Genomic DNA, 101,080 nt, shown 5'->3' on the forward strand with positions numbered 1-101,080 from the left:
GAAATCAAAGCAGTGCATATCTTGGACAAGCATCAAAAACGTGAGGAAAGCGGCAAAAAGGCTGGGAGAAGTGGGGAGCAGAAGGGATGGGAAAAGCAGGAAAGGAAAAGAAGAGGTGAAAGAAGTCAAGGAGCAGTGAAAAGAAGTCAAAGCCATGAAAAGCAGGGGACAGCAGAAGAAGCATGGAAAGGAAAATCAGGGGGGGGAAAGACAAGGTGTGAGAATTGGCAACATGAGGTCAAAGCAGGGAAAAGCAGTGAAAAGCAGGGAGGGAGAGGGGAAGTGGAAGGAGGAGGAAGAGGGAGATGGAGAAAGACTAAAAAGAATGGGGAAGGGGAACAGGGGAAGAGGGAAAGAAGAAAAACAGGGAAGAGAAAAGAAGGGAAGCGGGGGGGGGGGGGGTGTGTGGAATAAAAGACCTGAAAAGCAGTGATAAGAAGCCGAAGCGGGGGAAAAGAGAGCAAGGGAAGGGAAGAGAAAGGTAGGAAAAGGAAGGGAGAGGGGAAGACCTGAAAAGCAGCATAGCAGTGAAAAGCAGCAAAACGCATTCAAAGTAGTGTAAAGCATGTAAGAAGAAAAAGCAGTCAAAGCAGGGAAAAACAGAGAAAAGAAGTTAGGTGGGGGAAAAAAAACCTCACAAGACATGAAAAGCAAGGACAAGCAGCCAAAGCAGTGACGAGCAGGGGAAACCAGAGACCAGGAAAGCAGCCTAAGTTAAAGCAGTGAAAAACAGGAAAGGGAAAAGCAGAGAAGGGAGCGGGGAAACAAAACAAAACAAAAACCACCTGAAAAGTAGCAAAAAGGAGTGCATAAAGTGAAAGCAGGAAAAAGCAGCCAAAGGCAGCCAAAAGCAGGGCGCAATGACAAGCAGGGAAAGGAAGCAAATGGGGGGGGGGGGGGGGGGGGGCGGAGAAGGGATCTAAAAAGCAGCAAAAAGGTCAAAGAAGTGAAGCAAATGGAGAAGCAGGGGGTGGAGGAGGGGGAGAAGGGAATGGCCTGAAAAGCAGTGGAAAGAACTCAAAGCAGTAACAAGTAATGAAAAGAAAGGAAAAGACCAGACAAGCAGTTGAAAAAAGTCAAAGCAGTGAAGAGGCTGAAAAGCAGGGGAAAGAAGAGGAGGGAAAACAGGGGGCAGGGAACAAACCCCAAACTAAAAAGCAGTGGGAAGCAGGGAAAAGAAGGAAAAAAGCAGCGGGAAGACCAGAAAAGCAGTGACAGGAAGTCAAAGCAGTGATAAACGGGGAAAAGAAGGGGAGGGGGGGAGACTTGAAAAGCAAGGAAAAGAAATCAAAGCAGTTACTAACAGGGAAAAAAGTCAAAGCAGTGAACAGCGGGGAACGGGAAGGCAAAAGCCAGGCGGGCAGTGGGGTGGGAAGCAGGAAAAGACCTGAAAAGCAGCCACAAGTTGTGAAAGCACTGAAAAGCAGTGAAAAAGTGTCAAAGCACTGACAAGCAGCAAAAACAAGTCAAAGCAGTGACAAGCAGGGAAAGAAGGGAAAAGAAGGAAAAAGACCTGAAAAGCAGAGAAGCCAAAGCAGTGTAAAGCTGGGAGAAGGGGAAAAAGTAAAACAGGTAAAAGACATCAAAACATGAAGAAGCAGGAAAAAGAAGTCAAGCCAGTGAAAAGCAGGGAAGAGAAGGAAAAAGCTGGGAAAAGAGTCAAAGCAATGAAAAGCAGGGAAAAGAAGGAGCAGGGAGGGGATAAAAGATCAGAATAGCAGGGAATAGAAGTCAAAGCAGCGACTAGCAGGGAAAGGAAATGAAAAGAACTTAAAAGATCTGAAAGGCAGTGAAAAATAGTCAAAGCAGTGAAAAGCAGTGAAAAATAGTCAGACAACAGAAGAGAAGGGAAAAACAGGGAAAAGAAGAGAGGGGGAAGGGGGGAGCAGGGGGAAGAGAGAAAAAGAAGAGACCTAAAAAGCAGGAAAAAAGTCAAAGCAGTGAAAAGGAGGAAAAGGAAGATGGGGGGGGGGAGACCTCTAAAGTAGTGAAAGTAAGTCGGAACAGTGACAAGCACTGAAAAGAAGAGAGGGGGGGAAAGGAGTAAAAGCAAGAAAAGCAGGGAAAGATCAAGAAGCAATAACCAGGGAGGAGGGGAAAAAGAAAGAAAAGACCTGAAAATCAGTGAAAAGGAAGTCAAAGCAGTGGCAAGCAGGGGCGGTGAGGAAGGAAGGGAAAAGTCTGTAAAAGAGAAGGGAAAAACAAGGAAGAGACCTGAAAAGCAGAGGAAAGTCTCTAAGTACTGAGAAGCAGGGAGGGAGTGGGAATAAAAGCATGAAAAGGAAGGAAAAGATGAGGATAGAAAAGCAAGGAGAAGGCAAGAAGGGAAAAGCAGAGGAAAAAAGTCAAGTTAATGAAAAGCAGGGAAAGTGAGGGAAAGTATCTGAAAAGCAGGGGAAAGGAAAGCAAAGTAGTGAAAAAAGTATCAAAAGAGTGAAGAGAAAGGAAAAGGGCGGCAGGGGGGAGATTAAAATCCTTGAAAAGCAGGGAAAAGACAAGGAGGGAAAGGCAGGGGAAAGGTGAGAAGTGGGGAAAAGATGAGAAGAGAGAAGCAGGTAGAAGACAAAGCAGTGCCAAGCAAGGAAAAGAAGAGACCTGAAAAGCAGGGAAAAGGCCAGAGAAGACCACAAAAGCAGTGAAAACAAGTCAAGATAGAAAAGATGGGAGAGGATGTCAAAGCAGGAAAAAACAAGAGAAGGTGGAAAAATAGGAGAGACATGAAAAGCAGTGAAAAGAAGTCAGAGCAGTGAAAAGCAATGAAAACAACATAAGGGGGATGGGGGACGTGTGCAGAAACAAATAGGGAAAAGAACTCTAAGCAGTCAAAAACGGGGAACAGAGAAGTGGAGGGGAAATTAAATGACCCAAAAAGCGTGGAAGAGATGGGAAAAGAATGGGAAAGAGAAGTCAAAGCAGGGAGGGGATGGGAAAATGAGCAAGGGGAAGAAGAATACACCTGAAATACATTTGAAGAAGTGGAGAATAAAGGGGGAAGAAACCTGAAAAGCACTGAAGTGCGGAAAGGAAGTAAGGAAAACACCTGAAAAGCATTGAAAAGAAGGGGGGAAAGACCTGAAAAGCATTAGAAAGAAGGCAAAAGCAGTGATAGTCGGTGAAGGGAAAGCAAAGGGGGGAAAGCAATGCAAAGCAACGCAAAGCAATGGTGGAAAAGGAAGTGGGAAAGACAGGTAGGAAGAAACAAGCAGGAAAGATAGGGAGTGAAAAGAAGTCAACAGTGAAGAGCAGTAACAGGCAGGGGGGAGAAACAACCTGAACCTGAAAAACGAGGAAAAAAGAATGGAAAAGAACAGAAGTCAAAGCAAGGGGGAAAAGTCAAAGCAGGGAAAAAAAGAAGAGAAGGGGGGAACCTGAAAGACTCAAAAGGAAGCCAAGAGCAACAAGCAGGGAGAAGAAGGGAAAAGCAGGGGAAGGGGGTGAAAGACCTGAAAATTATTGAAAAGAAGGGGGCAGGGGGAGCAAGGCAAATGGGGAAAGCACAGCAGGAAGAACAGGCAGGAAACAAAAGCAGGGAAGACAAGCATGGACAAGACAGGAAAAGCTGTGAAAAGACAGGAAGAGGACAAGCAGGAAAAGGAAAGAAATACAGTGAAAAGAAAAAGCAGAAAGACTGGAAAAGCAAGAGAGGAAAGCAGGGGAAAACAGTGGGAACAGCGGGGAAAAGAGACGGAAAAAGCAGGGAAAAAATAAAAGGCTGAAAGATGGGAAAAGGAGAGAAAAGCAAAAGGTGGAAAGAGTAGGGAAGCAGGGAGAATGGTTGGAAAGGAAAGTAGGGAAGGGGAGTGAGAAGCAGTGACAAAGGACAGGAACTTGGAGGAGGGAGAAAAGGCCATGTGATCTTATTGTTTCTGAAGAGGGAAATGAACTGCAGTTTCTAGCAAAACGAAAATGAAAAAGGTATTATATTAGCCTAAGTTACTATGTTTGACTTTTTCTTCAGACAAAAAGTTCTCATTGTCCCCATTAAAGAACTCTGAATATGACATTTCTGATTTTCAAAGCTCTGGCTCCTGAGATTCCTGGATTCGTCTTCCCAGGTCACTGAGGTTATGTCATGACACAAACCTTCATACCATCACTGTATCAAAGTGACCTTTACAGACACACCTGATTTCAAGGCACTGCCACTGTAATGTTTCGACTTGTAGCATGTTTTGTTTACAGAGCAAATGCCCCTTTACACAGAATAGTATTAGCTCTGTGTACTGAAGTTACCAGACTGATGTGAGATTGCATACATAGAGTACAACAATAAAGAGGGTTATTCCAGTACAGAATAAACTTATGTACAGCATTTTTCTTGGAAGAAATACTAAATTAGCTAGTGTACAAAAAAGTGATAAAATTTCCTCATACACAAGGCAAACATTTTGTAGGGGCAGGAGACCAATTCAGATGAAAATAAAAATGCACGAGTGCTCTGGCACATTACAGCAAAGAGGAGGAATCCCACTGGTACTAAACTGCACTAGCACTGCATTGAGAAAGAAGCCAAGTGAGACTGAAGCTTTGAAAACTAAATTGCCTCAGCTTATTCTTGACTCCAAGGTCTCCAAATGGGGCTTCCTTAGAGTGCAATTTCTGAAAGGGTTTGTTGCACTAAAAATGCAGTAGAGCTCAGAATGTGCTCCATTCAGGGCTAGCCTTTCTTCCTGAAAGAGAACTCCTCTTCATCATCATCCTGCAGTCTCAAAATGATTAGCTCAATCTACAAACTGTTGACATTTGATGCTGAGAAGGAGTCATGAAGGAAGTCCTGAATGAGCTACAGGTTGGCAGGAAAATCTGAGAAGAGACACTTCGGAACACCACAGCAAGTGGTACAGAAAAGACCTCTTCTACTGGTGAGGGGGAAGAGAGACCCTGAAGAAGGCAGTCTGAATAGAGAGGTTTTCTGCTTGGCATCATCAATCGGTTTATTTAGAACAAAATCAGTTTTCATTTCTTCATATATCACTTTCCAATCACTAACCAACTAACTGTCTTCTGACAGTCAACATCTGTCAAATTAATCTCCTTTCCTCCCACTTCTCATGGGGAGACCTACAGGAGGTGGATTTGGTTATTAATTTCTGTTGTCTTATCTATGCTACTGTTCTTTTTATTACTCAAGACCATATGGAATACCCGTAAGATCTGAAGTTTCAAGAAATTCTTAAAATCCATGGGATTTTGCAAGCAATTCGTATGCTAGTGCTCAGCAGGACTCACCTCTGTGATGATCACTCAAAACTGGATTTGAGAAGAAATATGTCTAACCCTTTCCTCATCTTTTAGTTATTTTTTTAGGGACCAATTTGTGGATTGTCTTGAAAATCAAGTCCGATTTCTTTATATACGCACTGCAGAAAGTCAGCACAGCAGTAGGAAAGCCAGAGTTTTTTTCAAAAACCCAGAAGAAAGCTACCAAGCCAGATCTTCAAAATTATAAACTACTGCCATACCATTGCCTTAAGCAGTGAGGACTGGCTGACACTATGCACAAAAGTTAATGGGAAAATGCAGTGCAAACATGTTAAGACAAGCATGTCCTTCCATCAAACATACCAACTTTCAACACTCTAACAAATAAATGCTTTGAATTAAAATGTTGGTATGTGTACAAATCATAAACAGCAATGCATACATGATTAAAAAAAATTAAGCAATCCTTTAAACTCAAACTGTTTTTTCTAGAAGGAATAAAACTGCTCATCTGTTGCTCCACTGGCAAAACAATGTCTTCCCAGAAAGTTTTCATGACAGACTCTACCAGGAGGCTGCAACAATGAAGAATCCAAATGGCTAATGTATTCAAGAGAACACTGCATATATTGTAAAAGCATCCATATTGGAGACCAACATGTTTCTCAGAGACGCTGCAACACTGCCTTACGGTACACAATTGCATGAGATTTGTCTGTCTGCATGCAAAACAATGATGGAAGCAAAACATCAAAACATTTTTGTACTTCCTTTGTTAACTGAACAGCTTTAAACTAAATTTGACAAGTAAGATGCAGCGTTCTAGAAAATATAATGCCCTTATAACCAAAACATATGCCAAGACATCACAACAACTGTATTCCAGGACGCTGGGAGTTTGCAGCAGTGGAAAGTAGAAATTCCTGTTGAAGCTGTTCCTATGGAGTACTTGGAGACCAAGAGCTGGACTGCACAACCTACCAGAGATGAAAAATGCCTCTTGTGAAGATGTACAAGGAAGAGAAATAGAAGAAAATTCCAGTGTACTACACAAGTTTAATTGCATTGCCTTGCTCACCTAAAGCCACATTACATTGTTGTCTGAAATGCATGATCAATGTGCGGGCTTCTCAGTACTGGCTCTACCGAAATTCAGACCAACTTGCCCCAGCCCAGGATGCATCTGCTCTTAAAGATTATTAGAATTTGATTTAGAAAGCCAAATCTGGCCCATACACTTGTCCTGAAAGGATTTATGACATTATTACAATAATGGTAGTTCTGTCTTACCAGTAATATCACTAGCCCTAATTTTCAAGAAACAGCTGATGCTTTTTGTTATTTAGACTGAAAATACTGGGGCTGTTTTCCTTACATGCTAGTTTCCTATGTGAGGTTTAGCAGCTTTTCACTGTGACACCGTTACCGTTATTTAGCTGGGATACTTTTCACTGTTGCTCACTGAGGAAAAATTGCTTGTTCTGAAACAGAGGAGGTCCTGCCTTAGGAATGAGGACCTAAGGTGGATCCGCAATAAAACATCTTTCAGGATATATAGATCCTGTGCCCTTTCTACTCCATGTCAACAGTTTTTTTTAAGGATGTCTTTTGTCAGTCTCACTTCCATTCTCATCCTACTAAACACACAAGTTTTATTAGATAATCACTCAATAACATACACTGCTTGGGTTTTGGGGTTTTTTATTCCTACAGTTCTAAAACTCCATTTATAAGATCTCCTGTGGTTTGCCTCTTTTAAGGTCTCACTAGGCTCTGCTTTCAGCCCATTTTAATTTATACATCTCAGCCCTAGTTAGTAAATACATGAAAATCCTTCCAGTTGCCTACATGCTGACAATCCACTCTGTTCGTTACTGCTGCTTCTGCCAGTCTGATCTCTCCAGCATATGCTCATTTGGTCTGCTGTCAGAAATCAAATCCTCCTTCTTCAACTTAGTCTTTCTAAATTGCAATAAAATCCCAACTTTCATTTCTGCTCTCTTGCAAACTTTCAGATTTGACCCAAGTCTTGCCACTTGATAAACAGTCTGGATTCAGATCTACCTTGAAACAAAACACACAGCTGCATTCTAGACATCTCTCACGTTAATTACAGGAATCCAACCTTCTGTGAAAAACGTATTTTCCACTCAAAGTAGAACTGTTAAGCCTCATTCAACATGGCCATGAAGTTTTTCATTTAGCTTCCCTCACATGCTTTCCTAGGGCCAGCACCACATAAAAAAATTTCTCAGTCTCACTTTCAATTACGGTCTGCACAATTCCACTCCAGCTAAGGGTATTTCTCTCCCCTTCCTATGCTATTATTCACATTGGTTAGACTCCCTCCCACACAGAATATCCTTTCAATTCCAACCCTCGTCCTCTTCTAAATCTTCTATCTTCACTCTCCCTCTAGAATTTATCAGCATTGCTTAAAGTGAATTAAATTTTCTCTCTGCCATTCAGCAGAGGAGCCTGAGGTTAAAATTTTAACTACCACCTTTGTCTGGCTTATGAAGTGTATCACATTCTCCTATCATTCAGGTCCTCAGGGATAGTCAGTGACCATCTTGTGACTGAACTCTGTGATGCTCTGTAACATCTAGCATAAAACATAATAAACAACAGAAACTACAGATCTTCTCAGGTCTAGGCAGATCGTATATATTTGATAAGGCTAGTATGGAGAACTGTTGAAATAAAAACAAGGCATCTTAATCAATAAGGAAAAAATAGTTCAACTATCATTATGAGATGGAGAAATAAATACCAACTGCAAACTTTTCAACATGAGGTTGCTTCTGTAGAACCCCATAAAACCAGGGATATATAACAGAAAACTGCAATTTGGCAAGGTGTCTTTCTTTGCTTGACAGATGTAAGGTATTGTGCAACTCTAACATCCATCCTAAGTAAAATAAATCACTTGCCAAAGTCATGCTGGATCACGTACAAACTATCCTCATGAGATCAACGCTCGGCAATAACTCTACTTTGTAGTCAGTTACTTGTGTAATTTTCACTAGAAAGATAACTTCCATACTATTCAGAAGTTCCATTTAATGATCTTATCGAAATATATTTGTTCTATAAATCAACACAACATATTCACCACTGTGTCAGAAGGTCAGAGTTTTAGATTACTTCCTCATCAAAAAAGGATGTTTCTGATGGGTTTCAACAGGAATTATCTTCACAGGTATTTAAGATTTCTCAGTTATCAAGAATAAAATATAAGCGCATTGATGGTTTAATGAAAATAATGATGGTAGAGTGATAAACAATGAAGACAAGTCACATCTATAGGTGAATCCAACCCTTCTGTAAACCAGTCCCATTCAGACATCATTATACTTACAGGATGGAAGACTACATCCTGGAAGAGCAGCAGTTCTGAAAAGGACTTAGGAATCATGATGATAATCATCTAAATTTACAATCTTTTAATGCAAATAACTGAGACTGAAAGATTTAAAAATGCAATCCTTGGAGGTATAAACAAACAAGCGAAGATATAAACTGAAAGGTTCAAGAATGTACCTGCACATACTACACGCACACAGCAATACTGAGATCACTACCAGATGCTGTATGCAGTTCTTACGTCCACACTTCAGAATGGATTTTAAAACATCTGAAGTTTCAGAAGAGCCATAAAAGCTTTACAGTTAGAGATTTAAGGAACTCCATCTATATAGGTTATTAAAGTTAACATATTTTTATGTGAATAAAGTGAAATAGTTTAAAACTAGAGTAGTTATTCGTTATTCTAATAGGCAGCTAGCTATCTGATGGCCAGCAGCTGTAACTAAACAGCCCTAAAGCTGAAGGAGGACTAAGAGTATGGAAAATAAACTAGCTGAATCACTCAAGAGACACGGAAAAATCCTCACACTTGAAGAATCTATATGAAAATCAGCTATCTTTTTCAAAAGTTTGTTCTACTGCACCCAAAAGATATGGACTTCATGATGCAGAAATAACTAGATTGAATTCTAGGGATAATGGCATGCCAGTCAGATTATTTCATTACCATGGTCACTTCTGGCCTTAAAATCAGCTAGCCTGTAATAGGTAGAAAGCTGCAGTGCATATAAGAACATTCAAACTAACAGATGATAATATAAAGAACTCAAACTACAAGTACAGTCCATCAGAATCAAGCAGAGCTGTGTTCATACATCAACGATAAGTATACCTTGCTGTTTCAATTAAAAACTCAAAATTATCTGTTATGCCTCCAACTTTTACTTTCATATTTTTAAGTCTGTTTCAATGTATCTGATATTTACATATTATAGTATAATTATACCTACCATACCATGGCTTGGAGTAGGTTAATTGCATAGGAAGATTTACTATGTTTACATTTTTTCTTAAATTACTCTTTTTTTTTAAAAAGCACAGTAAAGAGTCTGAGGACAAATTATTCAACTGTTTATCATACATAAGACTGCATGACTATAATACAAAGGGCTTGTCTTTTCATTTAACGTTACAATATACACAGCAAGTCCGGACTAGATCTTACAATCTGAACACAGGTATTTAACCTTTTCCATGCTGTTTATGTTTACAATGCACAGAAGTCCTGTAACCAAACTGTGTAGTAAAGCACACAAAACTGGACTGTAACATAACACAGTATGCAGAAGCACTGGATTTTATGATTTCTTCTTTATGTAGATTTTTTTTTTAAACTGCTTTATTTTTTGGCGCTTGCTAAGGTGTGGCAACCTGCGCACACAAAAATTACCCAGATTTCATATTACCCTTATATTCCTAGACAGCAGTAAGTACTGGATTCCTTTTCATATTGCTAAACTCAGCATCCTGTTTCTAAGGTGACAGCCTTCCAAATCCTGTAAACTTCTCTGAATTACTGAGTTTAAAAATAAAAACAAAAAGAAAACAGAAAAAAACCCCCACTTTCATCCACAGGGTTGACGTGTCAATACAAAAGAAATATGGATCGCTTGATTAAAAAAATCATGATTTACAAAAAAATGGTAATCCCAAGCATTCATTCCCATTTACCTGGTAGTCAGCTGCTGCGTTGCCACTGTAAGTATAAAAAATTCCACCTTTTAGTCTGAAAAAATGACTTAGCCGCATGGAATTGACCAGTATGAACTCCGAATTTTCTGCTAAATTAACTTTTAAAAGGGCTTACTGGCAGAGGTAGATCACTGCTTCTGTAATATATAATGGGCAAACAGTGTTAATCTGGGATGGGCAATCAATGAATTACCCTTATTCTTTCAAATGTTCTTCACGGAGCTTTTACTTTTCATACAAATAAATCTCTGAATGGGCCCGTAAATTTTGCAACTGCCAAGCTGACTGTGTTATATTAAGGCAGCATTACCCAAAAATTAGGCACCTGTTAAATACAGCCTGCTAACCTCAGGTCTCATGTGAGTGTTTTGCTTTACTCAGACTATTTTTGGACCTGTTCATGCAATCAAGGTCTTGCCTTCAAGTTTACAATTATGTTAATAAGGAATACAAGAGTCAACTGCTGGTTTCATAGCTTCTGGATCTAGTGTCCCTTTTACCTTCAGAAGCCTGAACACATTTATAATGTAACAGATGTTATAGTCTCAAAGTAGATGTCAATCTATTATGTTCAGTACACAGATTGCTGTAAATGTATTGGCTATGAATTCAACAACAGTTCCAGTTTTGTTTAAGCAATAGTACAGCCATAATTTTCAACTGACATTTAAAAATGGTCTAGTTACACCTTGTGTCAAAGTGCAGAACTGCTACATTATTGGTTACAGACATCTATGTGCTATAAAAACAGCTTTGGTACAATAAATTATCAAAAAAGAAAATAAATTTTTGTAAAATTCACAGCATAATTGTGAGGCAAAAAAGCAGTCACATAAAATTCTGCATTTTTAAAAATGTTCAGGATGAACAGAAGACGTCTTTGTGCAGAAGTAATGGTGGAGAAACCACGTGCCGAGAAAAAGCAAAAGAAAAAAGTAAAAAGCAGGAAGGGACACAGTTGTAGCTATTTCCATCAAACGCAAACCACTACTCCTGTGACCTTCAACCAATAAGGAAGTCAACTTTATGACACACGCAAAGTGACCTTGCAATACCTTACAATAAGTGGGTCACAAAAGTCTATTTTAAAAGAAAGGCCTCTTGAATTACCCATTCTCTGTGTTTTCAGCATTAAGGACTGTCTGCAAAAGCATGTCCAAAAGTGATTGCATCTGAAATGGTAGGCTCTTCTAACTTAAGAGTCCAAATCCATAAGGCCAAAGGTTATCCCAAAGACCACCACTTAGACCTCCCCAGGACTGGCCAGGACCGACCCGTTGATTGCTTCTCAGTGCACCTCAGTTATGAAACCAGTCATATTTCAATACTAACTGACTGTGGTCTCCAAAATATGAGACCCACAGAATCCCATTACAATTGCTGCTTTGATCCTCAGTAGATTCAGAAAAGGAGAGTTCTGATCACCGCCACTTAGCATGCTTAATGTGCCTTACAAACTCCATTACAACCGTCCCTTTTTACAGCTGAAGAATATATATTTGTGTAATCTGAAGGTCCCTCTTTCTTACAGTACTGCATTTCTGTGCCCATGTTTGTTTGGGGAACTAAAAAAAATATATATATATATATTACTCACTCCCCTCCCACCAAAAAACTTCAAAGGGCCTTTTTATAAATCATGTGCAATGCCTTTAAAAAGAAACTAGTTTGCAACTACAACTAACATTTGAACAATAACCCCTGTTGAATGAGACCAAAAAAAACCACCCTCCCCAAAAACCAAACTATGACTAGGTTGTGGCAAGTTAAAATGGGGGAAGCAAAAGGTGAATACCACTAAGCTATCCGTTAAGGTGGGTCCAGACATGGCTCTTTTAAAAAAAAAAAAAAAAAAAAAAAAAAAAAAAACAAAAAACAAAACCAACAACAACCAAAAAAAACCCAACCCCAAAAACAACAAAAAAAACTTCATTGTCCCTTTGCAATCTTTTCAAGTTTAAAAAAATAGTCAGCTTTGCCCTCCTGTAGCGGTTCAGTGAGTTTATCTCCTTCTGATTCAAGCAGCTTTGCACTTTGTTTTTGGAAAAACACCACTTCTATAAAAACACACAAGAAACAAACTTAGTTTCAGTTTAGTCACGAGCTAGCCACAGGACTTTGCTGAACACAAACTCCTGTCATGGGAGACTCTTCTCTATCAATTCCTTGCCTCATTGCAAGGTGTCCTTCAGTCATGTAATGAGCAGGACCTGTATTAGCAGAAAACTGGTATGTTGGATGTCCAGCTATGCCAGTTTCTTGGCGCGGATTAGAGTAGACTGTTAAATTCATGTCCATAGCTCCATTTTGTCCAAAGTCCAAGGTATTAGCAGCCACTGGGCGGTTCTGATAGGCCTGATTGCCTTGGTTACCAGTAGAGGAGGAAGATGTAGAGGAAGAAGTAGTTGAGGAAGACAGGGATGTCATGGAGTGGTGACTGTGGCCCACCTCCATAGAATCCTGGGTGGAGGAGCTGTTTGTTGGAGAATTGTAGACTCTCGGCCTGGTCCGGCTACCCAAGGCTTGCTGTCCATGATGGTGGTGGTGGTGATGGTGGTGGTGGTGGTGGTGAGAGCTATTTCCGTGATGATGATGTAATGCATTCTGTTGTTGAGGGGTTACATGGAAGGTGGTTTCTTGAACTGGATGGTTTTCAACAGTGACCTGTGTAGGAGCTTCAGTGGCTGTCCAACCAATTGGAGGAGGAAACTGTTGTCGAACCTATGTTAATAAGCAAAATAAAAATTAAAATGCTTACTCAAATATATCCATTTGCAATATATGAGAGAGATTAAGTTATTAATGTTTATGCTAAATTTTAAAAGAGTTAACCAAACCTTGCAGTTGCAAAATTAGTCTAGAAATGTAAGCATGTAGTTAAGCAGAATTTCTAATACCCTTTTCTAAATATACCTTAAGAAAAATGAGTTCACATTCTGGATGCTTTTTTCAAACAAACAGTTTAAGGAGGTCCAATATGTGACCGTACTGTCAAAATTATAGACGCAGCTTTACATAATAGTAGCAATAAACAACTTACTATTTGTACAACACCTAGAACAATAAGGCCCTGATCTCTGACTCAGGCCTCTGAATACAATAAGCATACTAGGCTAAATTAATATGTTGTAGTTCACATCTTGAATGGTGTCAACAGCATTAGAGGAGTACTACTCACACCCCTGGAAGAACACAGCTGATTCAAGATTACTAAAATAGCAAGATCTAGCTACACACCAATTTGTTGCATAATCTAAATTGTCTACTTGGGAGAATTTATATTTTTATCTGTTCTGTACTAAAATAAAAATATTACTGAATTATTTGTAGTTAATAAATGAGTTGTTGCTTCTTTCCAAGAACTACTGAATAAACACTAATTCATCAAAGATAATGTTGGTCAAGTACCTGAACACGATAAAATAGAAGTAAGAACTCCAGCAGGAGTCCACTGAAGTACAAGCTAGTTCTTCACTGGGTTGGAAGATGCATAGTTCTGTGTACGCTTACGCCCTGTGTAAGGTGAAGCATTGACACCTCCACCTGACTTACTGCTACTAATACAAAACCTTCACCTCTGCAGAATCTATGAAAATTTTTACAGCTGCCTGCAGTATTTTTGCCTAAGTGACTGACCTAATGTCCAAAGGACTATACAAGAGCTGAGGGTAAAAAAAAAAAACCAAATCTGATGGCTAGTTCCATGTCTAAACCACTTCAATCTAGACATGAAAGTGTTAATTAGTTTTAGGGATTTAATATTCTCAGAAAATTCATATAAATCAAACAGACAAAAGCTCTACTTAAGCATACCTGTGGGCTGTGTGTTTCACAGTCCATAGCTTGAACAGCAGCAGTGAAGTGTCCACCACTATGTCGATGCTGGTGTGTGGGGTCTGACCGTGCCCTTCCACTGTTGCTTGTTCCAGAAGACCCACCTATAAAATCATAACATGCACAATAAATAAAGAGACACAAAATTTAAAGTAAGCTGTAAAACAATGACAACATGAAGATATTTAAAATGCTTCAAGGTAAAAATATAAGACCTATGATAATCACTCACATTTTTGCTCATCTACTTTTTATTTTTTGTTGGGGCAGTTACCTGTTGCAGCTGATTAAAATAATTGTTTTGGTGAGCATGAGTGACACAATTGTTTTTTAACAAAAAAGAGAGGGAGAGAGAACATTTATCTGGGAAAGACTCCTTCGATGTGATTAGGAAATACAATGTTGTTATCTGTTAATGAGAAAAACTTACCCGAGCTTGAAGATGTACTAGAGGTGGTTCCTGAAGACTGTGACTGCTCCATGGCAGGACTCGTAGACACACTGTTACTTGTGTTTGTACCTTCGTCCGCTGTTTTCTTAAAGAAACTATGCTGTAGGGCATAATAAGGTTGAATTCGTGTCTTAGGGTCATAATCAAGCATCCTTAAGATGAGGTCTTTGAACTTCAAGTAGTCAGCTACAGTATGACCCGATTCCCCAGCACGACGTCCACCTGGTCCTCCTGTTTCAACTCCCAGTATATTGTGAAGTTTACGAGTTCCAGGTGGTTTGTATTCCTGTTGGGAAGTTAGAAATTGCTTGAAATCAAGTTACATATTAAGCCTTGGATGTGCACAGTTTAAACACGCTATAAAAGGAAGTAAGTCAAATAAAAGTAAGAAACTATTCAGCACTACAAAAAGTGCTGTTTAATGAACCTGTCTTACAACATGGAACAATAACAACACTAAAGCTACATTTTCAGTAACAGAGATGTAAAACAAAGTAACACCTCACTTTTTTTTTTTTTTTTAAAAGGAACAGTCCATATTATCATCCTAGTTATGTAACCTACCCTTTTTCCATCTTTGGTCTTCTTCAAGTTCCAAGTGCCGTCTGGCAACTTCTCAAAGAACTTTCTTGCTTTTGGTGCTTGGTCAAGGATGTGGGTAGGTGGTATCCCCAAAACTTCCACTATTTTATTCATTTGATCCACCTGTTCCAAACAAAGAATATTTGTGAAGAACATGTGGCAGGCAGCTGAGCAGTGTGACAGAGTGAGATTCTAGTCACATGGGAAGCAAATGTTAACTACCCAGACTAGTTCTAAATTAATTGTGAGTTTAAGAAAAATCCAGTATGTACAAAACAGATTAGTAAATAAGGAGTAAGAGGGAAGACCCAGAAACAGAAAATTATTAACAGCCAATTTAGAGTTCTGACAAAAGTCATTGCTGTCATTGATGTTTATTCATTTTATAATTACTAGACCTCCCTAACTTATGCATTACAATTAAACAGATGAAAGTCGTGATGAGAATGAACAACAACAAACAAACAAACAAAAAAAATCAAACTACTTGTACCGTAATATAGCTGCATACCTCATTTGCCCCACTAAAAAGAGGCTCTCCAGTGTGCATCTCAACTAAAATACACCCAAGGGACCACATATCAATTGCAAGATCATAAGGCATTCCCAGTAGCACCTCTGGTGATCGATAAAAACGACTCTGGATATATTGGTATATCTGAAATAAAAGCATCTAAAGGTAATACACAGCATCCAAAGAGCACTATTATGATTCGGTATTACAAAACAGAACTACCATGAAATACATTTTTGGTATAGGGAAAGTCAAGGTATTGGTGGTACTAAAAAGTATCTATACATTACATTAATAAAAATATGTAAATGTTAATTCTTAAGAAAATACTAGCATTCACAGTCTCTTGGGGGGGGGGGGAAGTGCAGATTCACTTATGATGTCAGTATTTTACACTTTAGGGTTGATGAGTGTAATCTCATGCAATTACAGGTAATCATACAACAAAATTTTAGTCTGATATCACCCTAAGAAAAAATATTCCACAAGCCACATCAGAATCACATAACACTTCAGACAAAACCAATAGTAAAAGATCGAAAGCCACAATTACGATGTGATGAAATGAGATGAAATTATCAGGTGATTCCAGGAACTGGAAAACAACACAAAGGAGAAAGCAACCTCCTTCCACCCCCAACTATCCTGCTCATTTCACAAGACAGATAATTCTGTCTTGATTCTAAACCTGGAGACTGGCTTAAACATAGGCATATTAAAAAAACAAAACAAACTCCTCCCCCCACCCCCAACCTCTAAAACCCTTAACAAAAAACAACCAAACAAAAAAATATCTCAAACAGAACCATACTTTATATTCCAAGTAACATGCAATTTTATCCAGCACTTTCCACAAAGGTATTGATATTTCGTTACTACTTTATAACTTAACTTTAATGAGTAATTACACTAGGTTTTTGTATTTATGCTTCTTAACATCTCAAAATTATCTTATTATTGACCTTAACAATCTAGATCTCATTTCACCTCATGGTGCTTCCTTCATCCCAGGCTGAAAAGTTTCTAGTTTATAGCAAAAGGTCCTTTTATAAGTCTAAATATATGTCTAACCACTGCTTTCAATACAATATTCAATATTCTGACCTGCTCTTCCCAAACTTATTATGGGAAAAAGCAACGGGATGCTACTGGCCAGTCCCAACTCCTCAACAGAGGATTGGGGGACTTCTGTTAAAGTTAGTCCATGAAGTTTCTTAATTCTTCCCATATAAGGGTATCTGCAGTATTACTAGGCATGCTTCTGAAACCTCACCTCTTTTGCAAATGTTGCTTATTTTGGGGAGGTTTTTTGGTTGGTTTTTTTTGTTTTTTTAACATCCAGCTTTCTCAAAGCAAAAAGGTATCATTCACAAATTTATAGGTAAAATTGCCAAAGGTACACAATGCACCTGGGAAGGCTCAAAATCCTTTTTTCAAAGAAACTATGTCCAGCTTCTATCTATAGAAGTCTTCCTTACCTCTCTAGCTAACAATTTTTTTTTTTTTTCAGTACAAACAACTAAAGCACAGGCATCCTGAATATAAGTGGTCGATTGTTCAGCCAAATATAATTCTTTCAACCAGGAAAGAGTCTATTTGTACCAGGACTATAAGGTGCAAGCTGAACAGGACATCCTGATAAACTTCTTGGTGAGCAAATGGTCAGTACAAATCAAACACTTGAGGAATATGATTCAAAGCTCTTCCTGAAGAAAACAGAGGCTTTGGCATCCAGGCAGAATTATTTATGATCTTAATAGTTATTGTATCTATTCTAACATTTCTTAAAGCAAATATAGAGCTAATTGGCTATGCTGAACAGACTATGGTCAACAGATTCTAACAGCTCAAATAAAAAAATGCACTCATCTTCAAAGTACATGAACAACAGGACACAATTACAAATTTTTTGACAACTATTTAATAGTACAGATCTATCCTAACCTGAAGAACTGCCAACAGAAAGCAATTCAGCCCTTTGTCCTGGAAACGCTTTGCATGTATGCATCTTTACTCAAAGTAATACCACCACTAAACTCAATTTAGTCTTTCCATGGTTGCTAAAGTGTTTGTAAAAATGGGTTAGTTATAACCAGTATCTTTAAAAGCCATCTACTGCACTGTCTCAACCCTCAAATATCCTATCTCCATGGCACACTAAATAGAGGATGTGCTAAAGTGGAAGGAGTCATACATATGGAATAAGAAAACAGTAAAAGAATATTTTATTTATTAGCACTGCAGACTTCTACAATCAAGTGCTGATGCATTCTGCATTAACATAGCATAAAAACATAACCAAGGAGAAAAGAAAGATGGAAAGTTTATCTACTATGGCACTAAAATTCGTATTTATAGCTCCTATGGGCTGTTGATCTTTAACAACCTATGTAAAAAGTAGTTACTATTTCATGCAAGTCATCATTAATAAATTTTAAATTAGCTATCTAGGTATTATGACTTAAAATATTAAATTTTTCATATGTATCCAACAGAAGCATAAAGAGAATTTTCACTAATACTCACCCTTTGTCCAAGTTGACACGAACTGCCAAAATCAACAATCTTGATAGCGCTTCGTTTGGGGTTACAGAGCAGGATATTCTCAGGTTTTAGGTCACAGTGAATGATACTAAGTTCAGGAGTCGCCAGAAAAAGCAGTGCAGTGCACATTTGCTGTGCAAATTTTCGTGTCAGGTTCAATGAGACACCTCTGAAGTTGGTGTTCCGCAACAGATCATACAGATTGTAGGACAGCATTTCAAAGACTAAGCAGAGATGGTTTCGGAACATGAAGTGGCGCTTCAAATGCACTTTAAAAAGGGGAAGAAAATAATTAACACCTATGCTGTGTGGTAAGTATTGAATACTAATTACAACACAATGCTTAAATATTTTAATCAATTTGTAGGAAGCTGACCTGGGAGTAAGATAATACAGTGGTGGTTTGGGTTTTTTTTTCCTAGATCTATGGTTATTTATGGAATATTGCTGCCATGCCTAGGGTACAGGGAGACATTTTACACATCTGAAGTGTCCTCAAGTGTACCTCAGTAAAGCTATATTAACCAAAAAATTATTTAAAAGATAGAAGGGATATTTTTTCAAAATAAGCTATCAATCCCCTATTAGCAAAGGCAAACACATTTGCGGGTAAATAAAAATATCAGCAAAAAAGACAGGAAGCACAAACTGCATGTAACACAACCTTTGTCACAACACTTTTGATCTTTTTCAGGGGAGAGTTCATTTCTCCACCCTCCTAAAGCTAAAACTGTATTCAAGTCCAAGCAGACTGGAAAAAAGTGCACATACAGCGGCATTCTCAACGGCAAAGCAGATACTGCACTTTAGACTGAACTATTTATTAGGAATTCCCCTTACATTTACAGAGAAAATATTTAACTGTCAGATTCATTTAAAATATATGCAATTTATAAGCTGTGACTTCAATTGATTACTTCAGTTAATAGAACTGATCAATATCCTAAAGGCATTATATTCATTTCAATCAGGCATAATCTCAATTTCTGAAAGCAACCAATCCAGTCCAAATCCAATCAATTTTTCTCATGAAATAGGTGAAAAATTCATCACATTAATCTGTTTAGAGGCAAGCAGTGTTTACCAGTCTGTCAATCATTCAGGTTGGTTGCCACAAGTAAAACAAAACTGAAATAGGAAAAATACTTCAGCCCTCAGATAAAAAGCAACACGCTCTTTCTGTCATAATAAAATCTTGAACCAATATTAGCACGAGAATTCAGACTTTCAATTAAGGTCATTACTTGGTGTCCTATCAATTTTTTTTTTCCTCCATTATCGTAAGCCAGTTCTTCCTGTGTCCCTTACAACTTACCTGTGACAATACCATTTGCTTCCACCCTGATGCCAGTTCCTGCAATACATCATTGTCTAGACCTTTTGTATTTTCTCATCTTTGCCATATTTCCACTATCCTCCCACCATGAACGCACCAGCACCTTTTCATGCCCTTGTGGTCTTCCTAAACTTGATTCCAATTCCTCTCTACACCATATAAGCTTGCTGGACCTGCCAACTTGGCAAGAATCACCACCTACTCCAACTGACTTGTAACTTCCAGCATGCTACTGGCCAGCTAGTACACTTGCAACAGCCACACAGATCAAATAGTTTGGATAAGAGCTGAACTTGCCACATCTTTCCTTCAGTGAAGACATGACATTTGAACATTTCTCCTCCACTCTGCAACCCGTTTTCACAAAACTTGAAGACTTTAATGCACTCTTACACTTGTGTTAGATCTGAAGGAGACCAATCAGAAGGTTTGAAGGTACTAGAGGAGATCTGACAGAAGCGTAAGCAGTTAAAATTTATGTCCTTAAAAATCAGGCTACAGTGTATTTGACCATGTTCTTCCTGAAGTCTACATTTTACATCACACAGTATATTGTAATATTGCAATGCTTTCGGCCTTATTCAGCTATTCTCAGCATCATGTATCTGAAAGCCCATGCAAGGGTGAAATGTCCACATGTCCTACAGACAACTTATTTTTTACACTAATATGCTGAATGCTTCAATTAAGTCTTGTTGGAGAAGTATGTTCATAAGCAACTGTTCCTCTACTTATAAATATTTTCCAGTGAAGTGCCTAGAGATCTCAGTTTTCCATGATCAGTTTTTGCACAGCACGCAATACAAGCTATTGATTCAAAACATCATCTCTTTGGGATTTTTGATCTTTACTGATGCTGTCATGTTCATTAAACACTGTGTTAAATAAAAGTGGAACTATTCAAATACACCCTAACAGATTTGGAAATCAGCTTGAAACAAGCCTAAAATCACCTGCCTAAGCAAAGGCAGTATATATTATTTCTCCGCTGTTCAAAATTATCAGAACTTGCTCTTCCTTTTTTTGTTTCAGCACTGCTCTCTATATAAAGCCATCCTGCCTTAACTCACAGATGGAGATTATATGATGTTTCGGTCCATTTCATTTTACCTGATGTTACAAACAGACTCTCTAAAAATTTTAAATTCCAAGAGCTTATCTGATGATGCCTATAACATCTTTATTTACTGCGTATTAATTTGAAACTGGTCACGTCTTTAATGTTCCTGAAACATCTTTTTGACATAGTATGCTGTCAAGTTTAGTTTTTGTTTTATGTAAATGTGTTATTAATAAATTTAAGTTAAAAATACCTTGAAAACTTTTGCATTCAATATATCAAATGTATTATAAAGACAATATTCTATAAAACAAGTTAAAATGTAACTGAATACTCATCAGATAAAAATTATCAATGTATATTAACATTATTTCAAAGGTTTCTTTCTAAACTACAGAGAGAAAAACTAGTAATCCAATATATACATGCAAATCAGAAAAGCATAACTGCTAGTATTTCAGCTTCTACAAACTAAAGGATGCTTAAAACCAGTTTCATTTTCCTTAATCACTCTTTTTCATACTTCTCCATCTCTCTTTACAACATGCTGTTGCCTTCCTTCCATCATCTTTTTGCCCTCTACTCCAGAGGACAGACAGAATTTAATAAACTTTTTACACCAGCTGACTTAATTTCATTATTATGAAGTTCAAGTAGCATTACAATAATAAGTCAAGGGAACAGCATTCCCATCTACAGGATCCGTCAAAATGATAAGCTTTAAAATATTTCCTGAGCTATAAATGGGCAAGTCTTAACATTTACACAAGTCTTATCTCAGTTTTGTTACACAAAATTTTGAGCTTTTTAAACACACACGATCAAAAAAAGTTTAAGCTAGCCATAAAAATCCTGTATGATGCTGGTTTACATTAAGTATGCATGCTCTTATCCTTGACAGTTCTGAGATAGTTTAAGATATATTCAAAGTAGTGAAAGAGATGCAAGCTACCACAGATCACAGCTTCTGTGGAAAAGCTGGTCCATGGCAACTTCTTCAGCTGTCCATATCATTAACTGGAAAAAGCAAATTCTACAAAAGATCTCAATGCTATGAAGTAACAAATCTGTTATCCCAAATAATTTTATATATTCTTCTGGATCTGGTCCTGTTGCAAAGCAAACTGGAAAATTTGCATTAAATAATATTAATAACTTTAAAAGTTGTATTATTCTTTTCATCTCTTTAGCACCAGAAGCACCCTACGCTATATAGCAAGATCTAAAATATTCATAATATGATTAAATAAAAATGAAGAATAACTATTCAAATACCTATATAGTACTTCATCTCAGTGTCATGTTTGTTCATAAGCTCAAGCAGTCGCACTTCAATCTGGGCTTGGTTTAAGAAAGCCTTCTTGTTTTTTATTATTTTGATAGCCACCCACTCCTGTTCCACTCGATCATAAGCCTTTACAACCTGAAAGAGAAAAGTCAAATACATCAACAAAATCTCTCAAGTTTTCAAAATACAGCAAAACTCACTTTCTAAACTTTCTTCACTTTCTGTATTCAGAGAAAGCATTTTTAGAACTTTTGTTCTTTCCAGTTAAATTTCTTTTCTTAAATTTCTTCTCTTACTTGATACTACAGTAAAGCCACAACCGATCACGACGTTTATTGCAGTGATGTCACAAAATACAACTGAGGCTCCACTGAGCTTCACTAAGGCAAGCATTATATCCAAATGCAATTATCAAATCATCAAAACCAACACTGTAAAACAACTGGCAAAATCTGAGAAAAACAACAAAAACAACAAAAGAAAAGCTCCATCCTTCTTTCAGTCTTTTTCTCAAGCCTTGGCTACAGCTACAGTCAAAACAAATGTTACTAAGTAACATTTGTAATAGGTAAACCTTAGCACTAGACTGTTTTAATTTAAAAACCCAAGCCAAACAGCTAAAAATGTGAACTGATAGCAAAAGGCTGAGGATTTGCTCATCGCCAAATGCTTTACCAGATCTACATACTGAAATATATTCAAATGTTATCTGTAGTAACAAGAAAAGGCACAAAATACGAGTGTGCTGAGTAGGCACTCAGTATAACAGGATTAAGAAAAAAGAGTTTAATTTCAAAATGAAACAGGAATACCACTTCAAATGAAATGCATATTATGATTCACATGAATTACAGGTTGCTCAGCTGATACACATTACCTGTCCAAAGGATCCTTTGCCTATTAAAGAGTCAATTTCATAACGATCCATCCACTTCTCCCCATTTTTTACAATATAGTCATAGTTGTCATCATCATAGCCATCATTATAAACTTTTCTCTCCTTTTTGTGACTGGAATCATCTCCTTGGCCCTGCTGATGCCGCCGTTTTTTTTTTGCATAGTAAACCTAAACGTGAGAAGTATACTGCTTAAGAGCACTTCTTACAACATCAGTTCAATAAAGAATAGAATCAGCTTTTATAACCATCATACCTAATCCTGTGATTTTAAAATGCAACTTCTACTACTGGAAAAACAAACAATCCTCTCCTGTTATCACTCCATTTGAAGTCAAGTCATTATACCAAAGCAAAGTCTTGATGAATAATTTAAAAACTCAGAAAGTAGATCTAAAGAAATGTACTAACACTGATCCCTAGAGTTCATAGGTGCAAAAAGAAAAGATACATCACAGTACGCTATACACACAGCAAAATTAAAAATGGTAAGTAGCCTGGAAATAAGAATTATCAGTTGCTCTTTCCACAAGACTGGAAAAGAAGAATTCCAAGGAAGTCAGTAATCACTGCAGAAATCCCTTCACATTCCCTACAATTGCCAGAGAGTTAGAAACTAACTGATGCTTTCCTATATTAACCACATAATTTTTATATTTTACATTTGCCAATAATATTTAATTAAATAATTTAGGGAAAACACCTTATTTTTCTTAAAAGTCCTTAGACACATTCATAAAGGTTTATAGCATGAGCTAAAAGAGTGTTTGTGCCACTCATATTTCCTTATCATGCAACAGAAAAGCTCAACATTTGTTTATAAAACAACAGAAAATAAATTCCAGGATAAAAATTTTCCTATGTGCTGGACAGAAAGCAGGACCATGACATCAATGATCTCAAATGAGATGTGAGCAACAGAGAGAAAGCTTGATTCTTCTTATCTCTTCACAAGATTATTCATAGAAAACATACTTAATAATGTACTGTAAACAAAAACTTCACATCAAGACACATTACAAAGATAACCGGTGCCTTTACCTCATTAATATGCTTGTATGTTTTGATCAAATCTACGGAGAGTTTCCTCAATGGAGCAGTGGCTGGATCACGGAAAGTTTGGGGCATCCGCCTCTGTAATAAGACCACATCATAACTCAGAAAAAAAGCTAGGACTTTAATGATGCAATTATTACACCAAATCACGACATTCCTCACAGAAATGAGTTATTTCATTGCAACATTGTTTTCTTTAAGCTGACATTAAAAAAAAGAAAAACAAATATAGGAATCAAAAGAAATTAACAGTTTAGTTAAGTTACTTTTTAATATATTTAATTAATAATTTAAAAATATAATCCCAAGATTCCTCCCTCTCCTCCCATTACGCCTAACAGGCTTAATACCAATAAACAGTTTTTCTTTCAGTTAAAAATACAGCTCGTTTGACAACAGAGATTCTTGCTGACATTACTGCTCTACCTCATGACTGATACATTAACTGTAACTGTATTTAATGTATAGCTGCATTAAAACCACAAATGGATGTTAACATTAATAACTACTGGAAAACTGTGGCAGTTTGCCAGATTTAAACTGTATTAAATTCCAAATAAAAACCCCTCAGGTCTACCATGCTTTGCAATATCCAGGCCTAAATTTAAACCTAAAACCTAAAGAAAATCTAAGGAAATCTAAAGCATGCACACGGACATCATACCTACTTTAAAAGTTTTAAAACAATGTCCCTGAAAAGGTAGTTATGTTCCTCATTTGTGTTTCCTAAAATTGACTACGTTTAAAACAAGAACATCTCCAACAGCAGGCCATTTTTTTATTGCTTTCCTGAAGAAACAAGACTTATATGTGATAAAATTATTTGTGTGCCTTTTTTTCTTCTTTGCACACATACACCATGTAAATTCTGGATCTACCAGTCAACTTCTATTCCTCCTTAAGATTTGTTTGAAATCTCAGAAGGTAAAGTTCCTGGAAAGATAAAAGTTCCAAGTGGCAAGCTGGAGATGAGCAGTATCCCCAGTAAAGAGAAGGCAGAAAAAACTAAGTCACAAACCATTTCACTTGGCTAAAGCTGACTACCTGATCAGCAGACACTTACTTGAGAGCACAACCGTGCCACCAGACAAGCTCTGGCAACTTCTGTGTCTCACCCAGTGACAGTGTCAGATGGGGAGCTAGAAGAGAGGCTGGTGAGGTTAGCATGACTGGTCCCCTAGCCTGCCTCTCTCTACTCCCTCTCTTCCCAATGACAGAAAACCACAAGACAAGTTTAATCAACTCCATTGAAGAAAAGCTTGCTTCATGTATGTTAAAGCTGCTTCTACTCCCTTACTCATTATTAAGAGGGTTAGGTGACCAAGCGCTACCACACTCAGCCTTACAACTCTGATCTCCCATTATCTCATCTCATGCCATCAAATATGCTCACGCTCCTAACTCTCTTCACTTCCAAGTGCTTAATCTCATCTGCTGCCTCCTATTACAGCTAAACTGATAAGCATCCTCCTGCAGTGCTGAGGGAAGAGCACAAGCCATCAACGAAAATACTGAAACTGATTTTTGTATCATTATTGCTGAACTAATAAACGAACTGGAAAAGCGTAACTGCTCCTCTATCTTTTATGATCTTACTTAAAACTTTTAATGGTGGCTGTGCAAATAGCTCTCTTTTTGCTCAATGACCAAATTAAAAAAAAAAAAAAATCACATTGAAGTGACCCAAAAAATTCTCAGAAACAGAAGTGATAATGAGAGTTTGTGCTTCTGAAATTGGACCTGAACTCAGGTACCCAACCAGCCATACTAGAAAGCTAAGCTCACACTCTCCTCCAGTGGATGCACACACTGCAGGGGTAGGGGGGAAAGAGAGCACGAGCAGCAGTGAGAGAGCAAGATAGAGCATAAACAAACCAGAGAGTTAAAGAGAGGGGGGAAAGGCAAGACACTTCCAGTAAGCTTACTGCATCTGCGTGAGGCTGGGACTCCCAACAGGTACAAAACTCAGTGGAGCTGAAGGCTCCCAAGAAAAGGCAATTGAAAGCTTCGATGCACACCACTCCAAATACGCCCACATAACATTTTTACATCCCTGCAAGACTGCTGACTTGTGGTCTTTTTTGATTATGGAATGTTTCTCAGAGATGATGCAATACAAATTTCCCTCAGGTAATTTTAACCCAAGTCATGCCCTAGATGTTTGTTCCATTCAATTCACTTTTGGATATGCCCACTACCATCAATTTCCCTTAAGCAGGTTTACCAAATTAATTCCTTAATTCTTTTTTATTATAAGCACCAGCATTTTGTAAACATCAGGGAAGTCTGTTTTAAAGTTTCCTAAACAAACTATTTGACATTTACAAAACATTTTTGTTTCTTCCTTTCATCTGTCAAACAAATGTGAACCATCAAACAAATCACACCTAAATATGATCTCTTTCAGTTCTCTCCCACGGCACTGTTAAACAACTAAACTAGGCATCTAGTCCTAATCCAAACTGTCACTGTTACAGGCTTTTCAAATGCAAGTATTTCCTTTAAATTTCTTAATTGGACTTAAAGAGATTATTGGAACATGGGAACACTGGTAGACTTTGCTGGTAAAAGAAACCATGCTGCAGTGCATGACTACTGGCAGGGACCAGTCTCTGTCCTAGGCTGACGTGACCAGCACAGGGTCTGCATTACACAGGTTATGAGCTTTGAGGAAAGACTCTTAGTGTGGAAGAACTCCATAGTTCAGATCAACTCTTCAGATGTAAGGTTGCTCTAATTTGGGAAGGGAATTTGTAGGACAAGTATTCATGTTTATTTTCTAATTTATAAGTCAAATTTGCTTGCTTAAAAAAAAAAATCTTCTAATTTCAGCTCTGAAATAAGCAGCCTGATGCGAAAAAAAAAAAAAAATCTAATTTGTTGCTGTTCCCTAATCATAAATAATTAAATTCTGCAGGCTACACCTATGTTGCTTGCAGCCAGTACCTTATTTGAAAATTGTGCTTTTAACTGTGCATTTAGACAGTCACACATTTCTGAGGACACACTTTAACCTGTATGAACTTTTTAACAGGTCCTATTTTGCTATCCCGGGTTCATAAAGTTTTGGGTGGGAGAGGAGAAAGAATTGACCTTTTCTTCCTCCCCCTGTTATATTGCAAAATTTGTAACATTCTCTTCTTTTTCCAACATCCTTTTGGAGACTCTTGCACCCTTCTTCCTGATGATGGAAGACTATGGAACAAAGTGGTCATTATCCATTTTACACAGTAACACTCTCAAATTCTTTATCATTAGGGTAATACTGATTTCCCTTGTGGCTTGAAAGAATGCTCAACCACAAAAGAAACTAAAAAAAAAAAAAAAAGGGAAAGGAAAGAAAAAGAAAAATCCTATGGCACAAGCTTCAGTCTCTATCTGGTGGCCAGACAGCAACACTGCAACCTCAGATCTTCCTAAAGATAGAACACAAATCAAAAGATATGCTTGTATTTCAAGACCAAGAGACAAAAAACTACTTTTATTACAATTACATGTCAGTAAATGCCCATCACATTCTGACTGGTCCACACTTATGCCTCAACGGAAACAGTACGGCTACCTGGGATGGTCCCATGATGAAAATCACATTACAAGTAAGGAACTGAAATTTGATTTTCTTACCTATTAACCAAACACACATGACACAGTGCTGAGAAGCAACCTGTAACTAGTCTAAACAAAGAAGAATCAAATAAACACAAAAAAAGGCAACCAAGAGCCCCACTTACGCATATTCAACATATCTGAGACAAACCATGTTTTAAGGAAACTATGGCTTTTAACTCATATATGTTATTTTAACTAGCATAATCTTTGAGGTTTAATGAATGAAGGAACAGACAACATATTTCTCTCTCTTTGATATCTAAAAAATAGATGGCACTGTTCCTTACTAAATGCATTTTATTTTGATTACAGGAAATTCTGAGCAGATACATATATTCTGTTAATGGAATGCTTTAATTCAGATTTTTTTAAAAAAGAAAGATCCATCACCATCCACATTCATTAAAAAAGGAAAGAAAAAAAAAAAAAGAGAGAGATTCTGCTTTCATATAGTACACTCCATTTTACGAACAAAATAAATAATGAAGATTTTATAAAGGTAACTTTTAGCAAGAATTCCAATTGTAATGACCTATTTAATAGACCGCCATATTAAAGAATTGAATGAACGAGTCTCATCTCCTACACCACTTGCTATTCAAAACCCTTCTTGCATCACAATAATATAGGATAGGAAGTCAACGCTAATCCCATATTGTGGTGGGCAGCCACATAATAGATGGTGTCTCCAGAGAGTCAACAAAACAGATGTTTAATTGCTATAACCATAAGCCACAGTAACACCTTCCCGTAATATACAACAAACTTCAGACTTTTAGAAAAATGACCAAAAGAGAAAGAAAGTGTATATGCCACATAACAAAACAAGAGAAATCCAAGACTATTCTTCAAACTGACTGTACTCAGAGCCAGAACTGAATGCAGGTAGGGACAGAATTTCAGTCCAATTACTTTAATCATTGACTTGTGCTCTATGAGTATTTCCCTCCTATTCGGGCTTCCGTCCCCAAATACATAAGGTTGCTGAATAAAAGTGATATTAAGAAACAGGTAAGTTTGAAGATAAGTAAGTAAGTAAAACCAGCAAGGAAAGAAGGGTCATCTGCCAAGATTTCATCCTGCCTGATTCAGCCCAACCATTTAGGAAAAAAAAAAAAAAAAAAAAAAAAAGCAGTAGAGAGCAGGAAGAGTAAGTGAAAGGGAATGAAAAACTCCACTCTGAAATTCTTGTTGCCGGAGCATAAACACATGTTTCTAACAAATATCCAAGATAGTAAAAACATTTCTCTCACTTTCCATCTGAAATGAATTGCATGCTCACATTCATGACAGAGTCTGGTGAAGTCTGACCATCGCTAATAATAATGTTGCTGATTAGGAAGCTGAATTAACTGAACTAAGGATTTGCTACTGCCTGCTAGAACACATTAACTTTGCAATGATCTAGATGTAATCAATAAAATCGCTGGCCAACATCTGGTCAGTAAAACCTAGAATTTTGCAGGTGGTAAGTGATCTCAGATACATACAGAGAGAAAGATGTTTAGCGGTCAGCCTGACCTTTGAATTGCAGGTGCTTTGTGAAAGCTAAACTGTTGGAGTTTGTTACCAAGATCTGCTCAGGAATCTCACCTCAACTTCTTTATCAGTTAAATCAATTTTCTAATCTTTTGGACTTAACTGAAAAAAGTTTCAGGCAATCTGAGTATCCATAATGAAGATAAACATTAGCACAGCACAAAAGAAACGCTTGTTTGAAGTTGTGAAAACTTTTAAGCTCTTATCTTATATTCACATCAGGCTATGTTGAACTCTCAAGATGCAACCAGTTGAAACTGGACAAAGAAATATTACTGTTTGTTACTGCTAAAGGAGAAAGGTCTCACAGATCTCATCTTTTCTATTCACTCTAGGCCACACGCTCTTACTGCTTTCCTGAAGCTGGCTCTGGCACTCATCAGAGAGGTGAGACCACACAGCCAAGAGCAGAACCCCATCCTGCCAGCAGGCCAGGCACTTGGTGAATCACAGATTTAAAGTAAACCCTTACAATCCAGCAGTTTTGGGGAAACAAAAGCCTTTAAACTTAACTACTGAAGAAAAAAAATAAAAATGGACAGAGCTGAAAGTTTTAACTGTAATTTAAAACCTCATAAGTAAGTGGAAAAACAAAGCAATCTGGCTGGTTTTGAAGTATCTTCCTATTAATTGTTCCTTGCCAATGATAAGATGAGTAGGTTTTGGTAACCACAGCCATAAAGCAATAGGTGTAAGAGAAGATTATATAAATAATATTTTAAGGGTAACGTATAATATAAATATACATAACTTTAATATAAATTGTCATTACTGTTTCCTAACCTTTAATCTTCAACTGTGAATGATTCATAAAATACCAGAATATGGTCTGCAAGCCATTACAAATCAAAACACAAGCAGGACAAAGCAGGAATAAAAACAATAAATTAACATTCAAGGCCTCGCTTCCCCATTATTTGGTTATGAATGAAAATCATCACAGGAACTTGAACAAGACAATACTCCTCCAAAAAAAGGAGTCAGTCCTCGGTAAAAAGAAAGACACAAAAATAACCTGAAAAAAAACATAATAAGGCAGATCATCTTTGCTATTTATCAAAATAACACCGTTTACAGAAAATGCTGCTGTTCTACATGCTAAAGCTTAACAGCTACTCTTAGCAACTGACAAGCAGTACTCTTATGTATCTTGCTGCAGCCTGAAGAAATTTAGTTTCTGAGAGGAACTATTTGCTGTCTATTATTTCCAAATAAAACTTCAGCATCCCAAGAGCTGACACTTCCTCCTGGGTTTTATTTTCAAGCAAGTCAATTTTGTCTGGATTTGGACAAAATACTCTGTTTACAAAGTTCAGCAAATGTAGCAATCAAGAAAGTAACTTTTTTAACGTTTGTATTCTCGATTCCTTCAATGGAAGATTCACTCAAAGATATGCTAAGCTGCTCCACAAGTTATTTAAGAGAAGCGAGTTTATTCAAACGACGGAGTGTTTTGGAGAGGAGACGGCAGACCTTCCTCGCAAAAGGCCATTCGCCTTGCAGTAAGGCAGGCAATGCAGTGCGGCACTCTGGCCAGCAGATGGTGGCTGGAGCTCGGGAAAGAATTTTGCCGGGCGGTCCCGGCACAACCATCGCCGACCCCGGGAGAGTCCCGCTTCACCGACCCATCTGGCTACTGAGTCAACGAGGTAACGGAGCACTCTCAGAAGCAGCGGGGCTGGCAAATCGCTGTTAATCAACTGTTGGACGCCTGCACCCAAACGGGCTACTTTTAGGCTGCGGAAACTGGTAGCACCAAAGCTGACCCACTCGTCAGGCTGCTGCTGACTGCTGTGGCACTAGGAAATTCTGGGAAACTGAAGCTCAGAGACCTAACTTCTCATCTGTTTGACTGGATGCGAGACACTGGATTAAAAGGATCCACCCTTTAAGAATTACACCTCCTGTATCTGCCAAAAGTCGCCTTTTTGTTTGTCCTATTTTTTATGGCTGTATTAGATCAATCTATCAAGCCTTCTACAACAGACATTCAGCCTATTCCTTTTGCTGCCCAAGTTAAAAACATGATCTTCTCGACCATATGTACTTGAAAACATAGAAGTATGTCACCTTATGTGACTGAAGAGAGTTTGCCATTACTGAAAGGTTAGTCTGGTGTCAGAAGCTTAACAACAGACAAGCACATAACAACAGAACTAGTGGTGGGATTCCAACAGAGGAATGAAACAACCGCACGAGGACGGTTCAGAAAATGATCTCTCCCAAGAGTTTTTCAGAATTGACATATACAGGACAGAACTGCTTTTATCAAGGACAGAGAGAAGCTGCAGCATATTCAAGGCAATACCTTGAATAAAAAGGATTCCTGTAGAAATGTCATAAAGAAAGAATCTCTAAGATGTATGCATCATTTAGACATGAAAACCTAGATCACATGTGGAGTGAAAGGCAAGATGGTAGTCCACAGCAATGGAGAAATGTAAGACAGCACAAAGCCTTCAACAATAGAGGGTCACAGCTTTCATAAGAAGGAGAAGGAGAAGGAGTTACGTTTTAATCAAGATAAACTAGAGCTGACAAAAGGGCTATTGAAAGAGAAAAGAACAAGAACATTTTTTTTGCACAGAAGCAAGGTCTAGAGCAGATGATGTGACTCACTAGCATAAAGAATACTAGCTGGATTTGGTTTTGGACATTAACCAGAAATGCAGTGCAAAGGCAAAAAGCCATTGAGACTCCCCAACACAGGCTCATATAGAACCTCCATACCAACCTGGGACCTGGGAGAACTCTTTATGGGACTTAATGGGAGAAGCACAAGAACTTGAAGGAGGAAAGAGTCGCAAAAGGCAAATAGTCAGAAGACTTCAAAAAGTTGCCCACCATCAAGGTCAAGGGTGCTGGAAGCAGCTCACAAAGGATAAAGGAGTAACAATTTTGAGCTGCTTAGGCAGAAGACTATAAAGACTTCAACAACACAATTACAGTAAAATAGGCAGACGGAAGCTACAATGCAGAAAAAACAAGATGGAACTGGAAAATAAAAAAAATTGATCACTGATTCTATAAAATAGTGTTAGTGGTGCAAAGACAGCTTGACTGCCATTATCAAGGTGGCCAGCTGATCATTTCTTCATATGGGTAACTTCCAGGAGCCAACCACAGCTTTTTCCCTACATTTACATCCTCCTCTCAGTGGGCTGCATTCTTTGGTCAACAATTCTTGGCTATTCTCCAAAAAGTATTCTTCAGCTTTCTATTATTCAGCTACCATTTTAAAGCCATTGTGACCACAAACAGCAACGAATGGTGATACATCCTAAAGTTCCTTGATTCTACTTTTTGGTTTAAAAACATCAAAAACTAAGCACTAATGTACACTAAAGCTCACAAATGTGATGTCAGATTGTAATGCTTAGATAAGTACCTTGAAAGGTTTAAGGAACACAGCAACTTTTCTTAATTGGCAGACTGATTCACTAACCTCATTGTGGAGGTTTGGGGGGACATTTAACCTAAAAAAAGTCACATAAAATACCTGAGTAGATTTCTCAAGCTAAATACTATTATATATCTGAGCAGATTTACTTTTCCTACCGAGTGGCTCTCATGGAAGTAAAAACATCCTTTGCCAGCTCCATTCACTTTGCCGTTCTTCACAGAGCCCTAGTCATTACAGATCTCCAAATCCTAGTATCAAACATCCTGGCACTTCAGTTTGACCATTCTCATCCTCTCTAATCCTTCCCTCTTTCTGCGTAAGTGCCTTCCTACAGAGCAATACCAACAGAGCATCTCTTGATGGTACTGTAGATTTTTCTACCAAAGCCACCTTGAACACAAGAACAAACCTGAATCTGGTAGCAGCAAAAGACTTCACTCTCCATCTTCTTTAAGTGGAACATGCTTCATCAGCCTGCACCAAATTTTGAAGCTCTGACTTACAGACTTCTGGATTTTAAGCTTTGAAACCTATCTGTGTTCACGTCTCCACAGCTGGGCTGTGCAATTTTTAAGAAAGCAACAGAATTCCCTCTTAAACAGGGCAGTACTAGCTCTTGGGGCTAGCAACCTCGCACTATTAGTTAGGAAGCTACTTCAGCAGTTCTAGCAACTCAGAAGCAGTATGGAAGAAACACTGATCTTGAAAGCTCAAAAGCATCCATAATCATCATAATCCTTGTGTTCATTTCACCTCCTTGCAATAGTAAGTAGTAAATTAGCAGTAGCAAAACCCCAATGATAGCATAGCTTTAGATTTTGCTTTTCTTTTTAAAAAAAAGTGTGTCTTCCTTAATAAAATGTGTCTGTTGTGCAAACCTCTCTATTCCAAATACACTAACCAGTGACTCTGCATTAAAACACTGTCCATTAGAACAAGTAATAAAGCAATCGCATTCTAACATCAAACAGCTCTAAAAAAAAAAGCTACTATTAAACTCCCTTTCCAACTCTCCACTTGGACAATCTTTCTCCCCTCTCACTGCAAAAATGTTAGAAGTAGAATAATCACAATAAATACGTACCAGATGTTTAAAAACAACTTCCAGAAACTTACTCGTCCACCCATCCTTGAAGAGTCAGGAGTTAATTAGTTCAAAAAAAAACCCCCCAAAAACCAAAAAAACACAGGAAAACCCAAACCAAAACAAACAAACAAAACCCCCAACAAACCACAAAAGCATATGCCCTGATCCTGTAATTTATGGGTGTATAATATACTTAGAGAAAGAATTATTGTATCTAAAATGACTTTTTTGTTATCACTTACCTGGTTTGTTAATGTTAAAGGTTGCTGAATCTGGTCAGCATATGATAAGGCAGAAACCTGTTGGTCATTTATGTTCTGCTGCCGACGATCACTGTACTGCTGATGCGAATGGGACATCTGTCCAGCCATCTGAAGGCCAGCAGCATGGAATGAAAACGATGGTGCAAGCCGAACAGATGAAGGTTTGCATGCTGAAGTCTCTCCTCCTGCAAAGACAACGGGAGTTTTTAATGCAGTTAATGGCTTGAAAGTATTCATCTCAGCCTCCATCTCCTTACAGAGCTTATAAACACTAATAGTTTCACCATTTTAACATACACAAGTTTTCATACACAATGAACCCAGAAATCATCCTCACATAAAGATTACCTAGCTGAACTGCTTCTTCCCATTTCATTGTGACAAATTATTAATTAATTGTTTATTCCTATTTACACTTAACATTCCTTTTCTAACATCTTCACCTATTTGTCATAACTCAATCTGAATTTGAGAGGGTTTATTTTCAAAGATATGAATTTTGTGTATGGATTCCATGAAAGCCAGAAAAACACACAATTTCTGCCCTTCAAGGTTGCTCACTGCAACTTTCTGGACAGACTGTACCAAAACAAAAGAAAAGCTAGTGCCCAGCCTCAGCAGCTCATCTTCCCTGGCCTCAATGTTTATGCCTTCCTACAAACTGCTTAGCTCACTAGCCTACATTTTTAACTTCCACCCTTCTTCCAAAGCACAATGTACTTCAACTCAGCTTTCTGACTCCTACAGCTGAGTTTCATCAAGCTATAGGTAGCAAGCACTGTAACCTGAATTAATTCCTTTTTGGGAAGGTGAAATCAGACTGCAAGAAGCAACTGCAAAGCAACTGCAAAGCAAGAGACAAACAGAACACTTGGTGTCAAGTTGCAGGAGAATGGCAAACTGTATGTCCAAAGTACTAGACTCCATAACATCCTGAAAAATGCCAAATTCCACAAATTCCCTCTAACCGGGACAGATCCTGTACCTCTCAACTCTTGTTTCAGCCAAATGTCAGATGGTATTTAATTGGTGCATAGTCCATTTGTATCTTCACTGTCCTCTAACAGTGGAGGACAGATTAAAGTACCATTTGGTTTTCTTTGTTTGCTAATGAAAGTTTAGCATGTTCCGCATTTAACATCCATCCTTTTGCATTTTGCTGACTATGCCAGAGGGGGGAAATTCTCTAAATGGTTGCCATATTGGCACAACATAAGAGACAGAGCAGGATGGCACAAGTAGCCAGGCACACTGAAGCCAACATTGCACTCAAGGAATAAGTGTGGAATCAGAAGCTGAAATCTGGAAGCAAAATTATTGGTAAAGATTAAATTTAGAAGCAAGATGTGAAATAATTAAGCACCCAACCCAGTAAGGGAAATCTCCATTTCCTTTACAATCAAAACCTTGCAAGAAAATATAATCAGTAGAAAACAGTAGATGAACACCACCCATCAATTTGACTTTCTTAAGAATAACTGACTGCTCAATTTGCCATCTATTCTAAGTTAAGAAAAATAAAATATTGAAAATGATACTGCATCATTGATTCAGCACCTAGCAGAGCAGTAGAAGAGCCACACGGGATGAAATTAAACACCATTTTACATTAAGATCATTTTAGAAAAACATATTCAATTTAAAAAGTCAAAATAATATTCAAACTATTTAAACTATAAGAAAGCCTATATATATAGTATAAACACTAGTGCTTTAAAAGGGGTGAAGTAAAATTGTACAGTGAAATACTCACTGACAGATCACTGGTATTTTTCTCCAGCGTTAACAATTCAGGACTACTAAAAGACTAACAGAATAAACTGCTCCAGAAAATGAACTGGTTGTCCGCAAGCACCCACATATTTTCACTATGTTTCATTAGATCTTCAAACATTTTACTTAAAAATAAATAAATAAATAAATAAACACCACACAAAAAAACCCCAAACAAAACCAAACAAACAAAAAACCAAAACACTCAAACCTTCATGAAATAACTAATATCCTTTTTTCATGTGCATTCTGGTGCCTCTGGTAACATGATAAAGTATCAGGATGACCTTACAAATGGAAATAAAATAAAGAAATTCCTGACCTAAAATCATTATAAGCTAAGTCAACTTAACATTGCACAGAAAATTACTCTAACTCTTCTGTAAAATGTCCATTAAAAACTGCTTTGCGATTGTTAACACAAATACAGTGTAAACTAGTAAGCTCTGAAATTGTCCTCCAGCATTTAAAGATACAGTGAAAATTTGTGCTAAATATCCGAGTGTAAACGTTTTAAAATACTTGCATCTTTTTCTGTTTTCATTTCAAGTAATATCTCAAGTTCACCTATGAATTGGGCAACAGATGGTTGCCTTCTTTTTTAAATTTAAAATGATGTATTATGAACTTCACAAGTTCACATTTAAATATGGGGGAAAATATGTGCAAAGATTGTAATGCATCAGCTGATCTCTCTGAAAGATATCATGGTCCCTTTATATATTAATACATCTATCACTTAGATCATGTAAAAACTGGATATAATTTTTTTGCCTCACTACTGTATTTTCTTAATATCTAAACTCCATTTTTACTAGAGAATCATAGTTAATCTTCCATCTATACAACTTGGTAAATTTAGTGTACGTTTACTTTTCAAGATACATTGAACACTCTTGTAAGAATGGGTGAACACATGTAAGACATTATTTGGTGTGTCTACTTTCTGCTCTTTTAATTTCTGCTGATTTTCTGCTTAACCTGGAAAAAAAAAATAGTCTCACTTAGCAACATGATGGTGACTGAATTAAAAGTGAAAACAATATTTAAATCAGATAGTCAAAAAATACCATTAATTCTAATTTGTAGAGCCAATTACTTTAAAGGTTTTATTTCTTGTATTTTTTTTACCCCAGGCCAGTTTCCCAATAGCATACTAAATATCTAGCAAATTAGGTAAATTAATAAAAACAAATTTTATTTAAAAAAAAATTCTGCACTTGCACATGTCCCTAAAAAAGCAGAAAGCTCACATATATACACACAAAAAAACCAGTAGCATGGAGTTCTCATTTACAACTTGACTTCATAGTATCTTCTGACACTCAAAAGATCACAACAAATCTGAGGATAAACTGAAGAATGCACTACACACACTTTAAAAAAAAAAAAAAAAAAAGAAGAAAGGAAGTAGAAAAGGATTAGAAGTATTAGAAGTATAATTATCCCACAAAAGAACAGTTGTTAATACCAATGTTTCAGTTCAGCTTTAAACTTTCCACACTTGCACACCCTTTCTCTCCTGAGTCCACTAGCAGGACAATAAGGCTGTAGCTTTCCTGGTTTTCCAAACTGACAATGGTCAGCTGGACCAACTCAGTTAATTCAACAGCAATGCCCCAGAAAACAGAGCTTCATGATTTATAACAAGGCAACTGGACTACAGAATCACAAAGAAAACTCCTCTAAGAACCACAGTTTGACAACTAACTTATTTTATTAATTCAATTTAAAATTTTTGGGAGATTCAATGTTTGTGATTAACAAGCAGTTACGTATTTGCTTGGAGGGAAGTCATACACAACCTATGATGTCAACACACATGAATCAAAACTGCATCCAACAAGAAACTTTTTATAAACCACTGTTCTTTGGTAGAAATGTAAACCAGTTTCACAGAGCAGCACTGAATCTCAGAAAAAGGGACATTATTAAACACAAGAGCCAGACTAGAGTCTCATGATGTGAAGTCTGTTACAAGTAGATGGATGGAAATTGGCTAGCTCATACAGCATGTTCTTACACCAAACAGAAAGGTATTTTAATAGTCTCTGTGAAGATGGTGGTATCAACCCTTAACCATGTTAGCAATGAGCAAGAACTACCTGGGTCAAAAGTTTAAGAACTGTAGCTACAAGGCTCTGAAAGATCAGCAGCCAAGTAATTTCATCTTTACGATTTCTTACTGTCACTGAAATGGAGACACAGGAGTTCACAGATATCTGTTGCTGAAAGCAGTCTTAGCTATCAACAAAAACAAGTAGTGTTCAGGATACGGTCCCTGATGAAATACCTGCCCTTGCCACATTTCAGACTTCGTTCCATGATATGTGCAATCCTACCCCGGTACATCTAATCCCAAGAGAACACTCATAACTTACTATTACGAGCCAAGAAACACCTAATGACACGTTAGGAAGAAATGAGGGGAGAAAGAAGAATTGGCTAGAATAGCAATCTTGACCTCCTTTAGTTTTAGGCCGAGGAGTCAGTCAGCTATAGAAATAGGAACATTTGTGTACACCCATTAATTGAGGTTCACAGAACCCCTGGTGGCTGAAGTTCATTTTGAAAGCTCTAGACATTCAAAAAAGTAAGTGATCTACTGACCACCATGGGAGCACTAAAATCCACAGGAGCTCGTTACCATGCCACATCCTTAACTTCTACAGAACAGAAAAAAAAAAAATCTAAGGAACAAGGTCTAGTTAATCATCAATCTTTCTTTCTAACCACTGTAAATTCAAAGGATTACATGTTGTGAAGCACCTGGGGAAGGAAACAAAGTGACAGAAAACAAAAGTATGCCAAGATCTCTATGCATGAAGTACATTAAAGGAAGAGATTACAGATTGGGAGTGGGTAGAATTATCTTGCAAATGGGCCTTACCTAATGTATTAGTTCAGGGAATGGCATAAAAACATACACCTTTGTGTATATTTGCAGTTTAAGTTGTTACAGGTTACAACAAACATTTATTTGCCTGTGATAAGGCTAAATCAGAACTTGTCATAAAGAAGGTCCAGCTACAGAAGGTATCCCTTATTTCAGCCTTGAAAGCGTATGTCCCTTTTATCCTACAGTCATGAATGTAACAGCTCTTTTGAAGTGAAGCTAGAATACTGCATTTCGTTAGTGACATTCCATACACCATAATAAGCAAAATATAAACGGTAACAATAGTAACTTCTTGACTTTTGTAAATTTACTGTCTCTGGAAAGTAACAAGTGCGGAAGAAGTGAGCATTAATAAAATGCTACACTACTGTATGAGCAAAGCACTGTTAACTATAACCAGAAGAAAATGTTTAAAAGGGGACCAATAGCATGAATATGATGATAGAGAAAACTTAAATTATAACCTCAAAAGAAGTTCATAACTCAGAACTATCTGAAAATACAGATACTGCAAAAATGGATTGCCCTATCATATGGAAGAAGGTAGGGTTTACTTCTTTAAAGCATCATCTTAACACAGTGGAAGAGCGTAAGTTCAAGAACTATTTCTTTATTTGGTGAGGATGGGAAATACTTCCCTTATTCAAAATAGTGGGTTTTTTTTAAATTACTTCTCCAAGTATCAAAGAAATTAGTAACTCAAAGTAGAAAAATACTTGAGATGGTAGCTATCGAACAGTCTATAAATGAACTACAGTTGGTTTAATATTGGAAAATTTTTGGTATGATTTTGCACAGATAATTAGAAACTCAATGCAGTTTCAAAATTCAATTTCCTACCTCATCCATTTTAGATTCTGTTATTGCCATTTTGACATAAGTCTACATAACTATTTAGACATTACCTCCTGCCAAAAAAAGTATCATAAGGTAACCAAATGGTGCAATGCATTGCTGGTCGCCTCCTTTCAATGTAAAGCAAGGCACAAATATTCACCGATTGAATGTAAAGAGTTGCAGGTGACTGTGTGCCACCCCAAGAGTGGATCGTTGTTTCTGAAAAAAATCTGTGTATCGTGGTCATTTAAATTTAGTATCTAAGAATACAAGAATTTCAGCTGAAGTTTTCCCTACAGCTGGGCCACTGTAAAGTCTCTTCTCTGGACAAGACTGAATGATGGAAACTGGAAACCATGCTACAGCCTTTCCCACAGTCACTGACTGAACACTGGAACAGCTTGCCCAGAGAAGCTGTGGATAGCACATCGTGGGAGATAACTCAAAACTCAGCTGGTCACCGTACTGGGCAACTGGCTCTAGGTGGCCCTGCTTGAGCAGGGGGGAGGTTGGACCAGGAGACCTCCAGAGGTCTCTTCCAGCTTCCAACATTCTGTGATCCTGCGCCACAAATGTCAGCACAAAGTAAGCGACAGGATTTCTCTCTTTGAATCGGGGAGTTGTTAGGTCAGTTCCTCTGTCATGTGGAACTGCATCTGAAAATCCCCATAGCACTTAGATAGTTATTTTGCACTTCTGTCACCCAACTCATCAAATATATACTCTGCTTCTTAGGGTATGCATGCAACACTCTCTGTCCCTCTGTCACAGTTCTACCAAAGTATTCTATTTAGGTATACCCATATTGAAGGATAAAAAAGGAGACAAACTCAGACATTAAAATCATTAGAACATTAAAAGAAGTGACATTTCCTTAATATTTCTTCACACCCACTTACTTCACACTTAAAAATTAAAACCAAAAAGGACCATTGTAACACTTCTGACCCTATGAGTTATACAAGCTTGCCTTCAAGACTAACAAAAGCATCTTCCAGTGCAGCAGCTGATCTTGATTTCATGACACTGGGACATAAAGAGTTCTCTACTTGTTAACATAATCTATGCAACAGCCTTAAAAATATTTCACTGTCTATTGACTGTTGTGCAAGGTGAAGTACGTACAAGCAGTGAAAGTCACACCAGCATTCTACTTCATACTTTTAAAAGTTCAAATGTAGTCATTCCCCATGTTTGAGAACTCACCACTAACCTGCCATCTGGGTAGCTGATTTCTTTTAAAATTATAACAACTTCATAGTCCCTTCTGTACCTAAGTCCTCTGCATCTGACTTCCAGGCAGTGATTACTACTTCCGCAGAATGCTTTGGCTGTTTCCTAATAAAGTCACTGTCCCCATTTTCCCACCTCTTTGTTCAACTCAGCTCAAAGAAGAGGCAGAATTTCTTATCGGATCCATAAATTAAAGACCTGTAAAGTATGGTACAATAGCATTTAACTGGCAGAAATAATGCAGAACTAAACAGGAATCAGTGGCAATATTCCTTGGGGGTTTATCCTGCAGTGTGGGGTCATCTCACTTTGAAGTATGAAACTTTCTCCTCTGCAGAACTCATCTTCTTTCCTTCTCTTTGCACTGCTAGAACTTTTCTTCCTATTCTTCAACGTTTCCCTATAAAGATCATTGCTTTGACCTTAACTGTTTTGAGCTTTCTTTCACCTCCTCTCCCTCCTGCCCCATCCTCCCTTTCCCTATTCCATCGCTGCTATCTACTATTTGGGTCATTCAGCAACATGCAGAAGTATTCCATCTCAGCGATATGTTTGCAGCTGAATGAGAACCTGCCAGAAAACACGACCAGAGAATAAAAGTGTGAACTGTACCATTCACCACAATGGGTATTCTCATTTCAACACTCGGAGTTCAAGAGCTTGTGGGCCTATACCACATACCAAGTATGGTAGTTCCTGGTACTGCACATGACCGGTTCAGACTTTGAATCTTTTTATTTCTGATCCCTGCTATGCCACCACAAATGTAGGCATCCACCTTCTTGGTTTTTTGTGGTTTTTTTTTTCCTGTATTCAAATTACTGAATGTGAAAACAACCAAATGCCTACTCAAAGAAAATCCTGTATTAGTTGAGGAACTGTACAGCCCTCCTCCTTCACATAAGATCCACCTTTTTTTGTTAATAGTTCTGCAGAGTTCTGGTCAACCTTGTTTTTCAAAATCCATGCTTGGAAAAGTTCTCAGTACCAATGAGCATTATGATACCTCAGCTACTATGTTGACTGTACCTCTAAGAACCAAGTCTGGAAAAGTGAGAAGACTGATCTCTGCATTGCTTTAATATCCAACCACCTCTGCATTGTATCAGCACATCCTAAAACAGACAGTGAGCAATTAACAATAGAGACAAACACTTGTATCTTGAGAACTCTCTGTCCAAATAAACCCACATTTAAGACAAGTTAGACCTACACGAGTTCTGCCTAAGCATAATAAATGTCAAACACTTGGGATTGTAGAGTTTAGAACAATCATCTTTTAAGCAATAAGCAAATGCCAACCTGAACTCTAAGTGAACTACTGCTCTACTGAAACACTGCTTTGCCTATTGTCCTCATGCACTGCATTTAAAATGACTGCATGAGAATGTGAAGGTACATGGACTTCACTCAGCTTGCTCTGGAATGAGGAAAGCTGTGAGAGAATCCAGGGAACAAAGGGAAATTACCTGCAGCAGCTACTGTAGAACAAACAACTCCGTTATAAATATCCCACACTAGTTCCTCCTCTGGAGGAACTATATTATTGTAGAGGAATTATATTATTAAGAATGGCTACTTCAGAAGCTAATCTACAATAACTATTCAGTCAACTTCCCTGTACAGAAATGCTAAACACTACTTTCTCTCAACACAAAATTAAGTCCTAAACTTAGAAACAACCACACTCTTAAGTTCTGCTCACCAGGCCGATACACCCCCCCCACAGAATCCTCCTGCTTGTGCTCCTTCTTAGTGGAGTAAGCTGAGGAGAAGACGAAGTGCTTACGAGGTGACATAACATCACTTCTGGGTGCTATCTTTCCCAACAGTTTGCAGACCTTTGACATGACTTGTCTGTCATGTCTGGTCATATGGCTGAGATGGAGCAAGAAACCTGGAGCAAAGACAGGCCAAGAGTGGGCTTCATTAACTGTTCTGACAGTGTTGCACCTACCTTGGCTATCCTCTTCCCTGGATGAGCTGTAGCAGGAGGTGGACTTTGGACAGGACTTGCACGCATGCACTTTATTGCTTTTGTGCAGTAAGGCCTGTACGCAGGGGACACTAGTTCCCTCTGCTGTAGAAATACGGTGGCCAAGACCTGTGATGGGGAGAGATTGTAGTATGTATCTCTCCCTAGCCACTTCAGAAATCTGGTACCAGAAAGACTAAATGCCACCACTCACTATAACACCCCCCCCCCAACAAAAGAAGGAAAATCCTAAAACTCATGAGCAACTTGTGATTTAATCCACTGGCAACACTATATAAACCTATATTTCATTAACATATAAACATTACTTTGAGTATACTCTGGAGAATCTTAGAACTAAGAAAATTTTGTGAAAGTGAAACTACTTTTTTTATAAATGAAGCTCAAGATTGCCAAAATTCTGCTAAAACCTACAGGAAACACAAGTACTCTAGCTTTCAAAACCAAAACCTTAAGCTCTACAAGAACTCTACTTTCACATTTCTATTATTGAGAAGCAGGCTGCCTAAGAGCACATCTGAAAAAAATCTACAACCCCACAAGTGAACAGTGAGAACTGAACCTATGTACAGGCCTTCACATAGACCAGAAGCCTCCACCTAGGTATACGCTGGACTGAAAGAACATTAAAATTGAAAAGTACTGTGCACAGAAGTTAGGAAACACCAGAATACTTCCACAGTTTTAATTTAGTGCCTCCATGTAAATAAATTAGGATACTATTTAGTTACATGAATACCCTATTTATTTTAAGGGACAGAATGGAAGTAGTGCTCACTGAATAGGTTGCCATACAATAGATCTTTTTATTTTCATTGTATTTAAAATAATATCCCTTGACACTCCTCAGACTGCGCTCCAAATAAAATTATTACTGTCTGCATATATATTCTATAGAGCAGGCGTTGGTTTTGTACCCATGGAGTTCACAAACAACCATTTACTTCTGCAATATTCTTACAAGAACAGATTTTATTCTATCCTGCAGAAAAACAGGGAGACACAGGTTAAACACAAGAGAGTACCATGATTTTAAATTTCTAATTTTGTACATATAGAATCTGAAAGACTTTGCAAAGACAAGGAACACACAGTAGTAGGCAAATCTCTGTTTTACAGAGGTCCACAGAGGAGCAGGAAGTTAGGTTTCAATAATTTGGGAAAAGTAAACCAAATAAATGAAAGAGGTCTGAAATGGATGTTCATTTCTGCTCACAAACAAAACCAAACAAGAAGGGGTAACTTGATTCATGTTGGACCAAGTACTGAAAAGTAGCACAGTTCTTTCAAGCAACGGAGCACTAACATAGGAATTACTCATTTATCAAACGAAAGATCCATTCAAATCAGTGTCCTGCCTCTGAAAGTAGCCAACAGCAGTCATCTTGGAAGAGAACAGAGCGAGCATATAGCAGTAGGTGCCAGGCCTATTCATTCATCTAGTCTCCAGTCCAGGAATTACATGATGCATAGTCCTTGTGAATAATGTGTATATATACATATGTATCATGCATCCTCTTCTTCCATAGACCTGCTGAACCACTTTTTGCATTTCATCTTTTAGCATCCAGATCGCATGGCAAAAGACTCCACAGCTTACTCACAGGCTGCATTAAGCACCACCCCCTTTTGTTTGTTGTGAACTTGCAGTTTTCATCTGATGGCCTCTGCTGAATAGTAACAAAAATTAAGGCTGCCCTCCTGCAAAGAGGCAATGATACTGACATGAAGAAATGAATGAGAGGCTTCACATCAGCAACTTTGTTTATTCTACTGTTGGGGGTTGGTTTTTGGTTTGTTTTTTTTTTTAACCTCCCTCTTGACACACTGCCTTCATGTTATCCTCTAGGAGAGGACATTCTAGTATTTAGAGAAAAAGAAACATTCTCAACTGTGCAACTGTATACGTGCCAACATACTTATTACTGAAGGTTTTATCTTTTCGTAATACACAATCACCTTCTTCAGAAGTTTTCCTACCACATTGTAACTCTGTCCAACTCTTCATCACAAACCTGTTGCTTGAGAAACACTGGTACAATTCAAGTACTTTGGCTGATGATTCAGTCCAACATGGTATTTATATTATGCCAAATGAGTAAGTGAAACTGAATAGCTGAGCAATCAATACTTACTGAATATTTAATAAACCATATTTAAAGAAGAGAACTAACATTTGCTTTAAAACTGAAAAAAAAATTATTAAAACACTCAAAAGAATAAAACACTCATTTTTCAGAGGGAACCAATGCTGGTGAAAGTGTGCCAAGACTAGGGTTCTGATACTTCTTTTTTCTCTCCCCCTAAAAATTTATGTTTATTTTATGATTTTATGCGATTATGTCTAGGGTTATACGGTTTATAAGTTTTCTAATTTAGTGCCATTTAAAAAGAGAACAGGAAGACAGGGGAAAATGGGAGATCTACTTTTCTTATGATCATGGTGAAAGTTCGTAACAGCTCTTAAAATAGAAACAAAGGATGAAGTGTGAATATTATTCCAAACAAAGGTTTAAAAACAACTACTTAATTCCAACTATGTAAGCATATTTAATCTAGGTGAAAGGCCCACACCTGTCCTTCAGCTCCCAGTGCAACCTGTGAAAAACACAAATGCAAATACAAAAACACTGTTTATAGAGAAAGTTCTGTCAAATTCAGTAAGTGAAAAAAACATAAAGGAAAAAAATACGTTCTGTTTAAAAGTCACGGTAATTTCATAATACAGACAACAGAAATGTAGTGACATGAAGTTTAAATTGATGTGATTTTACGGAAGTTGTTCCATTAAACATGCTATAAAAGAATCTCTACGCTCACTTTTCGGAAGGCTTCAAGCAAACTCCACTTCAAGTACACACGAATTATATTTTATCTGCTTCTAAAATGCACTAGAAATCATGAAGTTTCCCTATTAAGAGGCAATGTTTGCTTTACTCAAGAGCAATTAGATTTACCTCTGCTGCCAGTTTTCTGAAGGTTTACAAAACAGTCAAAAAATTAAAAAAAAAATTAAAATTCCACCCAAGTAAAAATCAGATTTAATCATAGGCTGCTCTGTAACAGTAAGCTTTGGTCTTCATGGTGAGAGCGACTTGTAAACAGCTGCCAACTATTGCTCATCTGAACTAATGCGCTCCAATGTTTAGTTTAAAAACCAAAACTTGTTTAGTCCTAAAATATAAGCATTAAATCATGAGAATGCTGTCTCTTCTCTTGGTATTAAAGTACCAATTAATCAAGATTTTTTAAAATTAAAAAAATATTTTGTGCACAGATGTTTTCAAAAAATATTTCACAAAAAAACAGTTGTCATAGAACCACTTTTACCAAAATTTCAATTTCAACTGAACTCAAAGGAAACCAAATTTGCTGACACCAGGGTTATACCTGGTCAAAAATATGCCAGTGAAAGTAATTTCCACCATTACTAGTAAATGCTAGGTGGTATCAAACCCCAGACATATATTGGTACCTATGCTAAGGAGAAAGGGGCAGGGGAAGAACACAGAACCCGTATAGATGGATTTACTCAGTTAAATAATTCATTAACCCTACAGTCAGTTTTACTGAGTTGGACCGAAAGAATGTGAGTAGTTATGCAAAAAAAGCCCACAATTTGGACAGCTAAGGAAGACAGAGGGAGGGGCTGGGGAAGAGGAAGACTGAAAAAGGTAAACTAATCCACGATTTAACTAACAGGAGAAAAAGCAGGTTTGGAAAGCAGGAAAAAAAAGAAAGAAACAGACACAGATCAAGCAACAGAAACATTTTAAAATGAGATTTCCCAGTATTCTTAGGCAGGAATGATAAAAAGGACAGAAGAAAATCCAGACTCAACTGTTACAGCTGAGGTGGGGTTTGCTTTTTGGTTTTGGTGGGTTTTGGTTTGGTGGGGTTTTTGGTGGGGTTGGGTTTTGGGGGGGGGGGGGGGGGAGACATGTGAATACACCATTTTTAAAAGCCAAGTGTGTATTCTAGAAATAGATTATTCTATATTCACACCAGCTACAGATATGTATCTCAGATACGAGGTTATTGCATTTTAGGAAGTACTGATATTAAAGCTGACTTTATTAACGTTCCACATAGCCATGCTTTCTGCATAAATCTGGTTACTTCCATACAAGCCACTTTAATAAAAAAAAAGTGGAGAAAGAGCGAGAACAGCCCAGCCCTCTTCCATCTATGCAGCACTCTTTCCTGGTTTCAAGCTATTCCAGTGAAGATTATTTTTAATTAACGCGGTGTAGATATACACAGATTTTTTAATACACATACACACGCACACACACACACATACATTCACGCGGCCAATGCAGAGAGAGGGCGAGATTGAACAGCAATTAAATCCTCCTTTCGCTTCTGTTCTAAAATCTGTGCCTGCCCGCAGTACGCGGGCGCTGCTGCAGATCATTAACTGCTCATTTATCAACGCCGCTCACCAGGCAACACAATGCAGCAGAACGGCGCGCGGAAACCACCCCGAACCCCAGCAACAGCGGGTAATTAGCATAGCCTACCACTAAAACCCCTCCGCCTGATTGGGCGAGTTCGTCAGCCAAGTGGCCAATCAAAGGGGGCTATGCAAATCGCAGCCCTCAGTTGCCAGGGTAGAGCTGCTGCCTATTGTCCAATCGGAAAACAAGCAATAAACAAGAAATGCGATTGAGCTTTGTCACATTTTCAAGTTGTTGTTAACACTTTCAAGTTTAAAGCAAAATTAGCTCCATCTACCGAGGATTAGACTCATGTTCTACATTTCACCCCCACAGCAAGGGCAGGGCGATGCAGTAATGATACACGGGGATTAGAGCTAAGCGCTGCATTAGGATTTAAACTTCCCTTCCCGCAAAATAGCTCTGCTCCGGGACGGCCTGAAGAATGCATTTTGAAGGGCTGAGATGCTAAAATAGCTGAAGAAGATCGTATTCAAACGCTCTCCAGCCTGATACCTCTCTGCTAGGATTCCTCAGAGGGTTTTACACAATAGTTAAGAGCAGGAAAGTTCCCTAGATCCCCTAACTAGATCACCTTGTAAAATTACATGGGCTGCTATACTGTATCGGGAGGTAGTACCTGCTACTTGTATATCATTCCCTTTTTCACAGGTACTAAATTTCTGTTTGTTTGTTTTTAAGGAAGAGGAAAAAAAACACTAAAGACAGAACATCCTTCATTATTTACCCCACCGACAGATTTTAAGTAAATGAATTTCAGTTCCTTTGACCAAACTGAACCGCCAGTAAAGACTGAACACAAGAAACGGAAGTATCGTATGAGAAACAGGCAATTTTTTCCCACCAATTTAAAAAATTAAGATTGTCTGAAAGAATATTTGTCATTAAGTGTCTCTGCCTGTGACAGTGTGAATACATAGGGGAATACAGCAGCTACTGACCATCACCACTCCCAACACTCCTCAGGAGGTTCCCTTCCCACGCGCACAGATGTGTATTTTGAAAACCAGCATCGCTCAGCCCCCTTCAAATGAAGTCTCTAAATGCAAAGACCGACAGACTTACTCTGGAAGCAATTGCCTCTCTCTTCAAAAGCAGAACGCAGCTGCACAGCCTCCCTCTACACCGTGGCAGACAAGTGATCCCGTGCATGTTTTACTGCACTTTCCACAGCCCGACAGTGATGTGAAAGTGCTACTGCAATTCACTCACCTGGGAGATTGGTGTTTGTGTGTTTCCTGTTCTCGAGTGCTTGTGGAAGGTGCCTGACACTGGCAACCGACATCTCCTGTCCAGGTACACACCAGGTACAGGATATAAAGCACCAGCAGCAGCAGCAGCAGCCTCTGTGTCTCAAACCTTCAAAGGATCATGACACTACTCTCTGCCTGCCGATCGGCTGAAGGAGGGCAATGACTTTCTGTCAGCCACTAACCTGGAGAGGATCTGTATTTCTTCTTTATCAATCCCTATGACACTCAAAACTTTTCAGATCTGAATCGCAGAATCTGCTTTTTTGAATGCCCAAAATGTCAGTTCCACAGCCTGATGCTAACAGAAATTAAAGTTTTACTGGCAACCTCATTTAGAACATTTAACAACTTCATTTTAGAAATTTTATCAATAGTAAAACTACTAAAATACTCCCTTATATGTCCTAAACCTCATACAATTATCTTAGTATGTGCACTAACCCCCCTGACACATACAAAAATCAATTCCCTCTATTCTTTATCTCACATTAGCTTTTTAAACTAAATTACTGCTTTTTGATTTATGCTCATCTAGCAAACCCCGTAACAGCAGAGCAGCAACAGCAGTAAGCAGCAGCAGAGTGTTATCTGACCATAGGCTTACAAGATTTTCCAAGCAATCCAGCCTGGGCCAGTACTTTGCAGCACTAATCCTTCTCCTAGTCTGCTCAACTGTCCTCTCAAAGTAATACTTTTATCAGCAGTTAAGTAAGAGTTTCTTGTATTGGTGCAGTGCCTTCTCTTTCCCCCACCTCCAGAGAAAATACAAATAACATTACTTACAATTTTCAGTTTCCAGTGCAAAACTAAAGACTGAATACAAATTACCTGCTACATGGCAACACATCAAACCATATGATCCGTACAAGAGGTGAAAAACACCAAATATTTTGTACCTAATCAATACCTGTGGCTAACAGCTAGCCTGACGTCTAAACTTCACTTTTCAGATTCCACATGCATTTCCAGCTGAACATAATGTAAGGTTAGCATAAATGTCTGAATCATCTTTAAGGCTCTCCTTTAATCTATTGTACAAATACATATATATTAAAAAAGGAATCTTTTCCTATGCATAAAAACCATCAAGGGAAATAGAATAATTCAAATCATTTCCCATTTGTAGTTACTGAGGCACAAGATATATTTAAACAGTTGGTACAGAAAAAATGGAAAGCATCTACCATATCAATGTACAGCTAGCATGCCAAACCATTAATGTAAGAGCTAAACAAGGGATGAATACATCATGTGCAAATAGTCTCACATGATATAAATTATTCAATACCTGACCAAAGGAAACAGCTTTCAGAAGAGAGGGGGAGGATCTCAAAGTACTTTTGTAGTTTGAATAAATGCAGTATTATGAATTGATGCAAAATCTTTCTAACTCTACACCACAGTTAAATAATCACATGTATTTTCAAACTATTTCACTACGTTACATCAATCCAACTTGCATTCTGATGTTTACCATAAAGGTAGCTTTCATCTGATATAGTGCTGAAAATTTTAAAATAAAACCAACTGTAAAAATGAAATTACTTAGTACATAGGCAAGCATGCATTTTCAGAACTTATGCTATGTCCCCTCCTTCCACTTGAAGGATTTGGATAATGCATAATCCTATTGATATTGCAAGTCTTTTTGCTTTACTGATTTCAAACTGGCTATACAACACTTCATCTGGGATTGCCACGCTGGCAAAAAATGAACATATGATACACTTAATTCATGTCAAACAGAAGCCTTTTATAGACTTAGATAAACAGATAGAAGGCTTTTTAAGTGACAAATTGAACAACAACAAAAAAACCCTGCCATTATAAATTACACCTCAATTATGGGGAATCTGCTGGTGTAATGATTCCAGGGAATGCCTTCAATGGCTGATTTCATATATGACTTTAAAATAGTTAATTTCACTCAAACAGAAGTTTATAGTACATACTTAGTTTTGGCAACAACCAGCAGTTATGTTGCATTTTGGGACAGTACACTTTTTATATTAATAACAGAAATTCTGATATAGTTTCTAAAAAACAGAATACTTAGAAACTCCTAGGCATGCTGTCCTTATTAATCCATATTATAGTTCATAAAAATACTAACATTCAAAAAGGTTTTATTCCTCACTCCATAGTAGACTGGAAGCACCAGAACTATTTTCTTCTATAAAATATTCACAAGCTGTAAATTGTAACTAAATCATTTTTCTGCTGTGCTCTCAACGATTTGATAACTTGATATTCTGACACCAGCATTTTACAATAGAGGTCTCAAGCCAGTCCTTACTTCCTGACAAACTGCATTCAGACTTCTTAAGTCATTAAACGACAAATCATTCCCCAGTAAAAAGTTACAACATTTCCATATCTAGCTACTGCTAATGCCAGAGAACTCCAACTAAAATCAGAAATAAAACCAAGCTTTCACAAGTACAGTGAAACCTCGCAATTCCAAAGCACTTATTTGAAAGACCAATTTCCTGCCTTTGTAATAACTTCTGTATTTAGTATACACACTTTTAAGTTTAAGTAATTACTTCTTTTGATTTGTCTCATTTTGAAGTGCTAGCTTTCAATGAGAAAAAACTTAAGTATGGTTGAATAAGTACTTACAGCTAGCAACCACCAAAAGACAGTGATGCCAGGTTTCATTAATCCAAACAACAATACGACCCCAAAGCGGGGCTCACTGTAAACTGCATTCATTTCTCTCAAGTAGCACAAATTTAAGAACAGAAAAGTTTTAAACAAAACAAAACCAAAACAACGACAACAAAAACACCCACAAAACAAAACAATGTATCGCTATTAGATAATACTATAATCTAAGAAAATTATTTTTGAAGTGTAACTCACACATTTCCTTCAAAGGCTTTACTGTTTCTAGTATGAACTAAGCAATATGTATTAAAAAATTACAGCTGACTATTAAAATTGGGTTTTTTTCACACCAATAATAACGAGAGCAACACCATTCAAGTACCAGAGTTGTGCAAATTTAAAACCTTTAAATTTTGTCTACATCTTCAGCTACATGCATCTATAAACTTTATTCCCAAGTTACAAAAAGTCTGTAAGCAGGGACTGGGGTTCACATTTGCCATGACTGGGCTCCTCCTTTCAAAAATGTGCCACCTCTCTCCTCTAGGGACATTATGGAAGATGCATAAACCAAAGACAACATGTTCCAATTGCCATGCTTAAACTGTAACATTTAAACCTCTCCTTCCATCAGTCTCTGGTTTTACATGCCAGTTCTCAGAGCAAGCTACTGAGAGAGCTGCCTGTCATATGCATCTGCAGCATCAATATGGGGAGCAATGCAGAGATAGCAAGGTACACTCCGGCCAGCTGAAAAGACAGGTTACTTCGGGGGGGGGGGGGGAATCATTCCACCATTCCCTGAAGGATAAATAAACTATGACAAGGAAAATCTGACCAGATGGTTAGACATGGGTTTGGGTTTGGGTTGGGTTTTCTTGCCTCCACAGAGGTACAGAGGGAGAAGAATATTCCACCTAAGAGACTTGAATGGCTTTAAGGAAAGGAAATTTTGTAAAAATATTAAGGGATCCAAACACTAAACAGACCAGCAATTCTTCAAGGTTCAGTTAACAACTGTGTTCTGTGAAAAGATCATCACAAGTTCAGTTCATAGCATAAATGCTAACAAAGTTCTAACCCCTGCAGGCTTTTAATTCTTACAGAGTTTCAAACACAACTGTGCCAGTGGTCTGGTCAGAGTATACTTCCAGTTCATGAGCACATACTGAACATTACATTAATAGGCACCAGACACGACTGTACTGTAATGCAAAAGAACTACGGTCTCCTAACATGTCATGTTACCATGGGTTTAGGCTTTGCAAGTCAAGAAAAGTGAAACAATTAACACACGATCTCTTTATCTTAAAAGGTTAGGTACCAAAGCATTATAAAGCTTCAGCATTAGCGTAAATTTTCAAAGTGTGTTCTCAGTGGAGTAAGAGAATGAAACAAATTTTACCTGATTTAGAAACAACAAAATGTCTCATTACTTTTTTTTTTTTAAAGAATATACAGAACAGGAAACTTTCTAATCCAAGCATTATTGTAATAAGGCATATTACCTCTTCGGCTCTATGGAATGAATGGGCATATATAGCCAACGCTTACGAAACATCCTGCTTCACGTACTGCAGGCAGCTACCACAGTAAGGACTCTGGCAAATACACACTTGAAGATGCGCATTTTAACAGCATGACTCTTCTCTAGCAAGTAGATGCTAAGATAAGAAGGAAGAAGTTTGAAGTGCCCTCCTCCCCACGACTGAAAAAGCAGACATATTAGACTGAGGGCTATGTTAAGCTATTGTGGAAAAGATGCTTGAAAAGGGATACAGAAGGAATGTTACCGACAGCAGGGCATAAACTAGAGCACTTATAAAACAGCCTTCAAAGTAATAGGACTTTCTGTTGCTACAGTGATTAATGGGGGGGGGGGGGGGGTGGAGTATAAGACAAGCATAGTATCTGTCACCTATAAGATATCTGTAAAAGAAAATGAGAGCTGGGTAGCTTAGTATCCTCATCCAGTAGACTGCCATTGAGCCCAACTTTTTACCAAGTGCATCTAAGAGCACTTGGTAAATCCTTACCAGAAAAAAGAGCAATATTGTTTATCATGCTCCAAAGCCACTGCAAAAAATAGGGACTTGGTACAAAATGAGCAGAAGAAATCCAAACCACCTGCTATTGCTTTGTAGCATCAGTGATTATGCCAAGCAGTGGCAACACATGAAGCTGCTATTTGCCAAAGCATCTGGGTTGAAAGCAACATGGTGTTGTTCGCCGGCATTGCTGTACAAGCTAGCACAAAACTGTTTCAAAATGTCAATCTGAGACAGGCTTTTCAAGACTTCTACAGGAATTTGCAGAAATCCTACAATTCTTAGCAACTTCAGAGAGCCCTATCATGTACAAACAGAAGGCGCCACAGAGGACTTTTCCTCTTTTTCTCTTTCTCTGCCCCACAAAAGGGTAAGGGGAGACTTCCTAACATCTCTAGAAACAAAAGGGAGTAGACAGAAATGGAAAAAATGGCCCTTGCCATTATTTGCAAGAAGGAAGCATGGTAGACTCTTGAGAGTGCCATGGCACTAGCCACCTTTAGCCAATAATCCAATGTTTCAACATGTCAGCCATGATAAAACTTTATGCTACAAATGGGAATCATATGGAAAGGTAGAGCTGCACAGAGACTGATGATCAACAAACAGTATCAAAAGGACTCAAGTCAGAGATAGCCTTCTTCATGTGCTGATAATTATTTCGTTGTGGGTTCCACAACTGTAGAGAAGATGGAGAATAACATAACCTGATCTGTCTTCCTACATAAGCATGTCCCAAAGGCCATGGAGGGATTTCTCCGAAATGCTCATGGTATCAAAGAGAAAGCAAGCCAAACCATCTTCGTGGGCATGAGAAACAAGTTTGTAGTAGCAATGAAGTCCCCAATCAGCTCCACTTCAACCTCCATAGACTTTCAAGGGAAGCTAAGTCCTCATTAGTGAACCATTAAGCACATTTATATTGGGCCATAGCACTGTGTTTTCTATAAACACAGAAACTGTCATAAGATTGGCACAGAGTTTAACTGCAGAGATGGCAGTTTTGTTTGCATATGCTCTGTTTTTCTTACAAGCTTTCTAAATGGTCCGTCTCTACCGTACTCATGCGTATGACATTACGGTGAACATTTCTTGAATTCTCAGTAGGCCTGAAAAAAATGAGAGACACCTTGCAGGAGAAAGGGAGATTAGTCTTCTGACCACAAAGCAAATCAGAGGTCTGCACCGGGGCACACTGCAGACTAATGATCAGGAACCAACTACCCCTTCTCAAAAGGCATAGGATTCAAGACACTTATCTGTCTACTCGATTCTGAGACTGAAAAAAAGTTATCTGTGGAGAGAATCTTGAAATTTCCTGGTGCTCCTGTCTTGCCTAGGGTTTAAAGCTCCAATAAATAGAAGACTGAGCTGGATTGTGCTCATCATCCAAAACGAGGCAGCGTATCTTCCTGTCATGGGGAGAACGCTTCCACACAAGAATGTGACCTGATAGGTTCCTACAACCTTGTGTAGTCTGCGTTGAAGCATTTTTCTTCACATTTTCTCTTCAAAGTTTCCGATATCATATTTAAGCAACCTGGTCTAGTGGAAGGTGTCCCTGCCCATGGTGGGGGGGGCTGGAATTAGATGATCTTTAAGGTCCCTTCCAACTCAAACCATTCTATGATTCTATGAATAGGAAACAACTCTGCCGTGGGAAGCTACAATTCTTTTACTTACAGAAATGCACTATCAAAAAATTTCAGTATACTGGCTTAGTGATGACAAAGGAAAAATGCTCATCTAACCTTGACATGTTAAAGAAATAACAAAGTAAGTGAGTACGTCTAGGCTAATATGTGCCAAGTAAGAATACAAACTTTGTATTAAATACTATTATGAAGAAATAGAAAAAAAAACCCAGACCAACTAAAGTCGCCCAAATGAAAAGAAATAGTTATACTTCCACTTTTCCCTTCGTGCTTTTATCTCTCACTGGACATTCTCCTGTCTGTCTTTATCAAGGACAATACAGCTATCATCATTTTTACAGAAACCATGCAAACACGTTTCTGCATATGGAACAGAATTTTTAGAAGTTCTCAACACTGACCAAAATTCCTCCTGAGATAATGTGGAGCTTTATCATTTGGTTATCACAGATGCATAGCTGTGCAAACAAAGCTTTTGAAAAGCTCTTAAATAAGAATACAAATTTATTCATATATGTCTCAATCTGTTTCTGCTTGCCTTTGGTGTAACTGAATATGCTGCCAAGAGTTAATCTATTTACTACTATCAAATATTTTTAATAGCTATCTATGTATATAATCTTCACAGTTTGCAGAGCTACCCTAAAAACTAGACTCAATTCCAAACCTGGGGAAAGACAGACACCTTCCCACCTTCTCTCATTTTATATGTTAGCTTGACCTTCCCCAGCAAAATTCAGCTAGTTTTTGACAACCCTGATAAAAGAAGCTAATATTTCTTAATGGTGCTGCTTCATACTCCACTCTGCTCTACTCTGTTCAAACAAATAAAGAAAAGCTTTACAAGAAACACTCGAAGACTTTCCATCCTTCTTCAGTTTATGTGTATCCAAAATGGCAGATATCAGAGTTCAGCTCATCCACTGGGAACAATTCATCCAAACTATCTTCTCTATGTTCATCAGCAGAAGGGGCCATTTGCCTGGAAGAAATGTGTGTGCGTGCATGCACGCACACATGCATGCCTACTACTTTATTTCTGAATTCGAAAGGAATGATCACAGAGTCTCAAAGAATAAGGTTGAGAATCAAGGAATGTAACTTGAAGAAAGATCAATAGTCAGTGGACCCACGCATACAACCCCCTTCTGTAATCAAGTAGATTAGATTCTGTCTACTCAGATGAGGAACTAGACAGACAGGATTTAATTACTGAAGGCCAGAAGCATGTTAGGCATACAGATTCATACTTAGAAGTTAACATGCTTGTCCTTTTCCCTGCAACTGTACTGAGGACCCCAGAATGAGCTGGAGAAAAGAGACTCCCTGACTCTTCAAAAATGAGCCTATTGATGCTTCTCCGTGGAGCATCTTATACACACGCTTCTAATAACTTTCTAAGGCACTTCTTATTTTCAAAAACTGATCAACTCTTGCAGATAGTTCATATCTTTGAATAAGGAGAGACAGAAAGGAAAGGCAGACCTCTGTCAGAGGTCCCATTAATCCAAAAGGTGCAATAACTGTCTAATTACCTGGTCTTTGATGAAATTCACCTGATTCATTAGATAAATAACCATGAAGCTCATCTTGAGAGGAGACCAAATCACTGTAAATAGCCTGCTACATAGACTTGCTCATAAGACGCCAATTCACTTTTCTCTAAATTGATCAAAAGGCTTAGGTAAGAGGGAGATTAACAATCTTCCTAATGGTTTACTGCAGCTTGTTGGAAAGATGAAGCTACTGCTAATCTGTTATTGAGGATAATGTGGATTTTTGATGGCAAAAAGATACTGCTAATAAACTCATATCTTTGAAGAAAGTGTGATACAAAATAAAACAATAAAATACCATATTAAAATACTTTTAAACTATAACCAAGCTGTAAATGATGAGCAAGTGTGTGTGTGCAAATCAAGAATTCCATTCTCTTCTCTACCAACCCATTCCCTTCCTTCCCAAAAAAATGGTGAAGTAGATTTTTCATTCATATTATATAGGCTATAGATCACAGAGTTACAGCACACAAATTATTCCTCAGCTGTCTCAATATACATTGAGTGTTTACATGCATCTGAGTTGAATACCTGTAGCGAGAGTGAAAGACTTCAAGTAAAAAGACGTCACTATAGATCTGGCAGTGTTTTTAACCCAAATCATTGCTCTAGACAAAGTTAGCTCCCAAATTCTATTTAAGGAAACTGCCTTCTATTGAAAAAGTGGAGTATTCAGCTAGCTACATTTTGGTGGCACTTTTTCTGAACAGAGAGTGTCAGAATTTTTGCATTTGGATGGCAGCCTATAGAGTCTGGATTCCTCCCAAGAAAAAACGAAGTTTCACTTCTTGCCTTCCCCTGGAGCTCCACATGCCTCCAGACATATAAGGAAACACCAAACAAACAAAAAACACAACAACTACTTTTTGCCTTTCTCAAGATTCAAACAGTTGTTGCCTGGGGCCTTTTGCTACCAGTATCTTTGTAGGAATACAAAGCTGAACACAGCATTCTAAACTGAAGTTGCAGAATCCTCACTTGAAAATTGACCAATTGATTTGGGTGTGAAACAGCCTCTTTTTCTGAGGAAAATCTCTTTTTTTCAGAAGAGAAGTCATGAAGACCCATAAAGTCCATAAACTCAACCTAAGCCAGAGGACAAGAACAACTTTACAGATACAATTTGTCAGAAGATGGAAGAAAAGAGAACTTTTGAAGAAATCCTACAGGAAAGCAAGCCAAAATTATCTCAAGCTTTGTACGTGAGAAGGAAGCAAAGCAATATTCCTGCAGCTCCAGGTCAGGAAAAAAGTTATACATATATATATTTATATATATTATGTATACATAACAAAAGGTAAAACAACAGTGTTTTCTTTGTTTTGACCAGGAAGAAAAAAAAAGTCGTCTTCCAAGACAACAGTAAGTACAAAGGGAAAGGAAAAAGGATTCTACCAGTTCAGTAAACATGGAACTAGCAGCTGTGTACATCTATACTAACAGATTCAGGTGGGTCGAGGAAGGTTCCTAAACACAGAACTATGATCCGCTGTGTTCGTAAAACGTTAGAGCATTCACAGCATCCGTTCCAACTAGCACTCTTCCCCAGTAACTCCTGGGAATGTGTGGCAGTCAGCATGTTCCAGGAATCCTTCCCAATAGGCAGCTTTCAGGCAGCCACCCAGTTTTACAGGCTAGGACAGTTAACTAGCACAGATGTGTGCTGTTCCATGTGATCGGCTTCAGTGGCTGGGAACATTCAATTTACTAACAGAGAAGTGGGCCTTTTTGTCTGTGAAATTTTATTCTTAAATCTTTTCTGACTACATCTGCTCTTGCAACTCTTTTTTTGGCATACTTTACAAACAGTGTCTTCTACCCATCTTGAGAAAAATCTCCTTCCAAACAGTGAAAATGGCAAAACAGAAAAGGTTCAATTGTGAACACATTTTTTGTAAAATACTGGGGTGCAAAGAAAGAAGGCGGCAGGCATGTCAAAAGCTATAGTCTAAAAACTGCACTGCTTGCTTGAAGATTTTGGCCTGGTGAATCTGTTTCTTTGCAAGGTACTTAGTTTAAAAGAAGCTATTGAGATCAAAGGACAAGAACAATTAGTTGATATTGAGGATCACCAAGTACAAAATGTATACATGCAAAGATCTTCACAAACTAGTCTAAATTGAAGTACACAAGACCACCTTGTATTTTTTCAGTTATTTATCAGAATCATCTTAATGCTAGAATCAAAGTTTTCCTTCAACATCTCAACATGCCAATTTTGAAAAACTGAATTTCGGAGAAGAATCCAGAGATGTGAACATGTAGCTTAAAAGAAACACTAGCTTTTGTACACCACCACCTGAGACTAAGCACCAGAAATACACTTAAACTATATGCTATGGATACATCATTTTACTCAGGTAAGTCTCCAAGAATTACTCAGCACTGTAAAATGTTTACTTAATTTTACAGCAAAAAATTTTAGAAATGTATAACTTAATATTAAGAAACAAGAGTAAATCAATTAATAGATTACTGTTTTACAATCTTTAAGGAGTTAACACATAGCCCACTTAAAGCATCATCTTAACATAAAAATATGGAACACTACCTAAAACAAAGTTGTAAATGAAGGTATGATGGACATCCGTTGCTTTTCACAGATATTTTGGTAAACTTTAACAAGTGAAATATTTCAAAGGGCAAGCTCCCCCTTTCATTTCAAGCTAGCACAAAGCCTCCATATTACTGAAAGGTACAAAACTTGGTAAACTTTTTTTTTCCTTTAATATTTTTTAATAAGCTGATCTAATACATGTAAGCCAATATTCCATACCTACATGAAGATATCACTTACCCATTTTATATTCAATCCAACTCACAGAGAAGGATCTCATCTACTTCTGAGAGACATTACTAGCAAGTCAGAACTCATATTAATGTGACAGGTGAAATCATACATACTTTTACTAATATAGAAAAACTTGCAGTCTCAGTTCATACCATCTAGGCATATTCGGTGACCTTGGAGGAGCATGAAGATGGATGAAAGTCCTAGTACAGATAAGCTAGCATTTAAAAAAGAATCCATCAAAATATGGTTGTATTCATCCCACTTCTTGGGCTTCTATAATCGCTGCTGTCTGTACAGGGATCTTCATGTATTGCCAAAACCAGTTATTTATTTATTCCTCTGGAATGGTGAGACAGACCCAAGGAACTGTGGACTATAATCACAGTACTACAACACTTCTTCTCTATTCAAATGCCTTACTGCCTACATAGCCAGGTAAAACATCGCTTGTGTCCACAAACCAGGCAAGAATGAAATTGACTTCACCCACCTTTGCAAACATGATCTTTCTATTTCATTTCCTGGCAGAGCACATCTATCAATCCTTCTACATTACATTTCAGAGGTAGGCAAAAAAGCAGCAAGTTCACTCCAAGATATTGACCTCAAATAGGCAAGATGCACAAATATGAAAATTCTCTGTGATGTTAGTAAAGACACTGTGAGACAAGGTAACAGTGTTGGGTGGTGTACCAAACTTTAGGTTGGATTCTCTGTTCACACATAAAGTGGATTCAGTAAGACAATGAAATAGACATCAGGAGTATGCAAAAAAGAAACCAGTTAGAAGAACCAGAAATAACCAGTACAAGTACAACTTAATACTATGCTTGCACCCTCAGTTTAAGGGACCCTTAATAATCAATTTGTTAGGAAAATCCAGGCACCAATAGATTTCCATGGGGGAGGAGGAAATCAAGAACAAATCTCTCTCTTGTGTCTGGAACAAAACTGCTGCCACCTGTTCCACCTTTATTGCAAATACATTCAACAGCTGTCTCTATCTGCAATATACTAAAATTTAGATCTTCAAAGATATTTAGGTACTTAACTCAGCAAAATGTCAACAGGAGTTAGATATAAGTATCAATGAAGTGCTGGGCCCCAGAAACAAGGCTTCAGAATACCACTTTGGTTGATCAATTTATGTTGTGCTGCGTTTACCCACTGTTGCCAGGATAACTGAAAGGTCAAAACTGCAAATTTAATGTCTCACCACCGCTTATGAAAACAAATGATTGTTTCTTGCTGTCTAATCTAATCATTGTCCATAACAGTTTATCAACAAATGTGTATTTTTGAGAATAGAGCACCAAGATGAAAATCTGAGAACTGAAACATTCCCAGTTTTACGACATTTTCCAAGCTCAATTACGCTCCTTAGTACAGGAGGTTTTAACTAGACCCACTTAGATTATGTCTGAGCTGCATCTAGTGACATACAACAACTGACAAGTACGTCCTTAAGTTGTCTTATTCAAATATCCAAGCTAATAAGCATGGATAGTTGATTGCATATTAAGACATGGAAACTATCATAAAACCTGGTGAGAGGAACACTTACTGCCCTACGTGTAACTAGGTAAAAAACTCCATCATCAAGTCTTAGTGTATCATATGTTGCTCTGACAAGCTGGTAATACACCGGCTTGGCATACCAGTTAGGCTTCAAGCTAACAGAACGTGTGGTCACCACCGTATGGAATAGCATTTAATATAAACATATTAAAAACCATATATCAAGGGAATAGGAAACAGCTGGCTGATAGAAACAGAAAAATAACAGTTTTTAAGAAGTCATAATGTCCAATTTCAGCAAGATTTATGAACAATGTTTGCATAGTTCTTGCACCTCACCTACCTGATAAAGTACTATCAACAGAATTCCTACCAAGAACTATGAAGTACTCGGGACTGGCTGTTAAGAGAGCGATCCTATGGCTTCCCTATCTTAAAACCTAACCTCAAAAGAATATAACTGTTCATGGATGGAGGGAGAGATCATTTACATCTGACTGCATGATTTATAAAATAGGATGCCTCCTACGAACATTTATTCCCCTGCTTATGGATTCTACATAGGGTATGCTAAGGAACCAAAGTGGTGCATGTTTAAGTTAAGCCACTATTAAGCTTTTTTAGTGCCAGGGCTGGTCAAAACTGATGAATTTTGGGTATTCCGTCTCCACAGATAGCAAATCCAAATAAAGCTATTGCTGTGTGCAATGAAAGATTTGCACCCTAGCATGTACTTTAGGAATGCAAGACTTCAGATGTGATTCTTAGAAAGCTGTAAAGGGCAAGCTCCTGAACTAGTGTTGGCCATTGCTGAATTCAAGGGAAGAAGCTTCCTCTGGATACAAACCAATGGCCTTACCGCAAGAAGCACAGGGCTAAGATTCACTTCAAAGCCCATCCCCACTCCTAACTTCACTCAAAAACCTCCCAACCCAGGCAAACAGTAACACTCCGTGAATGCAGTTTGCTATGGAAAGCATACAAAAACAGGACAAAAAAAGCTGTCTGCAATATGATGCCTAAGACAGGAACACTCACACAAGCAAACACCTGAGCCAGTAAGTCAACATGATATAGCACAATGCCGAGACTATATTAGCAGCTCTAAATGCAGTCTAGCCATCCTATTACTGTGTTACCCAAGAGAACCTTTACTTTTCATTCACAGACTGAACACTCTGACACCACAGGGGCTTTTTCATTACAGCTGCTCATTTGATGACTTTAAGGGCTATAAGAAAGACTCTATATTTGTAGTGTTATATTCATTGTAGACCTCAGGCATTCTCAGTGGACTGACCAACCAATAATTCTGGAAATGTGTAACATTTTTTATAATTATTAAGATAGTAATTCTTAATATGAATTTGAATTTTTTTGTTCAAAATCAAATTTTTCTCAAGTCTAAATGAGTCTTTGCTCTTAGAAATAGGTAACAAATAAATTTCAGCCTCGCAATATAGCTGCTGGAGCATTACCGTTCATCAAAAAGAAATGCCTTCATCACTTAATACTTTGTTGAAAGTTATCTCAAAAAAAAGTTTTGAAAAGAGGACCACATAAATCAGGATACAAAATGAATAGAAATTACTTTTCCAAATTATTAAAACTAGAGGTGTGTATCTTTAAGATACTTTTATTTCAAGCATTATGCAGCAATGTAATGCTTCTGAAAGCACAAAGCTCCTCTGAATCCCTATCTCAATGGTCCCTGGAGCTGAGAATATCTCAACTCTGCCAACACAGGAGAGGTAGACTTGGCTGCAGTGGCTGGAGCTCTCTGCATCCTCCCCTCTCCCTGCCCTCCTGAAGAAATGAGATGCTGTTGACTACTGCCACCCAACGCCCCTGTGAGCCCCACTGAGCACTCTTATGAGCAGCCTAAGAAAGAATATTTCAATTTTGCTGCAAAACACAAATGAAACTTCCAGACATGAAAAAAACCCTAGACAACTACTAACAGGGCTTTCTACAAGAATTCACACCCATCTCTCTTCAGAGAGTTGCTCTCTCTCAAGAGGAAGCAAATTAAATAAAAACAGAGGCCTCTCAAGATTTTCTGGTTCAGATGCTTCAGTCTGTTCCTGAATAAGAAAAGTAGCATTCTCCACCAGGTGATACTTCCATGCCATAACCCTGGAACAGGATTTTTGTCAGTTGTTTCCTCTTACATGAGGGCTGAAAACTTTAATCTTCAATATCATGGGTACTAAGCAATTTGGGGGGGGGGGGGGGAATAATCCCTTTTTCTTTTAAATAGGCAACTTCTTTTTAAATATGGATGCACGAATCTAACTTTAGCTGTCCAGGTTTTCACGTTTCTGATCTCAAATACAGAAAGTAGAGCATTAATCTAGTCTCTTGACTTCAAGGTTATCATTCATTGAGGTCAATGACTCCATCTCTGAAAAGCAGAACATCCACTTTCAGTATGGTAACTGTTGCCCTTCAGTAAACAACTGTGTTCAACTCATTCCTGACTGCGTTCTCACAACTGCTGACAAAAAACTAGCAGGCAGAAAGACAGCATGAATAACTCCTGCAAAGGGAATTATCTATGTAAAAACAGTGGTTAACCCGAAAAGCATTCTTATTCATTCGAAGTGCTCATTAGCTATCTATATTTAAAACTTCCACTACTAATAAGCAACTCCATCTCTTATGTTATTTTCTTGCTATCTTCTGTTTACGTTAAACTTCTGTTTATCTGCCCAGCCAAAACCTGAATATCCAACAAAAACTGCCTGCAATGACACAATCAAATATGTGAACAAGTTACTGACAGATAGAATCACTCTAATTAGAATGGAAGTCACCAAACAGAAACAAAACCGGAACCAGCCCATACCATGCTTCAGTATGGAATTAGCACACAGGCTAAACATTTGCTCCTTTACAACCCAATTGTGGTTTTATGCCAGCAACACAGATCTCGCAAAAGACACTCCAGGTACACAATTACTTAAGTGGAAACATAGATAGTACTGTCATCATCTCCACAAGAAGATACAGGTAAGTGGTAAAAAGGTGATGCCCCAGTAAGTTTTTGGAATTCCCTGGTAAAGCTTAGTAGTACAAACTAGTTCAAAGGCATATCAGCAGACCTGGTATAACATAATACAGATGAACTTCAAAATACAGAGCAGCAATATTGGACAATTTTTTTTTTACTACAGAATAACAGTGGCATTTTTTTGCTTTGGTTTGTTTTTTTACTACTGACAGATACAAAAACGTTATTCAAAATAGCTACAAGGCTCAATGAAATCAGTAGCTAAAATATTAGGAATATGAGATGTGAGAGACATGGCCCAATTCTAAATTTTCATTCTACTCTTACACAAAACTAACACCTGAACACTTGCAAGACTATAAATTCCACCCAATCCAAGAACTTCCCAGAAGTCTTTACTCTGCATTTGCTATAAATTTTAATAAGCAATGCAGCTGGGGGGGGGGGGCAAGTATCTAGGCAAGTATTTACTACTTCATTGTTCTTGCACTATTCTTATTGAGTACTATTGGAATGGCTTGCTTTTTTCTTTTCCAAACATGAACAATATTTTCCTGAAGCTAAGAGCAATATGATAATTTCCAATGTTTTATCAAACTTGAATATATAATTTTCACCTTTTATATCATTTGCTTGGTTCTCAACATCTCTAGTGCATTCAATATATTTTCATGATGATGAGAAGAATTTGATATAACTATTATTTTGATCTGTTTTCTACATTCAAATCTACCCATTAAAGTGTGAATGTGTTAAAAAAATAAAGTTAATACATGATAAATTCTACCACACAATTAAAGGTAAAATAATCACCCTATGCTTCTTTTTAATGAATTTATATGATCAAACCTCTGGATCAGTTTATACAGGCATAAGAATTGGACAAAAATACTGTAATATTTATATACTACATATGTCTAAGACATAACTGATAACAGTTACCCTGTTTCTATGCTGCCCTTAGTATGCAGAAATGTCCCAAACAATGTTGTTCAATGGTCTTGTGAGAGATCTAAATCAGGAAGAGATACCTGTTGTGTTTTAACATAAAGTGCATCATCATCAAAAAGCAGTTCAGAACATGCAGACTCTTTTTCCTTCCCTTCTGCTTTCAAGAACAATACTTCAGCATTAACTGTTACCAGTTAATCTCCTCTGAGAGTTATCAGCATGTGGTGTTAAGGAATGGATGCTTCTGGAACTTGTACTTTCGGTTTAGTAGATCTATACTGGTCCCTTATACTCTCAACTGACATACAAGTCCTTTTCTTATGAAGGTTAAGACAAGACAAGAAGCTTTAAGCTCTTCAAAAGCTTAAAGATCAGACAACTAGTTCTTTTTAGTTACATATTCCTAGGCTGCAGCTAACTAGAAAAATCAAAGCCAAAACCAGAAAGTTCTTTGTTACAGAACCAATCCATTTTTATAAGGTAGCCTTCACAAAGAGGAGGGAAAAAAGTAACAACCAACCACACAGTTATACTCTGCTTAACAAGTGCAGGACAAGATGTAGCAATCACTTTGAGAACATGAACTTTTAAACACAAGATGAATTCTTGCTTGTAAGTACAGAGCACAATCCCGTATTTGATGCTACCACACCATAAAAAACACTTGCTAGTGTGATTATCAGCATAATAACTACAACCATAATGGTAGTAATAGCATTGGCACTTATGGTTCCTTCCTTTCACAAAACGTCCTGGAGAGACTGACTTTCAAACTACAAAGAGGTAAAAAGAAAAATTCACATTCTGAAAATATTTTTTTAATCACAAACCACATTCTAAGGCATTAACTTTGTTATCACAACATGCATTTGTAATGAACAAGCATGTCTGAAATAGAAATTTAGCTTTTCCTATAATGAGCTGAACCCCCAGCTTTCCTTTTTGCAGCATTTCACGAAAAAGCAGTATACATCCTATAAAATCTACAAGTTAACAAGATTGACAAAAAGCAATTATTGAAAATCTTTCAGTTCTCCAAACAGTATCTTAAAGTGCCCTTCTCTACATGTGTTCTACATATCATAGGTGCTAAGAAAGGGCAAAACCAGAAGTCAGACAGGCTGCAAATTTGTTTTCCTGGTTAGTCAAATTGGAAAATAAGATTCAATATCACCATTTCTTAATATTTTCACTTTTTTTTTTTTTTAAAACAGTGGACATTAATACATTTCTGTGTTTTCAGCTTAAGTGGTGATCTAAAATTCAAGTATTCCAAGATAAAAAAAGTGAAAAAATCCTCTTCCTCAAGAGGATTGTTTCCCCCAGTTACGCTGTGGTTAATTTTAGGGTTTTAGAGTAGGTCAGTTTCCAGTGAAATGAAGAGATGCCCATTATGAGAAACAATTTACTTAGCCTATAGAAGCTTTCATCCTTTAGCCAAAGGTACCTTAGACAGTACTAGGCATCTCTGATCAGTCACCCTCAGAAGCCAAGCCTTGTTGAAAATGCAAAAGACCTGTCCTCTATAACCACAAAACCTTTCAATTTCTGGCCTGACCTCTCCTCAGCTACTTTGAACTGAAGAAAGGTATCAGCAGAGTCATCATATGACTCTTGCTGTTACTGCATTACAAAATAATTACAGTACATTTTTTCATTTTAAGGCATGCAAATCATGTTTATTCTCAGAACCTCAGCATACTAATATTGGCTCTCCTAATAAACAGAAACTGCAAATAACTCTTACTTGTCTAACTTCCAACTTATCTGACACATCAGAAACCTGCAAGTCTTTGTCAAGGTATGACTGTTTTTCACTCTGTATTTATCACGGGACTTCTAAATAAAGAATTTGGGCTTTAGAAGACAGAATTACTACTTAAAATTCAAAATCTTGTATACATTTCTATTCTTGAAGCTTGTAATTCTACAAGCTCAGCATCATCAGAAAGTCCGACCAAAACTGAAAGTGCCTAAGTTTTAAATCAGATTAACGTATTCCAATATGAAACTTAATTCTCTCAAACAGTGTAAGATACGTAAGGTACTATTTCATAATACTATCTTTCCTTTCAGTTCTGGGATCAATACTTCTAAAGCTTTCAAGCCATTTTCTTAATATTTAAGTTGGGCTATATTTTAATCTACACTGCAACAAGCAAATGACCTACAATGTTATCAATTGCAATGACTGCCTGCTAGACAGAACTCCACAAATTTGACAGGACATCAAAAGATTCAATTTTGAGACTTTAAATGTATTCCTCCAGATTTATATATTTAAAATAAATGAAATATCCCTTCAGAATATTTTTTTCTTTCTCCTCTTCTTTGCCCCACCTAATTTTAGAATTCTTTAGACCCAGTTTTACTTGAGCTATCAACATACAACTTACGAACATTCAACTGAAATGAATGAATATTTAGTTTTCACAGAATGAAATATGCACTTACAGCATCTTGGTCTTAATCCAACACGCTCCATGTAAATATACCCTCTAAAGCTGTTTATGCATGAACAGCTGATGCAACTGAAGACTGTCAATCAGGAGATGATCTGGATGCATACGTAAATCTATCTAGCTTTTTTCCCCAGCCCCAAGGATTCATGGGTTTTAAAGCCAAACAAGCAAATAAAAGATCTGTCTTATGTGTACTTCACTGTTATAGGCCTCAAAATGTAAGTCACAGAACTGTTCATTACTTAAGTAAGGGCATTTGGGTGCAAAGAACTACATCAATCCTCCTGTACAACCTAAATTTTATTCTACTTCTGTTGATCATGATTTTTCATGTCAAAATAATAACCATATTTCCAGCAAAACAGTATCACTAAGAATAAGCTATTTAATCTGCAAATACACTTGGTACGTACAGTATTTTGATTAACAAAAAATGGAAGAACTTCCCAGAACACCAATTTGAAGAATGACTACTGACTTTCAAAGATGTGCAAAGATCATCAGTTCCTTAGAAATCTTACAGTAACTGGACATAAGCATGTTATAAGGCATAGTGAACTCTTAGCTATTAATTTGAATGAAATGCTCTTTTTCAGATGGATCCGTAACATTTCTTCAAAAGAAAGTTAATGAATGATTGAAATAATGTGTCACTAAACAGGTGACATCTGTTGGCAAATGGGGGGCATTAAAAGGGAGTAATAACAAATAAGACAAGACTGAAAGCAGTACATTTAGTTAGCATCTTTAAAAGCAAACTTTTTTTTGCATAAAACTTTGGAAACAATATTTCCATTCAGGGAAACCATCTTCTTCCTGGACAGTTGCAGAAGAGTTTCAAAGGGCAAAGAAAGATCTTGAAATTCTGCAGACTCTTAAATATTCTACTGAGGTTGGAACAACATAATTTTGGGCGTGCAGAGAATGGAATAGAAACAAAAAGTAGATCAAGAACATCAAAGATTTCCCTTCTAAATACCCTTGAAAATAAGATTACCTGTATGCATCGTCTTCTTTCAAGTCTCATATCATCCTGCAGGGGTGTGGGGGACGGGGGGAGTCCAGCAGCAAACAACACTGCAAAATGAAGAAAAAAGAAGTAAATGTAGATACAAACTAGTAAGATACCTAAAAAAACCCCATAAAACCTCCATTCTACTAGATCCACGTAGTGCTTAGTTCAACCCTAGCTCTCAGGTATAACCACAGAGCTAAACCAAGGAAGTTCCAACAGAAAATGAAGTTTTCTGACAGTAAAAGTAGAGACAGACATTAGAAAGACTATCTTCCACTGACATCGACTGTTAGAAAAAAAAAAATTATCTAAGTATCAAAATTTCAGGGATTAACTTAAATTTTAACTGGTCATTGAACAGTTCTGAAAATTAAGGTCTTCCAAAAAAGTTCTTCTCAGACCTACAAAAGTGAAATCATTGGTAGTTACCCATCTGTGCAAAGCCCTTAAATATATGGATTTTTACAGAAACACAGGACAATATTCATAAAACATGACTGAACTTCTGTAGGATTTTACCAAATCAACAACTGTAGAACTATAAGTGCACGTAAATCCATAAATGTACAAGTCCATTTCTTCCTCGTATCTCGCATGAAATTGCATTAGGTTCACCTTACACCAAATTAAAGTATGCTCATAAAAATAAAATTATAACTTTCTACAAGACAAAGAGATATAAAGGCATGAGTTTCTAGGAAGAAGTCTCTAACATAAGTTTAAAAAAATGGTGGGATTATGAAAAGAAAAAGCAAACAAACAAACAAACACCCAACAACTAACCAACCCCTGGTCAAAGTATTTTTCAAGTATTTGCTTTTCATTTGTTCTCCAACAAAACATCATTGGTGGTCTACAACCTATGAAAACATCAAAACCACTTAGAAATTAATGAGAATTTTAGAGAACCTCTGCAAATTACCTAACTGCTCAAATTGTAGAGTTTAGATTATTATTTAAACACCTCCTGATTTATGTAACTCCAAGAAAATGTGTCTAGCCTAAAATGCGCTTAGATACTGCAATGTGAGCAGAAAACGTTGCAGTTCACTCCACTTCTTCATTAACAATGACTGTTTAAGTCCTGCATATACCCTAAACCCAGCCAGCTTTCTTCCACCACACTGGCTTCTTCCTTGTGCCACAGAAATGTGACATGCACACACAGACATGCACACACAAAAGGGGGTGGCAGGACGACAAGGAAGAATTACTTTTTTAATACACGTAGGAGCATATGTTGCAGCGGTTCTATTGTTATTTTACAAGCAGGTGACTTCTTGCTGTCATGCCTCCAAAAGATGGAGGAGGCAAACAAAAAACTGGCCATCCCACATCATGAATCAACACCCTTAGTTTTTTACTGCTGAAGTTCCACAGAGACCTAGAACATCACTGCCACATCCCCAGTAGCCACGAACTTGGCAAGGCTGATGGGTACTGCCTAAGGCTACCCAAGATCCCACAAACTAGGCACTCTCATGCCTAAATCGCTTCAATTTGGATAAAAGATTCGGTCTGGTATGTATGCTAAGTGTAAACACCACACAGACAGACAGTGTCTTCCACTGAGCTTAGACCCACTAAACTTAGCAGAGGCAGTCACTTGTATTCGAGAACAAGAAAAAAAAAAGAAGGGAGAGAAAATTCTTCTCTTCTTTACACTAAATAGTCTCTGGATTTAAACAAACAAACAATAGAAGTCCTGGAGCACCAGATATGTCCAGCCTACATGGGTGTCTTTAGGCTACAGAGCTACAGTCCCATTTTTGAAAGCTCTCTGGCCAAGATACCTTTTTTTTTTTTTTTTTTTTAACCTGCAGTATCTATGTACACCAGGATTATAGAAAGCCTCTTCCAGTAGTAGCTGCAAGGACTGAAGGCATCACTCTCTTGTCTTTACCACCTTGTAGCTCAAATACAGCAAGAATCACCTCTCATTTGCATCAGTACAAGGCTAGTTTCAATACTAAGCCAGCTTAGTTCAAACTATCAACAAATATAGTTTGAGCAAAGCTAGCTGATTTTCAGCCAAAATGGACTGTAGAGCGTTCATACATTGTCTTCTGCCAGTTCCACAATGGGAATGGTAAGCTCCAAAAGCAGCACATTAGCACATCTCCGGAGCTTTACAACAGCCTAATGTTGTATCAAACTGACTGCAACGCTAGCAACATACAGCACTGTCGTGGGCAACAGACTGCCAACTCTATTCCAAACCATAAGAGGAAATCAGTTGATAAGAACATACTATCCAATAAACACAGAGACTACCAAGCTATAGCTACAGAACTTGAAATCACACAGCTGCTTTTGTCAAAGCAGTAAAGCAACTTCATACATATGGGAAGCTATGCTTTTTGCTGATACGAAATCTAGAATATTTTAAAATCACTTGTAATACTAACTCTGAAAAAGTATTTATCTTGCAAAGAATTCATAAAGGTGTAAGAAAGGAGAAACCACATTGGAAAGGTAACGCACACAGACTTGAATTATTTCAGAATTTAGAAGATGACATTAGAGCTACTGACAATAAGGAAGAGTTGCTGATGTAACTATAAAATCATTAACAGTTTATTAACAAGGAATCAATACATCCGCCCACTTCATAGCTAACCAGCAAAACATATCCATCACAAACCAATACAGCTCTCCAACAATTATCACATTCTGAAGAACTGGACAACTAGTGTGGAATTAAGAACTGGAGTGGAAAAGCAGGTGTCTATTGTAGCACTGTATTCTAAGAAGGGACCCACAACATAAAAAGTACTTTTAAAACATTAGTGGAGAAAAAAGACAATGAGATACTGTGATGGTAACAGTATCACAGACACACAACATAAAAAGAGTAACATTTTAAACTTTTTTTTTTTTTTAATAGATGCAACCAAATCACATATAATAGCTGCAGGGGCAACACATTAAACTCAGTAACTGAGTGTCTTCTGTTGTGCCTCCGCATTGCCAAGTTCTTAAAACCAAATGACCTTTTACACAGCCTGTACAAGGGCTTCCTGGTTTAGATAATAAATTGATGATAAGAGGAGGCAAGAATAAATCGCACTCATCACACAGTCTGTAAGATCATTACTAGAAGAATCCCCTTAGTAATAACATATACTGGGCTTCAAGAACCCAGTTTGATCTACTTACTGATATAGAACAGAAGTGAATTGGAAATAAAGGAGTAGAGGGAAGAAGAGATGACAAGAAAGGTGTTGAAAAGCAAATTATTGAAAGTGATATAGCAAACAAAAAGAATAAAAGCTGAAGTCTTTCATTTAAACAGAGAGCAGTTCTTAGAAATCAACTGTGTATGAAGCTACCATGCTAAAACTTTACTTCATGCTTTTATTTCCTATTTTAATTACTGTTGCTTTCTACTCTTCATCTTTCCTACCCACACAATGCTCCTCTGATCTCCTCAAAATACAGATAATGGGATTACCTATCCAAAGCCACTCCACATTCATGAATAATTTCAAGTGTAGAGTTCAGCTTTACTACAAAATGTTTAGTTAGATAAGCCAAAAATGCTGAGCACATTTTATCTCAGGTTATACTCCCCCATATTATAAAGATGGTGACTGTGAAAAACAAAGCTTTCATGAGTCTCTGACTTTTCCTTACACCATACACCTAGTTCACATATTAGCCTCTCAGAGGACTAATGTTTTATTCCAGTGTAGTCCTTAAGAGCATCCACTCCTTCCTTCAAAACACTCAATACCCAACTTACGTCAACAGGTTCACTGTAAATCAAAGTCGGTTTCAGAACAATCATACTTCTAAAAACCTAAAAGTTAAAGTGCAAAAACCATTACTAACATCTCTCCGAACAAGTTTCATCCTCCTCCCCCATTTCTTCTCTTTTTTGTGTTTGCCTGGATATCAACCAGATAATGAGTTTTTGCAAATGGGGACAATTTTATTACATATAAGCACAGTAGGAAGCCAGTTGAGCTGAATCTAGATGCAGCAGAGCAGTAAGACTATTTAAACTATATTATTTCATAAACTTAAGAATGTACGTAAGTCATACAATATGTTGCATATTTACTTTCTATAATAGATCTTAATTTAAAGCATGTAGAGTTAAAAGATTCTATCCAATTCTATCCAACGCAAGTTTGCAAAGTGCTAAAGGCGACCATCATAAACACCTTTAAAGAAAGGCTACATTTTCACTACAATTTTGCTTTAATTTTAAGCATATAGGAAGAATTCTTTCCATTACAAATTTAAAGAAGTTTTCAGAATATCAACAATAGCACACCCAAGAGCTTGAATTAAAAGAGAAGTCTGCTGTGGAGGGTTTTACTTTTTACATTTTACTGATTAAAACACTTTGTATGTAGATTTATTTTCCTTATTCAGTATCACTGTATTGTAAGATTCAATATGGCACCTTTTGCAAACTAATGACAACAAGCTTCTTGACATTTTTCTTCTGTGAAAAGGTTATTTGTAATTTCTAAAGTCATACTCATGAAGCACTGGAGAAATCTTTACGTACCTCATGACTACACAAACTGCTGTGAGAGATGAACATAATTCAGGTCACTGACCTTCGGTAAATGCAGGCAGGCCTGTTGCTAGCAACATAAAATATAAATACTTACTTAGAAGCAAAAATATTTGTTTATTTACTAGGAAAATTATCCTGAGGTATACACCATTAAATTGAGATTATTAACATACTGGAATATAAGGGATCTAGACATATATAAATCTATACAATAGCAATTTCTTAAGCTGCTGTTACTCTGCATCTCAGCAGCCTATTCTTGAAACTACACATGGACAACCAATGATGTTGCTTGACATAAGACATACAGGGCAAAAGATTCACCAAATACATCAGATTTATTATGCAGTATTTTAAATAATACACCAAAATCTGAAGTACAACCAATACTACTGAAATTTAAAATAAGTAAGTAAATTACTACTGAAATTTAAAATAAATATGTAAATAAATCTCATAGGGTGCTAGTGATTCTCAACTTCCGTGACTAGTTCCCAGAGAGACACAGCTGAGGAATTCCAAATCATTGTTTTTATGGTACCGAGCACATACAGTGTGTTCTGTTACTAGGTAAAATCCCATATGTTTAGATGTACAAATTCACATACATCTGAAAACCGAACACACACACACACACACACACACACACGTATTTACTGTTTCTGTTCTACTTATATATAACATCACATCTGTTGGTCCCAAGAAATAATTCACAAGAATGAAAAGGGGAAAGGAAAAAAAAAAAAAAAATCAGACTACTTCATATATCCATGTACAAAATAGAAACTCAGTACATCATCTTGGGTTCTCCCACAAAATCACATACATAAAATTAAAAGCCAATATGGTTTCAGCATGAAAACCCAAAATATCCCTCCACTTTTATGGTCACCTGCATGTTTCTATACCTGATAGCCAATATACTGAGTACTAAGCAAAATACAAGTAATTAGTGACCAGCACCACATTTAGCATGTTCCCAAAGAAGTCATAGATCCCTGTCTCCACGTTTAAGTGCTTTGGTATTATGGAAAACTTATTAGCTAAATGTTTTCACTGAAATAGTCAGCAGCTACATTACCACTATCTTTAGGTTTTAAAATTCATAATTCAATAAGAAAAAATAATATACCTCTCTTCAGTTTACTTTGCATATTCAGTGGAACCATGAGCACAGTCACTTTCATCTGTCGGTTCTGTCAGTTTACCCCATGCTTAAGAAAGGGAATCTTAAAATTTTGGGAAGACAGCATTTTTGTACATGACTGGTTTCCAAGTTAGAGTGAAAAGACAACAACAATTAAAACTGAGTTTATACAACACTTCACTGATACGCCATTCATCCTCAGAGTTTGTATTATACTTTGTACTCCCAATGAGTTTTAAATGCACACTGCTAAACTAGAAGACTATGCTAGTTTCTAGATCAGTATGTGCGAGATACTTATGAAACAACTGCATCTAAACCAAAACACACTCTACCATAATTTTTCTTGTATACTGTAAAATTATCTTCAGTGTTCCTAAAACCACTAGTTCCTCTAAAAAGACTATACTGTGAATGAATAGTTTCACTCTTACGCTAAATTTATAACACGTGATGCAAGAACCCATCCTTTAAGTGTGAAACGATGTAAAAGCAGCTTTACTGAAATGACAAAGTTTCTCACCCAAATTCAAACCTGGCAAAGGCAGAACTACAGTTGCAGTAGAGCAATAATTTCTTTTCAGCAGCAGTACCACTTAAGCATCCTGTACCTTTTCCACTGCTACCTGCTTGGCTGAGACAGTGCTACTATTACAGGATCACTCAAACTGCACTGGGGAACTGACCCAGGTGGAAAAAAGCAGGAACACACAGCTGGGACAAAAAGGGGCTGCTTAGACTGGTATTGGTGTCACAATACTAAACATTGAAGTGCACCTAATTTTATCACAGAAGGACCTACAATGGTGTCAAACCAGTATTAATTCAGTAAGACTTCAAAGTGCAATCTGAATCTCTGAAGTATCTGATTTATAACATATAATTTTTTAAACATTTCCTTTTTATGAAAAGAAATGCATAACTTCTAAAAAATATACTGCTTTCCTTGTATATGAAGGAACTGGACAGTGTAAAACTTACACTTGACCCATGCAGCCAGACAACTCGGGATTTGTTTTCTAAATATTTGTTCATGTGAACCCCAGAATAAAGTCTATGGTTTTAGGAGGAATTAAACTGACACAACTGGGGAGGGGTGGGGGACAAAGAGAGAGGAGAAAACCCCACACTTATGCTAATATAAAAGTTCAAATACTTGAGATTTGTTAGATAATTTGCATATGTTTCTTTTCTTACTCATTGACTAAAAACATTAATTTTAGAAGCACAAACTTAAAATATTTTTCAGTATACTGACCATATAAGGAACCACAAATTAGAGGGGGGAGTCGTTCTTTTTTCCACCCACTTAATAGTGTCAAGCAAAACAGATGTGGTTACATTTCAACTGCTTTGGAACAGCAAAGTCATGCCACTGTATTTACATTCCCCTCCCTCAACCAAAAGAAGCAAAGAGATGCTACAGCAGGAGTTGCCCATCCTCTGAAATATCAGCTAAAACATTCACAACTGTTGGATGGCACTGAACTCTTATAACCAAGTACTTGCTTCTGTACTGTTTAATGGCCTCACTGAGTACAAATGCGATTACTAAAGTCCAATTTACATGATTCTCGAAAAATAATTCTACCTCAAATTTACATAAGCATGAAGACAACAGCATTCCAGGAAAAGGAAGGATATTTATGAAATCCAGGTTATTTTTTAATTATTTCTATGCCATCTTACAAAAATAGATGTATGTAACAATCTAATTTTTTTATGTTAACACACGCATCCTACCTATGATTTCCTTAAAAGGTGACATCTTATAAGCAAGGATTTAAATTTTTTTTTAGAAATAGAGCCATTTTAGTTAATATGTTAAACATGAACTAAAAAGTAGTGTGTGAGTAAAGTCATATTTAAAGTAGAACATCCATGAGGGCTGTAAACTAGTTTACCCAGAGTAATGTGCTCTCACAGTTGTGAAATGCTTTTCAGAGCTGAGATTTTTCTATAGGTGTCCTCAAAAAGAGTGATCATTTCATTTACAAAAACTGTTCCTGTTCCTTGTGGTTGGGAAAAGAACTTTAAAAATGCAAAGCAAAACACATGCCACTATATGTTTGCATTCATCAGTTTAGAACTTTAGACCTAAAAAGTCTCAAGAGAGTATAACCTTCCTACATCTCGTTGGTTTTTTCAGCCATAAAGCAAGCAAGCAAACAAAGAATTAAAGGAACACCTAAAACTTCCACAGAACATGTCCAAACATCACTCAATTTACAGATCTTTACTACAATCTTGATGTTACTCCAGCTTACTATTCTTCCAATTTAGTGGTCACTAACTACTATTTCCATTCTTTGTTGTACCCTTTATTTACAAAACAGACTCTACTTCTCAGAGACCTGGCAAGAGAGGGTACTCAGATACAGCTACTTCAACTTTTTAATCCTAGGCTAGAGTTGGGACAGCACTTGTAATGCTTTCCCGACAAGCAATGTATACTGTAATGCTTTCACCTCTCAAAAACTGCAAGAGCTTAGATGCACATTATACTTAAGTATAGATACACGTGCACACTACATACATATGGGAGGTAGGACGTTTTTTCTTCCCTGCAAATACAGACTACTTTAACTGCAATGCCTTTATACCTATGAAAACATAAAATCTTATTTTTCAACAGGGGAAAACAAGAGTTTCTGTCCAAAAGTTTGCTGAAACAGCTATTTAAAAAAAAAAAAAAAAAAAAAAAAAAGGAATTCCAAGCAAGGGAAGAAAATAAAATGGGCATCTGAATGGTATAGTATTTTCACAGCTACCAGGGTTTTAAACAAAATATTATGACACATTTAAGAGACTTCAGCTTTCTAAGTGACCCACCCATATCAAATTCAGATGTTACTGGGTTTTGACATCATTACTATTTCCTTATTTTAACTGTTTGCTTTTTCTTTGCCCCTTTTAATTCTTCTCTGAAGCATGACAAATTCCATCATGCTGCAACGTACATGTAACAGGAACCAGAAATTAATAAATTAATAGGTTATCATCATGTTTCAGTAAACATTACTGTAACAGAATTGATCAAAACCAGAAAGAATGTAAAATCTTATTCAGACCACAACACACTCCAATACTTGTACAGATTCCTAGGAAATGATCTGCAGAGCTGCTATCATATGTCTAAATGAAATAAGACTACTTCTCCATTTCAGCTTTGGCAGCAGATAGTTCCAAAGTTACTTTCAAAGATGATCTAAAGTTACATATTTCAAGTACATTTATAACAATCTAGATGTTCATTGCCCTGAAACAGTAGCACCTTTAATCTTGAAGGCTTCCAAAATATTTTAATACATGGAGATATGCACATCTATAGTCTTCCAAATTAAAAAAAAAAAAAACAACAAACAAACAAACAACTAACCACACACAACTGTAAACTGCTGGGTAGCTCCATAAATAGATGGTGCTTACCTGTAAGACTTCGGGTAAGTGGCTTGCTTCAGCCATACATTGGTTTGTCTGCCTTTTTAAATACTTTTTAACCTTTTCAAACACACCATGGACTAACTGCTGTTCAACTGATTCCTGTATGACAGCTCCCATTGACAAGTGCAATGCCACAATCTACCTTTGCCTTTCATTATTCAGGAGATTTAGACTGGATAGGCATACACATAGCTAGGTACTCTCTGGTCATGTTAACCATATGCCTGGGTCTTAAACCAGACTTCACCCCATAAATCCCCATACCTTCTGCTAAAGCAGGTATACTTCTGATACGAAAAGTGATAATGGAGAAGTACTGCTGATATCCTTTCCACTTTAACATGATAAATCAGATGTAACTGCCCAAGCTTCAGTTTAGGCTGAAAAAGTGAAGCTTGCCTACTTCCAGCTTGTATCCAAAGGAACTTAATGAAAATATCTAGTTCTCAAACATTAGAATTTTCCTTAATGCATCTATCAGACTTCACCCACTTAGATGGGTTTTTCTCAGGACACTTGTTCAGAGATGTTTCTGAGCCACTGCATCTAAAAGGAGCAGAAAAAGGAAGAAATTTCTTCAGTTACAAATACATACTTTTATCATCCCAGAAATCCTACAGAACTCAATATAAACCTTCTCTAAAAAAAAATCTCTAGCCCTTAAAAATCAATCAAGCAGCTAGCCAAATCATAAGTCTTTCCAACAAGACTTCACCCACAACATCATTCTGATGGTAAATTCACCAATCACTAAGAAAAAATATTAAAATTACTGTATCTAGAGTGCAATCATTTAAGAAGCCTGTCATGGAGGATGGCCTCAGCTTTAAGCTTTCTCCTTTTTTTTCTTCTCTGAGGGAAATAGACAAGACACAGTCTGTCCTATCATCAGGTGATGATTTTTATGCAGGACAAGTTCACAGGCTTCACGTTTATATTAAAATAGTCAGTCTCAGTACTTCAGAAATAGGGTACACACTGCCTCTCCAGAAAGGCAAGGGAAGAGACTGATTTAGCGGGCTGACAGCAGCAACCAAAGCAGTTTTGGGTCACAAATGCCTATTCCTAAAAGTAACTCTAAACACACTCTTCAAAGTGGAAGGATATCCTTTTTCTCTGTTTACCCAACTCAAAGTCCCAGTGCATTATTTCTCTTTTTCTACATGTCCCAAGCACAGTACTAAAATGGAATATGGAATAGCCATGCAATTGTAGTAAATGGGGACATAACCACAATTTAAGTTTGGTTACAGAACTCAGATTTGCCTTTTAATTAGATCTATCAATGTTAAAAGGCACTTCAAGGGAATTTTAGGATTACTTCTAGGATTTCAGGGTACTGACAAAGTAACTGGGATCCTAAGCTCACTTATGGGAAAGAAGTAAAAAGTTTTTTAAAGAAAAAGAGGAGGAATCCCTTATTTCCAAAACTACATATACCATAACTGCTCTTCCAGCTCTTTTTAACTTGGAAACCAAAAGCTCCAGCTTTTGCCAGACATGTCAGTACAGAAACACCATGTTTAAAAATGTTGTTCAACATGCTTTCAAATAGCAGTTCATATGAAGTTCAATAGCTCTGAAAATTGACAGTGGTCAAGTTCAGGCTCCATGACAACCAGATGCATTCAACATTGATGGTGAATAAACTGAGTTATTTCATTAAAATAAGAATTCTCAGGCTGCGGTTCCCCAAAAGCCAAAGCTGATTTAGATTTGGCTGCTGTGTTCCCACCCACACCCCTCTGTGCCCTCAACCACTCAGTGCAGGCCCATCTCTTGCACCACGGCTGGCACCTGCCCCAGTCTCGCTGAGTCAGTTCTGCAATTTAGCATGATGCGAAATATTCACCTTTTTTGATCAGTTTTCTGCTGACTCTACACAGCTCCAGAGCCCGAGTCTGACTTTCAGCTTAAAAATCTACACATAAATAAGAACCTAATTGTTCTTTCTAGCACATGCACACAGCTAACACATCTATATTCTGCATAATACTACTGGTCACAGAGAACTTCATTTGCATTTTTGTGCAGTCTTTGATGTTCTGGAACTTTGAAACTGACAGTTCCTAGGTCAGGGCCAGGAGTGCAAATACTGATACTGGAAGTGAGGCAGCTATGCTCTAGGACTGTGCTGGGGTAATGAATAGGGCATTCTGCTCACGGAGGGAGAACCTCATTGCATTACGCATTGTGTGACACAGTAAAATGGTGAACCTCACCTAAAAAGTTCACTATCTAAACAGACCACATTTGTCCACAGAAAGACAGAAGTAGAGAGCTCACAAACTTTAGCTATCTATAATAAGGTTTGCTGGATAGGCTAAGAATACAGTATAATTAAAGAGCAACCTAGCTAAAGTATTTCTAATAGTTCTTGCCAAACTGCTACAGAGCACCTTGAAGACCACAGCTAACATCTGGTTTGATACCCATAGCAATAGACCCCACCTCTACTTCAAGAACCCAAGTGAAATGTGTACAGGCTTTTTTCTCTATAAAGCTTGTGTGTCTCATAATAGTCTACATTAAATTTATTTCTTCAAATTTGTTTATCAGACATGCCAACTACAAACTTCTCTGATGCTGGAAAGCAGAATGAACAAAACCAAACTTTTCACCACAGTAAAATCCAGCATCCTTACCATTCAGCTTTCAATGTCCCAGTCTATCTACAGACTTCCACGATATGGTTTAAGTCCTAATTCAGGCTCAGGTTGACCAACGTAACAGTAGCAGAGAAATTTGAATTCTAAAGCAAAAATAATTCTATTTTGGATTACTGCAGCAATCACATAGGGAACATTATTTCTATTATCTTAGGATCCCAATTTAGAGGAGCTACAGAAATGCACTGTTTTCAAAATTCAAGACACCTCCAGCATAAGCACAATACCATCTATTTCTTATGAATTGCACTTACTACATACACACAAATACATTTCAAAAATATCACAGAGTATTTGTATTTCAACATATGAATTAACAAATGCAAAGACACACAATTTAACAGATTAAGTCTTCAGAAAGTTAACTTAATTTCACTATCAAAAAAAATCAGTGTTAAAGCCCCTTAACAAATAACTGAAGAGTGAGTAGAATATAATCCCACTGATACAAAGTATTCTATGTTCCATCTATACTCTCCCACACCCTCTTCATTTTATTCACCTATCTTCCTAACTTGGTGGTTGTGCTGCATTTCCATAATTCACACAATATCTTTCCACTGAGAAAATAAAACATTATCCAGAAGCCATTTCCTGTAAAATGGGTAAGCACTGATTAAATCCCAGAAAGTTTCTTTTTCCTCTTCCCTTAAGGTAAGCACACTAATCACTGGATTGGAAAGTCATGTTTCCTTTTCTCTCCCTCTGCCCCATGATTTTTTCGTTACATGGGACTCGAGGACAGTTGCCAAGACCATCTGAAAAGCCAGGTGATCTAGGTATTCTCATTGGAGTTGAACTCGAGTTCGGATTCTCTCCATCCGAGGAACACACTAAACTGCCAGGAAGGGCAGCAGTCCCCCTCCCTCCTTCCCAACTCTCAGGTGCACAGTTGTGCCCCCTTCCTTGGAAAGCTTCAGCGTTCACACTGAATATACAGTAAAACAAACCAACTCTATGACCCACTTAAAAACCATTCACATCTTTGTCACATTCATTTCCTGCCAGTTGAGTAAACTGAACTGGCTCAGCAAACGGTAAGAAAAACTTAAAGCTAGAACAAAAAGGCTAACAGGCTAATGGGCCTTTTTGTGCCAAAAAAGATGTTAGCTCAGTTTATGCCACATAACATAACTTCCCACCAAGCGTATGCCTTCACAAGCTGACCAAACTCAGGGCTACTACTTATAAAAAAAGAGCAAGTCACAGACAAGGTTTATCTTCCTAGCACTCTTCCACCTCATGATGGAACAGTTTAGGTAGCTAAATTGGCAGTAAAGTTTTTACCTTTACTTAAATCATTATGGTTTTGTGCTTACCTTCTTAAGATGGCCCAACGTGTAAAAGTAAAGCAAAAATGCCAACAAAGAGAACTTGCAAGTATGCTTAACCAAGGGAGAAAGTAGACAGAGACAGTCTCTTGTGATCCAATTCAGGCTACTATCAAACAGCCGTGTCACACTACCCTGCAACATCCAGGCACCAAAGAGGTAGGGGTTGCAATGATGAGGGCTACAGGTCCCTCTGGGGCCGTAGCTTAATTCTTCTCTGTCTCATAAATCATCTTTGAAGGAGGAAACTACTGTAACTCTTGTATCACGCTCATGAGGTAATCTCCAATGCATGTAACAACACAAGGCACTCCAATACTATGGTAAAGAAAAGTCTCCAAAGTAGATCAACAAAAAAATGCACAAATGGGTTTTCCCCTTCTTTCTTCCTTCAATGTAGTATATAAATACATGAATAAAGATTCCACATTTTCCTCACATCACTCACTCCAGAACTACAGCCCTAACGTTTCTCAAAATATAGATCACTGTCAGCTCCAAAAGTTTTTAACAAAATATGAATCATCCTAACATATATTTTTTAACTTAACATAATTCAACAGGTTTTTAAGTTCCACCTGTAGTTTATTTATCATGGCCTTATTCCCCGCTTAAGGAACCACTGACCTAGAACACTCTCATTGAAGAAGGAGATAAATTAATGAACTTCAGTAAATTTTCATATAATCTAGTAATGAAGCCAAAATACCTTCTTTTTCAGATTTAAAACTCTGAGGTCTTGTTTTATTATCTTGTTAGCTGCCATCCCTGCTGTTAAGCATAATATTAAAGCAAATGTTGGTATAGCCCAAGATATACCAAGATACTACTGCAGAGGTAGTAGGCTGCAAAATTTTGCTGAGTTTTAAATGGTATTATAATCCATTAAGAAGAATTCAAACACCCTATTCAAGTCATATATGCATGTAGATGCATGCACACACAGGGAGAAGAGCCAATACAGACAGTGGGTACACATCAACCAACAAAAGCTTTACTGGCGTACATTTATTATCACATTTAATAGAGATTTCATCAAACATTCATGACAGCTCTATACCTCTATAAAATATGGTTACAGATAGCTCACTGGAGACTCTAGAACACTTGTTCTGCCAGCTAAAATCATTGCTTTTTCTGCTATAAGTTAAAAAAAAAAAAAACCACCACACAACACTAGACCAAAAAACCCACACCATTAAGCCCAGAACGTACTCATCATAATCTAATATGACCTTCTACACGACTTTAGAATTTCATCCAGTAATTCCTCATCAAGCCTTCATCAATGTATGGAATACCCCACAAAAAGTTCTAAGCATTTAAAAGCCTTCAAAGACCAAGAAACCATAACATTTTCATCAAGTGGTATGGATTGTCAATCACCATTAAAACTGCATTATCTCCTGCTTATCAATACAGAAGACAATGACTTTATGGTGTGGAAAAGATTTTATGAATCTGACAAGAGGTTGCAGATACCCTGCCATAATGTAGCTCAATCCGAATTTGACAGCTACGAGTTCAAATTCACAACCATGTTTACAAGTTACCTTCTGTCAGCTTATCCTCGGTAACTGACCACATACATGCCTACCTCCACACACACACCCTTTTAGCCTACAACAAATATGAGAGTTTGCTTTCACTCAGAGAACAGAAAAAGAAGGTTAAGGCGAAGGATGAAGTAGCACATGATTGTTAAGCCAATCTAACAATTTGCTGCTAAAAAAAAAAAAAAAAAAAAAAAGGCCAAGGAGGGGGGAAACTGTTCTGCCCACATTCCTCCCCTTCCCAATCCTCACTGCTCTAGCACTAATTGACCCAAAAGAAAACCAACTTTTTTCAGGTTTGCTTACTGGCTTTCTCACACACACAGATGATGCCAAATTATTTGAATAAATATGTCTTTTTTTTTTTTGATGTACTGAAGATTTTAAAGAACTCGGGACAATTTTTTTTTAAATAACTGTGTTATATTATGGTCCTGAATGTGCAGTTCAAGCTTAGTCTGTCAACTTGGGATAATGTTGTTTTGAATCCCTTTTTGAGTACAGTCACTATGGAGATGTATGGAATTCATTTTTGAATATTCTCTGATGGCAGTCATAAGACAAAAGTCTAAAAGACATCTCTCGAGATAAAGATAAAAGCCCAGGAAAATTCTAACAGAAGCCTTTCAGATTAATTTTGTCTAACTAGACTTTTATGAGGCCAAATAGAAAAAGTTGAACCTTTGAGATAGTTTATATGAACTTCACCAAGTCCAGCATCCAAATATTGGGTATAAACTGATCAATCTAATGCTCTCCGAGTTACTTGTCATTTTTCAAGACGACGACATTGCACTAAAACTTTGGCAAAATTATCCATTAAAATAATTCTAGGACATGCTATGATTATACAACTTTCTGATTATTTAATAGTATCTCTGCCAGCATCAGAAGTTGCTAGGCTTCTGACCAGAGGAGTTTGGTTTCCTGCAGCATTTTTTTTCCTGATAAAAATTCCTAAAATTATTTTAATAAGGCAGGTTGCAGGAAGGAAATGAGAACAAATAAAAGAAAAAGAAAAAGAAAAAAAATAGGGTTTTAAATCCTGACCTTACAGACCTCCAAACAGTACTCAGGATCACCACATCTGAGGTATACAGGAAATAAAAAGGAAAGAAAATCTTTAGTGTCCCACTGAAGTCCTTGCAGACTACCAACAACAGCTCGCTAGATGGAAAGACTCTAAAACAAAGCCACTTTTCCAGCAGATTTTTTCTTTAATTTTCTATTAATATTACTGAACTGATATATTTCATGTAATGATGTGCTGTGCTTTTAAGAAAGATTGCTGTAAAAAGGTAACTTTTGACATAGACCTGCTCTTTTTCCCATGTTGTGAAAGAGCTCAACAAGAAGGTCATGAGTGTGATCTGACACACTCTGTGGATGATGCCAGCAGAGGTATCCTTAGAAGAATACAATTTTTCTAGGGACATCTGAAAGAGCAGAGCAATGTATGTAATCACAGGGGCATAGCAAAAAAGATAAAAGCAAGATTCAGACCTCATACCAGGTGCAGCAAATGGACCGACTGCAGCCTAACAGACTCATCTCTACAGCCCTTCATACAACCAACTTCCAGCGCAAGGCAAAAAGGAAACACTGAACATGACAATGTAGTCATCAAGATGGTCACAACAGAGAACTCTGTCCCAATTCATAACACCATACACTATACTGACACCTTCCTTCACCATATAAGTTAGAAGAAGCAAAATCACATTTAATGCCTTCAAAACAGGAACTTCCCTCTTCCCAACACTTTTTTTTTTTTTTTTTTTTTAATAAGAAAGCACCACCTTTGGAAATAAGCCAGAACTCCACACTGCTAATTTGACACTTTACTTGAACTGAACATAAAGGAGACTTAATAGCTTCAGAGCTCAAGAGAAAGAGACCTCTATGGAGTTCAGTGGTGCTACACTGAATCTATCTGAGGGAACATGTATCCCCACATGGATCTAGCAGCCAAGGCCTACTCTCCCTTTTTTGCTCAGTGAAATTTTTATTCAAAATATTTCAAGTTAGCTTCATACTGGATTTACAGGAATTACTAGAAAGCATGAAGACGTTCTTCATGGTGCCTTTGTGTTTAGGAAAGAGCAAGAGACATGCTAACCTGTACAGATTATATCTGCCACAGACACAGCCTGAAAACACTGAGCAGTCTTCCTCCCGTTCCTGAAGGGGTCAAGGAGATGGATGACAACCTGAAGGGCAACAAAGACAGCCAAAGCGGGAAGTTCTGAAATGCAAAATAGTCAACCCAAAGCAAGTTAGAGAAAAAAAGAAACAAGGCTTTATGAAAATTGCAGTGGATTGCTGCAGAAGGGGATGGGAAGGGGGAAAGACAGGCACTAAACATCAAAGCAGCTAAACCATTATTCGACTAAGGAACCTCAACTACTCCTAGAAACTGTGCAACGCCACATTGTTTATCACAAGCCAAAAGTCCTTAGCCATGAAAAAAACCATGCATAAAACAAGCATGATGAACAAAGTTTACTAAAGAGTAGACTGGAACAAGACCCAAAGCAGAAGAGAAGATGGATGGGATTTAAAACAAAAAATTTTTAAAAATGAGACAAGCCACTGAAGGGATACAGCATTTATGAGTAATACTTTTATTTACTAACCAAGAAGGAACCAACTGAACACCTCCAAAGACAACTGTTGTAATTTAGAATAGTGTTTGCCCTACTAGCATGTACATCCTGATAGCAGGCTGCTTCATAACCTGACCTAGAACAGCTGGCCTAACAAAAAAAAAAACCTGCAGGCTCAGAGAGTGATATGTTTAAGTGCACTCTCATATAAAAATGCAAAAGTAAGATGTTGTCCATCACATTTTGCATGGAGAAAGCAAGCCTTTAAAGGCTTAGAGAAGCAAAGGAGATGGGCAGAAAAATTCCATTGCTTTTTTCCTGCTATAAAGAGCAAGTATATTGTCCAGTCTTCCACGTTTTTATTTGAAGTCACTTTGGATTATTAAAACGTGGATGGATATTAAAACATGGAGGGATTCAGATATTAAAGAATAAGCAGCCCTGTCTACTTTTCCAACTAACAGTTAAATAATTATCAACCAAATTTAAGTAACTTGAACAAAAATATTAGGTATCTGAATACATGGAAGTGAAACAACAGCATAATCCCAGCAGCTCTGGTCACTTATTTAAGAGGACGAGCAAGCATGGAATTTCCAAGAGAGTTGTTTGTTTGTTTTTTAACATAACCAGGCCAGCTGGTGGTTATGTTAAAACCAGGCTATCAAGAGAAACATTTTTTCATGTCTCCTTTGTATAGCACGAACAAGAAAACTAAGCATCTTTACTCTGCAATTTAGCTTCTAGTATCAATAACCTATGCTCACATCTTATAAAGACAGCTGAAAAATACCTTTTATTAGAACATTAACTTTAGAAACTTCATCTTGCAGTTTGTCGAAACTGGAACAATATATATTTTGTGTGCGCATATCTATCTTAAGGCAATACAGAATTCAAGTAAAAGTTTCAGAAGTACATGAGATTAAGGAAATCTATATATTGTATTCTTTTGTGGTAATGTTTGGGGAAAAAAACCAGAAAATTAAAAACTCTGGGTTTCTTAAGAGGTTTTAGTCTTTAAAACATGGATATTTTTCTTTTTCTCTCCTCAAAAGCATTGTTCTTATGGGGGGAAGAGAAAGCAAGAACAAGTGAGAAAAAACAAGCAGGACAAAACACTGAGCAAGCAAGAGACAGCAAATGACAAAAAAGAGGCACTTGAGAGACTGAGCACTAGAAAGGACATGGGAGAAAAAGGGCATGAGCAGAAGTTAGAAAATTGTAAAAAAGAGTGAGCAAGAGTGAGGAATAACTAGAGGAAGACCAGAAGTGAAAAGAGTGCAAGAAAACAGATGCATCAGAAGTAGAAGAGTTAGACAGCAAGCAAGAGAGTTAGAGAGAGAACTTACTATCAAGTAACACTGTGGTAGCACGTGTTAAGAGTGCACACAAGCAGGACAGCATCAGAGTGGGAACATTAGAGAGGGAATAAGCATGGAAGTTTGAGATAGCAAGCAGAAGTCTGACAGAGGCGGGGGGCGGGGGGGGGAGGACACAGAGAGAGAGAGACTGACAGGAGAGTGATTTACTACAGGAGGGGTGGCAAAAATTCCTCAGAATTATGTTCTCCATTAAGTAACAGTGCTATCAGAGTCAGTTAACCAACCCCTGCCTCTTCTAGGCACCCTGCTCCTGTCCACCCACACAAACCATTCCATTATCTTGTCAAATGTCAGAGCAGCAACACAGTGTACTGGGTCTGGGAACCGAACTGACCAAAAAGTAACCTGATTCTCCACCCCACACACACACCCAAATGTTATATAGATAAAATTATATATTTCAGCCAACTCAAGTTCCAAGTCTGATTCACTGGTTGGTCTTACAAACAGCTGTGCCAACACAAAGCAGGTGGGAACAAGCAGCCAGAATCTGGAGAGAAGGGGAGCTGCTTAAGCGGTAATTGCCTTCAAAGAACTCCTTGTTGCACACTTTGCCTTAAAACAACTCTTTCAACAATTTCCCTCAAAGTGCTTCAGTGCCTCTACATCTTGCAGCATGAACTTCACATCAGTTTGCTAATACTTGCGCTGTAAAACAAACACATATAACATCATCAGATTAAATACTGTGCATGTCCCACACCCCTGGTAGATGAGACATGAAAACAAAGAGTTGTTGCTTTTCATCTTTTTGCTTCTTTTTTATTGATCATTTCAAATTTGGCATAGGTACAGTTTTGGGGAGAGCAAGGTAATTTTCACTGGCCCCAGGAAAACATATACAGATTTGGGTGTGTGGAAGGAGGAAATGGTTTACGGTAAAAGAAAAGGGGGTAGAAAATCAAGCTTGCTTGTGTTTTTCTCTTAATATACTGTTCTTTGCTGTGCCGCCCTTCAGCATTCTTTCAGGACTGAAACTATGTACCAGCCTATGGTCTTATCTCATGCTAGAAGATGGAATTGATCTGGATGAAAAAAGGATAATGAAGCCTTCTCAAACTTCCCCCAAATTTAAGAAGGTATAGTAGCAGAAGACCAATAGTTTCAGTCTTTACTCATCAGCTTCTGTCCCTTTGCTTCCCTTCACTGCCACTACTACCCAGCAGTGTCTCAACACTCTGTGACAAGTTCGATCAGCTGAAACTAGAACACAGATTATTATTGTAGAAGAGTCACATTTAAGACATTTAGACAATTTTCCCTCATGAAAGCCAACCAAACCCAAGCATACAAAGTGTGGTTTACACACCCAGTCTACACTTGCACAGGTAACCCATTGTTCCCTGACCTGTTCACTCTCAAGTGGCTGACCCATAAGATTGAGAACTCGGCCCTGCCAGATCAGGTAGGAGAGCTGGGAGCTTCTGTACTAATAAGATGGAGATGTTTCAATCATACAAACTGGGCAAATACCATACATGACTCCTTCTCCTTCCATGTGAAAAAAACCTTTTATAAATGTCATAAAATCACAGACTAAGTTAAGAAATGTTTAAGGCAGGCCTGATACACAATTCTGTCTCTTTTATGTATTTTGCAACACAATCTTTACTTACACAGTCAAATGTTATTTTATTCATTGAACAGGTGCTCATCATGTACATCAGAAGGATAGCACATAGAAAACAAAGCTATACAGTAAATACCAACTATACCATAAATTATACTTTTTACTGAAATACTCCATCAGTTCTTCCCAAAATTGACGTATGCGTATCAAATGGGGAAAGAGACTGCAAGTAAAAAATGAATTTTTTTTTTTTTTTAAATGCAAGCAAATTCCCTTTGGGAAAAATGAGTTCAAACTCTAATTCCCCCAAATTTCTAAACAAATCCTAAATTCCTTGAGCAGACCTCTATCTGGATATGCTGAGTCACTCTCCAACCTTAAGAGACTGCTTCTCTGAGTTACAAAGCACAAGGAAAACAAACTCAAGTCAAATGCAACTGCAAATACATAGCATCCTGCTATGAAGACATAAGACACTGAAACCCTTAACCTCAGCTCCGCCCATTTCGTCACTGTGTAACTTCGAGCAAGTCACTTTACCTTTTTGCTTTCATTCCCCTTGCTAAAAAGCAGCATAGCAACACGCATTTATCTATTGTTAGCAAAGCAAAAACTGCTGTATGGAAAGCAACATGAAGTTAAGTGCTATACAAAATGCCTAAAATCTCTGAAACTCCTCTCCCCACCCCAAAAAACAGGAACTCAGTGCCTTAGGTTAGGCTGCTAATAAGCAAGATACATAAACATTTCTAGGTTTGGTGGAGGGTTTTTTCTGTACATTAGATCCTAATCACTGAAAAACACTTCTCTTCCACAAGATGCTGGAAGAGGATGTTAGCTTTTGCTAGATTCAGAAACTAAAGTGTTACATCTGTGCATGAGCCTATGAGAAAGCCACAAACCCGAGACCAAGTGCAAGGTCTGGACAATGTGCAATTATTAAGAACTTGTATCTAAAAAAAAAAAAAAAAAAAAAAATTATTTACTGCATGATGAAAGATAGTTCAGACCACCAAAAAAGCAAGAGATAATTTTCCCATTTTGTCAGTGTTTGAGTGCTTGACTTAGTTTGGGAATTTTTATGGAAATAACTAATGAAGTCAAATGCAACTCTACAGAGGTACTCAAGATTAAAATAAAAGGCAACAGACCATGCTTACAACATATGGAATATAATGCATACCTGTTTCCTCAAATACATAAATAAACTTGCACTGTCAAGTTCGGAGCTCACAGGTTTCGGAATATACATAATGACTAACACATAACTTAGTATTCCGGGCCCACTGTAGGCTTGCTAAAAATGTATCTTGAGCTTCCACCTCACCTCAAACCACAGATCTCAGATTGTTTTGTTTTATGCAAACAAAACTTTGCTTTTTACATACAGAGATTAAAATTAAGATTTTTTTTTTTTAAAGTAGCAGTAGTCCAGAGAAAGACAATGAAAGCAAAGCATATAAAGAATCCTATATCAGAAAATACCAAAGGAAAATTTTTCAAATATGGAAGTCTAAAAATTAAACTCTTCATCCTATATTCAAACTCTTGTATAGAAATAATTGCATATTCTCACATTTCAATAAAATTAGATAGGAACTGCAAGACTCAAAATCTTTACAAAAGAGTGATGCCAATAGTATGACAAAATACTGTTTTAGCTATGTAGGCCTAAGATAACCGTTTTGAAGTAAAAAAAAAAAAAAATTAGTGATAAAGACATACAAAATGATGAATGAGATCAGGAAGGTCAATTAAGTCCCCCTTCTCTCTTAACAGACTTTGGAAATAAACACTAAAGGGCAACAAATTTAAACTAAGGCCAAGGAAATCTTTCTCACACACAAAAAAAATTATTTACTGATCTCAATCACAACATGTCCCTGATGGGGGGGGGGTGGGGGGAAGAGAAGAAAAAAAATTTTTTTTATTAGGAGTTAAAAATTAATACATTGGACAGAGGGGTGGGAGGAAAGAGAAAAAACAAACACACAAAACACAAACTCCTATGCTTCAGAATGTAAGTCTGCCATGAACTTCTCAGTACTAGGAAAATATTTAATGACATGAACTACTCCAATTTGGTGTTTCCTTTATCTCAAAATGTTTTTTAATAAACATTTAGAAAGCTGTTTAATAAACATTTAGAAATACTGGTAGTCTATATGCACACAAATCATGGGTACAGACTGATCATCTGTAATGTTTCCAAATGCAAAGCACCACATGCATACACCAGCAGAGCTTCAGAAGACCTCTTAAAAATGTCAGTTTGTCACATACGTACGTTCCTTTCTTTCACATGCAAAACACTGAGCTGAATGTCCCTGTGTATCACTGTATACATTTTACTTTTATATTTCACTTTCATTAGAACAGTAGCTAAACTGAAACAAACATGTTTTAAAATATCTCCGTTCAGTTAGAGAAGCAGCATTTTTATAAATTGTGAAGAGAGAATGATTTCAAAAGATGATACTTGAACCTTGTGAACTATAAGCAGAACTTGTTTTCTCATTTCTTGAAATAACTGGATGCTGGTTAAGAACATCTAGCAGAAAACCAGAATGATATACCTGCTTTATGCAGGTATACAACTATTTCTTTGCATTATAAGAAGAGAAAAAAACCTATTTTTTTTAAACTATACTTTAAAACAGAGAACTCGAGATATGACACATAACTTGGCCAACATGTTTTCCTTCCTTTATTAACTTCTTAAGAAAGGAGACAGAAATATTTTAGCAAAAACTTGTATTTTGGTTTATTGCAACTGTGTGGCAGTATGCAAATTAAGTAAAGGGGCACTAGGTATTACCTTCAAATCCACATTTAGAAACTGTCTCCAATTCTAATGGTTCCTTACATGAGAAAAGGATTATGTAAGTTTCTTGTCCCCATCACATGAAGCAAAGCCAACCACGATTTAACAATGACAACAAAAGTTGTCAGCGTTATCCTTAACCACTAAGGTAAGGCAGCCAAGTACTTGTACTCCAACAATCTGTTTCCACATGTGCAACTGGGTTTCTGAAGGTTTCAAAACTAAGCTCATAAAGTTTTAAAATGTCCATGCTGTGAACATGACTCTGGTTCATTTAACTCCATAGAGATACGTAAATGAATGTTTTGATGGGTAAAAAGACTGAAAGTAGACTCATATGGACACGGTGAACTGCAAATCATGATTGCACGCTGAGTAATATACACAGGTGAAAATATCCCCAAACAAATCCTACAAATACAGGAGATAAACCCTCTTGTAAGGACCACATCAGTATCATTAATGATTTCCATTCACACCTCCAGATTATTAGTTTTTAGACCTTCTATCATTAAGCTTTTGTACAACAGACTATCAAATTACAGTAACTCACAACCCTTTTTATTTACCAGAAGAAAAAACAAACCACAAACACGTATGCGTTTACACAATGCCGTAACAAAAATGCTACATAGAAGAACATTTGAGATGCATACTCATTCATTCCTAAGTCATGAAATCCTGATTAAATGGAGAAAGAAATAATACTTAATGTTGTACAGTACAAAACAAAATGGAAATTAGATCCCAGCTAAGGTCTCCAAGTAGTACAGCAATGCAAAACCAAGCAATTTTTAACTATGCCCTTATAATGCAAACTTCAGCTATGGTTTATAACATAGTATCATATATACTCTTTCCACTCAGCCTTCAGCATAAATGAATCATTTATGATGCTGTCTCTAGTAGACATAGTTCACAGAAGACATTAATTCACTTAGAAACTAAGTTTGTAAAACACCGTGTGTATTAAAAATAATAAACCATCAGGAAAAGTTTGAGGAGATACAAGCGTCATTCAAAATGAAGCTGTAGTAACTGCATAGTTAACTGACCTCTCCCCAGAACTGCACCTACTAGTGCTTCTGATTTGGAGGAAAGGAAAGTGTAATATAAGTTTGTAGCCATAGCATATATAGAACTTCAGCAAAAATCTGATTTCAGTGGGAAGACATAGACAGATATGTGCAATCATGTACACGTTCAGCATTTGCAGTAATGCTCATTTTCCTACACAGGGCCTGCCATAAAAATCTCAACTTCTGAAGGCATACTATGACATTGACAGGAAAGTCACCCTAAATACAAGAACACAGAATTCTAAGCTTATGAACATCAGACTGTGGTGAAAAATATACATTCAGCTGTGTTATTCCACAACTATGACCCAGTATTTTTAGTATTTATGAGTAACTTCTGCAGAAAGAGAAACTGCCAAGATCTTCATGCAACAATCACTTCTTGTAACATGAACAAAGACATCAATATATTTCAAACACTAACTTGCAATTTTTGGCATACCATTAAATTAATGCCTACTTACGCACAAGTTAGAAAGAATAACAACAAAGAAGCCAGAATCAGACACGATCCAGGAAAGTTACTGAGCTTCCAATATCAGTCAGATTTTGAAAGAGTGTATTAGAAACTGATTTGTCTGTAATCACACGCACACCCTACATGTATTTCACATATAAGTCCTGTTAAAACTGTGTTTAAAAACCAAGAATATATATGGTTATACATTTGTAAGTAGGAAAAAAATCTGTAGTTAAAACTGGACAGACCAGAGATCAGTGTAAGGAAATTCATAGTGTTCAGGAAAATACAGAACTGAGTAAGTACTAACACATTAACTTCCCTACCTGACAAAATTTTTTTCCTCTTTTTACCCCTTCCTTCAGTTTAAACACTAAACCGATAGCATGGACACAAAACTATTTCCTCTACAAAGGAAGGCGATGCACTATGCTCCAATTGGCTCCTCAGCGACAGGTCCACTGGCAAAGTAAATGAGAAGTTATTAGCAATTTACATAGTTCACAGGAACACAAATTAAGATTTGACCACATATAGGTAAACAGGATTTTGAATGAACAAAAACATTAACTACCTGTGTTTGAAGCCAGGAAGCCAAAACCCAATGAACAATAGGTTTTCAGGACACTAGGGTTTAAAAGTTTCACTGACAAGTTCAATTTAATCATTAAAATGTATTTAACTACGATTGTGCCAACTACTCATTCTACTAGTCTGATTTTTTTCAGTAACTCATCACAATTCACTCCAAATTTTTTCAATTATGTTTTGAAAGAATAACTCTGCCATCAGAAAACAACTTGTACACTTCCACTCCTCTCATTTCACCATCCAAACCGTTATTAAAAAGAAAGAGGAAACTTTTCAACACATAGACATATTAATATGTTATTAACTATTCCTTTAACTGACTCAAAACACATTTTTATTTGCGTCTGGAGGAAAAGAAAAAGGGGAGGGGGGGAATAGGAGGGTTTGGAGCTTTACATAACACAAATTGAAAGCTTGGTTTCTCACAGCTGGAACAAAACTGACACTTAACGGAGTTAATTTCACTTTCATTTACGCAGTTTCACTTTCAGGTATTTAGTGCTACTAAGACCCTGGAAACTTTGTAAGGAGTATGTTTACAAATAAGTGCTAGCTTATGGTATTTTAATTACAGAAACATTTTCACTGCTTTTAAGAAATGCTATATTCAGAGCTGAAATTAAACTGATTATGTCTTCATACAGGGTAACTGAAATAGCAACCATCTAGACTTCAGAGGCTCCAGAGAATTCACACTGTAGGGATGTAAGCAGAGCTGACTGGGAACTATCTTCCACACTCCCCTACCCCTTCAGTGGGTATCCTCCTTGCAAATCCTATGGACAGGACATTTTGGAACGAATGAGGATATGATAACGTCACTACTCTTCATATGAAGCCACCCTATCTCCAACCTTTTCAACTGTGGAAAAACTCACCTATCCTCTAGAGATTGGGAGGGGAAGGGGGAAAAAAAGGGGGGGGAAGCGAGAGAGGGGAAAGGAAACTTTAGGAAGACAATGGGATTTAGCCTGTCTCATCACTATGTGCTTTCTAGTCAGAGAGAAGCCCCTTTTTTATCTGTGCTCTCAGACAAGTAAGCCATAATTAAGCACCCACAGACACTGGACAAGACTCATATATGTATTAGGGGAAATGGAGCTAAACTGCAGATAAAGCTGGCCTAAGTGTGAACTTGAGACCTATTCTAAGGTAATGAAATACATTTGTACTAGCAAAAGCAGTTGAGTTATTTTTGCAGTCACGCTTGGATAAAACAGAATCAAATGCAGAATTTTACCTTCCCTCCCCATAAAGGAAAAAGACAACCAGTGGATATCAATTACAAACTTTTACATTAATTGTTCCACGCAACTAACGATTAGGTCACCGCAATTCTATTGGTATATTGTGTCACCTCAAAGAGAGAGTACTAGATAACTGTATATACAGAATATGTTTTTCTCGAAGTTACAATTGTTTCTAATTATCAAAAGTTTCTCCAGTGTTTTTAAACCATCAATAGACTACAGTTCCCATAAGTCTCCTCTTGAAGGACCCATGGAGGTGTGGAAGGAAAAGGAGAGTATTCCCCTTCTCAGAATGTTGTTTACTTTTTTCCTCCATTCGTAAGCTTACAAGGCAGGCACATCTGCTCAGAAAGGTTTTTTGTATTATTTCAAATAGTCTTAGAGCAAAAAAGAAGTCTCACTGCATAAACATATCAAGTCTTTTAGACTTCTTAAAGTCTGATTAGCAAAAAAGTTATTACATAAATTTAAAAAAAAAAGATGTTTCTTACCAAACTCATACTAAAAAAAAAAAAGATAAAACTGTAAACTTAACAAACAATCTATTGTACTGTGTTATAAAGACAAAAGCAGCAGTTCTCTGTAAATAATCCTACTCTACAACAACAGATCTATTTACAAAAGGATTTCAGAAGTTATACAAGTCTCCCATGCTCCCATAAAACACAGATATCAGAAAGTTTTTTACTTCACTTTGGAGAATAGTTCTCCAAATGGCATTAAAAAGTACCATGGAAAGACTAAGCGTATACCATTCTTCAATTCTTACTCAAAAACATAAGCTGTAACAACTTTCAACCTACAGTCCTGCAGCCAGGGTTAAAGACACCTGAAATAAAGAGGTTTTAAGAGGAACGCTGAAAAGAGAATCTAATTATAGCAGCAAAATTGCTTCTTGGGTAAGAGTACGTTTAGTCTTCAAATCACCACCCATATCAGTTCAGATGAAACTGTAAAATGCTATCATACCAAATAAAGGTAGTTTTTCATGCGTTTAACTAGACTTTTCGCATACTACCATAGGACCTGGTGGTGCAGTTTCAAACATGTTAGCATAGACTAAAAGGGACTTTTTCACTTTATGTTAAGGTGTTGACCAACTAATTTGAACTAAAATGACAAAAATATCACAGTAAGTCCATTAAGGCAAAGCCTAATAACACAGTTAACCCAGACACGTTCCTTCACAAGGCCCTATCAGAATAAGATTTTAAAATGTGGTATACATGTTCACAAATATGTCCTAATTAAATGTAACTTTAAAAGCTTAGACAAGGCATACAGTTTTTACTAGATACCAGTCACGTTTTTCAACTTTGTTTAAACATCAATCAGTTTGTTAGAAGTCATTTATGGTCATCACGTGTTAATTCCCAGTCTACGCAAAACCCACATACTTTAAAAACTGATAAATTCCTGATGAGTACCTCATTATTTGACACAAGTAAGAGAATACTACCCATAAATTGACACTGAAATAGAGAACTCTTGGCTGCTATTAGGTAAAATTATCCTTGTTGCGGCTTCGCAGTCACTGTCCAACATGGGGGAGGGGGATTCCAATGACAAGTTCTAAATCCACCCAAGTATTGATTCAGGAACTGTAACATTGCTGCTCATGTAACAAACTGTCTTTCTTACCTATTTGCCTGGAAACAATATTAAACTATTGTCATATGTAAATGCATACACAATAATATAACAGAAGGAATTGTCCTCTTTCCCTGATTTAAGAAGGCCGTGCTGTTTATTCATTTTTGAACAAAATACACTTGCTTTACTCAAAGAATATTCAAAAACCATGAATTAAACTAGATAAGCTTCATAAACTTTGACAGAATTTTTAATTCACAGCAGAAAATGTAAATTTAACACATCACACACATATTCTACTTCAGACTGCAAATAAAAAAACTCTAGTTCTAAATAATTCATATAAGCCAAAAACACGAAGCGTTCCCTACAAAAGTAGTCTATATATATATACACACACCAAGTTCACCAAATATATGTAGATAATAGTTAACAAATACTAGCTCATACTCAGAGTTATTTTCAGTGTTATTATTCTAATTCTATAAAGTATAATTAATTTTCCAAAAATATCCAACCTAGAGAGGTTGGGGGGGAGGGGGGGGAGGAGAAAAAGAGAAACAAGTTTACCAAAACTTTTCAGGGCTACAGACTATTCCAATGAGGTAAGTTAAATTCTGCTTGGTTAAAGGCAGATAATTAAATACTACTACAAACAAAATGTTTGCTTATTTATCACCAGATTATCATCCATGTATTCTTCAGCTTCGCACACCTTTTCTTAAGGAAAGGAGAACGAAATACCAACACGATAATAAAACAAGTCAACTTCTACTTATCTAGACCCCCCTATGATACTATATCCATGTCAGTGTGACTACATATACCTACTGGCAAAAGTTAACAGCACACTCTCATTCGGATTAAAACAGTAGGTTGTCAAAAACATGCTTGTTGATTTATTTTGTAGTCAGATATTCTGTCTTTGTTAATTTTAAAGAACAATGAATGTTTATTTCCCCCGATGACTGTGGAGTAATAGAAGAACTAAGTAACAGCAGCAATCTAGACACATGATCAAAGAACCCCTACGTAGTCTTTGGACAGAGTAAACTGAAAACTTCAAAGCTGACTGAGATTCAAAAATGCACCAATTTCGAAATTTCAAATTACAGTACTTTTAATTGCGTTTTCAGATTTTGTGGCGGCAGAAGGGAATGCCGCTCCAGAGAAGGAGCGCCCTATGTATTGGATGAGGTCTCCAATTTCTCCAGCGACACAAAGCTAAATTCCTAAAAGACTGCATGCAGCTATTAGAATATAGAGGTGCCCGTGTCTCCCTGTGCCTATTCGCAACTGCTCCTCTCTCCTCTTCCCCACCCCAGCCCCCGCCCAGATGACAGTCATCCCGCACTGGTACTCCTTCTACATCGGCCTCCAACTTCCCCACCTACCACACAAGTCCCTCGCACGGGTGCAGGTGGGGGCACCTCAAGCCTCCACCACAACAGGTGCCCGCTCTGCTGACGGTTCCGCTCCTGACGCCCTCCTCGCCTCCCTCTCCCCGCTCCCAGACCGGGGCGAGACCTCGCACCCGCCCACCGCAGGGCGTTGCGCATAAGAGCGAGAGGATCCAGGCAAGCTCCCTTCCTCCATCGCCGGTCCGGCGGCCCTCTTCGCCGCTCCGCTTCCCGACCCGGCAGCGTCAGCCTCTCCCGGACGCCGAGGGGAAAAGGGCCGCAGAGGCCGCCGCTGCCCCCCGGCCATGCCCGGCCTGCCCCAGAAGGGGGCGGCGGTAGGGAGGGCGGGGAAGGAGGCCAGGTCCAGAGCCCGGTACGGGTCCCGGCCCTGCCGGCGCCGGCCCGGGGCTCGGCGGGCCCCTGCGCTCTCCCCACCTCCTCTCTCTAAGATGGCAGCAGAGCTGCCCCCTGCGCTGCGCCCCCCTCGACCGCGCCGGGCCGGGAGGTGGCACCAGCTCGTCCCGCTGCGCAGCTCCCCGCCACCGGCCGAGGCGTCTCACTTACCCGTGCCGGGGGCGGCGGCGGCGGGCCCTGCGGTCCGGTCCGGTCCGGCCCGGCTCCTCCCGGTCGAGGCCTCCTCCCTCGGGCGGCGGGCGCAGGCAGGGCGAGGAGCGAGCGCTTCCCCCGGCCTCGGCCAGGGGCCCCGGCGCGGCAGCGCCTCCCTCTTGTGCGCTCCGCAGTCCGGCCGCCCCGCCGCGCTCGGGCCCGCACGGCTGGCGGCGGTGCCGGTGCCGCTCAGGGCGCGGGGGGCACCGGCCGCGGGGTCCGTCCGCTGCGCGCCTTCCTCTCTGGGCGGCGAAGGGAGGGGGGGGGGCCCGGCCCGGCCCGGCGGGCGGATCCGCGGCGCTTCCTGGCCGGGCTGGATTTTCTATCGCTCACAAAATGGCGCGCGTTCCAAACCTGCGCAGCGCCCGGCGGCGGCAACGGCAGGGCCCGGCCTCACCTCGGTTCGGCGCGGCGCGGCGGCGGCGGCCTGAGCCCCGGCCAGGCAGCGCGGGGACAGCGGCGGGCGGGGGGAGGAGGAGGAGGAGGAGGAGGAGGAGGGGGTGGGGGGGAAGCGCAGCGCCGTACCGAGCCCCCGGGAACTCCTCGCTCCCTCCCTCCCTCCCCCGCCTGCCAGCCTCTACCTCCTCCCCCTCCCTCCCTCCCCGCCCGCTCCTCCTTCCCCCTCCCTCACGAACCGGCTTCGGCAGGGCGCTGCGCCGCCCCGCTCCCCTCCCGCACCGCTCCGCTCCGCTGCTGTTGCTGCTGCTGCCGCCGCCTCGCGCCTGTCCTCGCCCGCGCGGGACGAACTTCTCGCGTGTCCCCGCCGGACCCTCGGGGGACAGTTGGGTTTTTTGAGGGTGTTCTTTCGTTTTCTCCTGCGATAATGTCTTTCGGGGCGGAGGTGGGAAGGAGGAGGGGGAAGGGAAAAAAAAAAATAAAACCCGCGATTCAGGCGGGAAGAGGGTTTTTTTTAAAAAAAAAAAAAAAACCTAACTGACAAAATGGCGGCGGGGCGAGCCTGTTTCTATGGCAACTGTCAATCACGCAGCCCGGCTGCCCCACCCCGGCCGGGCGGGAGACGGCGCTGACGTGGGGAGGGCGGGGCAGAGAGCGACGGGTGAAGGGCGGGCCCTGGTCGCCTGGGCAACCGCTGCCCCCCCTCCCCCCCCGCCCTCCGGCGTGTGACGGTATCCGTGCGGCCGCGCCGCTGCGGGCTGGGGTGGCCCCGGCGCGCCGGGGCGTGGGGGAGGGGGAGACGCCGGGGCGGGGCGCGAGGCCGGTAACGGCGCTGGGGGGGAGGGGAGCGGCCGCCCTTGCCCCTGCCGCACGGTGGGCGCCCGGGAGGGGGCGGCCCACGTCACCGCCGCCCCACGGGGCTGCCGCGGCGCCTTCCCCGGCCCGCAGGGGGCGCCGGCACCGCGGCGGCCGGGCCGGGCGGCGCTGGAGGCGGGCGGGGGGGGAGCGGGGCCCTGCGGCCGCCCGAGGCAAGGCGAGGCCGAGCAGGCCGGGCTTCCCGCGCCGCCCGCGGTGTGGGGAGGCCCCGGGAGGGCTGCGGGGTTGTTGGAGGCCGCCCTCCCACGCGGGAGGAACGGTGTGGTGTGTCCGGGGGGAGGCCGGCGGCGGTGGTCCTCCTCCTCATCTCCCCACCCGCCCCCAATAAATAAATAAATAAATAAATATATTCCCCCAAAACGATGAAAGCCCCACTAAGAAGTTGCCTCGTCTGGCAGGCGCGGTGTGGGTGTGCTCTGTGAAGGGAGCCTTGGGTTGCTGAAGGAAGGCTCCTTTCCACCCGTAATTGCGGAGCGGAGTTGCAGCATTGGTGCAGCTAGCCTAAATCTGCAACAGGGATTTTTTAATATCTTTTTTTCTGGAATACCCACAAAGATCAAAAAGTAGAGTATGGCCTTTATCTAATACTTTAATTCTAACATGTGATACTTTAATCTAGTCATTTTAGTTCACAGCCAGCCTCCTTGAAGAAATTAGGACATATTACTAACACTTGTTCCATTTGCTTTTTCTTCCTGGTTTAGTATCTTTTATCTCAGCTTAAAAGGTGGAAATAAGCAGCCAAGGAGAGGGAGACAGGTACAGCCAAAGCCGTAGGTCCCCCAAATCATCTAAGCATTGCTTTACAAATGCAGTATCACACGCAGTTTAACCAAGCTAAAATTTTGTTGCAGCTGAAAGTAGCAGTCCTGAGTCCCTCCACATTCAGCCATGCAGTCCCTCTGCCTCTTTTTTCTACTTCAGCAGGAATGCTAGCACAATCAAACTAACCGAAACACCCATCCAAATGAAAAAGTTCTTTGTATGGCTAGGAGAAATACTGATGCACAGGAGACAGCAGGAACAAGTGGCAGGGGGAATTGTGGGACCACCCCATTGAGTAGCAGCACGGTGTTAGGTTAGATTAAATCGTCCATGAAATTGCACCTTGAAGTGGTGGTAGGTGTCTGGGAGCACCATGATTTAAGCAGTCATTTCTCATTCCCCTCAGCCCCAGAAAGATTGAGAGGTCATTTTGAGCTGCTTTTGACACTTCTCTGTTTGCCTTCAAGTATGACCAGAATAAAGTTCTTATCCCAGGATGAGGAAAGCCAACGCACATGTTCTGCAGCGTAATGAAGGCCCACAGGATTGCCTGCTTCTACCCAGGGACTCCCAAGTTAGTATCATCGTATTTTGGCCTAGGGTACTTGCACGCAGAGTGTATTGTACAGGAAATCCAGAACATACAGAAAAGCATTGGCTGTCTTGCATACGCTCTGCCCAATTCATCAGTAAGGAAGGGCAGCTCTTCTTGGGGACAGTGGGGTCTGTCCCCATAAGGATTTTGTAAACCTTGCTAAAATCTCTTTGCCATTCTGTGTGAATGGTGACGTGCAGTGGTGGAATAACTTCTCTGCTGTTCAATGTAGGTAGCTACAAAGCTCATAGAAAGTTGTCACACCGTTTACTGTATTAGAGTCTGTTACAGCATGTCACTTGTTGGGGTTTGGGGGGGGGGTGCTAACACTTAAAAATATTACAGAGTTTTCATGAGTTTGTGCACTTTCTCAGTAGTCCTCTACTTTTATTTTGCTGGCTATACCCAAGCTTATGGCATGTGGCAACTCGGGCCGAGATAAAATGTCCTTTAAAAGGTGATGGCCTTTTTTCAAATTTTATTTTCCAGCACAAACAACTAAATATTTTTGTCTTGTTAATATTACCTTGATAATGAATAACCTGTATAGTTCTTCTCTTATACAACAGTGTTCTCTTAAATGTCCATTTCATTAAAAGCATGTA

The 101,080-nt window shown here is 38.2% G+C and overlaps 1 protein-coding gene across 3 annotated transcripts; it reads right to left on the reverse strand.

Annotated features, from left to right (window-relative positions):
• Window positions 1–9,621: 9,621 nt before the first annotated feature.
• DYRK1A (dual specificity tyrosine phosphorylation regulated kinase 1A) lies at window positions 9,622–98,498 on the reverse strand. Of its 3 annotated transcripts, none has more exons than XM_052793871.1 (12): window positions 98,479–98,498; window positions 67,784–67,863; window positions 33,705–33,910; window positions 23,810–23,902; window positions 22,750–22,938; window positions 21,860–22,007; window positions 18,171–18,457; window positions 15,642–15,788; window positions 15,113–15,253; window positions 14,528–14,834; window positions 14,077–14,201; window positions 9,622–12,984 (listed from the first exon to the last, which is right to left on the reverse strand). In XM_052793871.1, the coding sequence occupies exons 2-12, from the start codon at window positions 67,791–67,793 to the stop codon at window positions 12,361–12,363; spliced, it is 2,277 nt and encodes a 758-aa protein (XP_052649831.1). In that variant the 5' UTR covers window positions 67,794–67,863; window positions 98,479–98,498; the 3' UTR covers window positions 9,622–12,360. The 3 variants fall into 3 exon arrangements, with proteins under 3 accessions (XP_052649831.1, XP_052649830.1, XP_052649832.1); XM_052793870.1 differs by lacking the exon at window positions 98,479–98,498 and adding an exon at window positions 97,802–98,316; XM_052793872.1 differs by lacking the exon at window positions 98,479–98,498 and adding an exon at window positions 97,232–97,486.
• Between the last annotated feature and the right edge of the window lie 2,582 nt (window positions 98,499–101,080).

Source organism: Harpia harpyja, chromosome 8 (assembly GCF_026419915.1).
Source record: "Harpia harpyja isolate bHarHar1 chromosome 8, bHarHar1 primary haplotype, whole genome shotgun sequence".
In the NCBI taxonomy this organism is placed as follows: domain Eukaryota; kingdom Metazoa; phylum Chordata; class Aves; order Accipitriformes; family Accipitridae; genus Harpia; species Harpia harpyja.

Coding starts and splice junctions, on each gene's coding strand:
- DYRK1A (XM_052793871.1), bottom strand. Junction 22,939..23,809: donor CATACAAGCATATTAATGAG/GTAAAGGCACCG, acceptor TCTCACGTTTAG/GTTTACTATGCAAAAAAAAA. Junction 22,008..22,749: donor GCAAAGGATCCTTTGGACAG/GTAATGTGTATC, acceptor TTTCTCTTTCAG/GTTGTAAAGGCTTATGATCG.